The 144,179-nt window shown below is 36.9% G+C and overlaps 3 protein-coding genes and 1 long non-coding RNA gene across 10 annotated transcripts in view; 1 reads left to right on the top strand and 3 right to left on the bottom strand.

Annotated features, from left to right (window-relative positions):
• LOC106877308 (BAR/IMD domain-containing adapter protein 2-like) overlaps positions 1-62,953 on the bottom strand; it is a 169,630-nt gene extending 106,677 nt beyond the window's left edge. Inside the window, exons 1-2 of one of the 3 annotated variants that reach the window (XM_089351994.1) lie at positions 62,301-62,953; positions 16,018-16,089 (exon numbers count right to left, since the gene is read on the bottom strand). In XM_089351994.1, coding sequence (XP_089208120.1) covers positions 16,018-16,065 — 48 coding nt within the window. In that variant the 5' untranslated portion in view covers positions 16,066-16,089; positions 62,301-62,953. Of the gene's footprint in view, positions 1-16,017; positions 16,090-16,676; positions 16,798-28,959; positions 29,586-62,300 lie in introns of those variants that run through there. The other 2 variants (XM_014926177.3, XM_089351993.1) reach the window with 2 other exon arrangements.
• LOC106883645 (uncharacterized) lies at positions 54,642-71,752 on the top strand. 2 transcript variants are annotated; one of them, XM_052967954.2, is made up of 6 exons: positions 54,642-54,766; positions 62,187-62,255; positions 64,768-64,900; positions 68,041-68,220; positions 68,769-68,932; positions 70,838-71,752. In XM_052967954.2, exons 3-6 carry the CDS (start codon positions 64,781-64,783, stop codon positions 71,733-71,735), a joined length of 1,362 nt encoding a protein of 453 aa, XP_052823914.1. In that variant the 5' UTR covers positions 54,642-54,766; positions 62,187-62,255; positions 64,768-64,780; the 3' UTR covers positions 71,736-71,752. The 2 variants fall into 2 exon arrangements, with proteins under 2 accessions (XP_052823914.1, XP_089208121.1); XM_089351995.1 differs by lacking the exon at positions 54,642-54,766 and having other exon boundaries at positions 61,114-62,255.
• Positions 71,753-82,243: 10,491 nt separating this feature from the next.
• On the bottom strand, positions 82,244-117,982 carry LOC149135420 (uncharacterized). Of its 4 annotated transcripts, none has more exons than XR_016241847.1 (9): positions 117,919-117,982; positions 110,285-110,780; positions 109,652-109,711; positions 97,880-98,047; positions 95,082-95,519; positions 92,327-92,422; positions 87,482-87,808; positions 83,904-85,342; positions 82,244-82,568 (listed from the first exon to the last, which is right to left on the bottom strand). XR_016241847.1 is itself a non-coding variant. In XM_089351990.1 (9 exons), the coding sequence occupies exons 1-9, from the start codon at positions 117,972-117,974 to the stop codon at positions 82,334-82,336; spliced, it is 1,776 nt and encodes a 591-aa protein (XP_089208116.1). In that variant the 5' UTR covers positions 117,975-117,982; the 3' UTR covers positions 82,244-82,333. The 4 variants fall into 4 exon arrangements, 3 of the variants coding, with proteins under 3 accessions (XP_089208116.1, XP_089208117.1, XP_089208118.1); XM_089351990.1 differs by having other exon boundaries at positions 83,904-84,000; positions 87,679-87,808; XM_089351991.1 differs by lacking the exon at positions 117,919-117,982 and adding an exon at positions 115,342-115,465 and having other exon boundaries at positions 83,904-84,000; positions 87,679-87,808.
• A 16,235-nt stretch (positions 117,983-134,217) lies between these two features.
• On the bottom strand, positions 134,218-139,795 carry LOC149135419 (uncharacterized). The gene is made up of 2 exons (XR_016241845.1): positions 139,725-139,795; positions 134,218-135,582 (listed from the first exon to the last, which is right to left on the bottom strand). It is a non-coding gene; the product is annotated as an uncharacterized LOC149135419 (long non-coding RNA).
• Between the last annotated feature and the right edge of the window lie 4,384 nt (positions 139,796-144,179).

The following is a 144,179-nucleotide window of genomic DNA, read 5'->3' as shown; positions in this document are numbered from 1 at the left end:
ATAGTTGTTTTTCATATCAGCTTTTGAGTTAAACAATCTCTATCTAGGAAACAGCTCAGGTGAACAACCGTTAGTATTTAACTAAAGTTTCCACTTTTTATTTTGTTCTTTTCTCACTATATTTACTTGATTCCAATCCGATCTTGAATATAATGCAACCCCAGCTCTTTATTAAAGGAAAAGCAGTAATGAAGAGTCATCGTCTTTTCAATGCTTCCATGGATCAGATGGAATTTGCTGAAGTAGATTATCTACTGCCCGGTGTCCTTTTTTGCTGCCAGCCCTCACCTGTACCCAAATATGGTAATATTTCTCCATAGCCAGACAAGTCTTCCTTGGAAGATGCAAAATGAACAACATTGCTTGTATAACGATGATGCTCGTTTACATTCATCATATGATGTCAAGACAAGGGTACACACAAACAAACACACAATAAATATATTTATATATATATACACACACACACATATATATATACACACACCTATATTTATACACATATACATATATATATATATATATTATACACACACACATGTATATTTATACACACATATATATATATATATATATATATATACACACACACACATACGTATATTTATACATACATATGTATATATATACACACACACAAACATTTATACATATATATACACACACACACATATATATAAATATATATATATATACACACACACACACACACACACACACACACACACACACAGACACACATTCACAAGAGGGTGGCTGCTGGAAGACCCTATGTCTGGCAACAGGACTCTGCACCATACCACACAAGCAGGAGAACCCAGTCATGGCTGTCGGACAGTTTCTGTGACCACATCACCCCTAACATCTGGCCACCTAACTCTCCAGACTGCAACCCCCTTGATTATTATGTGTGGGATACAGTCGAGTGAGAAACCAACAAAACTCCTTGTAACACCAAAGATGAACTGAAGGCAAGGATTATGGCAGCATTCATCAACTTAAACAAGGAGACCGTCCAGAAGAGTTGCAGGAGATTCCAAAGTTGTCTGGGGGATGCGGTTGGAGCCAGTGGCGATTTTATTGAATAAATGTACTCTTCAGTATTTCAAGATATTTTTATGTAATTTTGCTAAATATTTCTGTTAATATGAGATGTATTATTTTCATTTTTGCATAATTTACATGATGGGGCGTTCACAGATGAGATCTAGAGATTCTCCATATAAAAGACAATTGTACTCAAAACAATCAAACTTAGATTCCAATATCTTTACAGGGGATCAATCCACCAGGTACAGAAAAGCTATAAGAGGGATTGAGTTGAGTAGGTATAGAGGCAATTATGTGGATAAACAAATTAGATACATCAAATATATTAAATATATCATATATATTAGTTTTAATATATCTAATATATTTGATGCATCTAATTCTTTTATTAGCATTATTGCCTGTATATATGTGTGTGTGTGTGTGTGTGTGTGTGTGTGTGTGTGTGTGTGTGTGTGTGTGTGTGCGTGTGTGTGTGTGTGTGTGTTTGTGTGTGTGTACAGTACTATTAAGTAATATTATATAATAAGAGAAATGACAAAGTTAACCTTGGCTGGACTTGAACTCAAAATTAAAGAACTAGAAGAAATGTCACAAGGCATTTTTATTCCAACACTAACAATTCTGACAGCTCACCATCCTCATAATACTGGTTTCAAATCTAGGCACAGAACCAGCAGTTTTTGAGGGAAGTGGAGAGGTCGATTACATCAATCCCAGTACATAACTGTTATTTATTTTATCAATATCAAAGGGATGAAAGGCAATTTGAATGCAGAATTTGAATGCAGAACATAAAGAGAAACAAAATACACAGCAGCATTTTGTCTGACATGCTAGCAGCACTGCCAGGTCATTCATTCTCATAAAGTTTTTATTTTTTGCCATCTCTTTTGAAAGGCCTGCTATGCGTTGGGCGTAAAGTTAAGGTAAAGGTTACCTTCTTGAATCATAGCAACTCATAAGGGCCAGATTCCTGGTTTCCATGGCGTATAAATTCCCCACTTGGACGGTATGCTGGTCCATCACAGGATTGCTCGCTTTTGCCAGCTAAGCGGACTGGAGCAACGTGAAATGAAGTGTTTTACTCAAGAACGCAATGTATTGCCTGGTCTCAGAATTGAAACTACAATCTTACAATCATGAGTCCAGTACCCTAACCACTAACCACACGTCTCCACTTGCGTTGAGTGGACTGTGCTCGATTGGTCATATGAAGAGGATGAGCAACAAAGCTAATGCAGTTCTGTTTTGGTGAGCTCGTTACATATACCCAGGCTCTTGGAGCTCCTTCTTCTCTGCCCAGAAAGCACCATGAAGACTAAAAATGCAATGGTTCTTATTTGCTGGTGAAAACCAACAGAGCTAACAATATGTATCACCAGAGATGCCACAGGAGCGGAAACTCACTCGAGATGGCCTGTTAGACGATTGGAAGTTTGTGAAAGAACGAAATAGCAATCAAAAAGAGAAACAAAAACAAAGAAGCGGAAGGAACTTGTTGCAAACCAGGAAACATCAACGCCTGGTCAAGATTTCCTCTCCACGAAATTTAGCAGGAAACACACCTCCCACATCCAGCCTCGTTAACCAAAAAGAGAACATGCCAGCAGTGCTAGCTGGTTATTCCCAAAGTAGTGAGACACAAGGATCCCACCACCACCACCACCACCACTAATCTTGAAAAAAGGTCAATTGCGTAGAGAGGCCAAACAACAGAGTGTGTATGTCTGTGTGTGTCAAAGAGAGGGAGAGAGAGGCAGGGGTATTGAGAGGTCCCTCTTGTCACTGCTAAAAGAGAGAGAGATAGAGAGCCTTCTTTTCATTGCTCTTCAGTTAAACTGCCAGAATTTAAACTTGGCTCCTTTTTAATTTTATCTTCATGGCAGACATAAAATATTTAAGTAGGATTTTTTTTTTTTTGAAATTTAAAAACAAACTTTCAAAATGAAAGCCTAGAACTGAGCTTAGATTTGAAACCAGCTTCTTATACAAAGTTGAAATATATTTTATCTCAACTGAGAATTCAACTGGATTATATAGAAAAACTATATTCTCTCTCTCCCTCCCTTTATGTATGTATATATATATATATATATATATATATATATATATATATATATATATATATATACACACAGTGAGTATATAGGGATAAATTATTCAAGCAGGTACCATAATATCTCCCAGGTATAGTCCATATATATACAAAATCCTCAGAAAAGATCTATTAAAACAAAAACACAGCACCTGAACAACTCTGGATACCTATGAATTAATTGGAAGGTACCTGGGCACAACAACATTCCCTATTTCTGGATAAAATGTTTAACAGGAATACATAAGACACTGGCAGAAAAATTCAATGAGATGCTAGCAGAACCAGAGACAACACCTGATTGACTCACAGAAGAAAAAAAACAATCCCAATTCCCAAGTCCACTGAAATGACAATGCACAAAACTACAGACCCATAACATGTCTCCCTACAACTTACAAAGCCTTAAACAAAGCCTTAACGGCAATGATATCACAAAGAATGGGCAGACATCTGGAAGAAAATTTTCAGAAGAGCAGAAGGGATGCTGCAAAGGCTCATATGACTGTAAAGATTAGTTATTAATCAATAAAGCCATAAAAGAAGACAGCCAAAAGAAAAAGAAGGGTTTAAACATGGCTTGGATTGATTTTCAAAAGGTTTTTAACAGTATTCCCCACTCATGATCCCTAGAAACATTAGCACCAACAATAATAAAATATATAAAACAAGCCATCAATAAATGACAATCAGTGTTATAACTCCAGACAAAAGTGGGAATCATAAAAATTAAAACCATTCCCATTAGAAGAATAATATTCCATGTAGACTTGCTCTTGCACTCCTTTTCTGCTCGGTACTGACATCTTTTACTAACATGCTAAGCAGAACTGGATGTAGATACAACTGCTATGATAAAATAATCAACCATCTCTTGTATATGGATGATCTAAAACTGTATACTGCAAATTGATAAACAACTAGAAACATCACTACAGACAGTGCATGAATTTACCAAAGGAATAAACATGAAATTCAGCTTAGAAAAACGTGCCAAAGCAACTTTGAAAAGAGGAAACCAAGTTAAGAGTAACAGTATAACACTAGATAAAGAAAAATGAAATAAGAGAATTAGGCCAAACACAGACACACAGATATTTAGGAATCAATGAACTAAATAAGGCACAACAGACACAGATGAAAGAGAAGATAAGGAAGGAATACTACAGACAAGTTAGAGTAATACTTAAAACAGAGCTCAATGCAAAAAAACAACTCTAGTTATAAGTTACAGTTACAATATTCTTAACTGGACATTAAATGAACTAACCAAACTAGACAGGAAAACAAGAAAAATAATGACAGAATTTAGAATACACCACCCAAAATCTGAGATAGAAATGTTATATATATAATGAATTGAAGGTTGTAGAAGCCTTATACAGCTAGAAAACTACTATAAAGTAACTACCAAAGGATTACCAAAATATCGAACACAGAACCAAGGAAAACAGGTGCACATAGCCACAAAGCATGGACAAAGCAAAAAACTGTTTTCTGTCTTTAAGGAAGCCAAAAAATATAAGAAAGAAGTCATGGTACCTGACAATTGTGAAGGAAAAGAACAAACAACAAAAGCTGAAAGGCAACTAAAATCTATACTAAAAATGGAACAACAAAATTCCATGATAAAATGATAGCAAGAAAAGTCCTTACATGGCAAATACTGGGATAAGCTAAACAGAAAAGAAATAGACAAAGTAAAATCCCAGTAATGGCTGAGAAGCTCAGGACTCAAAGTAGAGACTGAAGGTTTTTTAGTTGTGGCCCAAGATCAAAGCCTCCCCACATCAGAAGCACATAATGAAAAAAAAATCAATAAATAACTGCAGAATATGTGGTGATGGGGAAGAAACAATAGATTCACATTTTCTCTGGCTGTCCAGTCCTGGCTATGAAGGAATATATCCAGACATGACAGAGTTGGGGCCTATATTTGTTGTTGGCACTCCGTCGCTTACAACGTCGAGGGTTCCAGTTGATCCAATCAACGGAACAGCCTGCTCGTGAAATTAATGTGCAAGTGGCTGAGCACTCCACAGACACGTGTACCCTTAACGTAGTTCTCGGGGATATTCAGCGTGACACAGTGTGACAAGGCTGACCCTTTGAATTACAGGCACAACAGAAACAAGAAGTAAGAGTGAGAGAAAGTTGTGGTGAAAGAGTACAGCAGGGTTCGCCACCATCCCCTGCCAGGGACTCGTGGAGCTTTTAGGTGTTTTCGCTCAATAAACATTCACAATGCCCGGTCTGGGAATCAAAACCGCGATCCTATGACCACGAGTTCGCTGCCCTAACCACTGGGCCATTGCGCCTCCACGGGACCTATATACACTGGAAGCTATGCCAGCACTATGGAATGACAGCAGAAAAAAGATGGTATAGGCATATACCACAGTATGGTTACTTTGTCATCTTCTGAGACATTTTCTGGAATATGCCAATACATGCAGATAGAAAGATCAAGAATAATAGACTGGATATAGCTGTTGAGAGATTATCAAGAAAAACAAATACCTTCTAATTGATGGATCAATCCCAACAGATAACAATCTATCTCTAAAAGAAACAGAGAAACTCTCAAATTACAAAGATCTGGAAATAGAAATAACCCAAATGTGGAGCCTAAAAACAGAAACAATCCCTGTAATGATAGGTGCATTAGGTATGATTAAAAGACATACAAATATATAATCAAAACAGCAAGACTTACAAATATATATAACATACAGAAAATAGCACTACTAGGTACCACACATCTACATAAAGCACTTTCAATACAATGGAAATAAGAGCACCACAACAAACCACAGCACATACCCAATGCACCCAGAGCTGCACCCAGTAAGTGCACTGAAAGCACGTGATAAAAATAAGACCACTGAATAATACAAAAAGTAATAATAAGCAAAATTTTACAGATATGTCATAATGACAATTTCATAATGTCATTCTGAGTGTTACAGCTGTTTCCACAATTTAAAAAAAACAAATATCATCACCCATATAATTACATATCTAATATATGAAAATATATAATTAATCTCAATGAGATGGATAAACTGTTTAAACAGAAAATATAATTGAAATATCAATATTCTAAGCAGTTGTGCTTAGAATGAATAAAACTGATACAAAATCTCTTCTTTTTATTATTTTAACCCTTTAACTTTTAAACTGGCCATATCCAGCTGAAATAGTGTACTTGCTTTATTTTAAAACTGGCCAGATCCAGCTTCTCACACCTAAGCTACAAGGTCATTCTAAAAATAAACTATCATCATTATCATCGTCGTCGCTTAACGTCCGCTTTCCATGCTAGCATGGGTTGGACAATTTAACTGAGGACTGGTGAAACCAGATGGCTACACCAGGCTCCAATCTGATTTGGCAGAGTTTCTACAGCTGGATGCCCTTCCTAACGCCAACCACTCCGAGAGTGTAGTGAGTGCTTTTACGTGCCACCGGCACGAAGGCCAGTCAGGCAGTACTGGCAACGGCCACACTCAAAATGGTGTATTTTACGTGCCACCCGCACAGGAGCCAGTTCGACGGCACTGGCACAATCTTGCTTGAATGTCTTTACACATGCCACCGGCACAAGTGCCAGGAAGGTGATGCTGGGCACAGGTGCCATGACGATTTTGCTTTCGCTTGGCACTTGTGCCTAGCATCATCAATATTTTGAAGCTACAAGATTACACTGTATAACGAAATTTTCATTTTTTTTTTTTTTTGGTTTGTTTTTAGCCAGTAAGTGTTATTTCCTATTTCCTTCTATCTTGAAATCAAAGGAAACGACTACCATTCCCTTCAAACTTTGCATTTGTGACCTGAACATTAATGTTTTGAAAATGGCATATTTTCCATTACATTTCAGACAAATTCAGCATTGAGTTGCTGAAGCAGAAATATTGTTACAGCAAACATTCGGCTCAATACCACAGATTTGCTTGTCAGTTGCTTGACTTAACCACATTGAGTATGTCCCTTAATGGCTGACAACATGTGCATCTCTGATCATGAGCAGGAGTAGTGGGGAAGCATCACAGCCATGTGTTGAGAGGGATTCTTTGGGGTTTGAATAAATATAACAAAAGCAAGGTTTGAAGGGAATATAAGACATTTTTCTTACTAGGGGTTTCTAGGGGTCAGCAAATAGGAAATAACAGTTGCTGCCCAAAGACAAAAATCATGTTACCAGAGTGTTATGCATGAATAACTCAAAATAATACATTACATTTGACTGAGTAATTTGAATAATATAGGGTTAATTTCTAGAGTATTACCTATCAGATGACAAGTAACAATGGAAATATGCATTTGTCATGCATGAGTAATCTTTTTCTTCCTGTTTCAGTCTTTGGACTGCGACCTGCACTACTTTGAAGGACTTAATTCAACAAATCAACGCCAGTACTTATTTTTTTAAGAGTCAGTATCTATTCTATCAGTCTCTTTTGCTGACCACAAAAAGTCACAAGGACATAAACAAACCAACACTGGCTGTCAAGTGGTGGTGGACAAACACAACACAGAAGCGTGATGGTGCATTCTGTTTTTGAGAAAACTTTTTATCTCACGTTGCATCTGAAGTGTGGCACACTGCTCCTGTACAAGCAAGGTTATTTGATGGAGGGAGTGAGTTAATGTGCAGCACAATTATAAAGAAATCTTCTGTGTGGGTTGCTCTTCAAGAAGTCGCAGAAACATCTTTCTTGGACTCTCAAGATTACCATTGTGTGTGTGTGTGTGTGTGTGTGTGTGTGTGTGTGTAAATATATGTGTGTGTGTATATATATACATAAGTATGTGCATGTGTGTGTATACGTATAAATATAGGTATGTGTTTATATAAATATATATGTGTATATATAAACATAGATTAACATATATGTGTGTGTGTATATATATATATATATATATATATATATATATAAACATATTTAAATAATAAGGGTGAAAAATTGAATATTAATTTGATTAGTATCAATTTAAAACCAGTGGCCTAGTAAATTGAAAAATCTGAAGATTCAGAAAAATTATATTACATACATCCCTCTTATATGTATATATATAAACATATATATATATATATATATATATATATATATATATATATATATATATATATATATATATATATATGTATATGTATATATATATATATATATATATATATATATGATGGACTTTTACACAGTTTCCATCTACCAAATCCATTGACAAGATATTGGTCGACTTGAGGATACAGTAGAATACAATTGTCCAAGGTGCTGTGCAGTGGGGCTGAACCTGAAACCACATGGCTGCAATGAGAACGTTCTTAACCATACAGCCATGCCTATGCCTGTATCAGAAAATACACTGTATATACAATAATTATGGTTAAAGTTTTATCAAACATCTTGGTGTTTACACAAAATGATGATATAAATCAATAGTTTTCAACCAGAGTCCTTATTAGATTTTGGGGGTCCAGAATAGTATTTTAAGGGTCCCTGTAAAACTTTTGCTTTAGATGTATGTATTGGTATGTATTGCAAGGAACAGCTAGGTTTCTTTCTCTAACATTTTACATGGTTCGACCTACACAAGTTAATGCGTGAAAAACAAAATTTGGAAAGAAGTTTCTATAAAGCTAGTTTTTAAACATTAAATTACTATGAGGGGCCCACCAGAATAAATATCTAAGTGGCCCATAGCTAAAAAATGGTTGAGAACCCCTGATATAGATGTCAATTGTGTGGCAAATGTACTGATACAATAATCATGAAAAATGCACAGACAATCAGCTTCTTCAAATGCTTGGATGGATCATTAGAAGTAGTAAAGAGCTTCTTATTTCTTTATTGCCCCCACAAGGGGCTAAACATAGAGGGGACAAACAAGGACAGACAAAGGGATTAAGTCAATTACATCGACCCCAGTGTGTAACTGGTACTTAATTTATCGACCCCAAAAGGATGAAAGGTAAAGTCGATCTCAGAGGAATTTGAACTCAGAATGTAACGGCAGACGAAATACTGCTAAACATTTCGCCCGGCGTGCTAACGTTTCTGCCAGCTCACCGTCTTAGATAGATAGCTTCTATTACCTAGGAGACCAGGTTAGCGATGGTGGAGGAAGTCCTGAAAGTGTAGTTGTTAGGATAAGAATGGGCTGGGCAAAGCTCAGAGAGCTTTTACCTTTGTTGGTAACTATGAGTCTCTCCCTCACAGTGAAAGGCACATTGTATGATGCCTGTGTACATACAGCTATGTTACATGGCAGTGAAATATAGGCTTTGACTAAAGCCAACCATCTCACAAAGAGTATTGAATGCTTTTTACAGAGCACCAGTAGCAGTGAGGTTGCCAAGTACCCACAAAATAAGAGCAGGATACAGACAGGAGAATCAATCCCAGTACCTTTGTTTTAATCTTGTACTTATTCTGTTGGTCTCTTTTGCCAACTGCTAAGTCATGGGAACATTAATCCACTAACACCAGCTGTCAAGCAGTGCTGAGGAACAAACAGAAACACACACACACACTTAATGGATTTCTTCCAGTTTGTGTCTACCAAATTCACCCATGTGGCTTTGGTCAGCCTGAGGCTATAGTAGAAGGCACTTGCCCAAGGTGTCAGGCAGAGGGATTGAACCCGGAACCATGTGGTTAGGAAACACAAATTTTTCTGGACTGATAACAGCGACAGAGTGGGTGGAATAGATATTGACAAAATGACAGTAACAGCACCCTCAGTGTAAGCACCTCAGCCAAGGCTAACAGATGAGCAGAAGGACCACTTCTATGTGTTTCACCTGCAGACTACCTCAAAGATGAATCCCAGCAACTTCATTATTACACTTCAGAGAATATGATAGACAACATCAGAATAGCTTCAAAGGTGCACACAGAGGGTATGGCTGTTGTACATGGAAGCTCGAGGGATCAAAGCTCTCGGAGTTTTGTGATGCAAATGATGTACAATATTTGATTATATATAAGATACTTTTTTCTCAAAAAGGTATCCAAAAAAATACCCCTTCCTGGTCCTATATGCAAAGTTGGGTTTCCCATAACTTTTAATGAACTAAAAACTTCTTTACTGAATTTGTGGTGCTGAAATTGGGGTGCATCTAACTTGCCCATGTGTTTTTTATGCCACCAAATATGGTAACCATTTGCAGTGCTAATTTCAGGAAAGAAGCCAAGCATCTGATTCTCTAGCAATCAGGTGAACACAAAGCCAGACAGACTTCATTCTCTACAGAAAATGGGAATGATGGAGGACTGTGACTGCTAAGTCTTACCCTAGTGAATCCAGCATAGTGCAACCCAACATATTTGCAACATCACTGACAGAAAAGATATTGAAATTCTATATACTGTGACAGTGAGATTTGGCTGGTATGCGGTCATCAGATGCCTAACACAAAGTCCAGTAGACTGAAATCATGAGATCTAGCAGTTCCAGCACCTATAATAGACAATTTTTGTCTATTATGATATATGTCTGTGCTCTTGTGCACTATGCACCTATATGAGAGGACCTCTCAAGGCTAATACCATAGTATTCAGTGTTCTAACATGACAGCTGTGTTAAGTTGGATACAAAGATTTCCTTTTGATACTAATACTGCTTCAGTCACAAATAATTACTTTTTTTAATATGCTTGCATAGCATTCAGTGTTCTAACAAGACAGCTGTGTTAAGTTGGATACAAAGATTGCCTTTTGATACTAATACTGCTTCAGTCACAAATAATTACTTTTTTTTAATATGTTTGCTCATTATTTACACTATCAGTGACTGAAAAGGCACTGAAATTCTATATATCATGGCAGTAAGATTTGGTTGCTATGCAGTCATTGGACACCTACCACTGAGAAACTCCAATAGACTGAACTGATGTGAGCTGGCAGTTCCAGCACCCATAATAGGTGATTCTTGTCACCTACGACATATCCATGCCTTTATGCACTATGTGCCTATATGAGAGGCTAATGCCACAGTTCTAAAAAGACATCCACATTAAGTTGGATACAAAGAATGCCATAAATTAGTGCTTACTGATTTCACAGTGAGAGTTAGGTGGATCCAGAGGTTGGAGACTGAAGAAGGAAGATATGGAAGTGAAATGAGCCACTGAACAGCTAGAGATTCAGAAAAGAATTACTTAGAGTATTTGATGAGAGGGAAGAAGAGATAGAGACTTAGAATATAGAGAAACCATTCCTACAGCAGTGCTTCTCAAACTATCTGATGTAGTGTACCGGCAGTTTTTTTTTTTTTTTCAATGTGCCAGGGACCGGTAATATTTCTTAGTAATACCAGTCTATACCGGAAACAATATATATAATGAATATATTGTGTAGTTTGTCCGTCGATGCGACAAAGACCATCTAGTCATCCTGGGGTGGGGGTGGGCTTGTTTTGTGAGTCCACAGATGGCTAGTGAGGCCAATCTGCACCCGAAAGAGTCTTTGACATTGTGGACAGGGAATGGTAGCGCCTGCTACAGGGTTGTTAACTCTGTTCTTCCTGGCTTGTCTGTGGTCTGCTGCAGCAGCGATCCTATTGGTCTCGCATGTGTTGGTACCCTTGTGGACAGCTGATCACCACCTTTCTCTGTCTAGAGCTCCCAAGTGTCATGGTTGATGTTGAAGGCTTTCAGTGAGGATTTCAGTGTGTCCTTAAAGCACTTCTTCTGGCCGCCTTGTGAGCGCTTTCCCTTTTGCAGCTTGCCAAAGGGCAATCTTTTTGGTAATCATCATCATCATCGTTTAATGTCCGCTTTCCTATTTCTTTATTGCCCACAAGGGGCTACACACAGAGGGGACAAACAAGGACAGACAAACGGATTAAGTCGATTACATCGACCCCAGTGTGTAACTGGTACTTAATTTATCAACCCCGAAAGGATGAAAGGCGAAGTCGACCTCGGCGGAATTTGAACTCAGAACGTAACGGCAGACGAAATGCCGCTAAGTATATCACCCGGTGTGCTAACGTTTCTGCTAGCATGGGTTGGACGATTTGACTGAGGACAGGTGAACCAGGTGGCTATACCAGGCTCCAATCTGATTTGGCACAGTTTCTACAGCTGGATGCCCTTCCTAACGCCAACCACTCCGTGAGTGTAGTGGGTGCTTTTTACATGCCACCGGCACGAAGGCCAGTCAGGTGGTACTGGCAACGGCCATGCTCAAAATGGTATCTTTTACGTGCCACCTGCACAGGAGCCAGTCCAGCGGCACTGGCAACGATCTCACTCGAATGTCTTTACACATGCCACCGGCACAAGTGCCATCACGATTTCGCTTGCCTCAACAGGTCTTCGCAAGCTGAGTTTCATGTCCAATGAAGGAGACGACATTGGTATGGGTGCCAGCCGTCAAAATTAGTTCGATTTCACTTGCCTCAACAGGTCTTCACAAACGGAGTTTAGTGTCCAATGTAGGAATGTACGCATCCTGGCAGAGGCCTTGGAATATATAAAAAGCTGGTGAGTACCACACTTCACTGGCCAGCTGTTAAATTGTTTACTGAAGTGCATAAAGCAAAATTACTGAAATTAATCTATTGTTTCTTTCTTTTCTGGAAACTCGCCAGGTACCAGCAGCTGATGGCTTGCGGACCAGCAAACCTACTAAAGACCACAGACTGAATATGAAGTCGCTACAAGGCCCCAACCAGATGAATGGTGGTGTGGTGATGGACTGGTTATATCCTATTAAAGCAGCCTACCCATGATTGCATGGAAAGTGGTCATAAAATGACCACACACACACATTAACATACATATAAGAATAAATTTTACACCTCTGCCAGATCTTGAACAAACTCCACAGACCTTTAAAACTAACTATTTTGTTTTAAAGTGGAAATGCTTGTGAAGATAGTGGCCCACCCCTTGCATATCATTCGTAATAAAACTTAAGGATGGCTACAAACACATGCCATATAAGCTTTTCTCTTTCATTGCTTCAAGATGTTTTCACTTAAAATTCTTTTACTTGTTTCTGTCATTAGACCACAGCCAGGCTGGAGCACTGCCTAGAAGAGCTTTAGTTGAATGAAGTGACTCCAGTACTTTTATTTTTTTAAGCCTGTTACCTATTCTATCAGTCTCTTTTGTCTAACTGCAAAGTTATGGGGGCATAAACACACCAACAATGGTTGTCAAGCAGTGGCAAGTAACAAACATGAAGTCACAAAGACCATATCTCTCTCTCTCTCTCTCTCTCTCTCTCTCTCTCTCTCTCTCTCTCTCTATATATATATATATATATATATATATATATATATATATATATATATATCATCATCATCATCATCGTCGTTTAACGTCCGCTTTCCATGCTAGCATGGGTTGGACGATTTGACTGAGGACTGGTGGAACCGGATGGCAACACCAGGCTCCAGTCTAGGTTATATATATGTGTGTGTGTGTGTGTGTGTGTGTGTGTGTGTGTGTGTGTGTGTGTGTGTGTGTGTGTGTGTGTGTGTGTGTGTGTGTGTGTGTGTGTGTGTATACAATGGGCTTCTTTCAGTTTCCGTCTACCAAATCTACTCACAAGGCTTTGGTTGGCCCAAGGCTACAGTAGAAGACACTGGCCCAAGGTGTCAAGCAGTGGGACTGAACCCAGAACCATGTGGTTAGGAAGCAAGCTTCTTACCACACAGCCACGCCTGCGCCTATATATACATATTTTTAAAGTCTGGTACTTACTGTGCCAATCTCTTATGCCCAACCAATTGTCACACGGTGAGGAGGGGACAAACACACACACACACACACACACACACACACACACAATAGGTATAAATACCTATTATAATAATCCATAATACAACGTAGAGATTTTCTTCTAATGTGATGGAGATTAAACCAGTGAAATTTCGGATTTATTAATTCCTAATGAGGAAATGACATCCTTGAATTGACTGACTATATATATATATATATATATATAGGCTTCGTTCAGTTTCCATTTACCAAATCCACTCACAAGGCTTTGGTTGATCTGGAGCTTTAGTAGAAGACACTTGTCCAAGGTGCCATGCAGTGGAACTGAACCAGAAACTATGTGGCTGGGAAGCAAACTTCTTAACACAAAACCAAAATTCGGGAAAAAAAATTTTAAGGTTACTTTTAAATGAGGAATCCTTCGAATAAATTTTGAAAAGTAAATAAAAAATTGTCTGGGAGTAATTAACAAAAGGTTGTTGGTGGGCGTGGGGAAGAAAGATGTTTAAGAATTAAAATTTAGAAGAATTTCTTTTTTCTCCAAAAATGGTAATTTCAAGCATATGACAAACATTAATACTGAAAAATGACTGAAAGACACCATGAGAGAGAAGTTAAGTAAATTTGAAAAACATGGAATTTCTCTTTTCTTTTTTTTTTTTCTTCTTTAAGATAAAACGTGAATTACAAGTGTTTTCAGAATGTATGATATTATAAAATGACGGAAATTTACGAAAAAAAAATTTTAATTCGTTTTAATTCGATAGCTTTTCCTCGGCGAGGGTTGGGGGTTTAAAATTTGAAAAACAGATTTTTGGAAAAAAAATTTTTTTAATGTGAATTACAAATATTTCAGAATGTGAGATATTATAAAAATCATGAAAAACAGTGAAAATAAATAAATAAATTTTAATTGTAACAGCTATTCCGAAAGTCCACTGTCTACGTAATCATTATTTATAAACAATTAATTTAATTGTTTACATAATCAGCATTTTTCATAAACAATTGTTTACGCTATCTGATTTGTTTACCTCTGTAGATTATGCAGAAGCCGCTGATCAGTCGCTCGATCTGCTAGAAAAGCAGCCAAATCACTTCCGAATCTCACCCTGCGTCTTAAAACAGAAAAGCCACGTTAGATTATATAGTTCCTGGTTATAAGACTAGATGGTCATGGTTAGAACCCCTCTGAGAATAGGTGTGCAATACTAGGGCTGATCTGAGGTTAAATAACAACAGCAACAACATTCGAAGAGCCAACGAGGAAAGCTATATGCCGTCACTCGGTTTGCTAGAAATATCAACCAAATCCACTGACACACTAAGAAGGAAGGTCACAATGAACGAAAAGACGAGATAAAGAAGTTGGAACGTCTTCAGAGCTGATTACATAAACCCAATCACTCGAACATTATTTAGTAAATCAGTAAACATGTTTGACAGAGCTAGGTGGAAATAATATTAACCACTTTGTAAACCACAGAACGATATGTGTGGACGTGAAAGAACATGTTTCTAACAGGGTTGAAGGGATATGGCAAAAAAAAAAAATAACGGCGGAAATATTGTGTCTATAATTAGTAAATTATCATCGATATGTCTTGTGGCTGACTCCGTAAACAACAAACATGATGGTTATGGTAATGATTTCTTTAATTTTGCCACGGGGGTTTAAGAGGAGGGGACATCACAAGAACAGTGTACAATTTGTGTTGGTAGGGGGGTTACATAAAGGATAAGAAAAAGGGAAGAAAAAGACGGTGAAATTAGTAAAAAGCATACATAATATACAAATAATAGTTTTCGATTAACCCTACTTTTAACCGTACACAAAAGAAATATGTATGTATGTATATACATGAAATCAATAAAGAATCAACGTTTCTTTCATTCTTAGGACAGGTTGTTTTGTTTTTCGGGTATTTTCTCTTTGTTTGATGTGAATATCTTAAACAGGTACCCACTCCATAATGTTATAAGTAATATATTTAAATATCTATAACACAAGACGTTCTTTTTCTTTTTTAAGTAAATAATTATAACAAGAAATAGGAAATAAAACACAGGAGAGAACAAGATACGGCTGAAACGAGGAGTAAAAACATAAAGGTGAAAGTCTTCTTACCTTATAAATTTGTTCAGTAATTTTATGAGCATCTTCGCTGTCCTTCATAATTAAAACTTTTTTTGTTTTTTGCTGTTGAAATTTTAAAAATAATTATTATTAATAATGTTATATTTTCGGTGGTTCTTGTATTATATTTTTTTAAATTTAATTATTCCTGGATATATCTTCCAAACTCAATGTTTCCACTCTCTTCTTTATCTTTTTTCTTTTTAAACTTTTATCGTTTGGCTAAGTGGGCGACGGAGTCGTCGATGGTAAAATCCAAAAGGAATTGGTTTAAGCCATTAACATTCATTCACCGTGTGAATGTTTGTATATACGTGTGTATATGTTTAAATGAATGAAAACGAATGTGAGTCACCTGTGCATGCGTGTTTGTATATTATTGTGTGATAGCTATCGATGACTATATATATGTGGGTGTAGTGTATACTATATATATATATATATATATATATACATATATACCAGTGCTAAAGTTTAAATTCAATTTCAAAGACCATTTATTATATAGATTTACGATGTAGGCACAAAACCACGGGATGAAAAGGTAAATTTCCTCTCTAAGTGACGTGATTTGAGCTCAGAAACGTAAATCGACGTTAATTAATATGCTGCAATAATATATTAGTGTCCTGTCACTTAAATAAACTCACCGATTATTAACGTCGAGATATACGAATTCTGAAAATATAGACAGGAAAGATAAAGGGTGGAAGTAATTGGGAAGTGATAACCTTCGTGTTTTTGTGAATATGGAATGAGAGGATGGGTGCGGTAGGTTTTTAACAGGCTTATTAGAAGTGTGTCACTGGTACGACTTTTGTTAATAATAAAATGTCTCGGTTACAAAGAGAGAAGGTATGGGTAAGGAGACTGTATGGCATTCATGCCTTTTAAAATGTAATTTTCTTTACATAGTGACGCAAAACGAAATGATTTTAAAAGCAACAAGTAGCGAGATGAAGAAAAAAAATATCTAAGGCCTTAACACCAGTTCGCAACGCGTCAATGACAGTACCTCTAAGGAGTAGCTCGAACAGTGAGAAATAGCAGATGTATCACCTTCAAACTATTCACAAGTCTTAAATAAAGAAAGATAAATTGGTCAATGTAGTTCAAGGTATACAAAATGATGGGACAGTCACCACAAAAAATCTTTTGATCATAGGTTTGCTTGTTCAAGGCTGGCTTGGGACTAGAACTAAAATGATTTTATTTTTTCTGGGGTGCGGATACATTATTGTATCGGACAGCAGGGTGGAAGAATTGCAAGATAATCGGACAAAATAATTGCGGTAGTTAGCAATCGTTTATTATATTATGAATTGAAGTGCCGCTAAGGTCACCCCTTCTAGGGTTGTTAAAATGAATACCAGTCGAATACAAGTTGCTGATACATATTTCTGTATGATCTTCAGACAAGACCCCCAACCATGATAATATATATATATATAACATGGCACCTCGGGCAAGTCGCAGGCCGATCAAAGCCTTATTTTGCAGACGGAAACAGAAAGAAGCTCGTCATGTGTGTGTGTGTGTGTGTGTGTGTATTACGTGCAACAGAAAATATTAAATTAAAACAGCAATCTATGTATCACAATCAATGCAAATACAATAAGAAAGTCAAGCATGTATGTGCATGGCTTTTCATCTTAACATCATGCGATAGTTGTAAGCGAATGTCATCATCACATAAGCAGCATCATTTGTTTCCAATCTTTCACAAAAACCATGCCTGGCCATTGAGAAATATTACACTGCTTGAAAACAGATGATTGGCAACTGGAAGGGCATCTGCCTCAATGAATTCAGTCTGACCTATGCAAGCATGGAAAAGGAAATGTAAAAATGACAACATGATGATGATGATATTTATGTATCTATATGTGCATATGTATACAATGTCTACAATTATGTTGCCGAGAGTCACTCACTAAACTATGCCAAAATGAGACCTCTTTTCTTAATCAATTCTCTGATGTAATCTTCACCTGTAGACATAAATATTAGAAGACCTTTGTTCACACTGTAAAATCAATATAATTTCTCATCATTCTGGCTAAAATTCTCTTTCAGTCACCACGTCTTCCTTTACTAACCACCAGTCCCTTATCACAGTGCTTATTTCCCACAACTTTGTTCCTCAGTTCTGTTGTTCTTAGCTGCTTTCTCTATGAACTTTGCCCCCACCATCTCCTCTTGCCCACACTATTTTGAACTTACAACAATACTCCATCGGTTGGTTATAAACCTTATCTTCTTTATATCTGGTCAAGTAATAGTAATATCTTCATCTCATATCTCCCTTTAACTATTCTTTCTCCGTGGCTGTTCTCTCTGCCTCCTCTCACCCCTTTCTCACTAATCTACTCTCTTTCTTTAAACTTTATATTTGTAAAAATTGCTAGAAAATATATATATATTGCCATGTTAAAAGCATTAAGTTCACTCTGTTGAGTGGTTGGTGCTAGAAAGGGCATACAGCTGTAAAAATCCTGCCAAAACAGTCACAGAGGTCTGGTGTAGGCGTCTACCTGGACAGCTCTTGTGAAATTGTCCCACCCATGCTAGCATGGAAAGCGGATGCTAAATGATGATGATGATAGAGAGAGAAAGAGTGAGAGATAACTGTATAGGGTACAATTACACTTAAGCGCACAAAAAGCTATTATGCCTATATGCTGAAAGAATGTGCCAAATATGTCCTACAACTTCAAATATTCAATCCACAATTAAATACACAGGTTGTAAGCAGGAATGTAGGCTGGCTAAAAATTCATAAAATAATTCAATTAGTTTTGGATTGATTAATTTCTGGATTAGTTTACCAACTTTTCCTTCGTCAGCAAAACACAGTGGGCAAAATAAATGAAGATATTCTTACATACCCTCAGAAAAGCACATGCAAAAACACAAGTACACATAAATATTCTCAGATAGATATGCATCATATATTGCAGTCTACCTCAACACGTATATTTGGTGGCTTGCGAAGACCTGTTGGGGCAAGCGAAAGCGAAATCGTGATGGCACCTATACCAGTAAATCACTAAGAGCACCGTCTGAGAGTGACCATTACCAATGTCACCTTCCTGGCACTTGTGCCAGTGGCACATGAAAAGACATTCGAGTGAGTTCGTTGCCAGTACCGCTGGACTGGCCCCTGTGCAGGTGGCACGTAAAATACACCATTTTGAGCGTGGCTGTTGCCAGTACTGCCTGACTGGCCTTCGTGCTGGTGGCACATAAAAGCATCCACTACACTCTCGGAGTGGTTGGCGTTAGGAAGGGCATCCAGCTGTAGAAACTGTGCCAAATCAGATTGGAGCCTGGTGTAGCCATCTGGTTCACCAGTCCTCAGTCAAATCGTCCAACCCATGGAAAGCAGACGTTAAACGATGATGATGATGATGATGATGATGATGATGAGTACAATTAAATACCTGTGTATTTAATTGTGTAGTGAATATTTCAAGTACCAGGATATATTGAGTACATTCCTTCAGCATAGAGGCATAATAGCTTTTTGTGCCCTTAAGTATAATTATACCCTATACAGTTATATAACTCTATAAATGTATTTTACCTAAAAGGTTTTTATATTGATAAAATTCATTAATTTTAATGATCTCATATCTGCCCTTAACTATCCCTTCTCCGTGAATTTTGCCATCTGCCCCCTATCATCCCCTTTTCACTAATCCACTGTTTTCTTTACACTTTTATATTTGTAAACATTGCTAGAAGATATACATTTGGCATTTGCCCCTGAGAAAGCTTACCTAACTTAATTTAATAAATTCATTGGGACTGGTTACGGAAAACACACTTATAATAACTGTTTCAAGATAGCAAGACTTTTTTTCTCTGCCCTTAATTATAATTGTATTTATGATTTCACCTTAATAGGTCTATATTTTTATATGCGGACCACTGATAAAATTTTGAACAATATATATATATATATATATATATATATATATATATATAGAGAGAGAGAGAGAGAGAGAGAGAGAGAGAGAGAAAGAGAGAGAGATAGAGAGAGAGAGAGATGTAGGAGTGGCTGTGTGGAAAGTAGCTTGCTTACAAACCACATGGTTCCAGTTTCAGTCCCACTGTATGGCACCTTGGGCAAGTGTCTGGGCAGAGTTTATTTGAGGCAGATTTTCTATGGTTGGATGCCTTTCCTGTCACCACTTCTCACCCATTTCCAAGCAAGATAATATTCCCACCAAGAACAGACATGTTTTCACAGAACATTGGAAATAAATGACACTGTATAATAGTGACACTCATTTACAACTATCACACAATGTCAAGACACACATACATACACACACACACACATACTTATATACATACATACATATATATATATATATATATATATATATATATATATATATATATATATATATAGGCACAGGGATGGCTGTGTGGTAAGTAGCTTGCTTACCAACCACATGGTTCCGGGTTCAGTCCCACTGCATGGCATCTTGAGCAAGTGTCTTCTACTATAGCCTCGGGCCGACCAAAGCTTTGTGAGTGGATTTCATAGACAGAAACTGATAGAAGTCTGTCGTATATATCATCATCATCATCGTCATCGTTTAACATCTGCTTTCCATGCTAGCTAGCATGGGTTGGACGATTTGACTGAGGACTGGTGAAACCAGATGGCTACACCAGGCTCCAATCTGATTTGGCAGAGTTTCTACAGCTGGATACCCTTCCTAACGCCAACCACTCAGAGAGTGTAGTGGGTGCTTTTTACGTGCCACCAGCACGAAGGCCAGTCAGGCAGTACTGGCAACGGCCACGCTCAAAATGGTGTATTTTATGTGTCACACACACAAGAGCCAGTCCAGGGGCACTGGCAACGACCTCGCTGGAAAGTCCTTACACATGCCACAGGCACAAGTGCCAGAAAGGCGATGCTGGGCACAGGTGCCATCACAATTTCGCTTTCGCTTGCCCCAATAAGTCTTCGCAAGCTGAGTTTCGTGTCCAATGAAGGAGACGATGTTGGCATGGGTGCCATATATATATATATATATATATACTTAGATTGTTGAAAATATTGATAATAGGGCCCCTCCAATGGATCCTTCTATCTACTACATATGACTAATATTTTATTTAAACAACCTAAGGGAAATAACCCATACCACCTGCAGTTTTTAGGAAAGCGATCAATATTTGATTCTCACGACACAATCAGCCGACCCAATTCTGCATTTCTCTACTCAGTTTTGAACTGCTAAACATTATTATTGCACTTCCTTGATTTGAATCTTAAACCTTAAAGACTTTAATCATACATTTCTATACCTACATACTTTTTTGAATGCCCATTACTCCAATAATTCCACATTTTTACAGTCATATTTTTTCCATGACAGTAGATAAATTTTTTTATTCCACAACGTATTTGTAGTGGCTTCATGCAGGCATAGCGTGGATTCAATCCTCAATTGCCTAATTTCACTTAACACTTCAACAGCACTTTTCACATGGTAAAACAATAGTTTTCCTGTGAATGACAGCAGTTATACTTCCCAGATGCCTTTGCTAAGCAGAATAATGTCTTTGCCACTTGACCCTTCTAACCTCTTCGAGGCCACCAGGGGCTGGAATGGAGATAACAGACTTCCAACGAAATCATTTGTTCTTAACAATATGTATATCCTTCAGGCTGCTTTTCGATAGTTATAAAAACAAGAACTCCATAAGCTAAAGGCAGTTACTGAGAGCGACCATCAGTGAGTGTGAACGTTATTATTACACTTTCTTCATTTCATTCTTAAACATTAAACACTTCATTCATATATTTATATACATATATACTACATTTATATATTACATTTAATAAATTAGCCTTCATAAAGTTCACCTTTAAAATGCCACAAGTCAGAGAACTTTCTCACCAACCTGTGAGAACCTCTCTCGCCAACCTCCAACAATCTCTTCTTCCTCCAGTTGACAGTTTTTTGTACTTTTTACAAAGGAAAATACACCGTTTGTGGCAGTTATAACGAAATTGCTTTCTTATATCAGAGTAATAAGGCGTTTCAATAGAACATCTTTATCATCGAGAATTACCAGGTACACCAGCTAGTATATGTATGTATATATATATATATATATATGTATATATCAGGTCACTTGCTATGCAAGTACATCTCCGTAATATATATATATATATATATATATATATATATAGTTGCCAAAGCTCCTAGACTGGCTCTTGTGCGGGTGGCACATAAGATGCACCATTTTGAGCGTGGCCGTTGCCAGTACCGCCTGACTGGCCTTCGTAGGATTTTCGAGCGAGATCGTTGCCAGTGCTCCTGGACTGGCTCTTGTGCGGGTGGCACATAAAAGACACCATTTCGAGCGTGGCCGTTGCCAGTACCGCCTGACTGGCCTTCGTGTGGGTGACACGTAAAAGCACCCACTACATTCTCTGGGTGGTTGGCGTTAGGAAGGGCATCCAGCTGTAGAAACTCTGCCAAATTAGATTGGAGCCTGGTGTTGCCATCCGGTTTCACCAGTCCTCAGTCAATTCGTCCAACCCATGCTAGCATGGAAAGCGGACGTTAAACGATGATGATGAAGATTTATATATATATATATATATATATATATATATATAATGTATGTATAATAAATATGTTAGTATACATACATATATTATATGTTTGTGTAAATATAGATGCGTTATATCTGCATTATATATATATTTGTATATACACACACACACACACATTATCATGCACACATTTGTATCTACACACACATATAATTTATATTGAATATGCTTGAATATGTAGGCGTGGGGTAAGATTTCTTTTGAGGCCCAGGAATGAGGTGAGAAAGGAAAAACGAAACTCCTCTAGCATTTTTACACCTTGCATTTCATCCCAACCCTAGACAGAGAGGGTATCTGTCTTGTGTCAAAAGTGTGAGGAGTTCACACAAGAAAGACATGTACTGTATTAGATAACATAAAAGACACACCTTGTTTTTCCAAAAATAAAACGTGACAAAAAAAAATCACATAGGGTCCTCTATGAGAAGTTAAGGCTATAGTACATGCTTTACTGAACTGATTTTTTTTATTTTGCATATATATATAAAAGTTCAAATAAAGGTTACAAACCTCATTAAGGTATAATAAAATCCAATGAATATACTGGTTTATTACCTATTACAAGAAGTATTGAATATTACAATTAATATTCAACTGTAAGGTGACTGGATAAACCAGGGTTTATATGTATTTTTAAGAAAGTAAGAAAATAGAGAGATAATTAAATTAATAAATAACTATAAATAATAAATAACTATAGGCACAGGAATGGCTGTGTGGTAAGTAGTTTGCTTACCAACCACATGGTTCCAGGTCCAGTCCCACTGCATGGCATCTTGTGCAAGTGTCTTCTACTATAGCCTCGTGCCAACCAAAGCCTTGTGGGTGGATTTGGTAGACGGAAACTGAAAGAAGCCCGTCATATATATGTATATATATATGTGTGTGTGTGTCTGTGTTTGTCCCCCTAGCATTGCTTGACAACCGATGCTGTTGTGTTTATGTCCCCGTCACTTAGCGGTTCGGCAAAAGAGACCGATAGAATAAGTACTAGGCTTACAAAGAATAAGTCCCGGGGTTGATTTGCTTGACTAAAGGCGGTGCTCTAGCATGGCCGCAGTCAAATGACTGAAACAAGTAAAAGAATAAAAAGAGTATTAATTTAATTATTTCTCTATTTTCTTAGTTTCTTTATATATATATATATATATATATATATATATATATATATATCATCATCGTTTAACGTCCGCCTTCCATGCTAGCATGGGTTGGACGATTTGACTGAGGACTGGTGAAACCGGATGGCAACACCAGGCTCCAATCTGATTTGACAGAGTTTCTAGAGCTGGATGCCCTTCCTAACGCCAACCACTCAGAGAGTGTAGTGGGTGCTTTTACGTGTCACCCGCACGAAGGCCAGTCAGGCGGTACTGGCAATATATATATATATATATATATATATATATATATATATGTGTGTGTGTGTGTATCAATAGCATGTATGTGTGTGTTTGTGTATATGTATTTATGTATGCATGTACGTTCTCACACATTTATAGGTATGTGTTGTCCAAACCACTATCCGGCAGCGTTCAATTCTCTAACGGTTTTTTTCAAATGAATCAAGTCATAACCTTATCCATCTATTGTTTTCATAATCGGTCATAATGTCTTACGTTTAAGATGATTCCCATGCTTTCCCTGATGAGAAGGTTACAATTTTAATATCAAAGATCCCTATGGATCACACAGGTTGTAATCCTTTGAAACATATGTAGGAATAAAGTATGCAATTTTAACATGCGTTTTCTCCATTCCTTAAATTCTTAAATATACTCAAATACCCAAAATTTCAAGGAGTTCCTGCCTTAAAAACAGGAACTAAACCACAGTTATTTTGTGTTCTTTGCTACATTGGTTTCTATTAACCCATTTATTCTATCAGAAGAATTTTTATTCATTAAGATAGAAGAAATACACATAATTATATATATATATATATATATATATATATATAGACGGTTTAGATATAGATTCAAGGCTTGAATATGGTACTTATGCGAAGGCACCCGAATTTCACATCCCAAAAGGATGGGTGATTAAAATCAAATAATAAGCAACACGGATTTCAAAAGTGATTGCAGTACGCACGTTTCATGCTACTTCAATTTATTTAAGTAATGTGAGCATTACCTTAAATGCAATATGAAGAGCAATCTTCAGCTGCACGAAAAAATGTAGAAAAAAAGACATATTACAAATGTGGCAACATATTAAAACCAAGTGGGAGAGAGCAGAGGAAGAATATATAAGTCCATCTTGACATAGCAGGGTCTATCAGGCTAGTAATTGATTCTAGACAAAAGTTTTAACTGTCTCAGAATTCTATTGTTTCTTATCTAGTGGTGATAGCAAAGGGACAATTACTTCTAAAGAGAGGGAAGGTGTAAGCAGTATGCATGGGCAAGGCTATAAAAGTATTAGAATCTAGAGGTTTCACTGGTCATAGTAGTATCAGGTCATTTTATTACTATCAAAATGTTGAGGAATTAATGTTGAGGAATTATAGCCCTAGGTATATGGGTCAAATAGGTTTTTTACTTTTAGTCTGAATAGAGTAACAGTATAGTGGTACAGACAACAACAGAATTCTAACTAATGTTTACACAATAAGAGGTATGTTAATAAAATAAAATTAGATGTAGTTATCTTTCACAAAAATCATGAAATAATGTCAATATCGAATTCAGGGGCTCTGGATAGGGTGTAAAATTTAAGGATATTAAGTATATTAAGCATATAGTGATCATGAACACTATTTTGAATTATCTTTTAAAAAAAACTTATTAGCTGACGATAATGATACTATTTAGGAGACACATAGGTAAGCCTTATTTATATAATGTGAATAAAAGATAAAAATTATTATCGGATTTATATTAGTTTATAATAATGTGTATACTGATGATTAAGGGACTGAGAAAAGAAAGGATGTTAGGAAATAACAAGGATAATCAATACAGGAATCTGATGACTGATTTAAGTAGATTAGATGAAACCTCTAGATTCTAATACTTTTATAGCCTTGCCCATGCATACTGCTTACACCTTCCCTCTCTTTAGAAGTAATTGTCCCTTTGCTATCACCACTAGATAAGAAACAATAGAATTCTGAGACAGTTAAAACTTTTGTCTAGAATCAATTACTAGCCTGATAGACCCTGCTATGTCAAGATGGACTTATATATTCTTCCTCTGCTCTCTCCCACTTGGTTTTAATATGTTGCCACATTTGTAATATGTCTTTTTTTCTACATTTTTTCGTGCAGCTGAAGATTGCTCTTCATATTGCATTTAAGGTAATGCTCACATTACTTAAATAAATTGAAGTAGCATGAAACGTGCGTACTGCAATCACTTTTGAAATCCGTGTTGCTTATTATTTGATATATATATATATATATATATATATATATATATATATGTATATATATATACATATATATACCGGAGTAAGCATATAAATGTGCAACAAGGTGGAAAAAATAGTACTCGAAAACCAGAGATAGAGTAATATGCTTTATTAAAAAGCAGCAGAAATATCACAAAAACTGTTACTCAGTTTCACGTTCCTGTTCGTCGGACAGTTTTGATTAGAATGTTTAGAATTCTAAACAAAACTGTCCGACAAACGGGAACGGGAAACTCTGAGTAACAGTATTTTCTGATATTTCTATTGCTTAAAGTATATACATACTCTTTTACTCTTTTACTTGTTTCAGTCATTTGACTGCGGCCATGCTGGAGCACTGCCTTCAGTCGAAGAAATCAACCCCAGGACTTGTTCTTTGTAAGCCTAGTACTTATTCCATCGGTCTCTTTTGCCGAACCATTAAGTTACAGGTACGTAAACACACCAGCATCAGTTGTCAAGCGATGTTGGGGGACAAACTCACACACACATACATACATTTATATATACATATATACAACAGGCTTCTTTCAGTTTCCATCTACCAAATCCACCCACAAGGCTTTGGTCGGCCCGAGGCTATAGTAGAAGACACTTGCCCAAGGTGCCATGCAGTGGGACTGAACCAGGAACCATGTGGTTGGTAAGCAAGCTACTTACCACACAGCCACTCCTGTGCCTACTGGTGAAATTGGACTACATCTAAAATTCACTGAAATTGTTGGCGTTTACATATACTTAACAAAATATCAATAAGGGAAGGAAGGAAGGAAGGAAAAGAGAAAGAAAGAAAATGAAAAGAAACCATTTTACGCTTCTCACGTTGCAAAAGGATTGACATGGGGAAAGCTATAATGAGTTTTTCAACCGTGACAATTACATTTTTTCTTTTTTTTAACTATGGGTAGAGACCTGGTTTCTAAGATAAGCATCTTTCTTTTCTTTTTATAGATAGTAAGCTTTGATTTTGAAAGATTTTAGTTGTTATTTTTAGAAGGTTGCAAAAGGATTGACATGGGGAAAGCTATAATGAGTTTTTCAACCGTGACAATTACATTTTTTCTTTTTTTTAACGATGGGTAGAGACCTGGTTTCTAAGATAAGCTTCTTTCTTTTCTTTTTATAGATAGTAAGCTTTGATTTTGAAAGATTTTAGTTGTTATTTTTAGAAGGTCGAATGATTATACAGGTGGAGACTTCCAAGCTTTTCCCATAACACCTGGTTAGCTCGAAATTTGTTCATCCAAGCTTCTCTCGTTACACCTGGTTAGCTCGAAATTTGTTCATATATATATATATATATGGGAAGCTAATCGTAAAGTCTACCTGCTATATATCTTTTATCTTTTACTTGTTTCAGTCATTTGACTACGGCCACGCTGGGGCACCGCCTTGAGAGGTTTTAGTCGAACAAATCGACCCCAGACATTTTTTAAAGCCCAGTACTTATTCAATCGGTTATTTTTTTTACCGGACCGCTAAGTTACGAGGAAGCGGTGGCGGGGTACAAACACAGACACAAAAAGACACTCACATATATAAGCCTATATATATATATATATATATATATATATATATATATATATATATATATATATATATCAGTATAGTGTATGTACATGTATTTATATATATATATATATATATATATATATATACACACACACACAACCACACACAAATATACATGTACATAATGTAGGCGGAGGTGCCTATATTATGTGTGTATGTGTATATATATGTGTGTGTGAGTACGTGTATGATATATATATATATATATATATATATGACAATGGAAGTTGCTCTGATGAGTGGATATAAAATAAAAGATGTTTTCGTCAATAACCATAACATTTTGGGAGTTATCATAAAAGTAAAAATACATATATTAATTTAAAATACAAATTTAATTACATTATCAAAATATAGTGTTTGCAATTAAAATAATCTTGGTCGTTGTTTAGAGAAACATGTCTTTTAACAGTTACATACGAAAAAGCATTTTTAATATCATCGGAAACAAGAGCGCTTAAAAAGCACCAGCAATTGTTCCTGTTCCTGGGAGAACAAAACTTTTGGGTGCGAAGCATTTTAAATACTTTTCTGTGAATAAAAAAAATCATAAGAATTACAATCACTTTATTTTAGTAATATAATCTAAATTTGTATTATAATTTGAACGCTTTTCTTGTGACTAAAAGGTTTCAGAGCGTTTTTTTCTTTCAGACAGAGCATCTAGGATTATATTATAATTTGTATTATACTTGTTTGATTTATTTAAATGTTCAATGCTTTTCTATCACTAAAAGGTTTCAGACCGTATTTTTTTTTTCAGACAGTGCATCTAGAATTATATTATCTTATGCATTCGTGGGCCACTTTAAGACAATAGTGATCAAATTGCGGGAGATTTAGCTGTTATTTTTAGCAGTTCGAGTGATCACGCAGAAATCCCTAATGCTGAAGCCGTTACGTGTTTAATTAACTTGCTAGTAATATCAAATTTCCCTCAAATCACACCTTAACATCTTAAATAAGTGGTGGGGGAGCATCTATCACATAATGTAACCGTACAGACCCCTAAAAATCCGAGAGCAGGGTTCATCTGTAGGGAAAGCAACAGCTTAAAGTAACAGCTCAAAGTTTACGTAGGGTACGTTGAGAAAAAAGGGTTGTAGGTCGTGTATGCATGCGTGTGCGTGTATATGTATGTTTGCGAATATGGTGTCCATGTCTGTTATAGATGTTGGTGTGTGTATGAACGTGTGTTTGCGTGTGTGCATGTTTGTGTATTGTGCATGGTGGGGGTATGTATGTATGTAGTTTGTGTATGCGTTTAGAAAACAAAGTAGCCCTTGCAACTCACCTTTAGTAAAAACTTTAACTAAACTACAATAGCAGCAACAGCAGAAGTAGTAGTAGTAGTAGTAGTAACGAAATCGTCCAGTTGTATGTTATTGATTTTTGTTATTTTTTCTTAGTCGTTGTCGTATCTTTAGAGTGGCGGTGTCGGTAGTAGCAGTGGTGGTGGTGGTGGTGGTGGTGACGGTTTTGGTGTTATGAAGGCGACGGTGGTGTTAGCGTGGTTGACAGTGGAGGGTTGGGGTCATGAGTGGAGGGAATGCCGTTATGAGGCGGTGGCGGACGTAGTGGAGGTGGTGGAGGAATTTGTTGGTGGGGTTATAAGGGCGGTGGAGCAGAGATTGCGGGGTTAAAGGATGTTGTGCGTATGATGGTGGTGGTGGTGAAACGTGGTGCTGATGGTGATAGGAGTGTGATAGTGGGCGTGTAAGGAAAGGTGGATTGTGTGGTTGTCATCGAGATGATGGTGGTTGTGGTAGAAAGAGAGAGAGAGGGAGAGTGACAAGTAGAGGAAGTAAGAATGGTTATAGTGGTGGTGGTGGTATTGACTAGCAATTGTCGGCTGTACCTTGTTGTGGTGGCCCTTACTGTCGTCGCTGAGACTCTTGCGGTTGTGATGTTACTACTACTACTACTACTACCACCACTGCTACTACAAATACCACCTCCACTACTACAGCTATTACTACCACGGCTACCAGGTTAACTTTGATCAAGGAGACCTACAAACAGAAGACATTCTGACACCCTCCTGTATTTTCATGTTTTTTTTGTTTTAGATACTAAGACCACACTTTTCTGTGTCTTCCTTCCTTTTTTTTTCTTTTTTTCTTAGAGATTAAAAGGAAATTTGACTGCTATTTCTATCGGTTAGTCGAACAACCACGTAGCGACAGTACGACATTTATGTTGTCGTATGTATGTTTTACATATTTACTATCATGGATCACGTGATCAATTTTTTTTTTCTTTTTGTTGACCTCACCTGTAGTTCGATGTATTGAACAATAATTATTCAGGTGAATGAAAGTTCACCTGAATAACTTCGGACAATTCCGGTATCGCTCGGATAAATATTTTCCTAGTCGACTTCATTGGGAAGACACCTTTCATCTATTTGTTTCAATTATTGGGCTGCGGCAACGCTGGGACACTTCCTTGTAGGGTTTTTGTCGAACAAATCAACCTTATTGCTTAATATTTGTCTTTTACTTATTCTATCGGTCTGTTTCGCCGAACTAAGTTACGAGAACGTAAATCAACAGCGGTTGTCCAGTGGTGTGTGGTGGGGACAAACACGTGCTCGCGCGCGCGCACACACACACACACACACACACACACACACACACACACACACACACACATATAACCGGCACTCCGTCGGGTACGACGACGAATGTTCAAGTTGATCCGATCAACGGAACAACACTCTACAGACACGCGCACCCTTAACGTAGTTCTCAGGGAGATTCAGTGTGACACAGAATGTGACAAGGCTAGCCCTTTGAATTACAGGTATAACTCATTTTTACCAGCTGAGTGGACTAGAGCCACGTGCAATAAAGTGTCTTGCTCAAAAACACAACACGCTGCCAAGAATCGAACTCACGACCTTACAATCGTGGGTCGAATATCTTAACCGCTAAGCCAATCACCTTCACATAACGTTTATATTTGACAGGCTTCCACCCAGTTTCCATCTACCAAATTTTCTTACAGAGCATTGGTTGGTCAGAAGCTATAGTAGAAGATACTTACCCAAGGTGCTGTGCTGTGGAACTGAACCCAAAACTTCGTGGCTGCAAAGCGAGCGTCTTAAATATGCAGCCATGCCTGAATAAATATTTTCCATAATTTAAAAAAATTGTTTCTAATATAAGCACAAGGCTAAAAACTTTGAATCAGTGGGCGGTTTCCTTGGTGGATAAAATAGAAAGTTTGGCGGAATTTGAACTCAAATCGTGAAGAGCTGGCATAAATGCTTAAACGATTCTGCCAATCCACAGTTCTAACCAGAATCATTGAAATGGCAACCGATGAAGATGAGATCAACAAATGCAGTTGGTTTTTGTCACAAGTGCAACTGGCTTTTACCACAAATGCTGCTGGCCTCTACCACAAAAGCATTTGGTTTCTACCACAAGTGCAGTTGACTTCTACAAGTGTAGCTAGGTTCTACCACAAATGCATCTGGCTTCAACCGTAAATGCAACTGGCTTCTACCACAAACGCAATTGGCTTCTACAATAAATACAGCCGGTTTCTACTACAAATGCAATTGGCTTCTACGACTAGTGCAGTTAATTTTTACTGCCTATGCATCTTGGTTCTACCACAAATGCAGCTGAATTCTACCACAAATGTAATTGGCTTCTACTATAAATGCAGCTGGCTTCTACCACAAATTGGTTTCTATCACAAGTGCAGCCACTTACTACGGCAAATGCAACTGGCTTCTACTGCAAATTTGCTAGCTTCTACCACAAATGTATCTGCCTTCGATCACGGATGTAGTTGGTTTCTACCATAAACGCAGCTGGCTTCTACTGCAAATACAATTGGTTTCTACTGTAAATGTAACTGATTTCTACCACAAATGTAACTACCTTCTACCACAAATACAGCTAGCTTCTGCCACAAATGCAATTTGGTTTATATCACAAGTACAGCTACTTTCAAGCACACATACGATTGACATTTCCCACAACAGCAGCTAACTTCTTTGAAAATGCAACTGGTTTCTTCATCCTACATGAGTCTGAAAGTCACCGTAATTTTAAAAACGATGTACAAGCATATTTAGAAATAATACATTTCTAAATTTCTCAGAGAGATTTATGCAGTAGTGATACGATGAAGTAGTTGTATACTGTCAGCTTAATGTGACAGTCCCCTGTCAGCTTCCTAGGTGCAGCTTATAAGGTCTAATCAACAGTAGTATTATTCCCTTCAGGGGACTGTCACATTAAGTTGACAGCATACAACTACGATGTACAAGCAGTCTAAGTATGCAACTATAAAACAGAGATGCATAACATTTATATTGTACACTGCATGTTTTACGTTTTCCCTGCATCATGTGATGGTTTAACTTGAAGGTCACAAATAGAAGAGTAGGCAGGTTCTAAAGTTAGTGGGGAGCGAGCACATAAAAAAAAACAAGGTGCTGTGACACATACCAAACAATCTTTAATTAATTTCCTTTATATTACACGAAATATTTCATTAGTTATAATATACGTAATGGTATTCTACATACTCTTTTACTTTTTTTTATTTGTTTCAGTCATTTGACTGCGGCCATGCTGGAGCACCGCCTTTAGTCGAACAAATCGACCCCCAGGACTTATTCTTTGTTAGCCTAGTACTTATTCTATCGGTCCCTTTTGCCGAACTGCTAATTTACGAGGACGTAAACACACCAGCATCGGTTGTCAAGCGATGGTAGGGGGACAAATACAAACACACACATACATACATACATACATATATATACGACGAGCTTCTTTCCGTTTCCTATTTCTTTACTGCCCACAAGGGGCTACACACAGAGGGGACAAACAAGGTCAAAGCTTCTTTCCGTTTCCGTCTACCAAATCCACTCACAAGGCTTTGGTCGGCCCGAAGCTATAGTAGAAGACACATGCCCAAGGTGCCACGCAGTGGTACTGAACCCGGAACCATGTGGTTGGTGAGCAAGCTACTTACCACGCACCCACTCGTTTCAGTAACAATATCATTACGTATGAATCTTACAACTACTGACAATAGGTAACTTGAGCGTTAAAACAAATTTGAAAACTGATCAGTAGGGAACCGTCGCTCCCCTGTTAGCTACGTCACTAGTCAAATGATCAGTACTTTTGTTTCATCATGGCTGACAGTCCGATGAGGAGACAACTTGATACTTTACTAAAATGATATAGAATCCTCGGATGACCAAGACTTTCATGACAGACTGTTGTAAGTTATGGAGGGTGTTGGCTTGGTGATTGTGGATGGTGAGTGGAGGCGCAATGGCCCAGTGGTTAGGGCAGCGGACTCGCGGTCGTAGGATCGCGGTTTCGATTCCCAGACCGGGTGTTATGAGTGTTTATTGAACGAAAACACCTAAAACTCCACGAGGCTCTAGCAGGGAATGGTGGCGAACCCTGTTGTGCTTTTTCACCACAACTTTCTCTCACTCTTACTTCCTGTTTCTGTTATACCTGTAATTCAAAGGGTCAGCCTTGTCACACCGTATCACGCTGAATATCCCCGAGAACTACGTTAAGGGTGCACGTGTCTGTGGAGTGCTCAGCCACTTGCACGTTAATTTCACGAGCAGGCTGTTCCGTTGATCGGATCAACTGGAACCCTCGACGTCGTAAGCGACGGAGTGCCAACATGTGGATGGTGATGACAATAGTGATGTTATTAGTGGTGGTGGTGAAAACGATTAGGTGGCGCTAGTTGGGATTGGTTTGGTCCTGCAGTAAACCTCATGGAGGTGGGGTAGTAGTCAATATAAAGGAGGGCATTTAGCGATTTGTTGACGGTGGAGGGGTGTATGCACGGAGAGTGTAACAGTGAAATTGGTTGTAATGGTGTTGGTGGAGGCGGCGGCAGTGATAGCAGTGTTGGTGGTGGTGGTGGTGGTGGTTGTACTAATGATGAGTTGGTGGTATATTGAACGTGGTGGTTATTTTGATGGAGTACGTTTATTTTTGTTTTCTTTTTTGCTTCAGGACAATGTGATCGAACAAACCCAGAATGAAAGGGGATCTCTTCTGTTTGGCTGCCACTTTTCAATTTATTCAATTTTTGTTCCAAACGATTTTATATTTAGCGTATTGGTGTAGTTTTGTAAAGCAATCATTGACAGGAAATTCATTTTCACCGTAAATCAATAAATAAAAAGTTAATAGCTTTTAAAGTTTGCAAATTTTGAGTAAATTTAATCAATCGAAAGCCACGTGCATATAGGTGCCTGTTTCCATAGTAATCAGTCAAGCTGTTACCAAGCTGCTTACCCACGCAGTCATTTTCGCTTATTATTTTGAGTAAAAAATTATCAAACGTTAAACCTCTAACTTTTTTTTTAATTTAATTTTCTAGGAAAATAAAATATCTCCTGAGATTCAGCTTAGAAAATTACATCAATACACCAAATTTTAAAATTTTGACCAAACTAAAATTTCCACAGGTGCAGCCAAACAAAAAAGATTTATGAAATCCAACCACGACTATCCCACCTTCGAGAGGAAGGGATGGATTCTAGGACTACATATCTTAAAGCGTATCCTTTAACATGGAGTGTGATTTGAGGAAGATTTGGCTGTCACTTTTAGCAAGTCGAGCGACCAGGCCAGTGTCTCCTGATAGCCAAGATAATTGTAGAGGACGTCGAAAATGTAGCGGTGGTTGTGTTAGTGGTAGTGTTGGTTGTTGTAGTTCTTGAGGTAGCAGTAGCGAACAAGAATTTGGAGAATGGGACAGCGGCAGCAGCAGCAGCAGTAGTAGTAGTAGTAGTAGTAGACAAAGAACAGGCGTGGTGCAGAATAGAAACAAGGTCTGTATGTAGGTCCAGTGGGTGGAGGTATAGAAGCAGGGCGGAAAAAGAGATATATATAGAGAGAGGATGAAAGACAAGAAAAAAATGAGAGACAGAAAGTGATAGAGAGAGAGAGAGAGAGAGAGAGAGAGAGAGAGAGAGAGGAGGGAGAAAAAGTAATATAGTATAAGAGAAAGACACAGAGAGAGAAAGTGAGCGTGAGAAAAAAGCTCATTTTGTGACAGGTCAATGGTCAAGCACTGTGATGTGACAAGCCAGGTAGAAGGAAAATAAAGGTATGTATACATAGACGCCAGTGTGTGTGTGTACATATATACCAGTACTTTTAGATGAATATGTGTTTATATATATATATACACACATATATATGTGTGTGTGTGTGTATGTGTGTGTGTGTATATGTTTGTGTGTGTGTGTGTGTGTGTGTGCGTGGTTACATAGAGAAGGAAGATAGTGGGACACTACATCCATTGACAGATAAAACACGTAAAGACTGTGCAGGTTATGTACGTGTGTTTATGTATGAATGTATGTATGTATGTATGCATACATGTATGGCAGTAATTATGCAAACATTCACACGTACATATATGTGTGTGTGTGGATGTGTGTGCTCCAGCATGACCGCAGTCACATGACTGAAAGAAAGAATAAAAGAATATACATATATATTTATATATATGTAAATATGTGTGTGTCGTATATATATATATATATATATATATATATATATATATATGTATATATATATATATATATATATATATATATATACACATATATATATATATATATATATATACATATATAGGTTTACAGTTATTCAACTATCTCTTTCGCATTCATATATTAACAGTTTAGATCTTAATTATTAAAAATATGAAACCATTATTCTATGCTCATTTAGTTAAATGTAAGGTAGAAATTTAAATGTAATAAAATGTTTTAAAAGAAATTCAAAGTGCCTACCTGGTAACTGTAAACCCACTTTTGGGCCACCCAATATATATATATATATATATATATATATATATATATATATATATATATATATGTATGTATGTTTGTATGCATGTATGCATATGTACGTATGTTTGTGTGTGCGTGTGTATAGATAGATAGATAGATAGATAGATAGATAGATAGATAGATAGATAGATAGATAGATAGATAGATAGATAGATAGGCGCAGGTGTGGTAAGAAGCTTGCTTCCCAACCACACGGTTCTGGGTTCAGTCCCACTGCTTAACACTTTGGGCAAGTGTCTTCTACTATAACCTCGGGCCGACCAAAGAATGGTGAGTGGATTTGGTAGATGGGAGCTAAAAGAAGCCCGTTGTGTGTGTGTGTGTGTGTGTTTGTCTCCTCATTAGCGCTAGAAAACCGATGTTGGTGTATATACGGTCCTGTAACTTAGCGATTCAGCATAAAAGTCCAATAGAAGAAATACCAGGCTTAAAAAAAAAAAACAAGTCGATTTGTTCAACGAAAAGGTGGAGCTCCAGCATGGCCAGTCACATGACTGAAACAAGTAAAAGAATATAAAGAAATATAAGAAATTAAAGAAGGAAAAATGCACACACTTTACATAATTTTAAAATAATTTTTAATATATCGACCGGTTTCACTTTCGCTATTCATGACATTAAGATTTAATTCTTTAAATACGTATTTTCTTAAGAAGGAATTTTTTGGTCCATGTATATATATTGGGTCATCCCATAAATAATGCAGGTTTTTCTATACTTCTTTTATTTTTCCAAATTATGATAAACAAATTTCTTTTTTAATCTAAAATATACTCTGCTTCACTTTCTACAATGCTCTTCCATCTATCAGGTAGACTTGCAAGGCTCCTCTTCCAAAATTCGCTTGTCCGTGACGAAAATTACTCCTCCATTACTGTTCTGACCTCGTCTACAGAAATCATATTTTTTCCGTCCGAATGATTTTTGATGTTGCACGCGCACACACATGCGCATTCATTTATATGTATATATGTATATTCGCATGCATACCAGTATGTGCGGACACATGCATGCGCGCGCGCATGGGTGAATATACACGCGCATAACAAACGTTGGGGATTGGTATGCATTAGGGGTTAGTAAGCGTTGGGGGTTGGTAATTGACGATCCTGCTCATGGGGTTAGTTGGTGGTGGTGATTTTGGTGCAGAGTAGCAGTTATTACTAAGGTGGTATATCCGGGTTGTCGACAGTTAGAGGCCTGAAATTTGCAAGAAGGCCATACCTCTGGTGATAGCGATGCGATAAATCGTATTTTTTGTTGATGGACACTGCGGGTTTTTGGAGGACATGCAGTTTTTCACTGAGGCAGAGCTGGCAGTTGGGGGCGTGGGGTGAATATGGTGGTGCTCAGTTGACAGTAGTCCACTTGATACTGGATGTACCATCCCGGAGATCACGGAGTCTCCAGAGAAAACGAGACAGGAAAGAAGAGTTCTCTTTGTCCCTGGATCTGAACGAGTGCATATGCTGGGAGTATCTTCCCTGGAAGTCATTAGCTGTCATACCCGTATAGTACCTAGTAATGTTATCGGTTGGTGTAAGGGTGGACCTGTATACTACGGATCCTGAGAGGCAGGATCCCTTTAGAGGGCACATGGTGGAGTTCCGATGGCTGCAGGTTGGTGTTAGGAATGGTGCATTTTTACGTCTGTTAATGCATGTGATGTTAGATGCTATATTGTGGAAGAAGCTCCTTTTAACGCATCGCACGGTCGCCACAAAACATGTAATATAACATATGAAAGGGCTCGGTATGAGAGATGCTACGAGCAAGTGCCAGTAAAGGTAAGAGAGAGGGACAGACAACCGTTATATATATATATAGATAGATAGATAGATAGATAGATAGATAGATAGATAGATAAAGAGTAGGTTTATTAGCATAGTGAACATTGTGTCTGTGTGTGCGTGCATGCGGCAATATAAACAATACAATGTGTATGACGGACCGTCGTGTAAAGAATTTGTATACAACAATATGTGTGTATGTGAGAGAGAAATACCAGTTCATAGAAGAGGTACACAAGTAGAATGTCTATACAAGAAGTCGTGGCCAAGTAGCAGAGCTGTGGTGTCACATGTGTGTGAAGTTGAGCGTCAATGCTGCGATCGGTTACTTGGTACAGAAGATTCTCGCAGTTTGTTCTAGCTGTTAACTCGTGGTGGAAACAATCCACTCAAACAGTGTCGAGATGAAACCGCTGTTATTGGTGCGTGTACTCTGGTGGTGGTGCGGTGGCGGAACTGTAGTAGACAGTACATTGGTGGTGATGACGTCGTCGCTGGAAACTGGCTGGAGCTGTGTGTGGTCAAACGACCAGACCTAAAAAGGTCTGTGTCCGCGACAAACTGGCGTAGAGCAAACAGGCTTATTTATAGATGAAATAGGGCTCATCGGAAACGCAGAGAAATTCTCTCACGTGACCTTATCGGAAGGCCACGATTGGACGGTATGCACCCTGGCGCGAAACAGAACTGTTGACAAATGCCGCGCAAATAAGAACCAATCAGGGTGATGAACACAAGGGGTCCAAGCGGTCGAAAGCTAGATGTTAGCCGCCACGTTATCATTTGTAAATGAATGCCCGAGAGGTTTCACTACACATACATACAAACATACATACAGGTGCAAGCGTGGCTGTGTAGTAAGAAGTTTGCTTCCGAACCACAAGGTTCCGTGTTCAGTCCCACTGCGTAGCACCTTGGGCAAGAGTCTTCTACTATAGCCTCGGGCCGACCAAAGCCTTGTGAGTGGATTTGGTAGACGAAAACTGAAAGCCCATCATGTATATATTTGTGTATAGTGTGTGTGTGTGTGTGTGTGTGTGTGTGTGTGTGTGTGTGTTGGTGTATTTACGTCCCCGTAAGCTTGCGCATCGGCATAAATAAGTAGTGGAGTCAATTCATTCGACTAACAGTTTCTGAAGGCGGTATCCCAGCATGGCCGCAGTCTTACGACTGAAACAAGTAAAAGATATACACAGACAAACACATAGATAGATAGATAGATAGATAGATAGATACAAAGACAGGATTCCAGTGACACGGAAAGAAAGATTGGGTCACTGCACCAGACAGACAACTGTGTAAGATGACGTGTTGTGTACACATCTTTTATTCGCATTGAACCAGAGGGTCGTCTACCTGTGCATTTTGTCGATTAAAAATAGCTGCTAAATTTTCCTGAAATCACACAGCTCATCGTCTTGAAGAGAAGGACATAAATAATATATAACCGGATTTTAGTGAGTGTGACAAACATGCAATGATATCAAAAGGTTGGCTTCGTTACAATAGCAGTGGAGTTGGAGGAAAATGGGTGGAGTATAGACGTGGAAATAATGTGTCGAAAAATAAAAAGGCTGAATGGCCACAGTTGGTATGATTTTGATCAGGTGTACGAGGTGGGTGCTGAAATTTTCCTGGTTTTAAGGGTGTCGCGCAAAAAAAGCCTTATTGGAGACCCAATCTTCAGAATTTAAAAAAAATTTTTTTTACAGAGCTTAGAAAAACTGGAAGACCGCTGCAATAAGTGTGTGAATGTTGAATAAAATCGTAATTAACTGAACCTATAGTATTTTCTTTTATCCAGAGCCAGGAACTTTACAGCACCCCACCCCTCATACAGGTGTATGCCAAACGTCAGCAGAGAGAGAGAGAGAGAAGAGGAGTATGAGTCATAAATGAAGTAACAAAGCAAAGACAGGTAAACAGACAGAAAGATTGACAGACAGAGAAAGAGGAAAAGGGATTATTTTCTCGGCAAGTCTTCTTTAGGAACAAGTAAAGCAGAGTAAATGGTTGACTGGGTATTATGTCAGTGTTATTGTGTGTGGTATGTTTTATTTTAATCCAGTGTCTCATAGGAAGTGGGTGTCATGTGAGAATTGGAAAGAAGGCTTACAAATCGTTATGTTTAAGAAAATGAATGGAAATTACTCTTTTATACTCTTTTACTTGTTTCAGTCATTTGACTGTGGCCATGCTGGAGCACTGCCTTTAGTCGAGCAAATCGACCCCCAGGACTTATTCTTTAGAAGCCTAGTACTTATTCTATCGGTCTCTTCTGCCGAACCGCTAAGTTACGGGGACCTCCTAAACACACCAGCATCGGTTGTCAAGCGATGTTGGAGGGGACAAACACAGACACGCAAACACACACACACATATATATATATATATATATATATATATACATATATACGACGGGCTTCTTTCAGTTTCCGTCTACCAAATCCACTCACAAGGGTTTGGTCGGCCCGAGGCTATAGTAGAAGACACTTGCCCAAGGTGTCACGCAGTGGGACTGAACCCGGAACCATGTGGCTGGTAAGCAAACTACTTACCACACAGCCACTCCTGCGCAACATCTTGGCGTAGAAACAAGAAATATCTATCTATGCACAGACAGACAGACAGACAAACAGATATATATATATATATATATATATATATTAGATAGATAGATAGATAGATAGGTAGATAGATAGATCTTTTATCTATTGTTTCAGTCACAGAACAGTGTCCATGATTGGGCATCACTTTAAAGGACTTAGTCCACGGGTCCTCTACCATTTTTTTTTCTATCTATGGACCCTTTTCATTACTATTTTATTCTTGTGGACCCCCTATAGCCATTCGATGTTTAAAAGCTAATTTTATAAAATGTTATTTATCAATGTTTTTACACATTAATTTCTGTCGGTTGAACCATGTAAAAATGTTAGAGAAAGAAACCTGTAGCAGAAGTGATTTACCCTCATTATGTGTGAGATGTTTTCGTTTTGACTCATCTAGGTTCAAATACTCAAAAATGGGCTCCACAAGCCCTTTTTGTTCCAGCAGATCACATGATCTCGTGATTGAACGAACCTATCTGGACCAACAGTTAGTTCATTTTTCTTTAGGCAGTAAATTAATCACCAGCTCCTGGGAGCCTACTATTTTCGGTCAAACTAAAGCGTTTGACCAGGTGACGAAAAAAAAAAAATTAGTCTAATAGGTGTAAAACAACTTGCTGGGAACGAATATGAAGGAAAAAAAAGGCGCGCTCGCGAACGAGGAGGTGGAGAGAAGGCTCGGAACATTCACATGCTGAATGTTCTGAGACGCCTCACCGGAGCCCAGAAACAAAAGAAAAATAGTGTAATAGATGTAAAACGACTTGCGGATCTTTTTTAAAACGGGGCCACATTTTTCATTAACGAAACACTTTGAAACTTGGAACACTGGTAGAATGGGTCATATAAAACATCTTTTTCTCTTAGTCTTCTTTAAAAAAAAAGAAATCCCTAAGTTATTCCATGTTAAAGTTGTCGTATTTCTGTAATTTCAACCAATCACTGACGTCCATTCAGCCGATATACATTAAGTGCCGACTACATAAACAAACGATTCTGAAACAATTAATCCTAACCCTAACCCTAACTCTAACCCTAACCCTAGGGTTAGGGTTAGGGTTAGGGTTAAAGCAAATTTAAAATGAAAAAAGCAAATAAAACGAAGAATCGTTTGTTTATGTAGTCGGCACTTAATGTATATCGGCTGAATGGACGTCAGTGATTGGTTGAAATTATCGAAATAAGACAATTTTTTACATGAAATAAATTCGAATACAAAAATATTTTTCTGTTCTATAACACAAAATAGATAAGTATACGAAGTTTGAAAGTCTTTCGGTACCAAAAACACTACGTAAAACATTAATGAAAAATGTGGCCCCCGTTTTAAAAAAGATCCCGACTTGCTCTGAACGAATATGAAAAAAAAAAAAAAAAAATGCGCGCTCGCGAAAGGCGGGGTGGGGAGAGGACTCGGAACATTCACATCCTCACACATCGTCAGTCCATGGCCTCTAAACTATAGTGTTTGACCCGAGCTCAAAAACAAAAAATAATTAGTGTAATAGGTGTAAAACAACTTGGTGTGAATATATATGTGTATATATGTGTGTGTGTGTGTTCTCGATATTCTTTCAGAGCAAGTTGTTTTACATCTATTACACTATTTTTCTTTTGTTTCTTGGCTCCGGTGAGGCGTCTCGGAGCATTCACGATGTGAATTATCCGAGCCCTCTCCCCACATCACCCCCCCCCGTTCGCGAGCGCGCATTTTTTTCTTCATATTCGTTCTCAGCAAGTTGTTTTACTCCTATTAGACTAATTTTCTCTATTTTAGTCACCGAGTCAAACGCTATAGTTTGAACCCTATTGGTCTATAAGATCGACAGTTCTTGGCTTCCCGATGTCTTTGACACTCGCCACTGACGAAACGCAACTCGTTTCTGGCAACGATGTATCTGACGCCAGCCAGTCTCCGTTTTTTTTTTCTCCTCCACCAGACGTCGTTGCTGTATGAACACCACACGACCAACAGACCAACGGCTGCCTTTAAACACCACCAAACAGTACATCAACTATGTCTACAAGATCAACAGTCCAACCTAACCACGAAGTGTCGCACACATCCTTGTTGTAATCTGTTATGTTATGTTAATTCATGTATGGCAAACACTGTGTTTTATAACGGAGAATAAATCGTTGCTTTCCAGTTCAGTTTCAATCTCACGTCATATATCCATTTCCACATTTCTCTTATTTATCATCTGCCGTTATAAACCTCTTTCTTGCAATACATACCTATACATACATCTAAAGCAAAATTTTTTCAGGGACCCTTAAAATACTACTGTGGATCCCCGATTTACTATTTTGTTGTGTAAACCCCTCAAAACTTTTATATGGACTCCCTTACCCCGAGATCATATGAACCCTGGTTGAAAATCAGTAGTTTAGTCAAACAAAACGACCTCAGTATTATTTTTAAAACCTTGTACTTGTTCTATTGGTCTCTTTTTGCCAAACCGTTAAGTTACGGGGACGTAAGCAAACCAACACCAGTTGTCAAGCGGTAGTGGAGGATAAACACATACGAGGAGGTACAGAAAAATCCCTGGCTTTAAGGGTATGGCGGAAGGCCTGGTTGGAGGCCCAGCCTTCCGAGTTCTTTTAGAAAGCCTGATGGACCTCTGCAATAAGTGTGTGAATCTGAGAGGGGAATATGTTCAATAAAATCATAATTAAGCTAATCCTCCTGTATTTTCTTTTACCCAAAATCAGGAAGTTTTCAGCACCCCCCCCCCCTCGTATACATACATATATATTACAAATTGAGATAGATAGATATAGATAGATAGATATCTTTCTTTTATTAGCCACACAGGGCTGCACACAGAGGAGACAAATACAACTGTAGAGCTTTTCTTTAAAAATAAAAAGGTAAAATAAAAATAAAAAAATCCGATCAAAAGAAGAAGAAGAGGAAGAAATCGCCAACGGCCCATGTGTAGTTACGTATAAATTAGATAAAGCTAGTTATGGCCGGTGTACGCAGTTACCCATGGTTTCACGTCCATAAAGCCCTTGGCTTTACAGCTTTTCTTCAGACTTGGATAACCCCATAGACCGGCCATAATTATCTAATTTACTCTACTGCCCTATAACTTAGAATGTGCTTCTCTTTCAGGTTTATGATTTACTGACGAGATAGATAGATAGATAGATAGATAGATAGATAGATCTCAGTTTGGTCAGTGTGTCCGTTCTTGTTCTCTTTTAAAATTTTTAATAAAAAAAAAAAAAAAATGAAAGCTAGTTGCAGCCATTTTCCTTTTGATAAAATGCTTCAGCAACCACGATATCTGATGTGCAGCTATAAATCATACAGGCTGAGTGCCTACGTAAGAGACTTCTTTTTACTTTTTGTTTTATTAAAGTGACATTCTGCTCGTTGATTTATGTCACTCGTTCTATAGCAATAGGGATGAAAGCGACTTGTCAACATCTGCATTCTTACGTTGCCAAGTGGAATTCATCACTTCTTTGGAGTGGATTTAATACACTCCTCGTTTCCTTGGGTGCTATGTTGTATTGTGGAGTTTGTTTAATCTTGTGTGTGTGTATGTGTGTGTGTGTATCGGCGCAGGTGTGACAGTACGGCAAGAAGTTTACTTCCCAACCATATGGTTCTCGGTTCAGTCCCACTGCATAGTACCTTGGGCAGGTGTCTTCTACCAAAGCTCCAGGCCAACCAAAGCCTTGTGAGTGGATCGGTAGATTGGTAGACGGAAACTGACAGAAACTCCTCTATATATAGATAGATAGATAGATAGATAGGGGGAGGGGAGGGAGAGAGAAGGGGAGGGAAAGAGAAGGGGAGGGAAAGAGAAAGAGATGTGTGTGCGTGAGTGTTTGTGTCTGTCTTTGTCCCCCGCCACCGCTTGACAACCAGTGCTGGTGTGTTTACGTCCATCTTTCTTCACCCATTCCCTTCCGGTCATTTCAAAATGTCACCACATGTGAATCGTTGGCGATTGTCTTCTTCCGTCTTCTTTTCTGTTTCTGAAGAAGAGCGTTGCTCGAAACCCTAAACCACCTTTCTTTCCTTCCCTGAGCGTCTGCTAATACTTTACATGTACCACGTCCTCGCATTGTTGTGTTTTATTTATTTATTTTTTTGGTGTTCTTTTTCTGGATTTACTATGTGTGTGTGTGTGTGTGTGTGTGTGTGTGTGTGTGTGTGTGTGTGTGTGTGTGTGTGTGTGTGCATGTGTGCATTCTATCTGTCCTTCTCTTGTCTCCAGTCCTACAGGACATTTTCATGTTTCTTTGTATTACCCCATGTCAGTCTGGTTTGCGGCTTTTTTTTTTGTTGTATATGTATATTTTATTTTGTCATGTTTGTTTTCGTCATCGTCCTGTACATTCGTTAGCTATTCCCAATAGCTTTTCGTCACTGGCGCCAGCAAACGAAATAAACACAACAGAAATACTTTGCAGTCCATTTGGTTTTATTCGTGCGTGTGTGTGTGTACAGTAATTCCTCCCTTTACGAGGAGACGCTTTATGAGACCCCAGGTTTACTATATTTATTTTTCAAGCACAAGGTCCAAATTTTGAACGAAGTACAAAAGTTTCTACTTCCATAACAAATGCTTCTGCGTGTTACCGAGAAATTTATAGAGAGCGAAAAAGAAAAGTTTCTTCTTAGCAAACAACTCTAGACTTGTTTTTTAAAAAGAAATCTACAAGTCTGTCTCCGAGTGCTTGTGAATCGGTGATCGTGTCTACAAGTGATGGCGTGCGCGAGTCTAGTGTGAGTGAAAATGATTAAGAAAACGATTATAATAATATTTTTTATTACAAATTATCTTGACATTCCTTTTACTTAACATAAAATATTCTTTATAATCTACTGTTGTTTTATCGCCATTTATTTACGAGTATTATAAATTTTATAGGTAAAATATTTTTTCTGCGAACGAATTGCAATTTATAACATTGCAACTATGGGAAATTATTGCTATGCTTAGTGAGTTTTCGCTTTACGAGCGGTGTCCGGAAACAAATTAACTCATATCCTTTTCTACTCAAGGCACAAGGCCCGAAATTTTGGGGAAGGGGGCCAGTCGACTAGATAGACTCCAGTACGCAACTTGTACTTAATTTATCGACCTCAAAAGGATGAAAGGCAAAGTCGACCTCGGTGGAATTTGAACTCAGAACGTAAAGACAGACGTAATTAACTAATATATCGAGACATTACTGTATGTGCTTGTTGATTTTCTCTGTCTCTTTTTAGATCTTGCTTTTCAAGGTTATTTCCTAAGAATTGTATTTTTCTTTATATCCTTTTCTATTCGCCAGCTCAATAAGTAGACGTCTGTTCCTGTTTCTGGATTTGCTTGACTAGATTTTACTTTGCTAAATCGTATCCTGTTCTAACTACATTTGCTGATTTGTTTATCGCTTGTTAACTGTCTGATTCATGGTTTCACACATTTTGTATGTTTGTCAATAGCCATATTTACCGGTGTATTGCCCTGCATCTAATGAGTCCGTATTACGGATAGGAGATCGAATATTATTGGCCAGGGAGCCGGATGATGGACATAAGTCAATAGCTCTTTTCTGTTTGGCTGCCATTTTTCAATTTTCTTCAATGTTTGTTCCAATTGATTTCATATTTACTGTATTAATGTAGCTTTGTAAGGTAATCATTGACATGAAATTAATTTTCGCCATAAAGAGTTAATAGCTTTTAAAGTTTGTATATTTTGAGTAATTTTAGCCAATCGAAAGCCAGACATATAGATGCTTATTTCCATAGTAACAAGTCAAGCTGTTACCATTTTTTACCTTATTAAATTGTAGTCATGAAATGTGCTAAATAATAATAACTAAATAGGCCTTAAATCACGCACCAATTTTATTTTGGGGTGGGGGTAGCATAATCGTATGAATTCTCGTGTGTAAAAATTTTCTGAAAATTCCCAAAAAATAAAAAAAGGGGATATATGGCGTGCATAAAGCAGAATTCTGCCTATATTTCTGTCAGTTTGCCACAATAATTGTTACTAACAATAAAGTATTGGTTTCAAATAGGTTCGTGGGAAGGGGATCAACCCAATACTTGAACTGGTGCTTATTTCACCGACCCTGAAAGGATAAAAGACAAACTCGATGCCGGCGATATTTGAACTCGAAATATAAAATCGGAAGAAATACCGCTAACCATTTTGTTCGGTGTACTAACGATTTCGTTGCTCGCCGCCTTTACTAATAATGGCTTCAAATTTTGACGCAAGGCCAGCAAGTTCGGGTGATGGGTTAATCGATTACATCAACCCCAGTGCTCAATCGGTACTTATTCTATCGAACCTGAAAGGATGAAAGATCAAGTCTACCTCGGTGAAATTCGAACTCAGAACAAAGTAGAAAGAAATATCGTTAAGCATTTTGTCCGACGCGGTAACGATTTTTCCGGTTCATTGTCTTCTCTAATAAAATATTGTTTTCAAATTTTGGCACAAGGCCATCAATTTGGAGGGAGGGGGTTAGTCAATTACATTGACTCCCCCCCCCCCCTCCAGTGCTCGATCGGTACTTATTCTATCGACCTTGGAAGGATGAAAGGCAAAGTCGACGGGATTCGAACTCAGAACATAAATTCGAAAGAAATGCCGCTAAGCATTTTATGAAGTGCGGTAACGATTCTGCCAGCGCGCCGCCTTTATTTATAACGAACTATTGAAAACAACTCAAAATATCACAAAATTTGTTTACGGTACGTACAAATCTCAACACATTGTTCCTCGGTATACATAACCCACCCATGATATGCACCTTACATTATTTAATAGCTGTATTACCTTTAAGAAATAGTTTTTGAAATTATTTCAATGAAACATTCTTCCAGAGAGCTGAAAAGAATTTTTTTAAACTCCATTCACATGCAATGAGTGGAAGAAAACAAAATCAAAGCAGAAGTGTACCAAACTGGGGGCTGATCGCGGTTATGTAAAACATGGCGGACAAAAATACGAATTTTACATCCTGTATGACAATTATCTTAAGCAGAATATAAACGACTACACAGTTAATTTGATAAATTTATGGTTTCACGCTTTATTCCAGTATACTGTCACAGCATTGTATTTACATGCACAGACTCATATTTTCCTTACAAAACTACGTTAAAATATCTTTTCAATATGCGTGTAACAAAACTACTAAATTTATGTTTCCCACAGAATATCCAAGTAAAAATAGGATGCGTCTTATGCTATACTGCACATAATTTTATAACCTGTTTTTGCTAAGGATGTCGTGCTGTCTTTTAAAAATTTTTAAAATATCTGTGGGAACTGGGTCGCGTTTATGCTTGATATCTTTAAACTGTCAAAGCCTTCTGTGGGCTAAGCGATTATTGATCCATTTTGTTGTTCCGCTAGAGTTAATGCTGTTGTACCTCCATTACTATCTCCGCTGCTGTTGTCAATTTGGACCGAACTTTCAAAAATTAAAACATTCTAATCTCTGAATACTAATATTATTTACTTTTAATTGTTTCAGTCATTGAACTGCAGCCTCGCTGGTGCAGCGTCTTGAAGCGTTTCGTCGAACAAATTGACCACAGTACTATCTTTTAAATCTAGTACTAATTCGATCAGTTCCTTTTGCTGAACCGCTATGTCATAGGGATGTAAACAAACCAACACCGGTTGTTAAGTAGTGGACAGAGAACAAACACTATGACACATCAAATATACATACACACACACACACACAGACAAGTATGTATATATGTAGACAGACAGACACATGACCAAATTCACGAATAGGTTCGTTCGAGTGAGAACTGTCGTGAGTCGTGTGGTTAAGAAGTTCGATTTGCAACCATGTGGTTTCAGGTTCAGTACCACAGCACAGCACTTTGGGCAAGTGTCTTCCACTTTAGCCCGTCTAATATGTTGTTAGTGAATTTTTCCGTAGACACAAGTGCGGGGCATATCTCGGATTACCATTATATAAAAGTGGCTCAATCTATCATTTTCAGGCGCAGCTGTGTATTAAGAAGTTTGCTTCCCAACCATATGGTTCCAGGTTCAATCCTACAGTGCAATACCTTAGGCAAGTGTCTTCTACTATAGCCCCGGTTAACCAAAGCTTTGTGAGTGGATTTGGTAGACAGAAACTGAAAGACGCCAGATGTATGTGTATATATATTATAATTTTCTTTCGAAAACCGTAGAAGTGCTCAAGTCGAATCCGAGGCGCTAGACAAGTATAATAGATACGATAGAAAAGTTTGAAATCAGACAGGCTACGATTAAAAAATACATATACGGGTCTAATTAGGATAAAATAAGAATTGTCCAATCTGAAACATATATTGATATATTAGAAATATATACATATATTTATGTGTGTGTGTGTGTGTGTGTGTGGAGAGAGAGAAGTGTATCCCAACACAGGACAAAATATAGGAGAATTTGTTTGGGGGTTTGAAAATGCATCTGAATCTCAAAACGTGTAATCGTTTTTAAATTTTGTAATAGATTTATTCAAATACCAAACCGGTTTCGCCTATTTTTTTTGTTTATCAATGGTAAAACATATATATGAATAAGGAGCTTAGGAGAGTTTAAATTTACAGGGAAAATTCAGGAAAACGTGTTTAAACGATCAGATATTTAAATATTCATAAAAATTTCATTTAGTTTCACAGAGATCAACAGTAATAAACGTTTAAATGTTCGATAAAGATAATAATATAAATGACTGGAAGTTCAGTCATATTGAGTTTTTATATAAGACAAAAAAAAAAAGAGGAGAAAGAGAAAAATATGGAGAGAAAAAAAAATTTTTTTTACAATTTCTGTCTTAGTGCATGAAGGAGTTCGTCGATTTCTGCCGTACTACATGAAGTTTTTTCTTGCTCGCTATTTTAGAGTTCGAAATGTTTTAAGTAAAAATAGCTTAGTATATATATATATATATATATATATATGTGCATACAAGTATATATATATATGCATACAAGTATATATATATATATATGCATATATATGCATACAAGTATATATATATATATATGCATACAAGTATATATATATATATATATATATATATATATATATATATGCATACAAGTATATATATATATATATGCATACAAGTATATATATATATATATGCATACAAGTATATATATATATATATATATATATATATATATATGCATACAAGTCTATATGTATATATATATATATATATATATATATGCATACAAGTATATATATATATATATATTCATACAAGTATATATATATATATATATATATTCATACAAGTATATATATATATATATATATATATGCATACAAGTATATATATATATATATATATATATATATATATGCATACAAGTATATATATATATATATATATATATATATATATGCATACAAGTATATATATATATATATATATATATATATATGCATACAAGTATATATATATATATATATATATATATATATATATGCATACAAGTATATATATATATATATATATATATATGCATACAAGTATATATATATATATATATATATATATTCATACAAGTATATATATATATATATATATATTCATACAAGTATATATATATATATATATATATTCATACAAGTATATATATATATATATATATATTCATACAAGTATATATATATATATATATATATTCATACAAGTATATATATATATATATATATATTCATACAAGTATATATATATATATATATATATTCATACAAGTATATATATATATATATATATATTCATACAAGTATATATATATATATATATATATTCATACAAGTATATATATATATATATATATATTCATACAAGTATATATATATATATATATATATTCATACAAGTATATATATATATATATATATATTCATACAAGTATATATATATATATATATATATATATATATATATATATATATATATATATATATATATTCATACAAGTATATATATATATATATATATATTCATACAAGTATATATATATATATATATATATTCATACAAGTATATATATATATATATATATATATATATATATATATATATATATATATATATTCATACAAGTATATATATATATATATATATATATATATATATATATATATATATATATATATATATATATATTCATACAAGTATATATATATATATATATATATATATATATATATATATATATATATATATATATATTCATACAAGTATATATATATATATATATATATATATATATATATATATATATATATATATATATATTCATACAAGTATATATATATATATATATATATATATATATATATATATATATATATATATATATAGATATATATATATATATATATATAGATATATATATATATATATATACATATACATACATATATATATATGCATGCAAGTAATTTCTCACGCATTACTTTCTCAACATATATATATTTATATTGAGAGAGAGAGAGAGAGAGATAGAGAGAGATTTGGGTTGTCTTTTACTTTTAATAATTTTATGTGCTTCGAGTGGTTTTTTCATTCGCTGGTCATTCATCAGAACGGGTATATTCTGATGAATGATGTTGTATGCTTCCATGCTTCTTGGATTGTGTGTTGACACACAAGACAAAGTTTCAAGTGTGTCAGGGGGTGGTTTCTTGTTTTTTCTATTTTTGGGACGTCTATCGTTTCTGCATATTCTATTCCATTTTTGATTAAACTAATCGGATATTTCCTTTCTAGTAATATATTTTAAAGTTCTTGGAGTCGTTTCTCTCAGGTTTCGGGATTGAATACAATCGTGCAAATTCTTCTTGCCAACTTATAAGGTATATTGATTATTGTGTGCTTTGGCTGGCAGGAAGAGAATAGCAGATATTGTTTTGAGTAGATATTGTTTTAAAGTAGATGTCGGTGTCAGTGTTAGTATTGCATTTTATGATTAAAATATCCAGAAATGGCAGCTATTTGTGACTGTATTCCATTGTAAATTGGCTACTGTAGTAAATGTTGTTAACTTTTTAAATTCAAAGAGTTGAGCAAGATTATGTGACCACAAAATGAGACAATTTTCCAGGTAATGTTTCCAGTTAGCGAGTAAGTAATTTTGGCAGCTGTCGCCAAATTTCAGTCTAGCGTGTTCGTATATTTAGACCTCTAAGTACGCCATGACAATGTTAGCAAAAGTGGAGGCTTCACGCGTTCCTATCGCAGTCCCAGATTTTTGTCAGTAGCTTTTATTGCTGAAGTTAAAAAAGGCTATTTTGTACGATGAATTTTAGTCCTTCAATGATAAATCCTTTTTCAATTCGGTCAGGCATATTACTTGGGGATTTTTCCAACCAGAATTAAATAACTTCTACTCCGTATTCGTGAGAAATCGAGCTGTAGAGGTTTATTACATCGAACGAGACCATAAGAGAATCCATGCTGGTTTTGCTCGAGGTATAGTGTAAAAAGTCCTAGTCATCTCTTTTGACCTGGACTTGCCAACTTGCAGCCGGTGATTCATTCCCTAGCAGACACGCTAAAAGGTCTTTAGGATATTTACGCAGCAGAAACACGTGTCGGAGGATTGGAATCTTATGTGAATCTAATGAGAATGATACTGTAATAAACAAGTTTTGAAGATGTATAATTCTCCATTCTTCTTTATGATGTCTTACACACACATATACATACATATATATATATGCGAATGTATGTGGCTATGCGCATATGTTTAGACCCAAAAGGCTCTAAAACGGTGCATCTTCAACAAAAACGAATTTGATTTTCGTAATCTGCGTCCCAAAGACAATGTCATTCGTAAGTAATAATAAAAATATATGTTTTGCCACGAGGAATAACTCAACTTTGAGATAGACAAATCTCCCATTCTTTATGTTTCACTATCAATCTATCTCTATATATTTTTTACCATGCAGGCGCAGGAGTGGCTGTGTGGTAAGTAGGCACAGGAATGGCTGTGGTAAGTAGCTTTCTTACGAACCACATGGTTCCGGGTTCAGTCCCACTGCTTGACACCTTGGGCAAGTGTCTTCTACTATAGCTTCGGGCCGACAAAAGCCTTGTGAGTGAATTTGGTAGGCGGAAACGGAAAGAAGCCCGTCGTACATATATATATGTGTGTGTTTACCGTAAAGACGACTCCCATTGTTTTTAAATGCGTAATACAGGGGGGGGGGGGGGCAAAATCAATCCGGAAAGTGGAGAGGGGTGATATATAAACTTTAAAAATTTCTTTTTTCATAAAATGCTCCCCACCACCAATCATTTGCAAGTATGTGGTGAGGAAAAAAAATTTGAAAATTCTCCGTCAAAAAGAAGAAAATCTAACTTTTATAGGTGAGCTATTCCGAAAATCTGCTAAGGTATTCTCGTTTGAAAATTACCCGGCAATTCTGTGCTGGTTTAGGGAGTGAAATAATTGTCACCTCCCCGTCACGACCACGGCAATACAATAGTCGAACGCCCTTGTGGAATCCTGAGGTTTGTCTAATGTTGATTACAGTGAAACATTATAAATGGTTGTGAGTGATATTGGGGTGACAATACAAACAACACGAACAGCAACAACAACACTACTACTGTTAATAGTAATGTTGATAGTGGTAGTAGCAGTGGAGGTAGTAGAGCACTTTGTGGATATCGTTACTGTTTACAGTAGTAGTAGTAGTAGTAACAGGAGCAGCGGTGGTAGTAGACACATTTGTGTATTTAACGGCAAACGTTTCTAAATGACTCTCTCTCTCTCTCTCGGCGTGGAGATTTATATATATATATATATATATATATATATATATATATATATATATATATATATATATATATACACACGTATATATATATATGTGTGTGTGTGTGTGTGTGTGTGCATACATATGGGTGGGTGTGATAAAGTAGGTTATCTTTTGAGAAAAATTCTTCATAAATAAAAAGGAAAAAGGTAGAAAGAGAGTCAGAAGATGGAAACATCCTGACCCCACCACCCTTTTTCTATTTAACCTTGTCTTTTGTTACTCCTTAAGAATCTGGGTAGCTCCTTGCATTTATCAGATTTCTGAGTTGAACTATGAAAGGTCTGCGTATTTCTATTGTACTCTTTAAAACGCTATCTCGGTTTTATCTGTTATGGAATGTCTTTGTTTATTATTAATAGATATAACTAAATACCATAACAAGATACTTTGCTGTGTTTCTGAGTTCCATCCACCTCGATTTCAGTTTTGCCTTTCATCCTTTCGAGGTTGGTAAAATAAAGTACCAGTCAAGTACTGTTAGGCCATTCTCATGAAAGTTAAACCAAATAAAAATGAGCTTTTAAAAATTGTTCAGAGTGCCCAGAAAAATCATTATTATGTTGAACTGGTTAATTTTCGACCAGATAGTGATATTGGGACAATTTCTTCCAGGTCTACGCAGCGTTATCTTTAACACGAAACATTTCTGTCACCCACGTCACATTCATATTTTTGTCACGCACATCACACCAGGCAAAAAAAAAGAAAATTGTGATCTCCGACATTGTTGCCAGAAAACTTACGAGCATTCGTTTTTTTAATTTCAAGGTCAATGTGAGTTGACATCATTAGCCTTTTTATGCTGCTCTGAAGAAATTCTGAGGAAGTACTAGGTAATGTTTTCAAGTGAAAATAAGGCGGTGAGCTAGCAGAATTGTTAGCATGCCGAACAACAAGCCTAACGACGCTTCGTCCGTTTTAACGCTCTGGGTTTAAATTTCGCTGAAGTCGACTTTGCCTTTAATCTTTACGGGATTGATAAAATATGCACCAGTTAAGCACTGGGGTCAATGTAATCTTCCCCACCAAACTTGCTGGCCTTATGTCAAAATTTGAAACCAATATTTTCAAATGAAAATAAAAAATGTTATCTTATGTGATTCAGCATACATTCCAGGTTAGAAATGTTTTCGTTTAATACTGTGTAGCCGGAATTTACTGTGTAAAATGAATGAATACAATTCTTGTAAAATGTTTAAAATTTACAGCTTAGATATTTTGCAATTTGTATCTCCGTCACTTAACCTATTACCTACCAGTGATCTCATATGAGATCACTTAAAAATTACAAATTTCGTAATTATCTGTCAATATTTACACGTATCTAACCTTTTTGCTATGTCTACTAGGTATATTTTTCTGATATTCAAATGAGGTTTGCTAATTTTTAACACAATATCTCGCTTATTTCTATTTAAAATGTTATTTTGAAATGTTATTTTGATCATTCCAACGTGTTTCTAAGGCTGTTTTATGTTAGAAATCAAAGTTTCATTTAAAAAATTCCAGTTAATAGAATTATGGGAGGTAATGGGTTAACGTAATCTGCGATTTTGTCATGGACAGGAAAGAGCAAACGCGAAACTTTGCGTTAAACTCGAGAAGTCTGCTACAGAGACATTGAGCGTGTTTTGGCAAGCTTACGGCGACGAGGCAATGGGTCATACGCAATGTTTCGAGCGGAAGAACGTCCCTGGAAGATGATGAGCAATCTGAAAGATCTTCCACGAATGTCACCCCCGGAATTGTGATATTGTGCATCGAGAATTCTTCCCCCAGGATCAGACCATCAACATAACTAGTGTGGGAACCTTTTGAAACCACCTCGTACAAATCTACAGAAAGAACAATTCATTTAGCTTATTGGCATGCTCGAACAGAATTGATTTGTGGTCTAACAACAACAGCACTATGATAACCACAACCATAGCAACATCATAATCAACAACAACAAAAATTAGTACACGACCACCAAGAAATAAATGTAAGTGAAAGTCAGACCATTATTATTTCAACTATTTTGGCGGAACAACTTCCGCTCTTTTGATAGTAGGTTATCAATGTCTTGGTCGTAAATAACGGTATCTCTCTCCCATCTCTCTCTTTTGTCTACCGTCTACTTACAACTTTTATATATATGTGTGTGTGTGTGTGTGTGTGTGTGTGTGTGTGTGTGTGTGTGTGTGTGTGTGTGTGTGTGTGTGTGTGTGTGCGTGTGCGTGTGCGTGTGTTACATAAAGTTAAATCGACTATCGTTGTCGTATTTAGCTTAATAATATGTAATTTCTAAGCGGCATGTCTCATGCTTCGTTTAACTAACCACACACTCACTGTTCAGATCAGATAACTAACTTCATTTTTCAACCGCTTATTAACGGGGAGAAGCTCTACATCCGAAGCCACATGCCTATTTCTCACTCAAAACCACGGAGCACACACACACACACACGTCTTTTGATTCGGAGGTCAAAGCGGGTCAAATTTTTTTTTTTTTCATGTTTCTTTTCTCTTCTTTCCTTTTAATTGATCAAGCACCTGCATGGCTATGTGATTGACAAGCTCACCTTGCAACCTCGTGATTTCGGGTTCAGTCCCACTACGCAGCACCTTGAGCAAATGTCATCTACTACAGCCCCAAGCCAAACAAAGCATTTTGAGTGAATTTGGTAGCCGGAAACTATGAGGAAGCTCGTCGTATACCTACCTACCTACATACATACATACATAGGCTAAAGACCCCCTTCGGTCATAAATGACTATGGTGATTGCACCTAGAAAGTTCCCCTCCGAGGCACACATCCAGGCAAGGTTGTTTATGGAAGACCAGCAGTCACCCATGCATACCAGTCTCCCCTCTCCGTGCCACCGATGTTATCCAAGGGAAAGGCAAAGGCTGATACAGCTTGGCACCAATGACGTCGCAACTCATTTCTACAGCTGAATGAACTGGTGCAATGTCAAATAAAGCGCCTTGCTCAAGAACACAACATATAGCCCGGCCTGGGAATCGAACTCCTTACCTCATGATTGTGAACCCGACGCTCTAACCACTGAGCGATGTGCCTTCAACACATGCATACATGTGTTTGTGCGTGTGCGTGTGCGTGTGTGTGTGTGTAATGCGTTTGTCTCGTTTGTTTTCGTTCCCGTAACTTTCCGGTTTGGCAAATAAGAGTGATAAAATAAGATTCAGATTAAAAAAAAAAAAAGAAAACACTGGGGTCAATTTGATCGACAAAACCTTTCAAGATGGTGTCCAAGCATGGCCGCAGTCCAATGAGTGAAACAAGTAATCGATGGAAGATATTCGTTTCGGCCCTTCTGAGTTCAAATCCTATCGAGGGCAACGTCCCTTTTTATCCTTCAGGCGTTGATAAATGATGTACTACTCGTGCAATGGGATTTATTCCTCTGCTCGTCTCTCTATGGAAAACATCATGGATGGTCTTTTAGCTGTGGTGGTCATAAAGTCTCTCTTGGTTTACTACAGAATGTTGCATACCACTATATAACGTGCTGCGTGTTAATTCGTGGACAAAAATCCTTTCTGCTATAGGCACAAGGCCTGAAACTTTGGGGGAAGGAGCTTGTCGATTACATCGACCCCAGTACTCAACTGGTACCTAATTTATCGACCTAGAAATGATGAAAGGCAAAGTCGACCTCGGTGGAATTTGAACTCATATTGTAGTAACAAGTGAAAAACCGTTAAGCATTTTGTATACCACTATATATAGTGACAACCAAACTTAACGGGCCAAATTGAATTGACCAACTCCCATGGGTGATGCTGGGAATCCGCACTGCCCCAAAAGAAAATCTCATCACTTCCTCCGCGGAAATAGTGTACGGTGCTCCCCTTACAGTGCCAGGAGAGTTCCTTCCGAATACGAAGTCAGGCCCGGATGTGAAAAGGTACCTCGCTCAACTGAGAGACAGCGTGGGCCATTTGTGCCCTATTCCCATGTCGACACACGGTACACCCAGGTCATCCGCAGTAAATGATCTCCGTACGGCTAAATTTGTGTTCGTTCAACGTGACACACGACGAAAACCCGGAAGGTAAAACATTCCAACTCCTTATTGGCGGACGACAAGACGCAGTCTCCATCGATAGATTGAAACCGGCCCATCTCGATTTTGACAGCCTCATTGAGGTGGCCCAACCACCAAGCAGGGGCCGTCCTAGACAGACCACACCAACCCTTGACAAGGAAGTCACCAAAGAATCGAGTAACCACACGCATGGGCAGGACAATTAAAACGCCTTCCCGTTTCCAATGACAGTCAACAGTTTGGGTGAGGAGTTATGCAGGGCAAGATTCTTGACAGACGAACTGTGTACAGAAACTTCGCTGCAGGTTAGCTAGGAAGTTGGTCAGCAGGAAAACAAATGGGACTTCCGGTAGGAGAAGGAAAACAAAAGAATGTCAACAGTGTGTGTGAAACGAATTTGAGTGAACTAAACAGAAGTAACTGACGACTTAAGCCCTGATGTACATAAAGTAATAAACCTTTGATAAATGTATTCTCGTCTCCACTTGTTTGTGTATGGCTTAACAAAGCTATACTCCCAGTAACAGTTCAAGTTAGTTATTTAGAGAGTATTATGCACAACGTGATAAGATCCGAGATCTATATCCCGCTCAATACTCGACCAATCAAAATACAAGACACAGCCAAACGTTCCAAACTCACATGATAGGTCAAACGACCAATCATTATAGATGTGTAGCCTGTTTAAGGTTAGTCGATTACAAAATGTCACAGCAGAAATGGATCTCGCTACAATCTAATTCCTTGCAGTGATGGGGCTGCATCACGCTTCATTTAGGCAACCTGCGGTCCGCGGGACTTTCTGAATAGCACACGTAAAGAAAAATTACTTGATTTTGTGTGTTGCAGCCCACTTGATGATGAGTCCTGTCTCATGCAGGCCCCCTTCTGTGTCACAACAGCGTCCCTTAAGACTCTCTTCGGAATTAAGGCCCCCACTCCATTAACTTTAGTACTTGCTTCAGTTGAGGATTTATTTTATTAGTCTCTATCGAATGGCTTGTTTATTCTTTTACTGCATGAACGCCTTTCTTATCAGCTATAATGGCTTACAATTTTGGCACAAGAGTAGCAATATTTTTAGGTGAGGAGATAAGACAGTACTATCAATTCTGGTATTTTACTTTTTATAAACCCAGAGAGATAAAAAGCTAAGTTGACTTCGGTGAGACAATTAAGTAAAGGATTTATCGGGAATTAAGTCCCTTGCCCCCCCCCCCCTCCAAAAAACCTGAGTTAGCTTTGATGCTGCCTTCACTACGAAATGCTGCATTGTTACACACACATATGTATACCCCCATAAACCGGCCTCCCTATTATAATATATATATATATGTATGCATGTATGCATGCATGTATGTATGTATATATGCATGTATGTATGAATGAATGTATGTATGTATGTGTGTATGTATGGCTGTGTAGTAATAAACTTGCTCCTCAAACACTTGGTTCTGGGTTCAGTTCCACAGCATGGCACAATGGGCAAGTCTCTTATGCTAAACCACCAGACCGACTAAAGCTTTCTGAGTTGATTTAGCTGACGGAAACTGAGATAATCCCGTCGTATGTATGTATGCGTACATGCATGCGTGTATGTGTGTGTTTGTCCCCACCACTGCTTGACAACCGATGCTGGTTTGTTTATGTCACCGTAACTTAGCGATTCGGCAAAAATCGAGCGATAGCGTAAATACCATGCTTATAATGAGTTCAAGGGGTAGATTTGTTCGACTAAACCTTCAAGGTGGTGCTCCAGTATGGTCGCAGTCCAATGACTGAAACAAGCAAACGATAAAGATGTGTGTGTGTGTGTGTGTGTGTGAGTGAGTAATTGAAAAAAATTGGAGTCAACAAGGAGTTTGCCAACAGTCCTTCAGCAACAACAAACCTTGATAAATTCAGTGGCTTCTACTAACTTCAGGTCATGACAGACCGAGAGGATGCCTATGAAGCTGAGAATTTGAACTTATGGAGACAATATTTACATATCGCCTGAGGAAACACAACTAGATCTCATAATGCAGGAAAACTGTTGCATAATCAAGTACCTGGACGCCTGAAGAACTACGTTGCATAGAAACAATTGTAGTGATTGAAAATAAATGTTCATCCGCACTCCTTCTTGTTGACTTCAACTTTTTCTAATTAACTATTCACCCACGGCAGAAGCCCAAACGCAAACCTGGACGTACGTATAATACTACTACTACTGTTGAATAGCACAGGGTGAAATCTGAGGGTGGACGAGCTTTATACTGTTCTCTACTACGTTCTTAACAGAATATTCTCTCTCTCTCTCTCTCTCTCTCTCTCTTTCTCTTCTCTCTCTCTCTCTCTCTCTCTCTCTCTCTCTCTCTCTGTGTCTCTGTGTGTGTGCATACATACATATCACGGTATCAACGAGACCATCAAATGCTGTTATACACAATTGGTCACAATGCGCTTCCGATTCTCTCTTGATCGCGTCAGTTTTCCATCTTGATCCAAATTGCTTAACTAAATCGTCTTCCCATTGTCGTAGAGGCCTTCCAAGTAGCCTTTTTCGATCTGTTAGAAACCACTCGGCAACTGCACGGATCCACCTGTTCTCTGTGAACCTTATGACATGTTCGGCCCAGTGTAATTTGTGCTTTCGGTATTCTGCGATAGCATTGTTCACTCCCCTTCATTTTTGAATTATTTCATTTTGAGTGGGCTGTCTTAGAGATATTCCCAGAATGGATCTGTCCATGGCCCTTTGCATAATAGCCAATCGATGTTCTATCATCTTCATAGGAGCTCACATCTCACTTGCGCATAAGAACTCAGGTAGGACGATGCTCTTTACTCTCTTTTACTTGTTTCAGTCATTTGACTGTGGCCATGCTGGAGCACCGCCTTTAGTCGAGCAAATCGACCCCAGGACTTATTCTTTGTAAGCCCAGTCCTTATTCTATCGGTCTCTTTTGCCGAACCGCTAAGTTACGGGGACGTAAACACACCAGCATCGGTTGTCAAGCGATGTTGGGGGACAAACACAGGCACACAAACATACACACACACATTATATATATATATATATATATACACACATATATATATATATACACACATACATACATATATATACGACGGGCTTCTTTCAGTTTCCGTCTACCAAATCCACTCACAAGGCTTTGGTCGGCCCGAGGCTATAGTAGAAGACACTTGCCCAAGGTACCCCGCAGTGGGACTGAACCTGGAACCATGTGGTTGGTAAACAAGCTACTTACCACACAGCCACTCCTGCGCCTATGCTATTGAAGTATCTGGCACATATAGTGGTATTATCTAGCACATACTTTTTGAGTTAAATGCCTTCCATCTTGCCCTGATTGTCTTCGAGATTTCAGCATCCATATCTCAGCGCATATCCACTGTGTCCTAACTAGACATACTCCTTTACCGCCTCGATTTCATCGCAGAATATCTAAACAAGTGTGCCTGCTTCCGAATTTGTTTCCTCATAACTTCCAAACAAATGAATATTATTTAATGATATTTTCTACGCTTCAGACGGTGTAGATTCTGATTGCATCGGAATTTTTTGTGAAAAGATTTTTCTAAAGGTGGGGAGAGGATTTTCGGTAAATTCACACGAGGCGGCTTTGTTTCCTCGTAACTTTCAGAAAAATAGGTATTTATTTTTTCTTTTTATGAAATTTTCTACAAATACCTAACAAATGGTGTAGATTACCATTATATCGGAATTTAATGAGGAAATTTAAATTGTTGGGCACGCACACATACATACGGACATAGATAAATTCTTTTCGAAATTGCAAGTTTCATTTTGTTGATGTATGTCATGTGTGTCAGTATGTATGGGTGCGAGCCCACCAGATTTATTTATTTATTTATTTTCAATATCATTTATCCTTTATCTTTTACCTGCTTCAGTCATTAGGCTGCGGGCCATGCTGGGGCACCGCCTTGAATTTTTGTCGAATGAATCGACCCCAGTATTTATTTTTAAAGCCTGGTACTTATTCTGTCGGTCGCTTTTGCTGATCCGCTAATGTTACAGGGACGTAAACACACCAACACCGGTTGTAAAGTAGTGATAGGAGAAGACACACACACACACATATATATGACTGGCTTCTTTCAGTTTCCGTCTACCAAATCCACTCACAAAGCTTTGATCGACCCAAGGCTATAGTAGAAGACACTTGCCCAAGGTGCCACGCAGTGGGACTGAACCCGGAACTACGTGGTTGGGAAGCAAGCTTCTCACTACACAAGTACGCCTGCGCCTAAATATATAAAAATTTCGATGTAATTGTAACCTACACCATCTGAAAAGAGTATTTGTAGAAAATTTCGGCTATCTTTTGATAAAAGCAGACGGATAATGAAAATATTCGTTTGGCAATTTCCGTAAAAAAATTTTTATTTCTTGAATTATTTTCAGCTGAATCGTTTGTTTATATACTTCTTGTGTATGTGTGTGTATCTATGTATATTTGTGTATGTTGGTATATATTTATGTGCATGTATGTATATTTCTGTATGTATGTGTATACACGAATACACTAATATATACAGTACTTACATAAATATGCATACATACAAATACATAGACAAAAAATATATAAACATCAGCGACTAGGCTGAAAACATTTAAAGAAATAAAACTTTATACGGAAACTGTCAAACAAATACTTTCATTGTCCCTCTACCGTTATCAAAAGGTAGCCAAAATTTCATTTTTCTGGAAGTTATGAGGAAACAAAATCGAGAGTGGGAGGGGCATCAGGTCTACATTCATTACTTCGCACTTCTATTGAGTATACACTTTGTTTTCATATAGTTTGTATATGATGGTCAGAACATATACATGAAAACAGTCACCTTTTATTTAATATGTTAAATGAAATAAGGAAATATATAATTTATTATAGTTTTTCTGTGACATTTTCCCCAGATATTTTTTTTTACGAGATACATATGTACTTCAGGGGAGATAACTCCCACACTACTTTGCGCGGCAAATCTGAAAACAAGTGTTGTTTTGTATACGCCTATTTATTTTACGTTTTATACAGTGTATGCTTGTGTAAATATATATATATACACCCATACAGTAGTATATTTGTTTATATTTTAAACATTGTATAGAACTGTTTTTAAATTATACATTGTATATATGTACAACTGTGTCTTAGTGTACGTCATGTTTGTATACTAACGGCTTCTACATTACATTACATGTATATGTGTGTATTCATGTATATAACATTGTCGGTTTTACCATTAATTTGGACCCTCTAACTGTGTTTTATGTACTATTACCGTATTACTTAATATCATATCCCACTGAATAGGAATACTTGTGGTCCGGAACACACACCTATCCTGCTTTCATTTGTCGCGTCTCGTCACTTCTTTTAAAGGTTAGTATGATTTAACTAAAATATTTTAACGAAGGTCGACTTTACCTTGCATCCTTTCGAGATCGGTGAAAGAAGTAGCAGTCGAATTCAAGGGTTGATGTAATCAGCTTCCCCACCCTCGTAGGTGCTGGTCTTGTGTCGAAATTAGAATATTATATAATGAATATTCAATATTATATCTTGGATATCACGAAATTGGAAATCCTAAACACAAAGTATTCAAACTTGAACATATGTTGGTTAATTCCTTGGGGTATGCAAAACTATGCTTTTATTATTATAAGCCTGTGAGTTCGAAGTTAGGGTTCGGATTAGAGTTACGATGACGTAAATGAAAATTTAGTAACTTTCGGAATAGCTGTCAAGAATAAATTTTTTTTTTTTTTTTGTTATAATATCCCTTATTCCGAAACACAGGTAAATCGCATTTAAAGAAGACATTTTTTCAAAAATCCATGTTTATCAAACTTCTTAATCACATTGTTCGTCGTGCTTTCGGAATAGCTGTCACAATTAAAATGGTTTTGTTGTCGGTATTTTTCGTCATTGGCATTTTTTCGATATTAGTCTCATGCGTCTCAAATGAAAACCAGTTGTTTTATCGATGTGTTCGGCAATTTACAGAACCTTTTTTTTTTTTTTCCTCGTGCTGGTGATTGTCAAATTTGTACGCTTCTGTCAAGCAAATCAAAGATAGTGTCGGTATCACAAGCACATTCCCCCCCCCCTGTAAATTGCTGAACACGTCGATAAAACAGCTGATTTTCATTTAAAACATGGTAATCTTCCAGTTTCGAGAGGTAAAAGAAATAAATTAAAATATTCAAGGGAAATAACTGAACGACTTACCAGTATTATCCGTACTACTTTTTGCTCTAAAACAGCATGCAACGGAATTTTAAAAGGCAGAAAAGAATCTAAAACAGCATGCGACGGAATTATTTTTTTATAAAAGTTTAAAATGTTTTTTTTTGTTTACAGTACCATTCTTTTCCATCTATTCTGTCACCACGTGTAATAAGTCCGCATGGTACTAGACAGTCGTCGCAGGTAAACTTATTTCTAATAAGTCGACGACGCGCACACCATTCCAACATTCTGTATCTTGAGCTACTGCTTAAATCACAGATTTTCCAATGTTGTGCAGCCGGTCTTCCACGAGGCATTTTCGATTTCTCACTAGAAACTGATATTCAATCACGTGTGTGATTTATATATAAACAGTTAACGTCAATCAAATCACGTGATTTATTTATAAACAAAGTAGTACGGATAATACTGGTAAGACGTTCAGTTATCTCCCTTGTATTTTATTTACTTTTTTTAACCTCTCGAAACTGGAAGATTACCTAAAACATGATATTAATATCGCACCTTCTAAAACAGATATATCTGTTGTACCAACTCCCAACTTTTTCGTCATAATTTTCAGAAAAATGGATTTTTTTCTTTTAGTATAAATTTTTACAAATACCTTTCCAATGGTGTAGATAACGATTATATCGGAATTTAGTGTGGAAAAACATAAAATTGGTGGGCACATATATCTTCAAAGTGAAACTAGAAATTTTGAGAAAATTATGCGATATATGTCAGTATATATATGTACGCACCCACCTTTTTTTTTTTTTTTTTCCTCGCATTGAATTCTGATATAATCGTAATCTGCACCATCTGAAAGGTATTTGTAGAAAATTTCTTAAAAGAATATACATTTCTCTGGAAGTTATGAGGAAACAAAACCAGTGGGATGAGCACACATCAATAGTCATGCTATATGATGGTCATGACTTTCTTGAAGACATTGTCTTCTGTGAAATGGAATTAGATAGAAGTAAGCTGAGGAAGACAGCCAACTGACATTACATAGCTTAGTGGTTAGGATGCTGAAGCCATGGTCATGAGATTGTAGTTTCAATTTCTGGACCAGATGATGCACTGTGTTCTTGAGCAAAACACTTCCTTTCACATTGCTTCAGTCCACTCAGCTGACAAAAATGAGTAATCCTGCGATGGGCTGGAAAACTGGCCCTATGAGTCCGTATGATTCAAGAGAGATTTTTATCCTTTTGTATATTAGACCAGTGTTTCTCAACTGGGGTTCTGCGAGAAAGAGTGAGATAAGCTAATGCTAATTTCATGATCGTAATATTACTATACATGCACAACATATTACTGGTTATTGTAATATTGTAATATATATATATATATATATAAATTATTTTATAATTATAACAAGGGATCAGCTTAATGCATCACCATGCACTGCTAGAAATAGACGTTAAAGTCTTTTTTACTTCAAACCATATAACTCATGCCAGCATGGAAAACAGACATTAGATGATGATGATGATGATGATAATGAATAGCAGTTTTTAAACATTGAATGGTTAGGTTGGTACACCTGAATAAAATATTAAAAATGGCTGAAAAACACTTCTAATATATTAGGTGTTAAATGTTGATGATAATTTGTCTTAACATTTTTTTTATATCATGTTATTACCAACAGGTTTATCACAGTCATGCCTCAAGTTTTTCATGTGGTCAGGTGCTGTGAATGTGAAACGTTTCAAGTACAGCAGGTGAAGAAAGTGAGGAAATGGTCGTGTAAAGTATGTGGACAAAAGCAATCCTTAATCAAGGTATGTGCCTCTATGACTTTTTCACCTTTATCAGTTTTGTATGTCCATTGCAGAGCATTTTATTTTTAGTTCTGTTCTAACTTTTAGACCAATGCTTCTAAAATTGGAAAGGATTCTGATCTATTAAGCCTTTTGATTACCAACCTGCCTGACACTTCTTCTGGTTCTATTACACAAACTTCCCATTTTAATGTGATCATCAAACAGGTAACACCTTATGTGGGTGAAGACTTTTATCCTGGAGTGCTGCTGTTTCTCCCTTCCCTACCCACTATCTTCAGTGCTTGACATTTTTATAGAGAACCCATTTCTCATCACCTGTCACTATTCGGACCAAACAAAGGTTCATTCTTGAGACATGACAGCAAAGAAAAGCACACATTCACTCTCTGCACACAATTAGACTCAGAAATTTTGTGATGAACCCATTGACACATTTTGCTGACTTTTCCGATGGCATGCAGGTGTTAATGAATAGTTGAATGACCAAATTCAAGCTTTTCTGCTAGTTCCTCAACAGTTATGATGGGATTTTGTTCCACCAGGGTTTGCAGGATGTCCTTGTCTCCTAGGCTGTAGTTTCCGGCTTGGGATTTCTTGAACCACCGTTGACACTAGCTTACACTTATTGTCTGATCCCCATATACTGCATTAATATTCCTTGCACTTTCTGTTGCATTTATTGAACTCAAAAAGTAAAATATGCCGAATATGCTCCTTTGTCACTTTCATTATAGCTTTGAAAAAATAACTGTTAAAATCGAACTGTACTCTTCAAAACTTGCACTAAGAATAAGGACAAGGTAAAATTACTACCTGCTTTTATAGCAAGTTGATGCAGGTAGTTTATTCTGTGCCCTTCCGACTTTTAGTTCATGCAATTGCAAAAACTGCATTATTTAAGGGATGACTTAATATATATATATATATATATGTATGTGTCTTTGTGTCTGTGTTTGTCCCCTACCATTGCTTGACAACTGGTGTTGGTGTGTTTAGGTCCCCATAGCTTAGTGGTTTGGCAAAAAAGGCTGATAAAATAAGTACCAAGCTTAACAAAAAAAAAGTACTGAGGTTGATTCATTTGACTAAAAATTCAGGGTGGTGCCCCAGCATGGCCACAGTCTAATGACTGAAACAGACAAATTAAAGGCAAAGCCACCATCACTCACCACATGTCAGTAAAGAAAACCTCTTTCCCAAAGATTGGCAAAATAGTCAATATTGTTTCCTGGGGATCAGTGTGATTACCCAAGGGGTTAATAAACATCTAAAACGATTTTGCATATTAAGTGTACTAGATTATTAGTAAACTGAATGACTTAGAAGAGTGCAGTAACTTAAAGCTAGAACTCATCAATTTCCAGCTAAATATCAATACAATAACTTGTACTCACCAAACACATATTTCACATTAAATATTTTAACCATTTTCATATAATGTGACTGAATTTTTATTGTTCTTTAACCCTTTTGTTACTGTATTTATTTTGAGATGCTCTGTTTCTTTCAAGTACTTTAACCCTTTAGCGTTCAGATTAATTTGGCAAAAATAATCCTTATTTATTCACATTTAAAAAAATTTATCTGATATTATTTTGTAGCTTCAAGATAGGAAAGATGTAATTGCTTATTTTTAAAATGACATTGCAGGGTAGGTGTGAGATGCTGGTTCTGGCCAGTTTGAGTATAAAATGTGTAGAATATTTGGGCCGGATACAGCCGGTTTAAACACTAAAGGGTTAAATATAACAAGGAATTTAGTAAAATAACTTAGTTATCATTAAGCTCGTGTTAAGAACATAAATTGTGACTAAGGTTTGGTGGAAGATTTTAATTTAGAACTTTCAAAAACAAGATATTTGTACTACAGAGCCAGAGCCAGTTTCAGCCGGGTTAGTAACGAAAGAGATAAATGACACAAAAAAAACAAAGGCGTGGCTGTGTGGTAAGAAGTTTGCTTCCCAACCACATGGTTCCAGATTCAATCCCACTGCGTGGCACCTTGGGCAAGTGTCTCCTACTATAGCCTTGGGCTGATCAAAACCTTGTGAGTGAAATTTGTAGATGGAAACTGAAACAAGCCTGTTGTATGTTAAGGGTAGGTGGGAGTAACTGGAAAGAAGATAAAGAAGATGGTGACAAAATGCCAGAAGGAACTCTGAAGATACAAGGAAGTGAGTATAAGAGAGAATATGGATCCTATCAAACTGTCTAAACCGTGCCAACCTGGAGAACAGATATTAAATGATGATTATTGTGGGGTCTCCTGTTAAATCAGTAACCTTAACCCTTTTGATAGCAACCTACCTGAGACTGCTCCTAGGTCTATGATACAAATTTCATGTTTGTGGTCATCATCATCATCATCTGATGTCTGGTCTCCATACTGGCATGGGTTTGACAGTTTAACAGGGGGCTGTCCAGACTCCAACTGTCTGTTGTGGCATAGTTTGGTTTCTACAACTGGATGCCCTTCCTAACGCCAACCATTTAATAGAGCGTGCTGGATGCTTTTTACATGTCAATATATATACATATATAAATATATAAGTACATACATACATATATATATATATATATAGATATATCATCATCGTTTAACGTCTGGTCTCCATGCTAGCATGAGTTGGATGGTTTGACATGGAGCAGGTTAACTGTCTGTTGTGGCATGGTTTCTACGGCTGGATACCCTTCCTAACGCCAACCATTTAATAGAGTGTGCTGGATGCTTTTTACATGTCAATATATATACATATATAAATATATAAGTACATACATACATACATATATATATATATCATCATCGTTTAACGTCTGGTCTCCATGCTAGCATGATTTGGATGGTTTGACATGGAGCAGGTTAACTGTCTGTTGTGGCATGGTTTCTATGGCTGGATACCCTTCCTAACACCAACCACTTAGCAGAGTGTACTGGGTGCTTTTTACATGCCATCGTAAATTAAGACCTTCCATCAAAATGTCATGTTAATTTATGTTTTAAGCACTATCATAATAATAATGACAGTTGTTTTACTAAATTCTTTGTTAGCTTCAAAATTAATTGGAACAAAAGCAGCATATTTCAACAAAAAATATGGTAACAAAACGGTTAATGCTAAATGTTATTATTGTTGCAGGAGTATGGCAGAGGGTCTGGAGCTGACTGCCGGCATCATGTCCAGAAATTGAACTCGTTACGCCAGGATATGGATCGAAAGGAATTTGAGGAGAACCTTGCTGTACTCTGTCAGCCAGAACAACAACAGAAACATCCACAGAAACAACCACAACATCAACAAAATGTTGAACAAGATTCAGTGAGTTACTTTGAAATAAATCAGAAATATAAATTTCCAGGAATTATATTTAACAAATGGAGAAAGGTGGTTCCTGAAAGGTGCTGGTGTGGTAAATACATTTGCTTCTTAGCGACATGGTTTTGGGTTCATTCCCACTGCATAGCACCTTGTTTCTACTATAGCCCCCAGACTGCACAATAGTAGTGTGATTGGATTTGGTTGGCAGAAACTGAAAAGAAGCCTATTGTGTGTGTATACATATATCATCATCATCATCATCATCATCATCATTGTTTTAATGTATACTTTTTCATGTTTGTATGGGTCAGATGGAATTTGTTGAGGCAGATTTTCTACAGCCGGATGCCCTTCCTGTTGCTAGCCCTCACCTGTTTCTAAGCAAGGTGATGTTCCCCACCCCCATGACAAGATAAGTTTTCACAGAATATTGGAAATAAAGCGCCACTTGCATGATGGCGATAATCTATAAATATTATTATTATTATTATTATTATTACTACTAATACTATTATTATTATTATTATTATTATTATTATTATTATTAGGAAGAAAGTAATGAATGTACCTCCTCTGGACAGACTTGCAACAGGTGGCAGAAGTTTCTCAATTCGAATCCTGATACTGAATCAGTTTATGAGGATCCAGAAGACGATGACACTGCTAGTATTGCTGACCAGTTTGAGGTGGGAAGTTTCCAAAATTTCCGAAAGTGAGTTTGTCACATTTTATTGATCCTCCTTTTAAATTAGCCCTTTTGATACCAAGCTGCCTGAAAGCACTCCTGTTATGAAAGTGGTCTAAATTGAAACCGTCTATCAAAATTTCATGTTAGTTTGTATTCCAGACACCAGCATAATAATGACAGTTGTTTTAATTAATTCTTCATTATCTTCAAAATTAATGAAACAAAAGCAGTATATTTCATGGTTTTGGACCAGTCCTAGTGTAACACTTTGGGCAAGTAAGTGTCTTTTACTCTAGCCCCAGACCCTTTTGTGTAGATTTGATAGGGCAAAGTTGAAAGAACCCTGTTATATATATTTATATATGTATGTGTGTGTTTGTGTTTGTACTTTCACCACTACTTGACAACTGGTGTTGGTTTGTTTACATCCCTATAACTTAGCAGTTTGGTGGAAAGAAACTGTTTGATCTGTTTAACTAAAACCTTTAAGGTAATGCCCTTACATGTCCAAAGTCTGAAGGCTGAAACAAGTAAATGATGAAAAATATATTGGGTCATCCCATAAATAATGCAGTTTATTTATACTTCTTTTATTTTTCAAAATTAAAATAAAGTTCATTTTAATCTAAAATATACTCTCCTTCATTTTCTACAATGCTCTTCCATCTATCTGGTAGATTTGCAAGGCCCCTCTTCCAAAATTCACTTGTCCATGACAAGAATACTCCTCCAGTACTATTCTGACCTCATCTACAAAATTCATATTTTTTTCATCCAAATGGTTTTGAAGACTGCAGAATAAATGATAATCAGATGGAGCAATGTCTGATGAATATGGTGGGTGAGGCATCATTTCCTATTCAAACTGCTCTAGCTTTTGGAATGTCATCCTTGCTGTATGTGGCCAAGCATTATCTTGATGGAAGAACACCTTTTGTCTTGAAGCCAAAGATGGTCGTTTTCTTCTTGCACTGACTTTAGCCACTCAAGCTGCTCACAGTAGATCTCCTTTGTTATTGTTTGGTTTGGGTTTAAAAGTTCAAAGTGGACTAAACCTTTCATATCCTACCAAACAGATAATAACACCTTACATGGGTGAAGACATTCTTTAGCCTGGGGTGCCGGTGTTTCTGCTTTCTCCACCCACTGTCTTCAGTGCTTGACATTTTTATAGAGAACCCATTTCTCGTCACCAGTCACTATTTGGTCCAAAAAAAGTTTCATTTGTGAGACATGACAGCAAAGAAGAGCACACATTCCCTCTCTGCACGCAATCAGACTCGGAAACTTTGTGAGGAACCCATTGACCCAATTTGCTGACTTTTCTGATGGCATGCAGTTGTCGATGAATGGCTGAATGGCCAAATGGCCAAATCCAAGCTTCTCTGTTAGTTTCTCAATAGTTACAATGGGATTTTGTTCCAGGGTTTGCAGGATGTCCTCATTGAGCTCTACAGTTCTTCCAGGACAAGGCTCATCTTCTAGGCTGGAATTTCTGGAACCACCATTGACACTAGATTACACTTATTGTCCAATCCCCATATACTGCATTAATATTCCTCACACTTTCTGTTGCATTGTTGCCTTTATTGAATTCAAAAAACAAAATATGTTGAATATGCTCCTTTGCCACTTCCATTATAGCTTTGAAAAAATAACTATTAAAATGGAACTGCACTCTTCAAAACTTGCACTAAGAATAAGGACAAGGTAAAATTACAACCTGCTTTTATAGCAAGTTGATGCAGGTAGTTTATCCAATCTCCCTCTGACTTTTAGTTCATGCGATTGAAAAAAATGCATTATTTATTGGATAACCCAATACACTCACCCTCCCCACACACACACACACACACACAAATACATGTATATACATATATCTATGCGTGCACGCCATTGTTTTAACCTTTATTTTCTTCACAATTTCAGACGTCCAAAATGGTCAGTTTCAGAATCAAATCACTACAGAAAAACAGTCTCCAAACACCGTCCACCTGATGCCTCCTTCAATGACTACCACCACCGCTACATCCAGGCACTAAAAAGTGAACCCTCTCTGAATGCAGAACAGCATCGGCCTTCCTCTGAAAACGTCACTGGTCAACGTAAGATGACAAAGTATTGCAGTACCCAGGGTGCTCCTTTTACTAATTGCTTTACTAGAGAAAGTGACTTTACTGGAGTCCAGTTTGTTTCTAATACTGGCCATCGTCCTGGAAATGTTTTCAAACCTGCATCACATGTCACACCAACAAATCTCATGCCATCAGCTACTACTACTACTACAGCAACTGCTTCTACCACTGCTGCTATATGTGATGTTACTACTGCCAGTGCCATAAAACATGATGAAGTAATGTATTCGTGTTCAACAAGACGGTCATCACTACTTGACAATTCTCCTGATAAGGCTAGTAACACGCCATCATCATCATCTTTCCATCAAAAGTCACCGATTGGTTCCTCTAAAGATGTTCATTCTACTAGTTCCTCCTCATCAAAGTGGAGCTGTTTTTTAAGCAACCCATGCCAAATGGAGGATTCTGTTGATGACAGTGATGATGACGATGATGATGATGATAAAGATGATGGAGATGGTATTGGTAGTGATGGTGGAGGTGTTGGTATTAATAATATGAATACTGGTTCGGTCACACAGTTCAACCCATACAACAGAACTCAACATGAAATACCTACATTTGGGAACAGTTTGCTTTCTGCAAAGGAGAATTCCATTGTGACGTCTGCAACTGTGATCCCTAAGGATTTCACTGGTGTAGACAATATGTTCAATCTAGATGAAAATGAATTTGATTTTACTTTCTAATAATTCAGTGAATTTGATTTTTTTGTTGTTGTTTTTTTAAACTCTAGAACAGTGGTAAGATCAGCTGAAATGGTTCTATGACACTGTATGCTTTGATTAAAACACACACACACACATAGATTGAAGAATTAACATAATCTTGGCTATCACCTTGTTAGTACATCATGCCGGATCCTGACTAGCATAGTATTTCAAAATTGAAAGAAGATACATCGGACTTCGATTGATATAAATGGGAGCACTGCACAACTTCAAAAATTCAGTAGGCTTAAAATAAGCCCTACAATGGGAATAATAAAAGTAATAATTTGAATGAAGAAAGAAGTAGTCAAACTGACTTTACAGTTGTCTCGGCAAATGGACAATATTGTTATTCCATTTCTCATACAATGTTATGTAATTATGTCATAATGGAAATATGTAACAATTCTATAGTGCGTTCACTTCTTCAGATGTCATGATTTGAAGGCTCCTTTGACAATTGTAGTGTCAATTTGACTTCTCCTTTCCCCATTTATTATATATATATATATATATATATATATATAAAATACAAGAGAAATTACCTATACCAGGCAATTTCTACATGCTAGAAGACAGTTAAGACGACCGAAAACCACAAAAAATTTTACCATTTCAAAGTGAAAGAAAAAATAAAAACTTTTACCTTATTTTAACGGTTAGACCTATAGGTTTCGAATTTTTTTAGTAAATAAAATAATTTCCTAAACAAATTCTCTTCAGTAACCAGCCGTCAAGTAATTAACGTATAACTATGAGACAAAACACACGTGTCTCCTAGATATATGTTATAATATTTTCAAAATGCACTGTGCAGGCACAGTTTCAGTCGGCAGAAAATGAAAAATGCCGAAACGAACTTTGAAATGCTAATATCAAATACTTGAGTATATATATGTACATATATAGACACACACATGCATGATAGGATTCCACAGTTTCCATCAACCAGATTCACTCACAAGGCATTGGCCAACCCAGGACTATAGTAGAAGCCGAAGGTGCCAAAACCATATGGTTACAAAGTGACCTTCTTGACAACACAATCATGCCTGTACCTGATAAATTTCATCCAGGAAGTGGGGAAGCAGTTCCTCTGGTCCCCAATAACACTATGAATTTCAGCACCAGCCTCACAGTAATATCTACGGGGATATTCCAAGGGAACATTACCTCTGATTACTTGCCATCTTCCTCATTTAACATCTATATTCTGTGCTAGCATGGGTTGGGCAGTTTGACAAGAACCAACAGCTTAGAGGACTGCGCCAGTGTATGCTTTGGTATGGTTCCTACAGCTAGATGCTCTTCCTAATGCCAACCATTTTATAGAGTGTACTGGGTCCCTTTTATGTGATACTGGCTCTTATGAGGTCACCAAGTATCTTTCAAGATAAAACACCTTAAATTTTATGCTAGTTAATAACAGAAAATGCAGTTTTGGAATATTACATTAGGAGAGAGAAGGAGGACTAAGTTCATTTAACATATCTTATTCATAGATGATCTTAAGTTGCCAATTCCGAGCTTGAAAATCTGTTCACTTTTGTCAAACAAAGACATTAAGATGTCCTTTGGACTAGAAAAATTATTAAATACTGACAATAGTATGAAGTAGACTTTCCAGGGGGGGGGGGGGGAAGATGGTTTGGAGCCCCAAGAATAGAAGATAATAGAGGACCTGCTATTCTGCATTCTATAAAGAATTGTGCATTTAATTAGTGTGGACATTTTCTGAATGTAAATGAAAACTATGTATATTATCATCATCATTTAATGTCCATCTTCCATGTTGGAATGGGCAGGAGCTGGATTCCCAGAGAACTGCACCAAGCTCCACTGTCTGCTCTGGCATGGTTTCTACAGCTGGATGTCCTTCCTAATGCCAACCACTTTACAGTTTGCTGTATGTGCTTTTTTGTTTGCCATTCATTTCCGATATTCTTTGAAAACATGTCTGACCATGGGGAAATATTAGTTTACTTGGAAACAGGTGAGGGGTGGTGACCAGAAGGACATTCAGCCATAGAAAATCTGCATTGTTGTGAAGAATCCAGTTCTTCGCACTCCATAGATCCTGTTGCTTTTGCCTCAGGCGCTTCAAAACGTCGCAGTAGAACTCTAGATCAAGAGTCTGGCTCCGGCGAATGAATTCTCGATGCACAATACCACATTTCCGGTAGTGACACTCGTGACAGGTCTTCCGGGAACTTTCTTCCGCTTTCGTTGCACCCACGTCACTCGAAACATTGCATAGGACCCATTGCCTCGACGCCGTAAGCTTGCTGAAAGTATGCTCAATGTCTCTGTTGCAAATTTCCAAGTTTAACACAGAATTTCACGGCTCTTTGTTCCAACTTCCTGTCCATGACAAAATTGCAGATGACAACATACACGTGATCACAATTTGCGAAGTAAACACTGGTACCACATGACACATTGCCCCATGAAGGTCACTACTAGCTCTCACTGCGCTCGCAACCATCTGTTGGTGTACTACGGAACTAGTCCGGCAACATTTTGATACCCCCTCGTATGTATGCAAGCTTTTCCATTTTGTTTTGTGTCTATCTATGCATGGTTATGTTTTTAGTAAAAAAAATATGAGAAATATTTTTTAAACAAAATATAAAAAATTACATGAACGTTAACGAACTGTTTGTATATGCTCTCTCACCTACCTATATGCGTGCGTAATCTACTCATATTCAGCACATTGGCTTAATATAATTATCTTCAGAAAGCCTCTTCACTATACAATTTGTTCAGTTAGTGTACTGTTCATAAATGCTTCTCCAGCACATATACAAATGTATTCTAATTGTAGTTTTTTCTTAAAATTTTAGTTCACTAAATGAATAGGCTCCAAATTACTTTTACGTATGCATAGTCTGCTAGTGGATTGTTGATCAAACTTCAGTTCGTTATGCGAGTTTAATTTCCTTCAGAAAACCATTTCGTATATGGGTATCACACTGTACAGAAATAACTGGCCTATCGACAGTGTGTGTATATTCTTTTCTACTCTAGACACAAGGCTCGAAATTTTTGGGGAGGGGCCAATTGATTACATCGGCCCCTGTACACAACTAGTACTTAATTTATCGACCCCGAAAGGATGAAAGGCAAAGTCGATTTCGGCGGAAACTTTTTCTTGCAAATGTGTAATTAGTGGTCTTAATATATTTATCATTTATATTCAAACTTTCATTGTCTTGAAAATGGAGGCATTTCATGATTAAATCCAATCGATCCCTTCTCATAGCTTCATACACAGCCATATTTCTCAAGTCGTCACTGACTGCCCAGTAGTGTGCTTTACTTGGCAATGGATTATATAGCCTGATACTATCAAAATAGCAAAAAATACTTCTAACTCTTCTTTAGTCACACTTATGTCATGCAAGTTTCTACACAGCGAATATTTTGTATTTTCACTGAACTAGCTCTTCGTCAAAAAACAACTCGAAAAGTTCTGCCGCAGAAAAATCTCTGTATGCAGAATAATTTCCTTGAGGAAATATAGGTCGCAATTTAAAGCTTCGTTTTGGGGGCCAAACATACGATGGCTTTGGCGTAGTTATTTTTCATTTCCGACTACCAGATGGACCCACAGACGTTGTTGGATGAGAAGTGGAAGTTAGGAATGTAGATTCAACTTCAGCATCTTCTTGCTCTTACATAAGCTTGTGCTGGGGCAATAAGTTGCTTTCCTGACAAATTTTCTATAAAGTATTCTTCCTCACCTCTTGAATCTTCATCAGTTAGTGCAGGGGTTTTCAAACTTTTTCACTTGCGGACCCCTTTATATTTCAAGGCGCATGAAATCACGGCGGTACAACGTCCAAGTCTCGCAAGAGTAGTATTGACAGGACAATGATCTTTGTCCATGGAAGACCATGATCTTTGTCTGCATGGTCAGCGCGTGATTGAAGATTACACGTTGGCTGAGTCTGCCGAAGGCGGAGTGGGCTGCCCCAATCCAGTTCTCCACATCCTTTTCACACGTATGTGTAGTGTTCAACTTCTAGGGGTTGGCCATTGATGCTAATGTTTGTAGGTAGACTGTTCTGGCCTGGTGCTGGTGGATCAGTGTCTTGGTCTTTAATGTGTTTACCTGTAGCCCGAAGCGTTCGTTAGCTGCTATGTAAATTTGACAAATGCAACACGCCAGGTTAGGAACTGCAGGGGAGGGGACTCTTGAACCATGATTTATAGCAAGTGAGATAATTCCCAATAGTTACCTCCCTTCAAAATTAAGTTTCCTGTTAGTTCGAGCAGCTATAAATAACAACCAAATAATAGCTTATTGTCTTTAAAAAAAAATAATAATAATAACATAACGTAATTTTACATACGCCGTATCTGAGTAGAAGACTGGAACACTTTTAACCCTTCGACTGCAAAATTAACTTTCGTAGTTATTCTAGTAGCGATGTTAAATATCTACCAGAAAATAGAACTTTCCTGCAAGTCACATTGGATTTGTGGCATGTATCCCTTTGCTAAAGTTTACTGCACAGTATGTAATCCTCCTCCTTTTTAGTCACTTTATACTGGAAATAGTTTCAAAGATGACCTTCTTCAGCAAAAGATAAATTGGAAAAAACTAAATTTTGAGTAGATATATTTATTATCTGAAGTAAATGAGTTAATCATGAGTCTGCTTGAGTTGGAGCTAAACAACGTTTGTTTCAAGTTCTTTATTGCTCTGAGACAGTTGAGATCAGACATTGAAGAATTTTAAACAATGACGAAGACAAACTGTTTTAAATATGGATGTAACGTTTTAGGGAGTGTCTCATTGTGACTTTTTCTGTAAATTAAGTTCTTTGTGTTTGACTTTATTTGATTCTGTCTTCTATTGGTGTCTATATTAAACAATTATGTATGCATTTACTGGATTTGTTTATATCAGGGTTTGGCAACGTAATCAGTATTGACTTTTGGGCGTCTATTTGGCAAGGTTTCTACAGCTGAATGCCCTTCCTAATACCAACCACTCCGAGAATGTAGTGGGTTCTTTTTATGTGTCCCTGGCACGTGAGGTGACACTGGCATCCGCCACACTCGAATGGTGTTTTTTACATGCCGCTGTCATAGGTGCCTGTCAGGCAGCACTGGCATCAACCACGACTATGATCTCACTTGGCTTGCCTGGTCTTCTCAAGCACGGCATATCTCCAAAGGTCTTGGTTGCTGATCATCGCCTCTGTGAGGCCCAACGTTTCAAGGTCGTGCTTCACTACCACATCTCATGTCTTCCTGGGTCAACCTTTTCCACAGGTTCCCTCCACTGTTAGGATGTGACTCTTCTTCACACAGCTGTCCTCATCCATACACAACACATGACCATGCTAGCATAGTCATTCCTCTTGCACACCACATCTAATGCTTCTTATGTCCAAATTTTTTCTCTCCAGGCGCTTACACTCTCATGTATGCACACTGATATTACACATCCAGTGGAGCATACTAGCTTCATTTCTTTCAAGCTTACGCATATCCTCAGCAGTCACAGCCCATGTTTCACTGCCATGTAGCATGGCTGTTCACACATCATACAGTCTACCTTTCACTCTGAGCAAGAAGACCTATCTATCTATCTGTCTGTTGAGCTATCTATCTATTTATCTATCTGTCTATTGATCGATCTATCTATCTATTGATCGATCTATCTATCTATCTGTTGTTGTTGTTGGCACTCCGTCGCTTACGACGTCGAGGGTTTCAGTTGATCCAATCAACGGAACAGCCTGCTCGTGAAATTAACGTGCAAGTGGCTGAGCACTCCACAGACACTTGTACCCTTAACGATTGAGCACTGGGCTTGATGTAATTGATTAACCTATCACCCGAACTTGCTGGCCTTGCGTCAAAATTTGAAGCCATTATTAGTAAAGGCGACGAGCAACGAAATCGTTAGTACACCGAACAAAATGGTTGGTGGTATTTCTTCCGCTTTTATATTTCGAGTTCAAATATCACCGGCATCGAGTTTGTTTTTTATCCTTTCAGGGTCGGTAAAATAAGCACCAGTCAAGTATTGGGTTGATCCCCTTCCCGCGAACCTGTTTGAAACCAATAATTTATTGCTAGTAAGAATTATTGTGGCAAACTGACCGAAATGTTGGCAGAATTCTGCTTTATGCGTGCCATATATTCTCTTTTTTATTTTTTGGGAATTTTCAGAAAATTTTTACACACAGGAATTCATACGATAATGCTACCCCCACTTCAAAATAAAATTGGTACGTGATTTAAGGCCTATTTAGTTATTATATTTAGCAAATTTCATAACTACAATATAATAAGCCAAAAATGGTAACAGCTTGACTCGTTACTATGGAAATAGGCATCTACATGTCTGGCTTTCAATTGGCTAAAATTACTCAAAATTTACAAACTTTAAAAGCAATTAACTCTTTATGGCGAAATATAATTTCATGTCAATGATTACCTTACAAAGCTACATCAATACAGCAAACATGAAATCAATTGGAACAAACATTGAAGAAAATTGAAAAGTGGCAGCCAAACAGAAAAGAGCTATTGACTTATGTCCATCATCCGGCTCCCTAGCCAATAATATTCGATCTCCTATCTGTAATACGGACTCATTAGATGCAGGGCAATACACCAGTAAATATGGCTATTGACAAACATACAAAAGGTGTGAAACCATGAATCAGACAGTTAACAAGTGATAAACAAATCAGCAAATGTAGTTAGAACAGGATACGATTTAGCAAAGTAAAATCTAGTCAAGCAAATCCAGAAACAGGAACAGACGTCTACTTATTGAGCTGGCGAATAGAAAAGGATATAAAGAAAAAAAACAATTTTTAGGAAATAACTTTGAAAAGCAGGATCTAAAAAGAGAAATAGAGAAAATCAACAAGCGCATACAGTAATGTCTCGATATATTAGTTAATTACGTCTGTCTTTACGTTCTGAGTTCAAATTCCACCGAGGTCGACTTTGCCTTTCATCCTTTCGAGGTAGATAAATTAAGTACCAGTTGCGTACTGGAGTCGATCTAGTCGACTGGCCCCCTTCCCCAAAATTTCGGGCCTTGTGCCTAGAGTAGAAAAGGATATACGAGTTAATTTGTTCCCGGACACCGCTCATAAAGCGAAAACTCAGGATCTTGTTCAAAACGGGGGCACCAGTTTTCATTTATGTTTTATGTAGTGTTTTTGGTACCGAAAGACTTTCAAACTTCGTATACTTATCTATTTTGTGTTATAGAACAGAAAAAAATTTTTGTATTCGAATTTATTTCATGTAAAAAATTGTCTTATGATAATTTCAACCAATCACTGACAAGTATTCAGCTGTTTACACTTACTCCTTTGGCACTTTAAGCGGTGTAAAGCGTATTTAATCTCCATTACTTGACATTTTGCAGAGAGGCAACACGTGTTCGTTTTCCCTAACCAACTTGCTCCTTCCCTCAAAAACCAGGCCTTGTGCCTATAATAGAAAGGTTTATTAGCTACTGCCAATATGCTTCAGCCATTTTTTGACAAGGAAATAATAATTTTATTACCGCCAGAATCGTTTGGATGCATCATCAAATATGACCTTTTATTATGTTAAGACAGCTTCAAGTCAACCAAACCTACTTAAATAAAACTTTCTACTGACAACCGGCTTTGTGAAACACTGTTCTAGCAGATCCATCAATGATTTGTGCAGGTACCTCTATGAAAACTAAAAACACAATACTAGTTCCTAACATGGCTTTCATGCTGATATTTTAATGTGGCATAGGCAGATGAATGAATGGTAGTAGCATAACAGTATGTTCAATGTTGGTGTGACCACATGACAGACAGAACATATGCACAAACAGTTTCAAAAAATTTGACACAAACAGAAAATATGCATATACATGTGAAACAAAATGTAATTTCAACATTGACTCACTCCCTCAAGTTAAGGATAGAGTGACTAATGTAATCTGGAAAAAAAAAAAATGGATGGTCATAGATTTTATTTCATTCAGTCTAGGTCAAACACCACCACCAAAAACAATACATCATTAGTCTTGCTCAACATGGAATACAAACCACACAGGCCTTAAAGAGGAACTTTCTCGAAACCTCTGTTAATTGTTAACATAGAGCTGAGAATTCTATCATTTGAAATGTTGGGGATCACATAATAAAACTGAAGTCCATGCTCCTCAGAAAGACATTAACGAAGTAGGTGAAAGTAAGTCTTATAACCTAATGAATTTAATAATAAATTAGTTTCAATTTATCAAAAATTTACTCTCTACTCAATGGTACTTGCATTAGATGAAGTAAACCGTGATTACTGACCCAGTTTACAAGACCACAGATAATGTGGATGAGAAGAAGGCTGTGATAATGATCATCGCTTGCTTTCTTGTATGTATTGAGCAAGATAAATGAATTGAAATATTAAGCTAGAATCGAAAATTACTGATGAAAAGTACATCTGAAGGTTAACATTACCCTGGTATTTACCGAAATGTAACTAATCAATAAGGTTTAATCAATATGAATTTAACTTATTTAAGGGTATATCATGGCTTAATGGTAGGTAGACTGACTTTAGATAAAGTTGCTGGACTGCACAGAAAAAAAAAGGTCATGAATTATCACAACAATACTATTGTATTTAGTAGCAATGTATAATATTCTGTTCTTTGTTTGCCAAGTGGAAAGTAGGTATTCGAACTCCATAGCAAGTAAACAGCAAATTAGTTATAAAAATATTTAATAACTCACAAGAAAAAAAACCCTCCTACTCCAGTAGGCTTGTTTTTTTACTACTTTTTTTGAAAATTATGAGTAACTAGTTTAATTGAAAACCAACCCAGCAAGCAGTAACTTTATATGTTGAGAATGTTTTAGTACTTGTATGTATTTAAAATAATAAAGTGTAATGAATGATCATCGACTAGACTAGAGGGTCAGTAAAACAGGTGGGTTACTGAGTTCTCTGTGGGCCTCAGACCTTTTCTAAAAGGTTTTAAAATTTAAATGTATTTGCAGGGTACTGAGCAACTGATAGCTTTTAGAGTGTCTTATGCTACAGTTTAATTTTTACTTACATAAACATTGTTAATAATGGAAATAGGGAGATACACAGGGTTGTTTTTGTGGGCCATAGGTATATGTAAAAGAAAAAGATTATACCTGATATATAACAACCAGTTTGATTAGCTTTCCTTTTGTCACAATTTTGTTTCCATAGAGCTACTTGGGACGAGATGACAAAAACAACTGACAGCAGATGTCAGCATATTGATATGGGCAAGGTTAGGATGAATTATATTGAGGTAGCCAGTAAGCATCTTATTAGTAAACAAATGAACTTTACAGGATGTACCTGCTGACTAGAAAGACAATTGTTAAGTGACCAGCATCCAAATTAAATTAATATGTTTGAAAATCTGAATCAAAGTGGTTAATAAGATATACGATAAAGTATTGTAAGATGAAACTAATAAGAAAATGGATGAAACATGCTTGGAAATTGGACACATGTATTCAAATAAAGTTTGATAGTAACATGTTTTATGAAATGATTATCAACATTTTTGAAAGAGCGAGTAATATATAATTACAGCATAAATGAAAATGGGGCCTTGAAGTTTTCAAAGGCTGATCTAGTTAGACTTATTAATTTCATTAGTCACACTGGCCCATTGGAACATGTAACCAATGGTGCTTTTGTTGTTCAAAATTTTCCATATAAAATTAGAGTTAAAACAGTCAAGCATTTCAACCAAACTGTTAATTAAGCAAGATGAAATCTAAACATTTTGTAATGACGAAACACTGATGATAAAACAGACATTATACACTGCCAGAGTCTCCATCAACAAAAAACCATCAGTGTTAATAAACATAATATTGTTTACTTAAAAAAATAATAGATTATTTCGACAGTTAATAAATAATTATTTATTTGAGTTTGCTACATTATTTCTTTTGTACAGGAAAAGCACAAATTTTAAAGAGGGTTTTTAAATTTCATTAATGCATGTATTTGAACATATAATTCTTTGGACCATTGCTGTAAAATATTATGATGATAATAATGATTAAATGTAGAGAACAAAACAAAACATCTTGGAAGGAGATCTAGCAAGGAAAATCTAATACATTTTCACTTGCTGGCCATAATTAGCTTACTGTCATCTCTAATGACATTTAGAATGGTATAAATACCACACTCACTATAATTTTCATTTCTTCTCAGTGAAGTTAGGACCTAGTGCCTATCTAAGAAACTGATATTATTCAACAGGCACTGGGATAAAACCAGTTACCTGCAACAAAGAGGTAAGCTCCAAGCAAACCATGTTCAATCCCAGGTTATATCCTATAACACAATCTTACTTTCCATCCTAAAAAAAAAAAAAAAAAAAAAAGACAAAAACAATTTGGACTAAAACCCAAAGCAAAATGAAATACTTTAAATGGTAGATAACAAATAACAAAAAGTTTTGACCTAAAAATTATTTATTTAAAGATTGGATTGGGATCGGATAGGGGAGTTTTCAGAAGTCAAAATGGGGCATTTGACTGAGAGTGTCAAATTTTCACAGTAAAAGTCACAGGTCGACTGCCTGCTTGAGTAGAGGCTGCAGTACTGCTGCTACCAGCATTTGAACCTTTGTTGCTAAACAGTGCTTTATGAATTAGATTCACATCAACTACAGCAGTTGATGAAGTAGAAGAACTCTGTGAGGTTGTTCCACCACGGGTTGATGTACCACTATCCAGTTTAGGATTGGCACCAGAACTACTGTTTAAATCTTTTCGGAACCTGCAATCAAAACAAGTGAATCAGTTAAAAGAGAGAACAATAAAACAAGAACAATTCTTTTATTTAACATATGTACAACATTCATAATATGCAAATTATCAGTTTCCGTCAAAGTTTTTACATAAATCAATTTAGATAGGTTACTGATGAACCAATGAGTTATTTCTATTTTTCTGCTGTTTTTATCCTTTTCACAGCCGAACTGTTTCACACATAAAAAGTGTTGTTTCAGTAGACATATAATAAAACTTATATGATAAATGCACAAATAGCTGTTAAACTGTGTTAAATTAACTTATGTAACTTTGCATGGAAAGTGTTAAAAAGTTTGTATGAATGAAAGTTATCTTGATTATATTGGTATAGCATACTCTGAACTTGAACATGTACTTATCAATTTTAGATATTGTAATCCCCTTTTCAAAAAAAAAAAAAAATTTATTGCAGATAAAAAACGAATAAAGGTTAGAGAGAGGAGTGGGGGAATAGCTATGAAAAAAAAAAATTAAAAAAAAAGAGTAACATGCCATTAGATCTCCAGTATTCACTTTTAGATCACTTTATAATTAGGAGAGAAGGAAGTATTCTGAGGCTGATGGAAAGGAGGAAGACATTCTCAATCTGAGACCTGGCCTGAATGCTTGTTATGGAGTAAACTCTGCTAAAGGAATGCAAGGAGCCAGGTGATGGATTAAGTCCACTGCCTAAGTAGGTCATGGCAGGATTTAAATTTTGAATGCAAAGAACTGGAACAAATCCTGCAAAGTATGTGGCACAACAATCTTACGCTTCTATATATCTACTGTACTTTTTATTGAGCATAAAAAGGCAAAAGGTAAAATTGGTTTCAATGGGATTTAAATTCAGTGAGTTGAAACAAATACCATGAGATATTTCATCCGATGCTCTACAACTCTGCCAATTCACTGCTAACAAGAATTATATGACACTTATTCTTGTAGTTGGGTAATCCTGAAATGATCTTGTTTAGAAGCTCAGTCGCTGTGAAGTACTTTGATGTTTAAATATCAACATGCCGTGATAATGATCATGAATTACACACATCAGAGAAGGACTTAACATTTGGTTAGCATTATACAAATGCATCTTCAATTTGGGATGTTGAATAGTTCTTACAAAGAATGAAACAGAATCAGTATTTAGGATGTTTATCGACCTCAACCCTAAACATTTTCATTGTATTATACCATTTCATCTTGTAACTCCCATCTTAAAAGAATCAACAACTAACAGAAGCGTTCAACCTTGTTATTAATATAGCATCATAAACTAGACTATGTAGCTCAACAAAGGAATCACAAACAGAATACATACTTGAGAGGTTCTCCCAGAGATTTTGGTATTGCGGAACTGGAGTGGAGAGAAAACACTGGAGATGTAGGTGTCGTCAATTTTACTATCATTGGCTGACCTATATATATATATATGAGAGAGAGAGACGTATTTATAATGTTGTTTAGTCTACAGAGAATACAATTAAAATCTTAATAGTTAAAAGTAGGCAGCAGTCCAAATGAAAAAGTAAAAGGCTTTGTGACAACTAAAATTTTAATTAACATAATGGATCTTTCATGAATTTTAACACTGACCATTCAATTATCTGATCAAATTCACATTCATCTTGTTAAATTAAAATATAAGTGGCTGAGTATTCAACAGACGCATGAATCTTTAATGTAATTCTCAAGCTGAGTCATGATCTGTGACAAAGCCCATCTTTGAATTAAAGATACAGTTCATCTGACAGGCTTCCAGTTTCCAGCTACCCAATTCCACTCAGAAGGCTTGAACTGATGTTAGGCAATGGTGAAAACATTTTTCTGAATTGCCATAGATTGAACCCAAGACCTCATCACTGCAAGGCAAACTTCTCAACCACTCAGCCATGCTTGCATTTTCTTCCACATAATGTCAGGGATGATTTTTTGTCAAATTGAAAACTTTCAATGACTTTAGATTTGCTAATGGACAGCCTATCAGACATGTAATATCAGATGTGAATCAAACAAGTCAGAAATGGTCTGATTTTACTCATTCAATTTCTATTTAATATTTTGTTGATTTTTCAAGGAAGAATGAATAAACATGAAAAGATTTTTAACCAGGGTTTTAAAAGTTGCTATTCACTAAACTAGGTCATCTTTAGCATAGGATTGATGTATTTCAGTACTGATTTAATCATCTTTCTACCTTGCCCCAGTAGTATACTTCAGTTACAAAGTCTGTGTTAAGAAAAAACATCTAGCTTATGTAAAGACAGTTTTATAACTATCTTAAAGATAGAGCTGACAGTATTACAAAACTGCTCTTTTGAATGAGTGGTTTTAGCCATATAGATATTCACAACAATGTTTTCATGGAAACTCAGCTTTCTTTTACCAAATTCATTTGTTATATTCATGACTATGAGACTGTTGTAATCACACTTGCTGTTCAACGGAACAGCTCCATGATCAAAGTTGTTCCAACAGTGACATTCCTGCATGTTTTCAGGTATAATGTATCTAAAACTATATTGTCCAAAGTGTTCTTTCCTTTTTTTTTTTTTAAGACAGTAGGGAAATTAGTCAATTTCCAGCAGCTTGAGGAACAACAATAAAGTTCACTCATTACAAGTTTTCTATTCTGGAGGAATTTAAAAATAAGCTGGAGTGCACTTCATGGAAGGTCAATTGTGTGTGTGTGTGTGTGTGCATACACTATATCTTCACATAAAAGTGTCTGAACAAAAACCAGTAAAATCAGACTGGAGCCTGGTGTTGCCATCCGGTTTCACCAGTCCTCAGTCAAATCGTCCAACCCATGCTAGCATGGAAAGCGGACGTTAAACGATGATGATGATGTTGACATTCCTTGTCAACAAATCCTCTCTAGCTCTGTGCTTTCAAAAACAAATTTAATAAAAATCCTTTACACAAAAAAAGTAATGGTCAGCAACAGGAAAGGTATCTGGCAGTAAAATGAATACATATATCTCATCATCATCATCATCGTTTAACATCCGCTTTCCATGTTAGCATGGGTTGGACGATTTGACTGAGGACTGGTGAAACCGGATGGCAACACCAGGTTATCAACAAAATATGAAAATATTCTAACAAAAGGCCTTATGTACAGACCTTTACGTACTGTTTGATATCTGGAATCAATATATAAAGTTGAACAACAGCTGTCAATTTCCCAACACATTTCATGACAGTAGAAAAAAAAAAAAATTTATGCACTTGAGGGTCAAATATGAACAACAGTGAAAATTCGTAAAAATCATATCTCAGTACATCTGATAATAACTATATAAAAGGGAGTTAGGCAAACAAGATCATAGTTTTAGTAAAGGCATGTTCTCAAACCTTATCCCGGATAAATTTCTAATTGTATGACAAAAACATTTATCAGTAAATTTATAGCTGATAAGGGCTTGTTCCTAATGTGCTAAAAATAAATACATAAAACAAAATATCAATATCTACATTTCCAGAAGTATTAGGCATCACGTGTCATTAAAAAGTTACAAGTGTCTGAGCAAAGACATTTCATGCTTTCTGGTCTAGTTCATTACTGTCAGTCACTAGCACACCTTAGGTAATTCAATGCTTTGCAACCTTGTTGCAAGAAAGAAGGAGATGAATAACACCAACATGCTTCTGTTTATCATAATTAGTATTAAGATGATGAATGGCCGAATCATTTGTACACAGACAAAATGATTAGCAGTATTTCATCCATCTTTATGTTCCGAGTTCAAATTCTACTAAGGTTGACTTTTGCCTTTCATCTTTTCAGAGTCAATAAGTACTGGGGTTAATTTAATTGACCTAGATCTGTTCCCCAAAATTTCAGGCCATGTGCCTCTAGTAGTGAGGATTATTATTAAATTGGACAAAATGCCTTGCAGTATTACATTTGGCCTTTTATCTTTTCAGAGTTGATAAAGTACAGTCAAAAACTAGTACTGAGTAATTATCAGTCGTGTGTCTTAATTAGAAAACATTACTATCCAAGATGATAATTGCAATGATGAAATAGTAGATGCTACAAATATATGTCTCAGACAGTATCTGAAAACGGGTACGTCTGTACATAGATATGGCTCTGAAAAGAAACACTGGTTTTTAGGATGCAGACCTAGTTATGTTACAGAAATTCTTTTGCCAGGAGGGATCAGCTGAAAATTTTGTGGAGGTACTGGGAGAGAGGGAGAGAAAGAAATGTGAAACAAAAAAAAAATGTAATTTTATTTTATTTTATTTCTCTCTTGGCTATCACTGCCTCCAAGTTTCCTTATTTCTTCACACCAATTTCTTTCAAATTTCGCTGCTACTCTCTATCACCAGTGTTTTGGTCAATTATTTTTAATTCCTCACCATTATTTTTCCTGACCAGACATGGATCACTCTAGCCATTGACTTTCTTTCCTAGTTTAAGTTTCCATACACTGAGAACTACAATAATTTAAGGTCGCTGTACCTACATGTACTATGTGCTTGCAAGGTTCAGCATTTGTAATAGAGGCTTGTTGTGAAAATACAGTTCCTTGTTGAAGATTTCTTTGCTTTGTATACAAGTTACACTATTGATTAATTTTTATGTTGTGTACAAAAAAAGTGTGAAATATACATGAGTAAATACAGTATCTTTCCTACTGGCCATAGAAAATCTTCCAGCTGTCACCGCCTGACTGGCCTCCGTAGGATTTTCGAGCGAGATCGTTGCCCGTGCCCCTGGACTGGCTTGTGCGGGTGGCACATAAAAGACACCATTTCGAGCGTGGCCGTTGCCAGTATCGCCTGACTGGCCTTCGTGCAGGTGACACGTAAAAGCACCTACTACACTCTCTGAGTGGTTAGGAAGGGCATCCAGCTGTAGAAACTCTGCCAAATTTAGATTGGAGCCTGGTGTTGCCATCCGGTTTCACCAGTCCTCAGTCAAGCCGTCCAACCCATGCTAGCATGGAAAGCGGACGTTAAACAATGATGATGATGATGATGGCTCTATACAAACACACACCACAAAGAGAAATAATAGTACACTATGAAAAATAACTTACAACTTGAGTTAGATTTGAAAGAAAACAAGAAAGGAACCATACCATCAAGTTCTCTGTTGTGGTATTTATTGACAGCTGCTACAGCATCGTTACATGATAAATAAACAACTTCTGCACAACCAGCTTTCAATAGATGGGCCTTTTTTAGAGCTCCAACTGCACCAAACAATTCCTAAAAGTAAAAAGAAACCCAATTCATTTAATAGATATTATTTCAAGTATATGAATAATAAAAAATAATCTAGGATTTAGGCACAAAGCCAATAATTCTACCTAATTCAGAATCCTTTAAACCATAGATTAAGTTTTCTAATATAAAAGGAGTTATTTTTTGCTGATGGAATATTGTAAATAAAATATATAAAAAAAGACTCTACAAAACAATATACAATGAGTAAAAGAAAGATGCTATATATCAACTGATGTTTTCTTTTACAGATTTCAAATACTAAAAGTCTGATGACAATACAATGAAGAAATGCTAATACCACTATAAACGTATATGGTTTGGAATGTTTAACATGCAAGCCGATATCTATGAACATAGATAAAGTAGCAGCAGCAGGAGGCCATAAATGTCTAGTAGCAATAGGGAAATTAACACACAAGTGGCTGAGCACTCCACAGATACACACACCCTTAACGTAGTTCTCAGGGAGATTCAGTACAACACAGGTGACAAGGCTGACCATTTGAATTAGAGGTACAACTCATTTTTGCCAGCTGAGTGAATTGGAGCAATGTGAAATAAAATGTTGTGCTCAAGGACACAAATTGATACCAGGAATCAAACTCACAACCTTGTAAGCCAAATACCCTAACCACTAAGTCACACACTTTCACATATATACACTCACTTTCTCTCTCTCTCTTACACACACACACACACACCTGCTTCTCATTACTTGATTACAATGAGTTTACATTACCAGCAATTTAAACGAGGGTTAACATAGCAAGTGACTAATGCTGAAGAGAACACTACTTCTGGATAACAAATGGTGGCCTAGATATACCAGGGATGGCATTACAAAACCTACATAATTAACTATTTTGTCACAAACTATGCAGATTGTAATTTAGTTGTACTCCATTTTCTAAGCAGCAGAAATAGGCTTTAATCACCTACACCAACCAATAACTAATTAGTAATATATTTTATTTTCCCTTGTATTCTTGACTAGAAGACCTAACTGCCACTTTTCAGCTGGGCTTCACACTGAAAGCATTTATTAGATTTTCATCACAACACACATTGTGTACTTTTCTTCTACCTAGAGTAAAGAATCTTGATTTATTAAGACTACACACCCACTCACATGCGTATATATGTGAACACACATACATACACTCTTAGCACTTTGATTGACTAAAGGCAGTGCTCCAGCATGGCCATAGTCAGACGAGACGACTGAAACAAGCAAAAGAATAAAAGAATAGCAATTGACTGCCTCCCTTAACTAATAGACAGATGACACTGCATAGTAATCAATAGAGTTATTGTTTACAAAACTAGCATGCTTGTTTGTATTATGTCAAATCATTTTAAAAGATGACCTTTATATATCTATTTCAATACAGAAGACACTTGTGTTTTAAGATAAGCTTAACAGAAAATAAACAATATCATGATCAAGGCCACATCAAAACAACATTTAAAAACATTTGAACAATATCAAGCAGTTAGTAACAAATGGCATGCTAAGAGGATATATATATATATATATATATATATATATATATATATATATATATATATATATAATAATGCAAGGAATACTATCAGACAACTTGGCTTGCCAATTTTCCATATAGAAGGGACCAAAAGTAGAGGTATTCTGAATTATGAAACTCTGTGCCAGTGTGATGTCAAAAAATTCGTATATTTTGATTGTGTATTTACCCTTGCCAAGACTGGGGCATGAATGCTATTAGTAGTTGTTGAAAAAAAGGGAATACAGAGGGCTCCTCTGAAAAGACTCAAAAGTGGGATCAGCTATTGAGGCAGCCAACTATACAGTTGGAAGAGCCAATAAGAATATCATAGCAGTGAAAGCAGAACTACCAGGGATAGTTGATGCTGAAAATATCTAGTGAAGTAAGGGATACACCAGTTATTCACATAACTAAATAGGAGGTGTTATTCCCAAAGACTGGCATATTAGCAGCATGGTGAACAGTTCAAAGGAGTTTCTTTAGAAAGGAGCAATTACAAGGATATGAAATTGATGAACCAAGACATGAAAGTTGCAGAGAGAATTAGAGGAGGCAAAGTTTGGTTTTGTGCACTGCTCTCTTTTTAGCAAGGAAGCTAGAGAGATCTCAACCAAGAGGCACTACTGTACCTAGTATTCATTTATTTTATACATGTTAAATAAAAAAGAAACTAAGACATTTATCCATGTTGCTGCACTGATCTGCTACCTCGTTTGTAACCCAAATATACAATCATCAGCAAATTCCCACAACAGAAGAAATCAGGCTAAACAAATAAGGTACAACAATCTATTTCTGAATATTGCTAAATATTACATGACAAAATAATGGTATTATAATCTCAGACCCAGTTCTGCAGTCATTCTCAAGACATTGATTATGTCTATGCTGTTATAAGATTGTACAAGTAGAGTTGGTAGAGACTAAACAATAACTGCATCATGATAGCTTATCATAATTTATTAAAAAATAACTGCCTGAAGATGTATTTAGTAAGTATTTGACAACTCCTTAAACATATGCTTACTTAATAAAGAAACCAAGGTAAACTTTAAGTTTACAACTAAAAATATCTTTTACTACTGCGCCACAATTTTGTATAGAATGAAGAACTGTTATCTACATCTATTTTCTGTCTAAAGAAGTTTCATGAAATTTGAATGGGTAATTTAATCCTATGTCTAAGTGAAGAATTATCAACAGAAAAACTCTATCAGTCAAGTGTAAAGTTTTAAGATTTCCAGCAACTCCCAAAATTTATGCAAATACTGAAATAAAATCGTCATCCATGCTAGCAAGACAACAGATGGCAGTAAAATACTCATTACAATTATTAATCAACTCTTACTGAATTGAAATATATGAGCATTTGGAATCATTGCCCATCAAAGAGAACAAGTAACTCCAAATAGGAACTCAGACCATGACAAATCATCTAATCCATGCTGGTATGGAAAGCAAATGTAAAATGATGACTGACATAATAAAGTATCATCATCGTTTAACGTCCGCTTTCCATGCTAGCATGGGTTGGACGACTTGACTGAGGACTGGTGAAACTGGATGGCAACACCAGGCTCCAATCTAAATTTGGCTGAGTTTCTACAGCTGGATGCCCTTCCTAACGCCAACCACTCAGAGAGTGTAGTGGATGCTTTTACGTGTCACCCGCACGAAGGCCAGTCAGGCGGTACTGGCAACGGCCACGCTCGAAATGGTGTCTTTTATGTGCCACCCGCACAAGCCAGTCCAGGGGCACTGGCAACGATCTCGCTCGAAAATCCTATGGAGGCCAGTCAGGCGGTACTGGCAATGGCCACGCTCAAAATGGTGCATCTTATGTGCCACCCGCACAAGAGCCAGATATAAAATAAAATTGATGTGAAATATGTTTAATCTTTTTTAGCTAGAACTCTTCATTCCAGAATAAGCAGGTACAACAGTACAACAAAAGCAAGTACACTGCAATGGGTGCTGGCATGATAGTGTGGTTAAGCAGTTCACTTCACAATCACACATGTCTAGATTCACTCTCATTGCATGGCACATTGTGAAAATGATTGATCTTCTACAATAACCCCAGGATGAACAATAGACCTGTAAGTGGAATTTGGTAGTTAGAAACTATGTAGAAGCTCCATTTCAACTACTGTGAAACTATTTGAAAAAACATTTTGCAGAAATGAAAAGAGCCTTCCTCTGCTCTTTCTATGATGCACACCTTGTGCAGTCATATGTTTCATGCAAATATTGAACTTCTTAGTCACCAGATGAAGCAACATAACAAACATGTGGGAGAAGAAAGAATACTACTTGGAAATAAAAAATCGGTGATATTATGTGTGAATGTGTATGTATACACGTGTATATTTTATCAAAGTATATCAGTAAAGGGGGTAAACATCACTGAGAAAGAAAAAAAAGAATGATGCTCTTTGAATGAAATTTTTTGTGATATTTGTTCTGCCCTGAATTTAGAAACTTCCTTGCGTCACTTTTACAATAAAAAATGCAGTGAACTAGACTAGTTGAGCAGAAACTGAAAACGTGATATAAATACTGCAAAAGGTAAAGCATGCTCAGTCATTGCTACAGAAATCAAATATAAGGGAGATAATAATGGTTAACCCCCTACAACCTAGCGTTAAATATTTTATAAGACTCAATTTGCGGAATTTATCACCATTACATCACATATAAATGCTAATTTATGCTAGTATATACATACAATTAGAAGTACTTTTAAAATAAGCTTTTGGGGTCCCACTCTCTTTCCGGAAGAAAATTAAAGAAATGTCAAGAGACATTAGACACATTTCTCAGTAATATGAAAATATCACTATTCCCATATTCATCACGACTAAAGTTACAACTATCATAATTCGTTCATATTTATTCTTCTTTGAGCTATTGGGATTTTGTACTGTTGCAATATTTCTTTTCTTCTAGAGTGAAATAAAATGCTTTGACTTACAATTATATCATCCTGAGTGACAATTGGATGAAGATTAGTGACCAACACACGGTAGCCAGATGAAGATGAAGAATTGGAGAGAATGTCAGAAGAAAACTGAAACAAATCAAATCAAAGAAATTTATGAACAAAAACATATTTAGATTAAGAATAGTTCCTTTCTAAATGTATTTCATATCTGAGGCATAAACACATTAAAGAGATTTATCTATCTAAACCATTTACTGGGGGAAAAAAATCATTACTATCTAGTTTAAATGGTTCCTGTATATTGTACATGATTGCAGTAGGAAATATGTAAATAAAGGCTTCCAAAATGAACATGCAGTGAACACAGCACAAACAGAATAATTGTTGAAAACAAGTAAATAAAAAAGAAAAAATGTGGTACACACTTAAAAAAAAAAAAGTTTGCTTCAAGCTTAATTTCCGTGGTAATTAAGTGGATGACATTACAAGACTCACTGCCAAGGAGGACATCAGCCTATTGCAAAGCCAATCCTAATCCCACTAACTATTGCTGGTATGTGTTTTCAGCTGTATAGATTGTAACGAAATGCTTTGCTCAAAAACACAATATCTTGCTCCATAAATATAAAATTCAGAAGTTCTTGATACTGTCAAAATGATTATGAGTCCATTCACAAATACTTATGTATTTATATAAATTTGGTTGAAAAAACAGGAGAAATTTAACTGAATATATACCATTTTAATGTCTACTTTTCCAAGCTTGCATAGGTCAGAATTCATTTTGGCAGATTTTCTTTAGCTTCATGCCCTTCTTCAAGTCACTAACTTGTTTGTTTCCAAACAAGCTAATATTTTTCTGTTACAAGACATACTTCTATGGCTGACTAGAAATAACATCATTTGTATGACAGAGGCACTTGTTTACAACTATCATGGGATGCCAAGACAATAACACATACACAACTGGGAACTTTTTGTTTCCATCTACCAAAAGCACCCGCAAGGTTTTGGTTGACCTGAGGCTGTAGCAGAAGACACTTGTCCAAGGTGCCATGTACCAGGACACAACCTAAAATCATATGGTTAAGAAGCAAACACCTCAACCACATAGTCATACCTGTATGTACACACACACACTATATATATATCCTAGCCATGCAAGCGTGGAAGATGGATGTTAAACAATAATGATGATTTTAAAACAATGACTGGAAAATTTGGTAGTTTTTCATTACAGCATGGGAAATACAATATGAATAATAATAATCTTTTCTGCTATAGGCACAAGGCTTGGAATTTTGTGGGAGAGGACCAGCCATTATACCAAATCCGGTGCATAATTGGTACTTAATTTATTGACCCGAAAGGATGAAAAGCAAAGTCAACCCCAGCAGCATTTGATAATGATAATTTTACAACAGTTATTGAGAGAGAGAGAGAGAGAGAGAGAGAGAGAAAGAGAGAGAGAGAGAGAGAGAGAGAGAGAGATAGAGAGAGAGAGATAGAGAGAAAGAGATAGAGAGAGAGAGAGAGAGAGAGAGAGAGAGAGAAAGAGAGAGAGAAAGAGAGAGACAGGATCTATTGTAACTCTTCAGACAAAAATTATATTTGAATTTCACAGGAGACTTAGGGATTGATCAAAAACAAGATGAGTGGATAATATCCAATCCAACCAAAAAGTGTAATGATAGTTACTTCTGATAAGGACCTTATGAAGAAAGTGCCTGAGGACTATACCCCAACAACCCTCCCAAGAATAGTGGACAAAGAAAATGCATGGATGGACAATGGGTAGAAATCATGTTACCGTTTTACAGAGTTTACTAACATGACAAGATATATTATAGTCACAAGGAATATTTTGTTAAAATATGTCAAAGACTGTAATTCCAAGAAAGTACAAGTAATAATCATTTCAAATTACAATGCCAATCTATTTGTATCATTTGACATGTAATATGGAGTTGGAATACTTGGGCTGCTAGTTTCTCACTTAGAATCATACTCTACTGAAACACTACTACACTACTTGGTCCTAGATAAGGAACTCAAATTTGAGAATGGATTTCAATGTTTCTGTGGAGAATTTGTGGGCAATAGATACCATATAACTTGGAGATGTTATCTGTAATACATCAGTATCCTAACTAGGAGATATTCAACTCTCATCAGTTTAACGCATAATAAAACTGGAGTTAACAACCATTGCTTAAAATTCATATGAGGCTTAATTTTTTTTTTCATGGCTTAGTCAGGAGTCCATGATCTCCGAAGAGCTGATGAGACTGGGCAGAATTAAAAAGAACTAGTTACAGATTGTTGCAGTAGGTAGCATTGCAAATCAAGTTATTTATCCTCAGGACCAGGTGGTGATGTTGAAATGGTGCATCAAATTAGGTCTAAGACTTAAGTATATATAAATAAAAGAACAATCCAAGCATGGAAAAGTAGTTAGATTACTTGCCAACTAGAGTTCAAACTCTAACATAGTAAACTACCATGACTTGTCTCTTTGTTAATTTAGGTGTAAATAGATTGTGACTATAATTCCTAATTTCTTGGTTCAATGGCTGGAGTTAGGAAGAGCATTGAACAGTGGAAAATTTGTTTCAATATTTACTTAATTTGGACCCCCCCCCCCAAAAAAAAAACAACTAACAAAGAAAACCTTTAAACCTTTCCATCACTGACAAATAAATTGTAAAATAAAATAGTGATCATTACTGTATTGACATTAACTTGTACTCATGCAGATGTCAAATTCAAAAACAGAATTACTCACCTGGTCATGTGAATCAACATTACTTGCAGGTTTCATACGCTTTGTAGCAGATGGAACAACCCCAAAATCTCTGGACTGACGAGGAAATTTGATAAGACTTTCCCGATCTAATGGTAAGGAAGATTTCGATGGATTGCTAGCAACTTCGTATTTGTCTCTACGAGTCATTGACGAAGAGGAAAGTACAGAATTCTGGCTAAGCCGTAATGACCATGGAGATGAGGATGATGACTGTTGTGGTAGTGGTGGTGGGGATGAGGGTGAAGTAAGGTGTCGAGCAGTAGAAGTGAGGGAAGAGTATCCAGAAGTACTCAAATGTTCATAATCATAGTCTATGGATTTAGGAGTAGAGATTTTCTCTCGATAATGATCATTCTTCAATTGTATAACAGGACCTCTCAGGGGCTCATATGTTGCGATATTTGATCTTTCATCACTCTGAAACAATTGAAAAAAAGTCAAGTTAGAAACTAAAAACATAAAATGATACAAATATATATATTAAACTTCACACAAATTGAATTACAGCAGGCACCTAGCAGCATTTGACAAATCCATTAGATTTAAACATATGCGAGGAAACAGTTGTAGAGTGTTTAGAGTAAACTGTGTGGTATGGTCATGTGATGTGCATGGAAAATGTTAGCTATGTAGAGCAGTTCAAAGTGGATGGAAACATAGGAATAAGAAGTGATGACTGATCTCAAGAAGCTGAACCTCGCAAAGGGGGTGGCCAAAGACGCAACACGTGGAGAAATGGTGTGCTAAAGAAAATCTAAGTCCATGAAAACATAGAAAAACAAATGTAAAAGAAATGCTGGTGGTCAAAGAGGGTGGGATGATTAACATCTACAATTCATGCTAATATGTACATACTCGACCCTCATCTTAATTACTATACATCATTCTCTCATTATTCCTTCATCTCTCACCCTCCTTTTTTTCAGTTAGTACCTTCCTGCTCTGTCTCTTCTATTATATTCTGTTCCTCTGTCACTATCTCACTTGCTCATGTTTCTTTTCAATCTAACCAACAACCTCCATGTAATGTCTGTCTCTATCCCTTTCCATTACCCTCTTCTCTATCATTCTGGTTCTCTTTTTAGACTCCCTCTTTCTACCACCACACTGCCTATGTCATGGGAGATAGCAATGCATGCACACCTGCCAATTCATCCCTTGTTACCTGGCTAATTTATCAGCACATCTCACCTCAACAACCTATCCCGACTACATTGTTCCAAAAGACATTGGTCTCTTAGCCTGAAAGCTGATCTAAATCTTCCCAACTCTCTTTGCATGAAGACCTTACCTGATGCCATGGAGACAATCATCAGCTTGGCACTGGCAACCTACTGCCCTTTTGCTATTAAAAATACGAAATGGACTGATGCAGAGGATGCAGCAACGGGGACAATAACCTGTTCATTTGCTGTTACACTTCAAGAAGGGCCCTTGCCTGATCAACTGGGTACAATCAACACAATCATATTTTACATCAACTTTTCCATGCCAGTAGGGGTTGGATAGATTTTCTGAAGCTGTGCTTTATGTCCAGATACCCTTCCTATTGCCAAGCTTTTACTTCATATAATATGCAGAGATTTAGTGTATCCTTCTCTAAAGCTGACGTACATTTAGTTAGATACTTTATTTAAGACATAATTCTGACTAATAACTTGAATTTTCACCAAAAATACTATTAAAGGAATGATACAACATGCATGTGCGCACGCGCACACACACACACACACACAAAAGGCATTTCAGAGCATATAAATTGTCATGCACACATGTGCAGTGAGGGGACTTAGAGAATACCACATACACACATTCTTTTTCTGGAAGTGTGTGTATATGTAAGTTGTTAATATCTATCAAGGAAAAAAGTATTCTCAATTATCAATTGCTATTCATTATTTTGTCTTTTACTAAGCTGAAACATATAGAGGTGCAAGTATGGCAATGTTGCTACAGAGTCCAATTGGTTTCCATCCCACTGCATTGCACCTTGGGCAAATGTTTTCACCAAAGCTTTGGCATGACCAATGCATTATGGGTGAAATTGGAAGAGAGGAACAATATGGAACTCTGCCATACATATATTTTATTCATTTAATCTGTTTTTTTAATGCTAGAATGGCTCAGATTGGGATTAATTCTGAGGCAGGATTTCATAGCCAAATACTCTTCATATTGTCAATCTTCACCTGTTTTCAGCAAGGGGTTTTTAATATTCCACAGGTCTTCAAAACAAAGAGTGACCAATCACAGTGCCAACACAGAAAGTAAACATCATCATTCTTCTCAACCCCAACAAGTGAAATAGTAATGCTCACACACAGGTATGTATGTATGTGGTTGCACTGACAAAGTTTTGGTGACAGTCATGTTATGCATACAACTCCTGTAAACAATGTCCTGTAGCTTGACAATTTCAGTTTCAACATGTGAAAACCAGTGGAATAGAAATACTTTACTTGAATAGAAATAGTTAGGAGTTGAATGAGACTTCTGGAAATAATATTCTACGATTAATATGCCAGAAAGGGTATCTGCCACAAGAAGTTTCACCAAAGTAATGCCAGCACAAAAAGAAAAGCTGATGTGAAAAACACTCAGAAAATTGATATTTTAAATTTTCTTTTTGTCATAAATGAAAAAGAAAAAAAAAAAGGTAGTAACACAGAAGGCAGCAATGGTAACAGAGGCAAAGGTACCAGATGATATCTGTTATTTATTGTCATACAACACACACATGCAGCTGAATATTTTACACTATAGTTTTGAACATTTACCTTATTTTGAACATTTAGTCTATTTGGAATATTTTTATTCATTTGGAGCCTTTTGTTGGTGTCCATTTGTGAATGAAGATATACTGTGCCCATATCAAATTGGGATGCCATTGGACCACTGCCTGCTGAAAGGAGACCAGTGTCTGATGGTGCTAAATCATTGGTCAACTGAAAAATAAAGACATTATTTACACCCATTGTAATGGATGAGAGGAGCAGCAAGAACATGAGCAATTCATTACATGTGTATGTTGTTAAACAACTCCTGATATTTCAACATTAGTAGGCTCATGGAGTAGATGCAGCTGTTGGAAAACTCAATCAGCAGTCTAGCCATGGCCATTTTGTCTTTACTGGAAGGAAGTACAAACTGACCTTAGAATTAGCATTTAAAGCATGTGATTTCCTACATTTAAAAACTGAAGAGAGTTTGTTGAAGGAAATTTGACTGCAACGATAAGCAGATAGTACAGCCAGCCATCACTTGCAAGAAAACATGGTTTGGTAACATGTATCATACTTCTGCTCATTGTTTTAGGTACCTATGTAGTCATGAACAGATACAGACATCTTCTTGACTCTCTTACACCTGACCCAGTAGAACAGCTGCAGGGAGAGAGATGAGTAGATTGGAACAAATGCACCACCTGATACAGAAACTGAACCCATGAACTTATGATCATGAGCCAAAGACTAACCCACTAGGCCATGCAGCTTCATTAAACAAGTAAAATGACTGTAAGGTTCCTTGCTTAACTTGTATTATTATTTCTACAACTGGATTTTGCTCTGATAAAAGAGGACTTCAATGCTTTGTCAAAATAAAAAGCAATATAAAAAATTCCATGAGAAGTCAACCTGACAGAGTGTCTCAGTAATCAAGATGTGCTCTGAGACTAAAGACATGCTCTCAGTTGCCAAAAATTAATAACTCAAATAATGGTGAGAGATCTTACTTCTCTATTCCAGGTTGTATTTCAGTCTACAGACATGTAATGGGGATGTTATATGTTAAGTATTCAATCATAGATGCAGACATGAGTGTGTGGTTAAGAAGTTCAATTTGCAATCATGTGGTCCTAGGCTCAGCCCTAATACATAGTACCTGGGTAAATTATTATTCCAGGCCAACCACTACAAGGAAATCCAACATGTATAAGCAGGTGAGAAAGTTGTCATTTCTGCTTCTTACTTGAAATCACCTGAGGAAAAAAAAATTGTGTTTGTATTTCTGGTAGACATTAACATCTCTTAACTCTACACTCTCAAAATAGTAGCACAAAAACTCCCTTACTTGCAGAAACAGGAAAATGTTGTGATAGGAAGAGCATGCAACAGTAAAAACACTGCCTCAAACAAATACTAGTCCAACATATGCCAGCATAGGAAAACAAATATAAAATGAACAAATTTAATTCTGACCAAATAGCAGTGTATCCTTCTAACCAAGAAGACCCTTTAAATACAGGGAATAAGGTCTGAATTTGGGCATGTAATAGTTCACACCTGTTAAACTCTCAGATTTATGGAGTATACATTTGCTTATGTACATAACAATGCAACATAAATGGCAGTCATTTCAAAAATTTTATACTTTTTGTCAATTTGAAATTCTATTATTTTTTCATGAACTTTCATCATAAATTTTCAGCATTTATCATTTTGAGAATTCTTTCAAGGGCTTCCATAAGAATCATCACTTTAACATCCACTTTTCTATACATGCATGAGTAGGATGGAGTTTATTGAGGCATATATTTTCTATGGCCTGATGTCTTGCCTGTCACCAACCCATACTTGTTTCCAAGCAAGGTAATATTTCCCCATGACCAGACTTGTCTTTGCAGAATAATAGAAATGAATGACATTCATTTACAATTATATGATGTTAAGACAAAGACACACACACACACACACACACAATGGGCCAATCAAATCCACTAACAAGACTTTGGTTAGCCCAGGACTATAATAGAAATCCATGGTGCCACACAGCGAGACTGAACCTGAAACTGTGCGGTTGGGAAGCCAAATTCTTAAGCACTCACACATGAAGAGAAATTAAATAATCAAACAGTATAATAATATAATGTAATATCATACACCAATTATCATGTATCTTTCTGACCAATCCTAAATACAGGTTATGCCAGGTATTTAAAAAAAATTTTTAGTCATAAATGAAAGACAACCAAGTGCAAATGTTTTAGGGCATGCTCCAAATTTTAACTTTCTCACACTGGCAGTACATCTTTTAACTTTCTGATACATAGCGTATTCCAATTAGTTAGGAAATGAAAAGGTGTACTGTGCTTATGTTCTTAGCAGTCAACCACAGCAACTTCAAGATTGATGTAAACAGGTCCTTTGTGTTTAGGATCAGGAAATTGCTGGAGAGATACGTCATCTGTGGCCAAGAGAAAAAAACGCTAACAACTAGACATTGTCAGGGCAACCAAGTTTGTCCAGCAGGTTCAGAACATCAATGACAAACTCCAGCAAGATGATGAAGACTATTGAGGAGAAGCTCGAGGTGGTAGAGCCCACTATCAGAAGCATGTTGCAAAAGAGCATCAGGTAAAATTCTACAAAAGAAAAGAAGGAAGGGGCAGTTCATATCTTGCTAGACCCAGACAAATGTGTTCATGCGACCTTTTTCCTAGCTCTCTGTTGTAGAGGAGGTAGATGGCATGGAGAAAAACTATCTTGGCATGTAGTCACTTCTACTGATACATTGAGGCTGTCAATGGAGCTGTGTGCACTTTTGTTGATTGACCTATTTCTTTGATGTATCTAGCAGGAAGTGCAATGATTCTCAGGATTTTTTTTTTTTACCCTCAGTTTGATGAGTTTTTTCCTGGTGCATTGACTTGTTCTTGCATGCCTGACACACCCTCAGTAGCTGTATTTTCCTACATCATATAATAGCACCTCTTCAGGCATGACATGTAATATCCCCAGGCCACATAACAGGCTGACTTAGCAACGAATAGCCACCACAATAGTATAAAGCTTCCATCCCATTCATAATTGTTTCTGTTTTAAAAATAGACCTAGAATATTTATATTACATGATGAATTTTGCACCCTTTTTTTTTTCTTTTTACTTCTGCTTTGAGTGCATGGTAAACTTTCTGTGTCTAAATTCAAACCTCACCATAATTCAAACATCCAAAATAAAACTGAATAACAATACAACTTAGAAACTAGAATAAACCAAAGCAGCACCAAGACACTGTAATGTGTAGTAATACACTCTCACAAAAATGACATCTAATCACACAAATGACAGCTGCTGTAGATTGCGTATAATTTTGAAATTATATGGTTTCAGATTCAATTTCCTTGAGTAGTACTACAAATAAGTATTTTCTACCTTAGTCTCAGGTCAACCCAAACCCTTTTTTGTAAAATTTGGTAGACAAAATCTGTGGAAGCTATCAGAGGAACTGTTCCTGTTCTTGGGCAGGATTAACTCTTGGGAATTAACTTGTCATCAAGTTTAACATCACCATCTGACCTATAAGTCTGAACATAACTTCTATACCCGAACATGATCATGGGCACTGGCCTTCTTTCTCAAACTAAGCATTTAAAAAAAAATAAAAGGTTAATAAAATAAGTGGATACAATAATCCACTTTAGTAAAGGTGGAATCAACTAAAAGTTAAAAGTAGTAGGTGGAGAAACTTAGGAATTGAAAATTCCTTTTAAACTCTAATGTAAACGGCACCAGGACATAAAATATATTTAGCACAGAAGATGGTCAAGTAAATGAAATTTATGCAGGAGTTAACGATGATACTGAAAGATGTCAACTATTTCAAAATGAATAGATTGTGATTATTTAGATGATGGAAAATAACAATGAAATAATATTTACATTGGATTCTACTGAGAAAAGAAACAATTTCAAAAGAAATAGTAAAATGATAAGTCTTGGCCATAACCATATCAGTAAAGAGGATGAATCTGAGAAATGTGTAAGGATTCTTCCCATAAGAAAGATGTTAAATGCAGATATTACTATATAGATAGTATAATGCTTGTCATACACTCATTCATGTAATTACACATGGATATATCATTGTTAATTTCTGAATATCAGTACTATTCTAATTACAATAAAAGAGTTTTCATGTTTAATCCCACTGCACAACAATTTGGGCAAACTTTCATTTTTGAGTTTTCACCCCCCCACCCCCCCACCCCCACCCCGAAAAAAAAAAGCGTTTGTTATTTACATGAACTGAACCATTATTACTGAAGTATAATATACAGTTTGTTTATAATATTTTACAAAAAAAAAAATTTCATTGAGGATTTTTCCTTTCAAAATTGTTTATATGCCTGTTCCATTTCACAAGATTCCATTCATAAAAAGTTTTGCCAACTTCCAAATACTATTTTTTGATTAGGTAAAAAGGATCAAACTCTAAACCTCTAACATTTTCATAAAATTTTTCTGGAACAAGTCAATAACAAAATCAGATTCAGTGTGAAAAATTACATCAATATACCAAATTTGAAAATTCATGCTTAACTTGTCTTCTCCTTCCAGATATGTTGGATCATCTGCTGTCCAGTCATTCTGGATGCCCTCCCTATGATCAATTGCAAGAGTGTAGTGGGTACATTTTCTTGTGACACTAGCACTAGAGAGGTTATCACACCCTCAACAAGATAAGATTTAAGGGTTCTCTCAAATCTACACTTTCTCCAAGTTCTCTGACTACTTGTGCTCCATTATTGGCTTGATTTCTACAGCAAGATACCCTTCCTAAGATTAAGCACTTTACAGAGTTTATGAGGTGCTTTTTCCATGACACCAGGACTAAAAAAGTATCATGATCTTGATGAATCCAAAAAGTCCTTCCTCTATACTTCACAGAGAGCAGTTAGTGTGTTCTGAAAGCGACCAACACTAGAGAGATAACCATGTTCTAGACAAGTCTAAAGGAATCGCATGACCACAAGTGACTGCTTGCTCACTAACTGTTTTACAAAGTGGTGAGGCACAACTGATAAAAGAGTTGAGTAATACAAGTATTTAGTATTTTGAGATTATATATATATATAAAGACATGGGACTTCACAACCCTATGTGTCAACTTAATTTGTTACAGAAAGACTTAGGCATGAGTAATAGAAGCATGAATGAATAGTGATAAGTAATAAGAAGAAAGTATGATAGAGAATGAAAGATAAGCATGCTTAAAATTCAGAAATATGTATGTATAGTAAAGACATTATGGCCAAGAAGATAGGGGGCTGAGAGAAAGCAACATGACTAAGGAGCAATGATACAGACCCAGGATATGTAAAAGGAAAAGGAGCAAGAGTATGAGGGTAGGCAGTAAATTGGAGTGATAGAACAATAGGAGTGGGTAATGGTAGAATGTACAGGGCATAGTTAGTCCAGTGTAGACTCAGATGAACTGGGGTTCTAAGTATTCTGTAATCTAGATATATAATTAAAGCAACATGGTCAAGAGAAAAGCACAGTGGTAATAGAGAATATGACTCAGGAGATAGAGCAATGACATGAGATTCAGGATATGTTGGAGAATAATGGTGAAAAAACAGGTCACCTTTGTAAAAAATTGTGTTTAATGTTCATTATTATTAAATTTTTGTTCAGAAAGTGTTTCCATTACAAATTACTAATGCTTAAATATAGCATGATGGAGGGTGAAGACAGAGTTACTGAAGATAAGCGATCCAGAAGGGCAAGAGTAGATAGCAGGCAATATATAAAAACACGCACATATACATACATACACACACAATACAGTGATTCAACTATTGTGAGTAGATTTGAAAGATGGAAACTTGAAAAGGTAGTCTATTGTGTGTGTGTGTGTGTGTGTGTGTGTGTATCTGTATTTGTATACATCTGTCACTTGTTTGAAAGTCAATAACATTTGTGGTGTTCTGTTGCCATTTCTCATGATAATAAACCACCTGTTTACTTCCTACCCTCAAAGCCGTGTGGAATATAAAATCCCTTACTTGAAAAACAGGTAGGGATTAACATCAGAAAGAGCTATAAAACAATGCTTCAATAACATTCAACTAAACCAGTGGTTTCCAACCTTTTACTTGTGCATAGCCCTACTTGGAATCTTTACACCACCACCACCCCACATTAGTGAAGAAAATACTTCAATTAATAAATGGTTAATAGAAGAAACAAGCCACTTTTGAAAGAATCAAAAAACTTCAATAAAAATAAAATTTATAAAAATTATAAATAATCATGAAATTTTAAATTAGTTTTATTAGGTTGGTGCATAATTATTGCAACTTTTTTTCAATAAATTTTACTCAACAAAAACAATAACAACATTTAGCAAAAAACATCTTTAAATGATTATTCCAGAGCATATTCACCATCTGCTTCAATTACTGCTTTCCATTTGCTTGGCAGCCGGTTGGAATAATCATTTAAAGATGCTTTTGTTAAATGTTATTGTTGAATAAAATTAATTGAAAAAAGCCGCAATAATTATGCACCAACCTAATATCATGAAATTTATTTCTATGAACAACAACTGAACAAAAATTTATAATAAACCTTAAAAAATATTTTTCAAAGGTGATCTGTTTTTTTACAGCTAATGTAATAAAATCCAAAAAAAATATCAGTGTCAATTAATTGCACATTTATTCCCTATTCCTCTATTTAACAAAAGCTAAAATATTTTGTGGGATTAATAAAACAACCATTTAATCATACATTATTTTCCTGGTATACCATACATAACAAAAAACTTACACTAATATCCAGAAAATAATTTCTAAAAATATTACTTTTTGACCATAAAATAACATCCTTTAGCCAAAAAATCAGAGGAATGTGCCATATTTCTTTTTACTGTATTTATTCAATAAAATCTTTGTGATTGATGCAGTTTCACAAGTTTTTCAATATCAGGGTCCATGGTTGTTAGAGATGAACAAAAATCACCTCTACATACAATTTCTAAGAGATGTGAACTTTTGATAGCAGGAATGATACTTAGTTAAACTGGACACAACTAGGTAAAAAGTAGGAAAGGTAATAGAACGAAATTTTACTTTCTGCTAAAGCAATGGGAATTTCATAGTAATTTCACTGTGTCAATAAGTTATCAAGTCCATGATTAAATTTAACTTGAATAGTTTGCTTACATTGCAATTCAATAACAAGGCTTTCTTGTTGCCCATATCAACAACAAATGCATTTGTCCCAAATCAATCTACCACCCAACTTGGAATGCTCATTTCAAAGAAAACTTGGAACCTAGACTCCTAATCATTGTGCAGTTTTTTTAAGTGTTCAATGTACACTCAAATATCAACCTCTTGCAGCTCCTCCTCAGTAGCAACAAGAGTTGGAAAATGCATTAACTCCATCATCATCATCATCATCATCGTTTAACGTCCGCTTTCCATGCTAGCATGGGTTGGACGATTTGACTGAGGACTGGTGAAACCGGATGGCAACACCAGGCTCGCGCCCAAGATTTGGTGACACAAGAAATTTTTCGAGCGAGACCATTGCCAGTGCTCCTGGACTGGCTCTTGTGCGGGGCCGTTGTAGGATTTTCGAGCGAGATCATTGCTGGTTCCCCTGGACTGGCTCATGTGCAAGTGGCACATGAAATCTTTTTTTTTTTTTTGTGCGGGTGGCACATGAAATGCACCATTTTGAGCGTGGCCGTTGCCAGTACCGCCTGACTGGCCTTCGTGCGGGTGACACGTAAAAGCACCCACTACACTCTCTGAGTGGTTGGCGTTAGGAAGGGCATCCAGATGTAGAAACTCTGCCAAATCAGATTGGAGCCTGGTGTAGCCATCTGGTTTCACCAGTCCTCAGTCAAATCGTCCAACCCATGCTAGCATGGAAAGCGGACGTTAAACGACGACGACGATGAGATTAGGTTTTCTAAGGAAAGTATTAGTAGCCCCTTTTCAATTTAAAATGTCTATTTTAAATTTGTAGCTGTTTGTTCTGCAAATTTAGCTTTTTGAATATATCTATTTTGAATATATATTCAATAGCTAAGATTTCTTCTCTAAGCTGCTTGGCATTCATGACTGTTACAACACTGTCCCAAAGTTCACTGAAGTTATGCAAGCAATTAGCCTTAGTGATTGTCACCAGTTGTACGAACTTCAAAGCAATAACATAATATTGAATTTATACAAGATTTTCAAGTTCAATTTAATACTTGATCAATGATAAATTATCATCATCATTTAACATCCATTTTCCATGCTGACATGGACTGGACAGCTTGACAGGAACTGGCAAGCCCAGGGGCCATACCAGTTCCCACAGTCAATTTTGACTTGGTTTCTATGGCTGGATGCCCTTCCTAACACCAGCCACTTTATAGAGTGTGCTGGGTACTTCTTATGTGGCACCATCACCAGTGCTTTTTACATGGCACCTTGGTTTTAGGATATTAATCCTTTTGTAGTAGTGGGTGGGTCTTCTCAAGCATAGTAATGCGCCACATATCTCAGTTTTCTGCTATCTCCTTCATAAGGCTCAGTGCTTTGAGATCAGCAATCAATATTTCCTCCCATGTCTTCCTGAGCCTCCCTCTTCCACAACTTCCCGGTACTTCTGTATGCAGCTGCCTACATCCATATGCATTACATGACCAAACCAGCACAGACTTCTCTCTTGCACACTGCATGTAATTCTTCTTATACTTAACTTTTTTTCTCAATACTACTGCTCTGTAGCACATGTACACTGATATTGCACATCCAGCAGAGTATACCAGTTTCATTCTTCACTAGTCTTCGCATGACTTCTGCATTCAGGGCCCACGTTTTACAACCATACAGCATAGCAGTTCATACACATGCATCATACAATCTTCCTTTCATTCAGAAAGAGATCTTTGGTTACCAACAGAGGTAAAAGCTCTCTGAACTTTCCCCATCTTATCCTTATTTGTTATAACAGAAGATATAAAAAATGAATTGTGTGTGTAAATTTGAAAGAACAAGAGACAGTAATAGAAAATTTTAGGAACAGCGTGGTAGTTATGTGGCCCCCTTCACTAAACCTATGACCCCTCCATTCCCTAATTGTTCTGTAGCTCCATTGAACTCTGCCGTGGCCCATTTGAGGTTATATGGCACGAGTTGGGAAACACTGGTCTAATTTATGCCAGCATGGAAAAACAAACATAAAATTAATAAACAAACACACATACACATGCCAAAAAGGAAGGAACAAATGAAGACAGTGTAGGATCAAGGGGTCTTATTTTCATTGGAGAAAACCTCACAAGTGCTCTACACAGGTAAAATAGTATAAAAGTCAAGTACCTTCTTTCAACTAACTCAAAATTAATTATATAAACATAGTAACAATTCAAATAATAGTAACACAAAATTACTATATCCTCACTTTATAAGTAAACAATATAATCACTAGATCTGCATGGGTGGTTGAACCTTGTGGATAATGCAACAACAAAGTGATGAAAATGTGAACAAGTGCCTAAGCTGCTTGCCCTTTCTGTCCCATCAAAAATAGGTGCAGGTGTGGCTGTGTGATTAAGAAGCTTGCTTTCCAACCATGAAGTCTCAGTTTCAGTTCCACTGTGCAGCATCTTGAGCAAATGTTGCTCAAGGCTGACCAAAGCCTTGTGTGAGTGGATTTGGAAGACAGAAACTGAAGGAAGCTTGTCATGTATGTGTGTGTGTGTACCCTTGTTTCGACATCCTGATTGTAAACGAGCATCACTGTCATATAAGTGGTGTTCATTTCCAGCCCTCTGTAAAAAATATGTGTCTGTGCAAAAAAAATTAATTGCTCGAAAACAAGTCAGGATTGGCAACAGGAAAGGCATCCAGCCATAGAAAATCTGCCTCAATAAATTCTCTCTGATCCATGCAAGCATGGAAATGTGGATATTAAATAATGACATACATACACATCCACACAAATATAAATATTCATGCGCACACATGGCTTCTTTACAACTCCCTGCCAACTACTTGTCAAAACTATCCTAATTAAACTGTAGTTTGTGTGTGTGTGTGTGTGTGTGTGTGTGTGTGTTTGACAGGCAGGAGAATATGTGTCATATATTTGATGTTATCTTTATTGTACCCCTACCATTGCTAGTCAATTTCAATGTTTCTCAATTGGTTTTAACTTCTTATCATAACTCTCTCTGTATCCCGCTTTTACTTGTTTTTCTCTCTCTCTATACAAAATAAAGTGTGACCGGAACAATCAACCAACATTTATAATGGCTATTATAATATGAGATGCATATTTCCTTTAATATAAGCTAGTGTAATTTAAGAGAGATTTGGTTGCTATATCTAACTGGTCAAACGATCATGAGAAAGCTCTGTTATTGGCTCCAAGGAGCTGTAATTTTGAGAAGGGTTAATCAGATACAGGGGAGGTGAGAGTGCTTAGTATGGATTAATGAAAGAAGAGAGGCAGCTGCATCAGTTAGTTCAAAACAGCAAGGACTGTCATAGTAATAGAAGAAAGGGAGAGGATGCGCACAACGTATTGTTGTGTAGATAGTTGTAGTGTAATGGTGGTATTAATAGTCAAGACTGATCTCAATACCATAGTTGATTTATCTACTAGCTAATAAGAGGAGGATGGAGAGAATCAATAATGGGTGACATGTAGGCTTCATCTAAGAACAAATATAAGTAAAACAAGTGCTGACAATACCGAGGCTGTGGAGTCGAAGTTGTAAGTAATTATTGGGGAGCTGGAGTTGGTAAAAATGTACCAACTCCAACTAAATGTAAAGTGCAATACATTAAAATTCATAATTCCACAAACAATGGTTTCAAATTTTGGCATAATGCCAGAAATTTCAGGGAAGGAGCTAAATCAATTAGACTGACCCCAGTGCTCAACTGGTACTTTTTTATTGATCCCAAAAGGATGAAAGGCAAAGTCAACTCCAGTGGAATTTGAACTCAAAACAAAGATGGACATGCTAACATTTCTGTCAGCTCAACAATCAAATCAGATTTAAGAGCTTCTATAAAATAGGTTCTGATAGAAGCAATACAGTTTCTAAAAGCAAGATGTCAACAAACGTTGAATTTGCATTTTTGATATAACCGTAATTCTACAAACAAAATGTTTCTTTAATATATTTTGAAGGGATAAATTTTACAATATGATTTATTTCAATTAATGTAATTCTTCACATCCCATTCAAACAATATTTTAATCTAGGAAAGGAATGACTATGTATTTACTTCAGCTTATGTCTGTTAAAAGGGTGATTTCTCAAGTTGCCTTAGGTGTTAAGTCAATTAGTTTTAGCTTTGATGTACTTGAAACTGGTAAGCAAAAGATGCTCTGGACTTTCTTTCATAGTATTTATTGTTTGTTTCTTTTATATCCCTTTACAACACTTTGGTAAAAATATCGTTTGTTTTTTTTTTTTTTCCAAAATAATGTTGTAAGCTTTGTCTTATGCTTAAACGTTTGTAACTTCTTAAATAATATTTTTAAAAAGCCACAATGGCAGAGCTAATGCCTTTATATGCAAACTAATAGGTGAGGGTGTTAAAAAGTAGCCTGATGACTACTTTTTTAAGCCATATATATTGTGTGCTTTGAATTTAAACGCTAATATATGATTAGTCTACAAATGGAGTTGTAACTGGTAGTACCATAAATTGATGAGTTGGAGTTAAAGGTTTTGTCGACTTCACAGCCCTGGATTATACTATGTAATAAGAAGCACAAAATTAATTAAAACAAAAACTTACAGTTCGCTTTAGACTAACTTCACTTGATGGGTGAATTCTAGATTGATGTCTGTTGTTTACCTGGAAATTAAAAAAAACTATTAAACTACACTACAAATCGTAATAAGAACACAAATATGTACAAAATTCCTTCCCTGTTCACATTACCCCTAACAAATATCTACCCACACAAGTTCAAATTAGACATATACAACATATTCCATTTTCATACTATCCCCTAGTCTATCAATGTACAGTCCTCTTTTCTAACACTACCACTAATAACGAAGTTGAGTTGGTTGCTTAACCCAGATTTTTGAAACTGTTTCATATCTCCCAACAAAGTGGCTGCTTGAGGACTGATTTATTACTGGTTACTTGCTGCCATATTGAGAGTGACTCCCTCACCTCACAAAAAAATGAATACCTTGAGTCCTATTACATGAGAGATGATGTTATTTCAATTAAATATTGTGCTTGTTTTTATAATGGCTTGGTTAATTGGACTGAACCTAGAATCATGTAGCTGGAAAACAAACAAACTTTACATTTAGACATGCCTGCACTCATGCTTTATCAAATGCATGCAATTAACTTAATAACTTAATGAACTGAGAAGAAAAAATTACCAGAAAAGTGAACAGAGATATTTACCGTACGAATGATATTGGCCCCAGCTGTAGTCATTTTCCCTGGTACAGAGTCCTTAAATGACTGTGGTTTCCCTAAACCCATTATTGTTACCTTTGGGTTGTTTTGACTATTTAGATTCAATTTATGATTCATGATAATTTTCTTCCTAGCATCTTGAACATATTTCTTTGCTTGAGAGTTTTGGATTTTATGTCTTGCATCAACAACATTACTTCCAATTTTTTCCCTAGCATCTTTGAAGGATTTTGCAGACAATTTCAAGCGGGCATCAAACTGAAGTAATGCTGGCTTTCGTTGAGGAGCTTTAACATGTTGATTGTAAACTTGCTGCTTGTGACTTGAAGGATTCTGATTGCCACTACTAAGCCGTTGTTTTGCTGGTGGCCTTTGATTAGAATGGTAAAGGGATTTCTTTGTCATAGGTTTTAAGTTACGAGAAAGTGAATTGGTTTTCAACAATGGCTGCAAGCGTTTGTTTTTCCAAGATTTTCCTTGTCTGAAATTAAACCAAATTGAAGAAAATAAATAAATAATGAGATATCTTCTGAAAATGAATATATTATTTTAATAAGTGACAACTAGCAAGGTTACAAATTGATTTTGGAGATGAAACAATCAGTTACATCAACTCTCATAGTTAAACCAAGAAGGATCAAAGCTAAAAATCAATCTTAGATGTTGATTTAAACTTAGACAGTAAAGGAATGTAACCACATATCAGAAGACATTTTTTCCAACACACTACTGATTCTACTAGGTTGAATTTTCCATGGTCACACTAACCACAATCTACTGGCAAATGTGTATTCATGAAACTATTTTCTTTGGTTAAATTAACCTTTCTTTGGTTTCTTGAAGTATCAAGCTCAAAGTAATTAATTACTGACTGAGAAATGAATTACTACCAAACTTTGTCCAGTGATCTAAATAATCTGTTATTGAATATGATTTGAGGAAGATTTGGTTGCTGTTTCTAGCAAATTATGTAAAGGTCCTCCTATTGGTTTGTTTGCACAAATTTGTTGCTGAGTGGATTTTTGTGGTCTCTATGACAAACAACTTAACCATAAGAACATCAAGCCTGTTGACTTGAGCCTATTCATTGAGAAAATATTTGTACTGTGTAATGGTTTGAAAATCAATAAAATTTATATTGTATATCATTATGCAATATATAAATGCAACAAGAGCCATATGGTTCATGTGGCTCCAGATCTGACCCTTCACCTCCATGTAGCACCATGGGCAGGTGCCTTCTACTGTAGGTTGACCTACAAGTTGTAAATGAAATTTAGTAGATGGAAACTGTATGGAAGCATGCAAACAAATATGTGATCATCTAAACCTCTTGAATATGGTACTCAGTCTAATGGCTGAAATCAGTAGAAGAGTAAGATATTTTGTGAGTAGGGTGATACACTGCACAACAATTTTGTCAAGTGTTTTGATGGGAGATCCAAGAGTATGCTGAACTGAAATACGGAATAAAATTTTTCCAATAAAGCTTAGTTTTCTTGTGATGCAATGTTCATTTTATTCACATTTTGTTTAATCAGCACAGAAAATATATTAATATATGTTGTAGTTATTTATTATGACAAATTAGTACAATTTATTCCTTAGAAAGAAAGTTTTTATAATGCTGGCAGGATAAATTTGGTCATGCCAACAGACTGTTCAAGTTGAAATATGTTCAGACTTGTTCAGATGAGCCTAGAATTTGTCTGTAGATCAACTGCAAGACATTCTGCTTGTAAATGCCAATGTTAACAGGTAGTGTGTGCTGAGTTAAGCCAGTGGTGTGTTCTTGTAGATGCTTTGTCAAACTGCTGAACTGTTGGAGGGTAAAGTTCAGCGAGCTCTTATCTTTGCTGGTGACAAAGGGCCTCTCACTCAGAGTAAAAGGTAGGCTATGACGCATGTGTACAAACAGCCATGCTACATGGCAGTGAAACATGGGTCATGACTGCTGAGGACATGCTTAAGCTTGCAAGGAATGAAGCCAATATGCTCCGCTGGATGTGTAATGTCAGCATGCATACACAACAGAGTGTAAGCACTCTGAGAGAAAAGTTTTTAAGAAGCATCAGATGTGGTGTGCAAGAGAGATGACTGTGCTCGTATGGGCATGTGTTGCAAATGAATGAGGACAACTGTGTGAAAAAGTGTCACACCCTAGCAGTTGAGGGAACCTGTGGAAGAGGTAGACCCAGGAAGACCTGCGATGAGGTGGTGAAGCATGACCTTCAAACATTGGGCCTTACCCAGGCAATGACTAGTGACAGAGACCTTTGGAGATATGCTGTGCTTGAGAAGACCAGACAAGTCAAGTGAGACCATAACCCGTGGCCTATGCCAGTGGGTGTAACCAGCCCACTTATGAGTACCCCTCATTCATTGGACAATAAACTTTGCTTGCGAAGACCTGTTGCAGCAAGTGAAATCAAAATCACTGACATGGCTGATGACAGTACCGCTTGATTGGCACTCGTGCCAGTAGAAGGTTAAAAGCACCATCCGAGTGTGACTGTTGCCAGGGCCACTGATTGGCTCCCATGCTGGTGGCACATGTGCTGCATTGTCAAGTAAATGAGAGGCATCTTTGCCTCCACTGATTCAGTTGCAAAGTGTTCAGTAAAGTTATTTGGTCGCAGACCTCCTTTGAGTCTTTTTATTATTACTGGGTCACACATAGTCCCCAGATGGTAACATTGATTTTAAGGCCTTCCCAGATGAGTGACTGGTTATTCAAAGACATTTATAGATTGTAAATTTATTCTATCCAGTTACCTATTGGTATAGTGATCATTTGAAAACTCCAGAAGTGACACTTTCATTCTTCCTGAGCCCTCACATCAGACAGTTGTTAATGTTTATTTGAGTTGGCTCATGTCCTTCCAATTGCTACAGATCTGTAATGCATCTTACGGCTGTGCTTGTCAGCTGTATGGTGAGGAATCCTACATTGGGAGTGGTAACGACTATGGTAGGGTAGCTGACTGCTTATTGTGATCATTCGTCTTTTGGTTTCCTGTAGCTTTGCTCTCTTTTACAAACCCAGTGAACACACATATATTTCCAATTTCAAAGAAATACAAACAATAGCTATAAGACCCAAGTTAAAAAGATTCTCAACAATTCAACTTTTCTGGTTGACATTAAGACAGCCACCCTCAATAGGGGCCTTAACTCCCACATTTTAGAGCTCCATCACCTCCATTTTTCAGGAGCAAAATCCTTTTAATAGGTTCCATAAGACTGGAATTTTGGAATCTGCGCATAAAGATCAGTAGTATGGAATACACGTGTCATGATTAGAATTTTTTTAGGGTGTGTAAAGAGGGAAAGAACCCTCATCTGCAATTTTGATGAAATTCAAATCATAGGTATCCCAGTTCATTAGAGAAAATATAACAGAAAAGTCTAATTCTTCAATTGCATGTAACACGGGCAATGCCAGGTATCTCTGCTAGTGCATATATACACACACACACACTATATATATATATATATATTATAGATATGTATGTATATATGTATGCCTGTCCTCAGTCAAATCGTCCAACCCATGCTAGCATGGAAAGCGGACGTTAAACGATGATGATGATGATGATGATGATGTATATATGTGAGATAATAGTTTCAGTATTAAAGTGAAATTATTGAAGCGAAAATATCTGACATTACAATAGAGAGATGTTATTGTTTCACTTTTGGCACGTAATACTGAAATAGTAGAGGAGATATGATATTGCTCTGGGCTCACACTAGGCAATAAGTTAAAAATTTTTTTGGTCTATGACACTACATGGACCCTAAGTAAGGCATGTGTAAAATTTGAATGTAGTTCTCAAGTTTTAGGGATTCACACAGACAGACAGACACATTCTCATCTTTAAATATATAGATTCTTAAGGGAAGAAAGATTTGAAGGAGACTTGAATGAAGTTGAGCTGCATAACAATTTTCAAAAGTATCTGTTTTTGGGAAATCAAAATACTAAGAACTATTTTGAAACAATAGGTAATCTTAAATCTTACCAAGTGATGGGTACAGTGTGTCATTAAAATTTTTGTTTGGAGTGACTTTCTCTCTTTTTTTTTTATTAGAAAAACTGGGTCTGGTGAGCATTTCCTCTAGGATATTTCTACCATAGAAAAAGCATTACCAAGGCAACTAGAGCTTAAGTATGCTTGCTGACCATTGCTAGACCCTGAAGCAAAATATAGTAGAAAATCAAACTAGGCGACTTTTTTTAACCAAGCATGTCTTTTCCATTGTATTTTAAGATGTGTAATTATAAGGGTCATTAAAAATTAAATTGCACACCACACAAAAACCTGATCTGATAGAGAAATGTTATTAATTTATTTGGATTCAGTAAATAACTAAAAAACAAAAAACTGAGAATCAGGTATTTTCATTCTTGGGACACAAAACTTGTTTTGTTGGTCACTCTATTCAGTTACAAAATAAAAACAGTAGAGCAATTAATTTCAATTCCATATGTCATACATAAATTCCATTTTCCTTAAAATTATATATTATACATGACAATATATCATAATTTCAAATTTCAAAAATTATCCTCACAAAATTCCTTCCATACAGTTAATTCAATAAAAACAGTAGTTTTGCTTATATTGCTACTGGCACTGGAGGAAATAAGAGAGAGAGTTTGCTTATATTACTTTGAATATGAATTCTGCAATTTGTAGAATTGACTTTTACCCATCAGAATTTGGCTTGAACAGTTGTACAATGATTATTGAAATTTGTGCAATTTTTTTTTCTTTTTGTTAGATTAATAATTTACCCTAATATACAAAATTTGGTACTCCTTTCTAATATTTCTCCATGGGGTTGGTGTATACAAGGTTCAAAATATTCTTGAGATAGGGGGTGGGCTGAGATTTCTTCAACAGCTAAATATTTTGACCACATTTATTTTCTGATTCTAAACGTCGATGTTTAAGACTATTAATGACACAATAGGCAGAGATGAGGGTAAAGGTAAATTTTCTTGTAGTCAAGTATGTTGCTATCTACGAACTTACCAAGAATAATCATTTCTTCTATGGATTTCAAACACTAACATAAAACCATTAATTTCGACCTCAAAACTTGAAGGGGGGGGGGGGTTATCGACCACAATGTTTAAAAATATAACAAAACACTACAGACATTTTTGTCTGGCACGCTTTCTATTCTGTTATCATCCATCATTCACAATAGAAGATTCCAAATGTGTGTACAGGTCATACATCTGTGGAGAAGAGTGTAACTGATTGTTATACCGACCTCAGTACCTTCACTAACTTATTTCACAGACAATGAAAGAATAAACCGTAAGGACAAACTCAACGAATTTTGAACTTGGAATAGAAGAAGTTGCGAGGCAACGCTCTACCAATTCTGCTATCCATTCGTTCTCGATAATAACAATCTAAGGGGAATAACCAAAACTTAAACTGCGGAATCCTATTGTACACTTGAAATATATTTTTGCATGTTTGCTCACTTTATTGCAATATTTATTTATGCGTTTCAGCCAAGTGCTGCGGTCATGCTGGAGCACCACAAAAAAAAGCGAGAAGAAACAAAGAGAAACTGATAAATATATTATCAGTGTGACTTTGTTAAACCACGACAGCTTCGACGTTTACTTGAGAAGCACCTTTCTAAATATCGAGCTAATTTAAAATTAGTTGCGAACACATACATTTAAAAGAGAAACAATTGCCTTAATGAGTTAAGCGAACACAGATTGAAATGAATAGTGAATTTAAATGTAAATTTATTTTACACACCAAACCGAGTACAGTTGTTAAGATGTTACTTTATTATCCATTGCAGTATTCATATTTAAGCAGAAAAGATATTTCCTCCGAATTCTTCTTAGTCTAACTTCAAAGCGAAGCATCTTATCAGGAATGTTGATCAGATGAGCCCAAAAGAACAAGTCTGTAGTGATGCGATAAGGATTACACTCCTAGTTCATTCATTTATAGATGAATGTATTGTTGTTGGCACTCCGTCGCTTACGACGTCGAGGGTTCCAGTTGATCCGATCAACGGAACAGCCTGCTCGTGAAATTAACGTGCAAGTGGCTGAGCACTCCACAGACACGGGGATATTCAGCGTGACACAGTGTGACAAGGCTGACCCTTTGAATTACAGGCACAACAGAAACAGGAAGTAAGAGTGAGAGAAAGTTGTGGTGGAAGAGTACAGCAGGGTTCGCCACCATCCCCTGCCGGAGCCTTGTGGAGCTTTAGGTGTTTCCGCTCAATAAACACTCACAACGCCCGGTCTGGGAATCGAAACCGCGATCCTATGACCTATCCACTGGGCCATTGCGCCTCCACAGATGAATGCATATTCAAAGTTTAATGGAATTTAGGGGCATTTTTGCAATATAATTGTAGTTTATCAACTACAACGGGATGGAAAATTAATTCAAGCCTACACGAGATTTCAACACAATGGTAGCAGTACTCAGTAGTAGAACCAAACACAGCTGATGTCAAATAATCAAGCAAATACAAATTCAATAAAATAAAAAAAAGAAATGGAAGTAAAAGATAGGTGTATACTGAGAAAATCGATAATCAAAATACATAATGCTGAAAAACGGAAATATTTTTATGAAATTGTCAACTTCGGTTGCAACAAACAAATAAATTTTAAAATTACTGATTAAACTAAACATGAAAACAAATATGTGGAATCATATTATATAAATATTTATATAATAGTTGATCATTAATACAAATATATGGAAACTTAACGCTACTATTCATTATTATTATAGAATAAAAACTAAGTGAACCCGTCTAGATACTCTAAAAAACAAAAGGTTAACTTCTTCCTTTGAGTTCCTGGCAGACCGAGAGCTTTCTTAAAACAAAATTAAATACAAGGCAAACTAAAATCGATATAACTCAATAAAAGCTGACGTTTTATCATTGTAAAAAAAATTGTCTATAGAAAACACCAACCAAGAAATAATATCGCTTATAATACACATATTTTTGGTTACGTCAAAAGGAAAGTGAAATGTCTAGTATACGAGAACAAATGTATTTTGAAAATACATAATAGTAAAAAGTATTATTGTACAGAATCCATTTCGAAAGAAATTTATTTGTCAATTCGAACTTTTATACTGTGATGTTATACAGAATGCATGATCAGCGAATCTTAATCCTGTCAAGCTGTACAGAATGAATAACTAGAGCACTATTTGAAGTCACAGAAGAGTTTAAAAAAAAAAAGAATATTTACATATTGTTAAAGTACACCTGGGGAATATTTCGAATTAATGAAAGATATGCTTCTGATGGGTGATTTAAAGCAATATATTTTGGCGACTTTAATGGACTGAAAGGATATTTTGAAGAGAGAATTCTTAAAAAGTAACTGGATTCAGTGTTATACATTTACTGATGTGTTTTTGGTAAAGAATACATGTGTCCGCGTAAACTAAACAGTTAGATTGTTTCAGGAGACCGAAGTATAAGGAAGAAAATAAAAGAAATAATGACAACATATATAGTAGAATCAAACGTTGCAGGAAAGAATAAACGAAAGTGCACAATAGACAAACTAAATGGAACAATAAACTACTTACACTTCACGCGAACGGAAATCATTCTTGATGTAGTCGTCAAGCGATAAGTCCGCCATATTTAACTGATTAATTGAAAACTAACTTCCGTCTTATACCCTCAACTTCCGCTATTACATTGACACCACTAATTCATTTATATTTTATGAAAAGTAATGTAAGATATCCCGTATATAATATAGTGGGCTGAAAATCGCCGTTCAGCAGAGATTATACAAGCAATTAGTAGACAATAACTCTCGAGAGAGGTTTCTGAAAATTAAAAATCACATATTTTATTAGCCTTTAGTATTACCTTGATCCCATGAAACTATCTTATGATAAATGGGATAGGGTCTCATTTTATAGGGTTGAAACACTTCTATCAGTTAATATTATCCAAACAATTAGTTGACAAAAATCCCTCGTATTTGAAAATTAAAGATCATGTATTTTATTACAGCCAATGAGGAGTGGCGGCCTTGGTGCAAATCTTGAAAAGACATTGCTTCTTGCCGGCAAGTCAAAGACTCAGAATCTAAAATCATATTTTCTAAAATGTTTTGAAGGCCTTATATTCGCTATCATTGACTGATTTAAAAGATTTTCCCAGAAAGCAAATAATAGCTGAAATAATGAAATATCTGTGATGTGTATGCATAAGTTATGTTAAGACTAGAGGGCAATGTTTTCCATTGTGTTTATAGCATTTGAGAATACTCTCACATGGCATCATATTGCCAGTATATCTTCCCCAGGGAGTACCGGAATGACTACCAGACATAGATGTGAGCTGCTGCAATTTTTTAAAATATCCCTCTTACAAAAGCACTTATGGGCTGGTAGTGTGCCCCTTGCCCAACACGTTTCCTAGTAAAATGCGTAGATGCTCACTGGAGAAGAACAGGCTTCATTGGTGTGGAAATAAGATGAGTGGAAGAACAGGGTTGTGACGTTAACGGTCAAGGGACTTGAACAGAACAGGAAGGGTGAGAGAGGAAGTAAGATCGGGATCCTCTCCGTCTTTTGCCTTGAGCACTCAGGACGAATAGATGAGCGAGCTGAAAGAAATTGGTATTAGCAATGCTATCGTTAGGTGCACAGGCAGGGCATGAGTTTTGGATTGAGTACAGCTGGACGGCAAAACGACGAAAAGATAGGCGAACGTTTTTTATTTCCCCGCATACAGTTCCCTCGTACAACAAGCTATTTCGGCACTCGTGCATAAGTATATTTCTCCCTTGTTATCCCCTTCCATGTGATGGCAGTGATTCCGTTAGACTTTTCTATGGTGAAGGACATGTAGTGACTTGGATTTGTAAGATCATAGTGGCTCCTTGATAGATGAGGAAGACCAACTGATCGTAGCGAAGATCAAGCAGCGATTGAGGGGAGCTTATACAGAGGGGATGTACGCCACGTTTGCTAAGCTGGGAACAGGTCGATGTGTATGCCGCAAAGGTTAGGAGACCGACCAAGTGTAACATTTTGGACACAGTCCTATATATAAATACAAGGATGGGCTGAAAAGTTCATAGGCTGATTATGAAGGAGTGATACTAGAGCTGTGAAATCTTGCATGCTTTAATTTCTATATTTCTAATTTATAACTGCATTGTTTCTTTCCAGCTAAACTGACATCTCACTGTTCAAAGACGACTTAAAAAGTAACTAGTTGTGACTTTTCTTGAAAATAGACAAAATTTAGCATCATGGTGTTATCAAGTACCTGCAGAAAGAGGGTTTTAGTCCCCAAGGACATTCATGCTGAAATGGTTGCTACAATAGGGGATGACATCACGTCTTTATCAACAGTGCAAAAGTGGGCAGCTGAATTTAGGAGAGGAATAGAAAGTCTTGAAGATGACTCAAAATCTGGATGTCCTGTAACTTCCACCACCAAGGAAAACATTAAACATGTTCACCACATGCTGATAGATGACAGGCAATTGACCATAAATCAAACAGCCAATGCTATTAGGATATCCTGTGAGGGGGTTGAGAATATTCTGCACAATGAACTTGGGATAATGGTTTCTGCTCCGTGAGTGCCACATCTTCTGACACCTGATCAAAAGTGCATCAGGCTAATCACATCCCAGTAAAATCTGATATCATTTGAAGTAGACCCAGTTGGTTTCCTTGAACATTTCCTAACACAGGATGAGTGTTGGCTTCATCACTCTGAGCCAGAAACAAAGAGGCAGTCCATGCAGTAAAAACACCCTTCCTCACCTGCTCCAAAGAAGGCCAAAGTCATTTCATCTGCAGGGAAGATGGTGCCCTTTTTGGGGGGGGGGGGATGCAAAAGGCATCATGTTTATTGACTATCTTCAGAAGGGCTGTACCATTAATGGAGAGTACTATGCCAACTTGTTGAGGCAGTTACGAAAGATTATCAAGACTAGATGCCTAGGAAAACTGACAAAAGGGGTTTGTTTCATTAGAACAATGCTCCAGCACACAAGTCCTTAATTTGAATGGCTGTTGTACATGACTGTGGCTTTGAACTGGTTGATCTATAAATGGAAACAAATTGCAGATTTGGACTGTTCATATTTTAAAACTATGAAAAAATAAATTACCCCCACAAAAAGCTGGAATTTTAGATTCGTTTGGGGAGGGTGATGTTAATGAAAATTTCACTATTGTTTCTAATTATGCTTCATTTTCTGTTTGAAAATAAAGGAAGTGGGGATTGTAATGGTAACAAGTATGTCATGCAAAAAACAATTGGCCAAAATTGGTACTGAGTCAGGGAGGAGGGTTTGAAAAAATTCTTTTTTGTAAAAAGCTTCCACACTCCATCATTTGCCAGGGTGCGCTGAAAAATAAATTGAAACTTCCCTGCCAAAAGTCTTCTAAGGTGTTCTAGTGTAAAAATTACTCAGCAACAACAGGATGCTCAAGTAGTGTGTGTGTGTGTGTGTGTGTGTATATATGCATAGTTATATATATATACACACACACACACAGGCATATGTATTCAGATACACATGCTCCCTTATCTCCATTTACAGGTAGGCTATGTATATGTCTAGATACACACATGTACAACACATTTATTTTCAAGCATATATGTACTTACATCTAACCATATCCAACAACACAAATATGTAGCATATACACAAACATATACACACACACACACACACGCGCACACACACACACACACACACACACACATATATATATATATATATATATATATATATATATATATATATATACAACGGGCTTCTTTCAGTTTCCGTCTACCAAATCCACTCACAAGGCTTTGGTCGGCCCGAGGCTATAGTAGAAGACACTTGCCCAAGGTGCCATGCAGTGGGACTGAACCCGGAACCATGTGGCTGGTAAGCAAGCTACTTACCATACAACCACACCTGCGCCTACCTCTGTTGAGCAAATTCCGTAGCACCAGCTTTCATCACCAGTGATGACCTTCAAAAACTGGTCCAGATCAACTTCCAACTGTTCTTTCAGTTCATGACATGCATTCAGTTGTGACTGCTTTTGATCTTCCATGAGCAAAACAAGGCACAAATTTTGCTGCAACTCTTTTCACTTGCAATTCCTTGCTCAAAATTCGTTGGCAGGGGCTCCAGGACATGCCAGTCATATGAACAAGTTCGTCAATTGCTCAGCAGTGGTCCTCCAAGATCAGTTCATGAATGTTCATGTTGTTTTCAATCATTTGGGAGGTCAATGGTTGCTCTGAACCAAGTTGATCTTCAAATGACAAGTGATCATTCCTAAAACATGAAAGCCACTTGTAAACTTGTGTTTTGCTCATGCAGTATCCTTGTAAGCTGTTTAAAGTATGGCAACTGTTTTGACTGCCATTTCCCAAGTCAGTTTAGGATCTGCCACAGACCTCTCCTGCTCACAGTGTCCAATGCTTTCATCAAATTGACATCTGTTACATAAAGTGGTTTGTTTTATTTTGTTCCTGGCACTTTTCCTGGAGCTGTCTGGGAACGAAAACCATATCTGTTGTACACCTGTTGGCTGTGAAACCATATTAGCTTTCTGGAAGATGATTTTCAGCAATCGACAGAACAAGTCTGTTGAGGAGTAGTCTTGCTAGAACTCTTCCTGCAGTGGAAAGCAAGGTGATCCCCAGGTAGTTTGAGGAGTCTGTATAGTGTAATGATGACAGCATTGTGGTGACCTTGTGGCAGCTTGCCCTGTTCTCAGTTAATGGGGGTCCACATAGTCACTGGATGCTGGTTGGGTGAGCACCATACTGGGCTAAAACTTCCCAAGAGTGATGCAAACCCCAAGTCCTACTTTGACCTCCTCGTGGTACCACCTGGATCTAAACCAACAGGAGAGGATGACTGTGGATATCTGGCGCCTACAATCTGGTGGCTGGTCAAAGTTCATTCCAAATTAAAAAGAGAAAGAGAACTTGCATATATACATACATGCATACATAAATACTTAGTTTTCAATGCTGGCATGTGTTGGACAGCGTTTCTGAGGCAGTGTTTCAGGTCCCAATATCCAACTTCTTGTCATACCTTTTAGTCTCTTTTTCTGGCATGCAAGGATATGGTGTCGGCTCTGTACTAGACTTATTAGATGGAGCCGACATTAGACTTCAACGGAGCCGAGGATATGGTGTGCCTATTCTAAAACAGGGAGATATATAATAAACATTGGCTAATACAGTCTTAGATCTATAAAAAGAGGCAATAGTCACAGCTGGACTAGCACTGATTATAGGTCTGCTTGCTTAGGGCTGATTTGCATGGGAAGACATTGTCATGTTTATTTTGTAGCCCTGATCATTACTGCTTCAGTTGGCATAAAAAATAGGAGCAGATAAATGATCACTATGATCAACACCTAAGCTTGGCATCCAGTATATGCTATATTTACAGAATGTCCACTATAGTCTGAAATGAAGAAGATTATTTCATTGCTGAGATTTATTATGAAGAATCCTATTTTTACAGGTAAACTCAACAAATATAGTCCCTAATAGGGATATTGTTTAAAGAGAACTGGATCCTTCATAGAACCTCAAATTAAGCATGCAATGGGCATGTGGTTGTTGTTTCTCTCCAGATCAGACCTGATTAAGCAGATTTATGATCAAGTACATTGCAGCTGTGACAGTCTTGTCTGGTCATACTGGACAATTGATCTTAGCTATCGCTCACAAGTGAGTATAATTTGATAGCATATATCATATTTTTGTTAATTATTTTTACTGCCTTTGTTAGTCGTGAGCAGGCATAGTTACCCTTTCAGTCTTCTCCTTTAATCCAGCTGAAAATTGACACAAGCTCTCAGCTGGTATTTGTTTCTCAGTCAAATACACAATACATCACCCAGTCTAGGAATCGAACCCAGCTTAACCAACAGACTTTGCGCCCTTGTCATAGAACTACATTGACTAATAAATTTCTTTACATTTTTAAGATAATGATGTGGAATTTCAAAAAAATTTGGCTGTTGCTTCTAGCGACTAAGTTCTTTTGATAGGTGCATTTATTGACGATAATCAAACCATATCATAAATGAAATAACCTAAGTTACGCTCGGGGATAATCCATCCTGCTCAATTTCGCGCGCGTGCGGGAATGTGAGTGGGTGTATTCCTGTATGTGGTTGTCGAATCGTCTACATTAAATGAGACACAACTTTGTTGGAGTAAGCAGAGTTACCTCCCCTGAAGCACTTTTCAGGTTGTAATGCTATGTAACATAATATCTCTACATCAATAGCAACGTAAGAAATGATGTATTAAAAATTAATTGTGAAATATTTACAATTACTTTATATATGGGAGAGGGAGTGCTTCTTTAGTTAGATTAAAGGATGGAAAATATTTTCACTCAAAGACCAACAGCCAACCATATCTGTGTGTGTGTGCGTGCATGCATACATATATTAATAGGCCAAAATAAGCAAATAAATATTCATGACTTGCCAGAATTTGACCATCTCGTTCTTCTACACACAACATTCTCACCTCTACCTATCTATCTATCTATTTGATTCCTTTTATGTATCTGTCTATCAATCCCTCTAGGTAGACTTTCGTTTAAAATTTTAACTTGTCACTTGAGTTTCTGACTCAACTTTTTGAAACCATATCATCTCATTCTTTGCCTTATAAGCCTAGTTCTCAGTTGCCACAAATTCAACCCTACACATTCCAACTACTATAATTATTTTATCATTTTCATTTGATAAGTACAGTACAATGGATAAAACTGGCTATATGTAAGTTTAAAAGATTTAATATATTGAAATGAAATATTACACTTTTTATTTTGTTTTTGTCTTTCAAATCTGTCTAAAAAGATTACAACAGTTCTCTTAATGTTTTTGTGCATTTTAAGCCATTTTTTGTTTATATTACACAGCCTATACAGAAACCTCCAACTACTTTTCACTGTCTGTCTGTTTGTCTGTATGTATGTATGTATGTCTCTTCTATTTTTTAATTATTATAAATCTTCCACTGAGGCAGGAGCTGGTTTCCAGCAAAGATACAAGGCTCCATCTTTGGAATGTAGTTAACACAGCCAAATTCACATTTGGAACTTGAGAAAAGTCTTGCATATTTTTACTGTTCCACTCATAGATTGCACTTGTAATGTACAAATTAGCCAGTCGATTTCTCTTTCTGAAAATCCCAGTTTATCCAGATTTGTATGTATGTATGTATGTATGTATGTATGTATGTATGTATGTATGTATGTGTGTGTGTGTGTATGTATGTATGTATGTATGTATGTATGTTCTATTTTTTTATGACATCAGCATTGTTGTGGTCATTTTGTAACTCACAAGACAAAAAGACCCCATGACTGAGAGGGAGACTAGGAAAGAGAGTATTGATTTCATGCAGTTTTCAGAGAATGAGCTAAAGTATAATGAGGGAAACAGCTTTAATGTACTCAAGAAGGGTTCATTATAAAAAGGGTAGACACAAAATGCTTTAGTTTTAAAGCTGACAGTGACTTCAAGGTTTTGCCACTACTGATTAGTAAAATTCTCTGAGAAATCATCAGTTGAGAAACAGAGATGTAAAACTCAAAGTTATGAAATTTGAAATTCCAGTTTAATAAACACATTATATTTTGACACCCTACCTTTCATATGAGGTATTCTGTTTTGTCTGCCTGTCCATACTTAATTCTTTGCAACCAAGTGTTTAAATACACACTTGCATGCTCACGCATGTACACACAGACACACACACACAGACACACATACACACAAACACACATACACACACACACATGCGCGCGCGTGTGTGTGTGTGCACATCTGTATATAAGTGAGTAAATGAAACAAAGAAGCACCCAACATTTTGGTTGGAGCCACTTGTATTTAATTACAGTTTGATTCAGCTCCATATGACTTAACGATTAGTGACCTTGTTGGACATGTCCATTTCATCAGATATTTGAAAGAGTCTGTATATCTGTGTGTATGTGTGTATGTGTGTGTGTGTGTGTGTAAACGTAAGTATACCCCTCTATTCAATCCATCCTACTCTTTCACTAACTCATAACCTAATAACACTAATTTCTATTTATATTCTATTAATCCATTTCTTAGTACAGTCTCTATTAGTTTCTCCATCCTCTCACAATATTAAACCTGTTTCTCCTATTTTTCTGAAAACTATGCATAAAATCAATATTCTTTTTCCTATTTTTCCTCTCAGTCACGGGGTCTTGTTAGTCTTGTGAGTTACAAAGTGACCACAACAGTGCTGATATCATAAAAAAAAAATACCCAGTACATTCTTTAAAGTGGGTGCCATTAGGAAGGAAAACCAGCTATAGAAAACATGTTAAAGCTGAGATATTGGAGCAAGATTTGGTCTGCCAACTCAGTTGGGTTCTGCCAAATTGTCCGATTTATGCTTGCATAGAGTGTGTCCCCAATCTTCTATGAGAACGTGTCTAGTTATAGGAAAAAAATTAACCTTACTTGGAAGAGGAGTGTTGATGACATGAAGGACATGTGGTTGTACAAAATCCACCTTGACAGGATTCCATCTGACCCATGGAAATGTGAATGTGAAAAACAGTGATAATAATGATTATTTATATATGAAAATAGGTCAAAGGTCCTTTCTAAATAGGCTCATAAAGCCAGTTTTCTGGTTTCTGTAGCAAAAATATTCCCCCTGGACTGAATGTCAGTTTATTGCAGGGATACTGATTTTTATCAGCTGAGTGGACTGGAGCACTGTGAAATGAAATGTTTTGGTGAAGAACATTATGTAATGCCTGGTTCAGGAATTGAAACCACAATTTTACAATCATGAGGGCAACATCCTAACAACTAAGCAATGTGCCTCCACATTACATATATATTATATGTGTGTCTTTATGTCTGCGTTTATATCCCCATCACCGCTAGACAACTGGTGTTGGTGTGTTTACATCCCTGTAACTTAGTGGTTCAGCAAAAAGACCGATAGACTTGGCTTTAAAAATAGACTTGGCTTTAAAAAATAATTCCTGGGGCTGATTTGTTTGACTAAAACCCTTTGAGGTGGTGCTCCAACATGGCCACAGTCAGATGACTGAAACAAGTAAAAGAATAAAAGAATATACCAGTTCAAACAGTCAGTTTGCAGCACTCCCTATTGGGTTTGAATATGCCTCAAGCATATTTGAACTGGTAACAAGTTTGTATTTATACACATCACTGCTTAGTGCTTTCATCCTGTGTTTTATTTATGGCAGGCCACTGACTAGAGCAACCAGTCATTCTATGATGGCAGCAATATATTAAGAAGGACCTGTTTCTCTTGTCAGTTCATAGTGTCTGCCTTTCTGGTTTCTGGTGCAGTAAAGGAGATAATCATTCTGAAATGCATGCATCTACCAATGTGTGAACTGACTTTGTGTATTTACACCTGTCTATCTACCGTGAGAAATTTTCTCCATGACAAAATACAATGAATGGCTTTCTTGCAGGTTCAAATATGCTCCAAGTGTATTTGAACTGTTTGTAAATATCATCATCATCATCATCATCGTTTAACGTCCGCTTTCCATGCTAGCATGGGTTGGACGATTTGACTGAGGACTGGTGAAACCGGATGGCAACACCAGGCTCCAGTCTGATTTGGCAGAGTTTCTACAGCTGGATGCCCTTCCTAACGCCAACCACTCAGAGAGTGTAGTGGGTGCTTTTACGTGTCACCCGCACGAAAACGGCCACGCTCGAAATGGTGTCTTTTATGTGCCACCCGCACAAGCCAGTCCAGGGGCACTGGCAACGATCTCGCTCGAAAATCCTACAGGAGCCAGTCAGGCGGTACTGGCAACGGCCACGCTCAAAATGGTGCATCTCATGTGCCACCCGCACAAGAACCAGTCCAGGGGCACTGGCAACGATCTTACTTGGCTTGCCGGGTCTTCTCACGCACAGCCCATTTCCAAAGGTCTCGGTCCGTAGTCATCGCCTCGGTGAGGCCCAATGTACGAAGGTCTTGCCTCACCACCTCAGCCCAGGTCTTCCTGGGCCTACCTCTTCCACGGGTTCCCTCAACTGTTAGGGTGTGGCACTTTTTCACGCAGCTATCCTCCTCCATTCTCACCACATGTCCATACCAGCGCAATCGTCTCTCTTGCACGCCACAACTGATGCTTCTAATGTTCAGCTTTTCTCTCAAGATACTTACACTCTGACGGGTATTCACATTGACATTACACATCCAACGGAGCATACTGGCTTCATTCCTTGCGAGCTTACGTATGTCCTCAGCAGTTACAGCCCATGTTTCACTGCCATGTAGCATGGTTGTTCGTACGCATGCGTCATACAGTCTGCCTTTTACTCTGAGTGAGAGTCCCTTTGTCGCCAGCAGGGGTAAGAGCTCTCTAAACTTTGCCCAGGCTATTCTTATTCTAGCAGCTACACTTTCAGCGCACCCACCCCCACTACTAACTTGGTCGCCCAGATAGCGGAAGCTATCGACTACCTCTAGTTTTTCACCCTGGAATGAGATAGAAGTTGTTTCCTGTTTGTTTGCAGTCTTTATTGCACCTGAACATCTGCCACAAACAAAAACTAACTTGCTAGTTAACCTGCCTTTGATGTTGCTGCACCTCTTATGTGTCCATAGCTTGCACCGGGTACATCTTATAGAGTTACTACCTACTCCTTTTCTACATACTGAGCAGGGCCATCTACCTGAAGGGGTTTGTGTTTTATCTACCTTCCTACTTATTAGGATTTTGGTTTTAGCTAGGTTGACTCTAAGGCCCTTCAGTTCTAGACCTTGCTTCCACACCTGAAACTTCTCCTCTAGTTCTGATAGTGACTCCGCAATTAGGGCAAGGTCATCAGCATAGAGGAGCTCCCAGGGGCAACCTGTCTTGAACTCCTCTGTGATTGCCTGGAGGACTATGGTAAATAATAGGGGGCTGAGGACGGAACCTTGGTGGACCCCTACCTCTACCCGGAATTCATTGCTGTACTCATTTCCAACCCTCACCTTACTGGCCGCATCTCTGTACATGGCTCGCACAGCTCTCACTAGCCATTCTTCTATCCCAAGTTTCCTCATTGACCACCAGATAAGGGATCGGGGGACCCTGTCAAAGGCTTTCTCCATGTCAACGAAAGCCAGGTACAGAGGTTTATCCTTGGCTAGGTATTTCTCTTGCAACTGTCTCACTAGAAATAAGGCATCAGTAGTGCTTTTACCTGGCACGAACCCAAACTGCATCTCATCTAAATTGATTCGCTCCCTAATTAGTTGGGCTATGACCCTCTCTGTAACTTTCATAACCTGATCTAACAGCTTGATGCCTCTGTAATTATTTGTATCTAAAGCGTCCCCTTTACCTTTGTAGCAGTTGACTATGATGCTGCTACACCAGTCATAGGGTATGACTCCTTCGTGTACACACACACACACACACACACACACATACATACATACATACATACATACATACATACATACATACATACATACATACGTACATACATACATAAGGAGATGAAAACTCATAATGTGGTAGAGGCCATTACCACTCACAATATGAAAGAGTATTAGTGGAATGTCCCAATAAAAACCTCAATAAAGTGCAGACATAATAGACCGGATATAGTAATCTGGGACAGAGAAGAGAAACTGTGTACAGTAGTAGCAATCAGCTGTCCTGCGGATGTCAACATCCCACTAAAGATTAGAGAAAACGAGAACAACTACGCCGAGCTACTGAGAAATTTACAGATACTCCACCCAGACTACAAGTTCAGATTCATACCCGTGATTGTTGGGGCATTGGGATATGTAACGAACTGCCTCAACAAAAACCTGGAAAAATTAGGGTTCTCAAAACCTGAAAGAAAAAGGCTGATTAGAAGACTACAGATTCAAGCCATCAATGGAACTGTAAAAATATGTAAAACTTTCCAAAAATTTAGCACATAAATACATATGCATGCAGCTAGACATAAAAACGCATCCATAAAACAAACATACAAATCTGCGCATACACTAACACCAAATACTGCACACACACACATATGCACAAATACCTAGATGATGTTGATAAAAGTTCCAATGAAGGAACCTTGAATCTATGTTAGAGTCCGGCTCTTTCTCTATGGACAAGAAATACAGAAATGAAACTGATTGATAACATACATACATACATACATACATACATACATATCTTGTTGTTGATGTTGAAATTCCAATGAAGGAACCTTGGGATTTTCAGAAAGAGAAATCGACTGGCTAATTCGTACATTACAAGTGCAATTTATGAGTGGAACAGTAAAAATATGCAAGACTTTTCTCAAGTTCCAAATGTGAATTTGTCTGTGTAAACTACATCCCAAAGATGGAGCCTTGTATCTTTGTTGGAAACTGGCTTCCTCCTCAGTGGAAGATTTATAATAACTGAAAAATAGAAGAGACATACACGCACACACACATACATATATAGTTGTGGCAGATACCAGTGTCACACAAAGGCACCGGTGCTGATGGCACATAAAAACACCTTTCAAGCATTGGACCTCAATGGAGGCAAGGACCAAAATCATTTGGCATTATGTTGGGCTTCGAGTTTTGGGCCTCACGGAGGCAGTGACCAAGTCCATTTGGCATTATGTCATACTTGAGGTGAAGACCCATCAAGCCAAGTAAAACCACAGTTGTAACAGATACCAGCGTCATGCAAATGGCACCCATGCTGGTGGAAAGTAAAAGTACCCATTACACACTTAAAGTGGTTGGTGTAAGGAAGGGCATCCAGTCATAGAATCCATGCCAAAACAAACTGGAGTCTGGCTTAGCCTTCCAGCTTGCCAGCCCTGGTCAAACTGTCCAACCCATGCCAGCATGGACAACAGACGTTGAATTATGATGATGATGATATATATATGTATATATATATATATATATATATATATATATATATATATATGCGAGTAAAAATAAATACAAAAAAAGGGGGTTTTGTATGATTGTGTATAGAGGAATATATTATTTTGTTTAAAAGAGTTCCAACACTGTCTGTTTTTTTATGTTTTATTTATATTCCTGCAAAACCAATGTGGGATATAGAATATGGAATATACAATATATAATATAATATACAATATATAATATAAAATAAAAATGGATGGTACAATGAAATAAAGTATTGAATGTCTTATTGAATATATGGAATATGTCTTATTGAATAGATGAAATATTGAGTGTTCAATATAAAGGATTAAATATATAAAGGCGAATACGTATTTTCTATACCTTGTGGTATTTCATCATGGCCGGTAATCCCCAACCCCTAACTCTCTCACGTTATATATATATATATATATATATATATATATATATATATATATATATATATATTTGTATGTATGAATGCATATGTATAACAAAAATCTGAGAATTTAACATTGATAAACAGCAAAATTTTGAATAGAACACTTGAAAATTACTTTTCCATTTAACCCAGACAAACCCAAAATATTCTTGGAAATCACAGTAACTGCAACGGTTGCTATTCTAGGCTCAAGCTGTATCAACCAAAATACATAGTGTGATATTGAATTTTTACAAAGGGAGAAATTCAATACCACACTGTTTATTATGTTTGACCTTTGCTCTAAACATGAAAAACTTCAGAAATAGAAATAGAGGTTAAATAGTGGATTTGATGTGCAATGCCAGGTCTGTCAGTCTGTCTGTCTTTCTCTTTTCCTCTCTCACACATACGCACACAAAACAAAACAACCAAACAAAAAAAAATTTGTGATGGAATGTTTGAAGTAATTACAATCCAGACTGAAACGTGGCATCTCAAGTATCAGGTGTACATGTCACTATCAACTATTTGATAAGTTACCCGCATCCGATAGGTATGTGTGTATTATGCGACTGTGGTGTAAGTGAAAGTATAATCTTCTGTTGGAGAAGAATTGCAAAAGAAAGAAATGTGGGGAGCATATCTTTATAACTGCTTGAGGTCCTTCATTCTCAGTTGAAAAGAGATAGTCAGGCACTAGGGCAGTGTTCTGCATCTTATTCCATGACATCTGGTATCCTGCAGGTATTTGCTCTTGACCTCTTGTCACTTGTTGCATACATTAACGAAATAGATGTCAACTTGAAGTATGCAGACAACATTAATCTGTACTTTGAGATAAAAAGAACGGATCCTATACATTACAAATCTTGCCCACAATTTGGTCTGAACGCAATGCTGCTATGGACTGCTAACTGGCAACTCAAGCTGGCTGTAGGCCATTACACCACTATACATTTTGAGAGGTTAAACTTGAAATTTATCTACTTCCTACACAACACCAACCCTAAGAAGTTTGTTGGTGAATGTGACCTTGGATTTATTGTCAACAGTATTAGATTAGCCATATTTCTAAAGTCGTCAAAATGGCCAAATGTGTCTTAGCATCATTCAGTAAGACCTTTGTCAGCTGCTATACCTGGCTATGGTATGTCCACACTTAGAGTTTGAAACTCTAGTCTGGATGCCCCATCTTGTCCAGCTAAAAATGTGCAACAAGTCACCATATCTTACATGTATTGTTTCTCTGAACATCTAGCATTTAGCAGCTGACTTGGTAGAAGCCTAGAAAATTATCTATCATCTTTTCAACAACAATTTTGGTCACCTTTTTGAATTTAGTACCTCTATCGTTCAAGGACATGTTAATAAAATCAAAAAACAATGTAGCACCCATGATTTTCTCACATTCAGAATTGTCAAAGCATAGAATAAACTACCTGCATCAGAAGGAAACAGTGCCCTGGCAGCTAGTCAGAGCACTGCATCATTAAAAAATTCCATGCTTCCCAAAATTTGCCAACACATTCCTGATGTGTCTATACAGCTCTTATGACTCTCTTCATTTTCAATTTTCTATCATTATGTGTTTTATTCAGCATACTGTGTATATATTTCTAGCCGTCTTTGCTACCTTTCTTTATTTGACTGCTTTCTGTTTCCTCTTTTCACATTTTCTGATGAGTCGTAGACACCTGAGCACTATGTGCAATAAGCTCATTATTATGTAAAAACTGCAAGGATTTTGTCTTAAGCTCTCATTATTCTGCCAGTTCACATCCTAGTTACCAAAAATAGTATGAAAGAGAAAACTTTATGGCATTCTGAGTGGCTAATTTGACAACCATAGATATTGTATCATTGACAAATGTTTCCTTTGAAGTCCAACTGAGAGAAAAGCTGTCAAAGACCATGCTAACACATCAAGCGATGCATTAGATTTACAAAGAGGAGGAACTTTTGAGTTCCAGAAAGCTCAAGTGTGCAGTTAGGGGATTACTATTATTAAAATTTCCAATTAAAACAATATTTGTTCTCATCAGCATCATCATTATTGTCATTGTCACCACCACCCCTGCCACCACCACCACCACCATGACTTGACAACGACAACAACGAGGTTGACGATGACGACGATGACGAGGATGATGATGATAACGACAATGAGGATGAGGATGACGATGACGATGATGACAATGATGACGACAACAATGACAAGGACGACGACGACGACAAAGATGACGATGACGACGACGACGACGAGGATGACAAGGATGACGACGACGACAGGGATGACAATGACGACAAGGATGACGATGACGACGACGAGGATGACAATGTCAACGACGATGACAAGGATGACAACAACGACAGGGATGACGATGACGACAAGGATGACGATGACGACGACGACGATGACAATGACGACGATGATGACAAGGATGACAACGACGACAGGGATGACGATGACGACAAGGATGACGATGACGACGACGAGGATGACAATGTCGACGACGATGACAAGGATGACAACGACGACAGGGATGACGATGACAACAAGGATGACGATGACGACGACGAGGATGACAATGACGACGACGATGACAAGTATGACAACGACGACAGGGATGACGATGACGACAGGGATGACGATGACGACAGGGATGACGATGACGACGACGAGGATGACAATGACGATGACGATGACAAGGATGACAACGACGACAGGGATGACGATGACGATGACGACGACCACCATCATTGGTAATAACAATGTCAACAACAGTAACAACAACATATGTGTTGAGTTGGTAGTTTCAGAGGATAACTTCTGGCTTCTAAACCCATAACAACAGCAGCAACAATGTTTTTTGATGTCCATTTTTGATGTAAAGGTTTGGTTTTTAATTTAAAATATCAGGTGATTGGAAGGTGAAATTGTCAGACTGTAGGAAGCATGATTCAAATAGGATTGCACTAATTATAAATGATACAACCCAGAGAATCATTTTAGATAAAATTATTTGTAACAGAAGGATAAAATATTATAAATATAAAAACTAAATAGTGATTAGATGTGTTAATTGGAGTTACATAAATAGAAATTCATTAATAGTTAGATTAAATAAAAAATGTAACAATGGTACTTTACAGAAAGAGAAGGAAATTTTTTTTTGTTCGTTTTCCATAGCACTTTTACTATTTTATATTCAGTCTCTAATATGCTAGAAATAATGGGACAGGTTTGAAAACATGAGACATTATATCGTTAGTGCTATTTTATTGTTGAATATCCCACCAACTAATACTGTTTAGACTATTACTGGAAGAATAGTGTAATCTGCTTCAGATATCTGCATGTTTGTCTAGCATTTAGCATAATTTTCAGGATTGAGAAAACATACTGTCAGGAGTTCTCAAAAGAACTTTATAGCCAGTTATCTCGGTTTGAACTCTGATAAACAAAAATAAGTGTTTTGTAGCCAGGCAGGCAGGCAGCCAGGCAGGCAGCCAGCCAGCCACCCTGGTTAACAAATCAGCATTCTAGCCATAGTGGGTGGCCACAAAATTCTTTTTGGTATTGCTGACAACATTTTTCTTTTTTTTTTTTAGAGTATTCGTTGAATGAAAAGAACAAAAACATTCAATGATGTTATAGTATTGGAGAATCATTGGCAAGTTTCGATTTAGAATGTGTCTGAAAAGTCAGGTTCATTCTCCAGTCATAGCAATTTTACTTACTCCACTAATGTACTTGAAAGTGCATAGCCTAGTGATTAGGATGTAAGATTGTGGCTTCAATTCCCAGACTGGGCAATGCATTGTGTTCTGGAGCAAAACGCTTCATTTCATGCTACCCCAGTCCACTCAGATGTAAATGAGTCCCAGCAGTAACTGGAAAATTAACCCTTTGATGGACCAGGGGGAAGTGTTATAATTTCAGTCACAGACACACCATGGAAACAGGGTTAAGTTCCAGTCTTATGAGTCCTAGGGCTCATGATAGACCTAACTAATATATGAAATAAAAGGCATGATTGATTCAACTTCAGGCAAATTGGTATTGTTGCTAAAGCATAGGACGATATATCTTCCAATATTTTTTCCATGCCTCTTAGTTCAAATCCCACTAAAGTCAGCTTTGCTTTTCATTCTTTTAAGGTCACTAAAATAAACTACCGTTCTAGGTGGTGAATTGGCAGAAGCGTTTGGGCAAGACGTCATGCTGTGTTTTGTTCAACTCTTTGCATTGTGAGTTGTTGTGGGTTAAAACTTTATTTGCTGTCCAGTCTAATACCACCACCTAGACCACATTGGTGCTTTTTGTGGAGTCTGCTCTGTTGCAAATATTCAAAAGTAAGAAGAAAACAAAATATAATAATACAGAAAGAAAAAGATGTGATGTAATGTGTGTGTGTGTGTGTGTGTGTGTGTGTGTGTGTGTGTGTGCATGCACGCGTGCGTATGTATGTACTAGCTGAATAGCCTGTTGTTGCCAGGCAATTTTTACAATAGAATGTCTTACATAGATTTTTGTTTGTTTCATGTCAGACCATGTCTTCCTTGACAGATAGGCCTCTTGAGCTGGACAGATTTGTGCAATTTTTTGCAAAAAACTTCATTGAGGATCTTTTTCCTTTGTAAATTTCATATGACTTTATTCATTAAAACTTCAGAAGTTCTTACAACTTTGGTTGTTGTAATGTTTTGCTTTCCTTTGTTTAATGAAAATTCCTCTTCCTAATGATTTTACTTTCAATTGAGATATCATGCAGAAAATATCAGCTTCCAAATCCTGTTTTCTGATTAGGTAAAATTGATTAAACTTTAAACCTCAGCAACATTTTTCTGCAATTTTTTTCTGGAACAAATAAATAACAAAATCAAATTTAATGTGGAAAATTATTTCAATATGCCAAATTTGAAAATTTTGATGTAATTTTAAAATCTCACAATATGCGACAGCAACAGGGAGGACCCTACAAAAGTAGAGAGAGAAACGTTACACACACACACACACACACACACACACACACACACACACACACACACGCATTTACAAACATACACAAAGGTAGTCAGGAATTTAACATGGTGTACAGTAGACATATGTATGTATGTATGTATGTATGTATGTATGTATGTATGTAAATATTTATGTACGTATGTATATGTGTGTCTGTGTGTAAGTGTTTCTTTGCAATGGACATCAGAAAGCCACCTTCCCCTGCTCTCCTTAAAGCTATGTATTCCTCACATCCACCCTTCTCTGTGTGTGTCGGGGTGTTATCTATGTATGTCGCTTACATAATGCTGTTCTTGCCTTCCCTGATATAAGTCACCCTCACTCTGCTACTGCATTTCCCTCAGACTTATACATTTTGCACTCTTCTCACTTTAACATATAATTCGCCCAACACTCTGGGGAACACATTATAGATTTTTATTGAAATCCAGTTAGTCTATTATTGAACTGGATATTAGTGTCACATGTATGCAAAGTTTCATGAATATTGGTTCACTGGTTTAGGCACTATGATGGCAACACCAGACAGAAATTGCCATTTATATATAAGATACATACATACATACATGCATACACACACACACACACACACACACACACACACACACACACATACATATACATACATACATACATACATACATACATATATATAATCAATTAAAAAACAGAGAGAAAAGAAAAAGAAAAAAGCAAACAAATGTGAGGACGCACCACAAGCAATGTATTAACATGACACTTGGAGAAAGAAGAGAGTTGTTGTTTTACATTTTGAGCATAGCTCTTTGTCAGAAGCAGGAAAAACAGGAAAGTCCAAGGAAAAAGAAGGAAGAAGGAAGAAAAAATCGCCAACAGTTCATGTGCGATTACATAATGACTGAAGGCGCAGTCGTCATTAGTAAATTCAGTTGTCATTAATAGTGATTGAGGGTGCCGGGTAGCACCTACATTGCTAGAAACAAGAGGCAAAGACACATAGTCACAAAAAGCACATTGACTGTGTTTTTGTTGCTATAAGGGTCTTTGACTCTTGTTTCTAACAATGCAAATGCTTCCCTGCACTTTCAGTCACTATTAATGACAACTGAATTTTTCCTTTTTGATTTTATATTGTGTCTAGCCACCTCTATTGTTTTATAATTTTCGCATTACGATTTTGCTGAATCATCCATTGATTCATATGATAAATACTATATACTGACAGGTAGGATTTAGCTTAACCATCAGCGATGGAGTAATCACTGTTAATGAGCTTTAATTCCAAGCGAAATTAGCTTACCAGTATAGTGACCTCTCACTGTGGGGCACTTATCTCCCCTGTCAGTACATAGTCAATGTGCTTTTTGTGGCTGTAAGGGTCTTTGACTCTTGTTTCTAGCAATGTAGGTGGTACCCTGAACCCTCATTCACTATTAGTGACAACTGATTTTTTCCTTTTTGGTTTTATATTGCATCTAGCCACATTCGTTATGTATGTATGTATGTATGTATGTAGGTATGTAGGTTTGTATGTATGTAAGTATGTATACACACATGTGAATTAGACTCTCTCAAATGCCCAGGAGACTCTCTTGAGGTTGTAGATAGTTTTTGTTACCTAGGTGACCAAATTAGTAATAGGGGAAGATATTCTGAAAGTGTTGTAGGATGGAGGATAGAAAACTATTACCTCTGTTGGCAACAAAAGGACTCCTTTCTCAAGGTGAAAGGCAGATTGTATGATGCTTGTGTACAAACTGCTATACTCCATAGTAGTATGACATGGGCTCTGAATGTAGAAGACATAAGTAGACTGGAGAGGAATGAAGCTAGTATGTTCCAGTGGTTATGCAACATCAGTGTGCATGCACAACAAAGTGTAAATGTGTTGAGAGAAAAGTTGGGCATAAGAGGAATCAGATGGAGCAAACAAGGGAGAAGACTGTTGCTTCGGATATGTGATGCATATGAATGAAGACAGTTGTATAAAGAAGTGCTGATCACTTAAAATGGATGGCACTTGTGGAAGAGGGAGACCTAGAGTGACATGGGATGAAGTAGTGAGGACTGATCTCAGGATGTTGGGCCTTACACAGGGGATGACAATAAACTGAGATGTCTGACAATATGAGGTTCTTAAGAAGACCTTCCCACTTCAGTGAAACTGAGTTCTGGAAGTGCTCTATGTTCCACCCATATGTAACAATAAAATTTTCCACACACTCTAACCAAACCATATCTCATCTTCTCTTCCTCACATTTTCTCTTTATATGCACTATGTTAACGCTTATTACTCCTGCAATTCAATCCTGTGCTCACTGCCCTGCCCACTGTATCACTGTTATCCTGTTGTCATTCCTGTTCCTCTATACACCCAAGTTTCACCAGTCACTGTATTTCCCACTCTTTGCATTCTCTCTCCCAATTTCTGCAGCACAGTCCTGTCCTCACTGCTCTATCCATTGTGTCATTACTATCCTGTTGTCCCCACCTTCTCTATATACCCAGGTTTCACCAGTCATTGCATTCCCACCTCCTCTTTGCATTCATGTGAACCCCCCTACACCCTACTGATGCACTTGTGACAGTACTTTACCATCCCATTTATATTCTCATCCCTGTGCCTTGAGAGTATGCCCTGGTGTATTGCTACCATCTCTCCCTTGTTCTCTCTCTCTCACCCTTGCTCTCTCTTGCACTCTCACACTTTCACTCTCTTCCACTCTCTCTCTCTCTCTCTCTCTCTCTCTCTCTCTAACCATGTACCTCCTCTACAATAAGACACCTGTTTCTGCTACTCTGTCACACTCTAATATCTCATCACCTGGCACAAGGCCTCCTCCTTTAATAACCCCCTCCCAAAGGATTTTTGTCTTGCGGGTTAGTTGGTGATGCCACCAGTGCTGGTGCCACATAAAAAGCATCTAGTCCACCCTGTAAGGTAGTTGACATTAGGAAGAGCATCCAGCTGTAAAAATCATGTCAAAACACTTTGCCAGTGCTGATGCCAAATAAAAAGCACTCAGTCCACTCTGTAAGGTGATTGACATTAAGAAGAGCTTCCAGCCATAAAAGAAACATGCTAAAACAGACGGTGACGCCTGGTGTAGTCTTCTGGCTTGCCAGCTCCTGTTAGACCATCCTACCCATGCCAGCATGGAAAACAGATGTTAAAAGATGATGATGAAAGAAAGAAGTAACAGTTGAAAAAGAAAGAAAAAGGGAAAGGCATAAGGTGAAAGGAAAGTGAAGATGGAGGTGGTGGAGGAAGAATACAATGAGCAGGAAAAAAAATGGGAGCATTAGGAGGAGGAGGAGGAGGAGGAGGAGGAGGAGGGGAGGAGAAAAAAAAGAAAAAGAAAAATCTGTAGGATGTTTATTTTACAAGTGCATATCAGTAAAGCTTCCCCTGCTGCACATTTTGGAAAACGCCTTTGATGCACAACTGCATTCTCAGCTTCCAATCAGCCTCTCCTGTAACTAATAGTAGTAAGAAAGCAGTGGGACAGCATCAAAGATATTGGCCAATGTATCTAAAGAAAGCAACTATGTTTGGCATTAAGGAAGTCATGTTACTTTGTTGCAAGACAAAATGAAAGTAAATAGCTAAATGAAACAAGAAACTTTAGAATGTAATTTGAATTTCAACAAAAAAGAAGAACATAAAAATGAAATAACAGAGAAAAATAATAGAAAAGAGCTAGAATGTATGTATGTGTGTACATGGTAAGAAGCTTGCTTCCCAACACTTACCCAAGGTGCCACTGCATGGCACCTTGGGTAAGCATCCTCTATTGTAGCCTCAGGCCAACCAAAGCCTTGTGAGTGGATTTGGTAGATGGAAACTGAAAGAAGCTCATTGTATATGTATGTATGTGTGTATATATGTGTCTGTATTTGTCCCTCCACCACTGCTTGACAACCGATGTTGATGTGCTTACGTCCCCATAACTTTGTGGTTTGGCAAAGAGACTGATAGAATAAGTATTGGGCTTACAAAGAATAAGTCATGGCGTTGACTTGTTCAATCTAAAGGTGGTGCTCCAGCACAGCCGCAGTCAAATGACTGAAACAAGAAAAAGAAAGAATATATATATATTATCTCACATGCACATATAGATAGATATAAACACACACACATATATATGCATATATATATATATATATATATATATATATATATATATATATATATGTAGTGAAACTATCACCTTGATCACCATTATATACAAACAAACCATCTTCTCCCACTGTTATAAATATATTCAAGTTCGGGCGTAGTAGAGAGCAGCCTACTGTATCCATCACCGTACCGTTCCCGCCAGAACGCAACTGACCAATCACAGCCCTTAATAAGGTCACGTGATAGTGTTTTTTGAATGCTTTCCTGGAGCCTACCCTCAGCTATAAATAGCCTAAATTATACCCGCCAAATCGTCGCGGCTCAGATCTTAGATCTGGTCGTTTGACCACACACGCATAACACAGTCAACCAGTTTCCAGCGACGACATCAACACGACACTACTACTACCAGCATCGCCGCCAGCAGCAACACGACACTATGACTACCAGCATCGTCCCCGCCAGCGTCAACATGACTTTCTACACGTACACTAGCTACCAGCAGCTAACCAAACTACCGCAGAACTTCTCTCTTCGATCCTGTTTGTGTGATTCATCTTCACCACAAAATAACAGCCAAGAGCCCAGCCTGCGAAAGACATCTGTACTCAAGAACCCGGCTTGGCATAGAAGCCACAACATCACAACTAGTGATCGCTCTGCCCCACACGCCTTAACTTCTTATACAGACACTTACCACTGTGTACTCTAAGAACTGGTACCTTAAATCCTTATACGTGTTACTGACTCATATTCAATACTGTGTACCTCTCGTACCCACATACATGTATCACTTACACACATTCTTTTCTATACATGTCTTTTATTGTGTTTTCATTATGTTGCATTCACACTCACACACAGACATACATTTTAATGCTACAATAAATATTACTGTTATTCATCTTTATCGGTTGTGTTCTATCGTCTTCCTTACTAGCGTTTACGAATTCTCTATGTTATCGAAGTATAACATATTTATATCATTTGATATATTTTGTGTTCGACCGTGTGACGCGTTTAAGAAAGGAGCCCTGTTTTTCCATTCGTCACCATTTATCCTTTTTGGTTCGCACGGTCGTTCTTACATATATATATATATATATGTCAAATCTCTGAATGAGGTATAAACAGTAACTGCACGACAACGTGAAGTATATTTGCCACTTAAATGTGGCTAAACCCTAAGGGTGAATGTTACTGTTGCTTTTAGCCCCAGGAGGACATCTCCTCCAGCTGGCCATTGACATACATCTGTGCCCTGTCGGTATTTGCAAAGGGAAGTCATCCTTCCCATCGTCGATCTGACGTGACACGTACGGACTCGAGTTTCTGGGTATTTACCCTTCGTCAGCGTACGACAATCACCGATCTTCGATGCGAAGGTGTCCCAATGCAAATACATATCTACTTTTTCCAGTGACAAAAATTCACTGATCTCGAAAAAGTGTAAACAAGCAATGTTAAATCTCTGAACGAGGTATAAACAGTAACTGCACGACAATGTGAAGTATATTTGCCTCTTAAATGTGGCTAAACCCTAAGGGTGAATGTTACTGTTGCTTTTAGCCCCAGGAGAACAGGGCACAAATGTGTGTTAATGGCCAGCTGGAGGATAAATTTTAGCCCTTCTATCATGAATTCTTTTTTGATGTGATGTGGGAGTTCGTTGGCGTAATTCTCTAACCAGAATTGAATTGCCTCTATTCCTAGGTTGTGGGGGATATTGGCATGGGTTAGATGGTTTGACAGGAATTGGTAAGCTGGAGAACTGCAGCTCTGTGGCTTACAAGGTCCAGTCTATTTTGACTTGGTTTCTATGTCTCATTTTCTGGTATGTCTACAGGCTTTCCCTATTCTCTACTCTATCAACTGATTTATTATACTGCTGTTCACCACTCTTTCTCTTCTGCCTCTTATCACCATCCACTTCCTGAGCTTTCTTCCTCATACTGGCACCTTCTCTACAATTGATATTTACCAACAACCACACCTTCACTCTCATACATCATTCACTACGTGAACCTCAACCCCTATATCTAAGCAACTTGTCACTCTCTTCTCACACCCCTATGGACTTATCCTCATCGTCAATTCATATTTTCTTTTATACTCACCTCCTACCTTGAGAGGATGCTCAAACACCTCATCTCCAACACCATTATCCTCTTTTCAGCTTCTCCCCCAACTCTTATATAGCACAAGATAGTATTTCTTCTATAGCAAGATACTTGTGCCTGTCCTAGCATATTTTAGCTTTCAACATCAAGTATCTGGAAGAGGTAGTGCTGCCCTGGGTCAAGAAGGTGGCTGCTAGAATACCTTATGTCTGGCAACAGGACACTGCACCATGCGACACAACCAGAACTAGCTTTGCATGAGTAAAAGGGATTCCTTAATACATATTAACTACTTTTCTCCTATTTTGTACATCACATACTCACACATAGATATATATTCACACACACACATCTAATTTATTTATTTAGTTAATTTGCAGAAAAGTTTTAGTAACTGCTGCCTGGCTGAGAAAGTGGAAAACTGATATATTATGTAGATTTGAATGAAATATTCATAATAATTATAAGAAACTAATACAGGACACGGTAAATGAAGTACAATATTATGTCGTTACAAAAAATTGGTTAAAAAGGTCAAGGATGGAGAAACGGTTCTTTCATTTGTTGAGACTTTGATAGCCTTGTGAATAACAATGACAATAGCCAAGGTTATTTTGCACGATGTAAAGAAGTTGATAAACAGAATGATGGTGGTGGCAGTGTTGGTAGTGGTGGTGGTGGTGGTGATGATAATGATAATGATATTGATGCTAGTAGTGCTGATGATGGTGAAGACGGTGGTAGTGGTGGTGCTGCTGCTGATGATGATGATGGCGATGATGATGATCTTGATGAAGATTACAAGTGGAATAGTAATGGTGGAAGCGATGGAGGAGATGGTAGTGGTGGTGATGACATCCATATGCTATTGCCTTCCATCGATTAAGCTGATCATTACCATCATTAAATGCCATATAATATTTGTCTACAGCCAGCAAAACATTTGTAATATTTTCTTGAAACTGCATATCAAACTTTGATAGCCATAATCTTAAGGTCAAAAATATACTGAAATAAAGGCCCTAAACCCCACCACATACATACTTGACGTTTATAACATTGACATCACCAAACAACATAGATCTTATCACATACTAACACTGCTGAAGAGAAAATTTGGAGTCCAGAAAGGCCATGATTTCAGATGATGAGAATAGTAAGTCTAAGGCCATGTGACCAGAAGAAATAGATTCATTATTCCAGTTAAGCTTCTTTTCAGAAAGTATCTGTCTGTATGTCTATATTGAGAAACAAAGAAATTTTGTCACCACTGGGTAATCTGGAGTTGAGCTATAGTTAAATATTGAGGAGCAACCATCACCCCATGCTTCTGTTTTACACAGTGGCACTGAAGTGATCTCTCCTGGGTGCAAGCCTGGGCTGAGTGTGTGTTGATCTTGTGTTGCCTGGCACCAGCATCTCTTCCTTAGCCTCACAGGTGTGGTCAAAAGCAGCTCCTGTGGCCAAACTGGTGCCAAACATTAGTCTGGCTACAAGAGCTGCTCGAAGAATATTGAGTTGAATTCCAAATCACTTTAACCTTTTAGCATTTAAACAGGCCATATCAGGTCCAAAGATTCGACCTATTTTCTGTTCAAACTGACCAGATCTAGCTGATCACATCTACTCTACAATATTATTCTAAATATAAACAATCACATCATCAAAATATCAAAACTAAAAGATGATACATAATTAATTCAAAGCAATATGAATCAATAAGCATTACATTTGACTGAGTAATCTGAATGCTAAAGGATTAAAGGACCCACTTCAGAAATAAGATTTATTCTTTAGCTTTTGTCTCACAAAGCAGTGAGGATATTCAACCTATAGTTATGGATCTGTATCATGGTCAGAGGCCCGTACCAAGTACTGTCAGCCAAAGCCAGCCAAACCTGGGACTATATAAGGCAGAGTGATTATGTCCTGAAGTAGCGACTGAGTTTACAAGCCACTACTTACACTCCAGCTAAACAAACATGTAGATAATGCTTTAACTAAAATTAGAGGTAAAACAGTAGAATCCCAGAAAGCTAGCAATGGTTTGTGTTGGCAAATAATGATACATATAGTTCAAACCATGGATTAAATTTTATTTCATGAGAAAAAAGAATTTCTCTCTGCTGAAGGGTCCCATTCATATTGTTAAACTTCTCTTCTTCCTCTTAACATTCATTCCATTGTTTGAACTCTTTGTAAAATATGA

The sequence above is a fragment of the Octopus bimaculoides genome, chromosome 5 (genome assembly GCF_046866305.1).
Source record: "Octopus bimaculoides isolate indiv1 chromosome 5, ASM4686630v1, whole genome shotgun sequence".
NCBI classification, from domain to species: domain Eukaryota; kingdom Metazoa; phylum Mollusca; class Cephalopoda; order Octopoda; family Octopodidae; genus Octopus; species Octopus bimaculoides.
Note: the sequence above shows the minus strand (reverse complement) of the source record. Positions and strands in the feature narration are given on the sequence as shown.

Bases quoted from the DNA above. Each gene is read 5' to 3' on its own strand.
- LOC149135420 (XM_089351990.1), bottom strand. From the start codon at position 117,974: ATGGCGGACTTATCGCTTGACGACTACATCAAGAATGATTTCCGTTCG. The intron at 98,048-109,651 runs GTAAGTTTTTGT...TTTATTTTTCAG, and splicing joins AAGTTAGTCTAAAGCGAACT to TTGACCAATGATTTAGCACC. The intron at 82,569-83,903 runs GTATGTATTCTG...TTTTGATTGCAG, and splicing joins TCTCTGGGAGAACCTCTCAA to GTTCCGAAAAGATTTAAACA.
- LOC106883645 (XM_052967954.2), top strand. From the start codon at position 64,781: ATGCCTCAAGTTTTTCATGTGGTCAGGTGCTGTGAATGTGAAACGTTT. The intron at 64,901-68,040 runs GTATGTGCCTCT...TTATTGTTGCAG, and splicing joins AAAAGCAATCCTTAATCAAG to GAGTATGGCAGAGGGTCTGG. The intron at 68,221-68,768 runs GTGAGTTACTTT...TATTATTATTAG, and splicing joins AAAATGTTGAACAAGATTCA to GAAGAAAGTAATGAATGTAC.